The sequence below is a fragment of the Xenopus laevis genome, chromosome 3L, assembly GCF_017654675.1.
Source record: "Xenopus laevis strain J_2021 chromosome 3L, Xenopus_laevis_v10.1, whole genome shotgun sequence".
Classification (NCBI taxonomy): Eukaryota; Metazoa; Chordata; class Amphibia; order Anura; family Pipidae; genus Xenopus; species Xenopus laevis.
In genome coordinates, this window is record NC_054375.1 from 160,248,208 (window position 1) to 160,392,386 (window position 144,179).

The window sequence follows — 144,179 nt, forward strand, 5'->3', positions numbered from 1 at the left end:
GGCTGGATGACACCAACACTATGATGAGAACATTCTCACAAATTATCATAATGTAAATCAGAAGGAACAGAGAGAACAGGGGAATCTTGAAGTTATGGAGATTCTGAAATCCCAAGAGAACAATCTCACTGACCAATGTTTGGTTCTTCATGGACATTTCCTGGACAGAAAAGTGAATCATAAAAAAGTTATTCAGAGCTCAGATGTTGGATTATTAGCTAAACACAATGCCATACTCAACTTAGTTAATAATATAAAAAATCTTTGGGGAACCCAGGGAGCTACATTTTGGTGAGGAGGTAAGAGTAGTTCCATGATTCTTCTGCATCAAAAGGCACAGCCGTGCTTGATTCCCAACAGAAGGCAGGAAAGGCTGAGCAACACCAGGCACAACTATTCAGAAGCACAAGGAGCACATTTTGATTCAAATATGTTTAATGAAAGGGGTTCAACACACAATGCCATACAGTGAGACATGCAGATGTGCAGCAGTGCTTGTGAATGAGCCCTTATGCCTCTGCAAAATTAGACAAACTGAAATATTACTAAAGTATTTTCCACGAAATTTGCAAAAAGGTAAAAAATTCATGAATTTTGACGCTTGCAACAATTCAAATTTGTGCCTGTCGAAGTGGCGCAGAGTGTGGCAAAGTGGTCAGTGGCGAGAAATTTGCCCGTTAGTGAATTTGCTCCAAAGATGGTACCATAAATTGACAACAATTGGCAACACTGATAGTAATTAAAGTGCAGGGAATAATGATGGGGAAATTTATTTGCCAGGTGCAAATTTGCGGTGAATTTCCGCGTTTTGCAGCCGGTGAATAAAAGTTTTTTTGACACACAAATTCGTTACCACTATGCTAATTCACTAAAATGCGAAGGTGCATCTCAACAGCTGAATGCTAGCGTAACATCGGCAGTGAGAGCATTTCATAGAGAATTTTCTCTAGCTTTCATTTATGTCTAGCAAAACATCGCTAACACTCTTACTCTTAGGTTAATTTGAATAGGGCGGTTACCTAAAAGTTGTATGAACGTCTTTAATAGTAATTTTGGTGCAAATGCTTGAATTGGACACTTTTTTAAACAAATGTCCAATGAGCCATAATAAAGACAGAAGAGATCCTCTAATGCCCTAGACATGAGCCCACCCTTATATAAATGTGGCATGTCTCAAAAATTGTTTTAAAAAAATTGTTTACACAAATGTTTAATAGTTTGGACTGTTGAAGACAATCCCACTTTAAGAAAAGAAAAGTCGCCAGCGCTTTTAATAACTTTTATGCATTTCCGGCATACAGGATATGATGTCACTGACATGAGATTGAGGAGGATCAGTTTATCAGTTCACCTGGTCTGAGTTGGTAAAGTAAACTCAGGCGAAACGTAACGTTCAATGAAATTTGTACTTTAGTGAATTTGCGAAGTAACAACCGTTCACCAGAGAGAAAAGTTGCCTGGTGATAGAGTGTAAACGAACGCTTGCAATGGTCTTGTTTGCTAGCGAATTGTCCACTACGCCTGTTAGTGATTTGGCGCTGTCCCTACGGATGTGATTTCTGGTGAATTTTCGCTAGCGACGGCCCCATCACACTTTAGTGAATCTGCCCCTTTGTGTTTTAGTATTGGACAATCAAGATCAGTAAATATTTAACATCACATTGCCCCACTATAACAAGCAATTTTGGTCTTTGTCTCCACTAACAGGACAAGTCTTGGTTTTAAATCTCTGGGAGGTATATTTTCAACATTCAAGCTATTTTACTGTTCAATATTTTGCATTTAAAACTGAATTTGTAAAACTCAAACGGATGTATGTTTTTGCAAATTAATAAAAAAGAGTTCTTTCAGTTTTAAGATTTTTCAAAATCAAGCTTTTTCTTTTTTTACAATCCAGGTTTCAGAACAAACTCAGATAGTAACCCATAACGTTCCATTTTAACGTTATTGCATTTCCTAAATCAGATACGTATACTGTAGTTATTATTTCTTTTATATATTTTCATTTTATTAACTTAAGCCATAAGTCCAGACAGTCAACTGCAATCAAAGCAATCTATATAAAGAAGCAAAGAAAAATATTTCATTATCAAGATTATTATCAAGATACACTTTCTACTGACGTCTATGGCATCTTCACCGTTTTGCACAATCCCAACCATTTCTTTCCAATGAAATCACTTTACAGGAAAGATGTTCTTGGAATATTATACTCACCTGATTTGTACCTACCAGAACCACCCCAGATACTGTGGAACCATAGGAAGATGTCCATGAGTTTCTCCCAATGTGTAACCTGCTCTGCATTTCTCCTGCCATTTTGCTAACACAATCCCAACCATTTCTTTCCAATGAAATCACTTTACAGGAAAGATGTTCTTGGAATATTATACTCACCTGATTTGTACCTACCAGAACCACCCCAGATACTGTGGAACCATAGGAAGATGTCCATGAGCTTCTCCCAATGTGTAACCTGCTCTGCATTTCTCCTGCCATTTTGCTAACACAATCCCAACCATTTCTTTCCAAAGAAATCAGTTCACAGGTGAGATGTTCTTGGAATGTTATACTCATCTGATTTGTACCTACCAGAACCACCCCAGATACTGTGGAACCATAGGAAGATGTCCATGAGCTTCTCCCAATGTGTAACCTGCTCTGCCATTTCTCCTGCCATTTTGCTAACACAATCCCAACCATTTCTTTCCAATAAAATCACTTTACAGGAAAGATGTTCTTGGAATATTATACACACCTGATTTGAACCAGTTTGAATGGCACCAGATACTCACTGGCCTGGGAGGATAACCAACTCCATTTTGTTTAACTGGATTTCTTGTTGTCACTGTCACTATCATAGCAATGAAATGTACAATAGGCAATTCTCTTCAATCACTTTTTATATATATACAGTATCAAGAGAATCTCTGTAGGCAAAAGCCTTAATTGTCTCATGGGAATCAGTATTTAGATCTTTGAACATCAACAAAGAGCCAGGAAAAAAATGAAAAGACCAATTAGTAAATTGTATTACTATATTACAGTATTAGAACCAATGAAAGATTGTGCATTGATGGCTGAACATTTTTAATTTTATTGTTTCCAGCGCCCATGAGTTTCTCCCAATCTTGAATCTGCTCAGTATTTTTTCACCAATTTGCCAACAGATTAGTAACTTAATTAAAGAAGACAGAAGTAAAACAAAGTGTGAGGAAGAAAAGAAATCTTAATGAAATACTATAGGATAAGGAAAGGTGCATTGCTTTGGCTCTACAGCACTTACTGTTCCCCACCAGCTCATCTTCATTTCTTAGAGACTGTGCTGTATTCCAATTGGCTCCTTGGTCCTTATGGTGATTAAACATCCTCCCAGTCTCCCCACACTGGCCCTGGGCAAGGAGCATGTCCAATGGATTGTATGTTGAAGTTGCACATGCTCAGTGATTGTGCCCTTTCACTGCATTTAGTTGGTGTCACACCAACTAAATTTGATTCTCAATCATGATGTAATAATCTTGGGCACAATTTTATATAAAAACTTAATTTCATAGTGTATGCAAATAAGTCTAATTTCATAGTGTATGCAAATAAGTCTAAGCACTTGATAGCAGAAAAGCTTTTGATACACTAAACCGGAAGTACATATTGGCCCTCTTGGAGATAATAGGACTGGGTCCAATTTTATTAAAACATAAAAACATATTATGCTTGCCCCAGAGCCAACTCAAACTGCCCTCCACTAGTCCACTAGTTGACATCTTTATCCAATGTGGTACAAGGCAAAGGTGCCCACTTTCTCCAGCCCTCCTTGCCCTAGCCATGGAGTTGCTAGTGAAGGAAAAGGTAGACATTCAGTGCTTAAGAGTCAAAGATAACAAAAGAAAAACATCAATATTTGCTAATGATTTGATGATAAACCATTCACATCCCTACTGTACCTTAACACTCTTTGATAACATCAACTTAACCATCAACCCAGATACATCTGAAATGCTTCCCTGCAATCTGCCAACGCATACATTGGATTTAACGTGCAGACTGAATACATACATCCCTGGGAGTAAAACTTATACCTCATTTATCTTCAATGTACAAAACCAATTTCCCTCCATTAATCAAATCATTAACTTAGAACTTACTGAATTGGAATAAACACAGTATATGTTGGAATGATAGAATTCATTGTGTTAAAATGGTTCTGTTCTGGTTCTGCCACATATTCTATATCTTTTTAGGATGCCAAGGCAGCAAGGTTAATAATAGCCAGTAACTGGAAAAACCTGGACTCATATTAAGTACTTTGAAATAAATAAAAATTATTGCCACCAAAGTATTGACACATTATGGATGACAATAAAATGTAGAACCCAGATGCTGCATTTATTTTATTTGTTTGTTTTTTCCTTCTCCTTTGCATTACTTTTCATATATCTGCTTTTGAAAATGACTGTGATAATCAGTCCATTTTATATGTATCCACTAAAACAATCCTTAAAATTTTTAAGTTTAAAAAAATAATCATTTAAAGCTGGCACTAGGATTATGTGGGATAGACCTCAGGTGAAATGTGTATTGAGGCTAGTAATAAGATCTGAATACAATTTGATGCAGGCTGCAGGTGAGTCCAACATTTTCTAATGGGAACATAAGTGGTCTATACAACTCATTAGATTAATAAGATGATTTCATTTAGTGTAGTATCACAATCCATTTAAAGTAACTGTCCCCCTGTATATAACTCATCTTTCAGCTTCAGATAAACAATGAGTTATGAACATATATGGGGAGGCACATTTATCAAGGGTTGAATTTCGAATTCATGTGAGTTTTTTTAAACTCCCTTAAATTCAAATGAATTAGAAATTCAACTTGGTGAAATTTATTAATAAAATCTAATTTTCAAAATGAAAATGACCAAAAAATAGAATCAAATTAGATTTAAATTCAAACAGTCAGGAAGGCTGCAAACAAATCCAAATTGATCCCTGGACCTTTCCCATTGACTTAAACAGAAATTCGGCAGGTTTTAGGTGGCAGATAGTCGAATTCGAATTCTTAATGGGTCAGAGTATGCTAAATCTCAAAAATCAAATTTACATTTTTAAAAATCTCAAATCGAGTTTTGACTAATGACTAATTCCACTAATTGACTAATTCCCTAGTCAAATATTGACCAAAAAAAAATTGGAAAATTTAAATTCAAATTTTCAATTTGACCCTTAATAAATCTGCCCTCTAGGTGCTTGATGTAATCTATTTAATATTCTTTGAAGGACATCTCTGATATCTTTACTTCTAAGGCTGTAAATAAGTGGGTTAACCAATGGGGTCACTATTGTGTATAATAGAGACAGAACTTTGCTTATGGTCTGCAATTCTTTTCTGGGGGGGACCACATAAATAGCAGTTAGAGCCCCATAAAATATGGAGACCACAGCCAAGTGGGAGCTGCAGGTGGAGAAGGCTTTTTGTCTCCCGGTATTGGACACTATCTTTAGGATTGCATGGGCAATACAGATATATGATACAGTGATCAGTATAAAGGGGATGAAAATCACAGGGATAGACTGTAACATAATATTTATATGCACCAGGTAAGTGTCTGAGCAAGAAAGCTCTACTATAGGAAATAAATCACAGAAGAAATGGTTAATAGTGTTTTGGTCACAGAACTGTAAGGTAGCCATAATTTTGGCAATAATGAGTACGGCAATGAGACTAAGCAACCATGAAACAAATATTAATGTAACACAAACCCTGTGGGACATTATAGAAGTGTAATGCAGTGGGATACAGATGGCCACATATCTGTCATAGGACATTACTGCTAGAAGGAAACACTCAAAGGCTTCTGTCAGAGAAAAAAAATAAAATTGGACCAGACAGTCAACAAAGTACATTGTGGCTCCTTCATTTATTACAGTTTGGAGCAGGATGGGGACAATAATTGTTGACTCTAGAAAGTCACATGCAGACAGTTGCTGGAGAAAGAAGTACATGGGGGACTGGAGGTTCCGGCTGGAGGACACCAACACTATGATGAGGACGTTCTCCCAAATTATCATAATGTAAATCAGAAGGAACAGAGAGAACAGAGGAATCTTGAAGTTATGGAGATTCTGAAATCCCAAGAGAACAATCTCACTGACCAATGTTTGGTTCTTCATGGACATTTCCTGGAAGGAAAAGTGCATCATAAAAAAGTATTCAGAGCTCAGATGTTGGATTATTAGCTAAACACATTGCCATACTCAACTTAGTTAATATAAAAAATCTTTGGGGAACCCAGGGAGCTACATTTTGGTGAGGAGGTAAGAGTAGTTCCATGATTCTTCTGCATCAAAAGGCACAGCCGTGCTTGATTCCCAACAGAAGGCAGGAAAGACTGAGCAACACCAGGCACAACTATTCAGAAGCACAAGGAGCACATTTTGATTCAAATATGTTTAATGAAAGGGGTTCAACACACAATGCCATACAGTGAGACATGCAGAGTGTGGCAAAGTGGTCACTGGCGAGAAATTTGCCCGTTAGCTAATTTGCTCCAAAGATGGTTCCATAACGTGACAACAATTGGCAACACTAAGGGGCAAATTCACTAAGCGCCGAAGCGCCGAACGCTAGCGTTAATTCGCTAGCGTTTGTCATTTTCGTTACTGCGCAAATTTACTAACGAACGCTGGCGTTGTTTTGCTAGTGTTACTTCGCACCCTTACGCCTGGCGAATTTTCGCTATCGACGTAACTACGCAAATTCACTAACTTGCGCAGTGTACTGAACGCTACCTTTTTACGCTAGACTTCCTTCGCCACCTCAGACCTGGCGAAGCGCAATAGAGTAGATAGGGATTGTTTCAAAAAAAGTCAAAATTTTTTCTAAGTCCCAAAAAACGCTGGCGTGTTTTCTACATTATGGGTGATAGGCTGAAAAAGATCGAAAAAGTTTTTTGGGGCTCCCCTTCTTCCCCCCTACATTTCCTGACTCATGGCAACTTACCTAGACAGTGGGCACATGTGTAGGGCAAAATAAAAATTTTATTTGATGATTTGAAGGTTTTCTAGGCATTTGTAGTGCTGATACGTATTCCTCCATTGAAATTTGAATTTGGCGCCGTATGCAAATTAGCCTTCTCTAGCGTAACTTCGCTTTACATAGTGAATCAACGCTAGCACAACTTCGCAACCTTACGCTACCCCTGAGCGCAACTTCGGATTTTAGTGAATTTGCGAAGCCCTGGCGAAACTACGCCTGGCGAAGTGCGGCGAAGTGCGGCGAATTTGCGCCTGGTGCAACTTCGCATCTTAGTGAATTTGCCCCAAAAAGTGCAGGGAATAGTGATGGGAAAATTTATTCGCCAGGTGCAAATTTTTCTGCAAATTTGCTGCAAATTTCCACGTTTTGCAGCTGGTGAATAAAAATTTTTTTGACACACAAATTCATTACCACTATGCTAATTCACTAAAATGTGAAGGTGCATCTCAACAGCTGAATGCTAGCGTTACATCGGCAGTGAGAGCATTTCATAGAGAATTTTCTCTAGCTTTCATTTATGTCTAGCGAAACATTGCAAGCACTCAATGAACCATAATAAAGTCAGTTGAGATCCTCTAATGTCCTAGACATGAGCCCACCCTTATATAAATGTGGCATGTCTCACAAAAAAAATTGTTTACACAAATGTTTAATAGTTTGGACGGTTGAAGAAAATTCCGCTTTAAGACAGAAAAGTCGCCAGCGCTTTTAATAACTTTAATGCATTTCTGGCATTCAGGATATGATGTCACTGACATGAGATTGAGGAGGATCAGTTTATCAGTTCACCTGGTCTGAGGAGAGAAAAGTTGCCTGGTGATAGAGTGTAAACGAACGCTTGCAATGGTCTTGTTTGCTAGTGAATTGTCCACTACGCCTGTTAGTGATTTGGCGCTGTCCCTGTGATTTCTGGTGAATTTTCGCTAGCGACGGCCCCATCACACTTTAGTGAATCTGCCCCTTTGTGTTTTAGTATTGGACAATCAAGATCAGTAAATATTTAACATCACATTGCCCCACTATAACAAACTATTTTGGTCTTTGTCTCCACTAATAGGACAAGTCTTGATTTTAATCTTTGGGTTCCAACACCCCCCATACCTGTGTTATGACTCTGCTTGAATTTTATTAATCCATGAGTGAAATGTCTGATAGTCAATGTCAATATTAATGAAATTGAAAAAAGTTTATTCTTTCTTTCCTTGGATATTGCAAAATTGCAATATTAAATTTAATATGAGCTTCATCATACTAAGCAAAAAACAAAAATCTAAAAATAATGAATTACAAATTCTGACCCATTTCTAAAATAATCAAGTTAATCTTTGTTTTCCCATTCCTCTCTTCATGCAGAAGTTGGGAGTCTGATTTTAATGACAGTTGGGAGGTCAAATGCAGCCTTTTCGCTGGGCTCCTTTTGTCTAGAAGATGTATAAAACTACAGTCTTTTAAAATCACCAGAAAAACTCCCATTCTACATTGGATTTGTTCCAAAGTCAGTTATATTGTTAGATTTTGCTTGTGTTAAGTCAGCTGTAACATATCTGCTAGAAAATGAATCAAAATCTGGTGCACAATTCCTACAAGAATGAAGAGAAAGACAGAATGAAGAGAAACAGATAACTGGGAGTTAAGATGTTAATATAAACTAGATTATTTCAGAAACAGTACATATTTTAGAAAAAGTTTGTTGTTTCAGTATGATAAAGCTTATATTAAATTTTCATTTTCAGGATAGTTCCCATTTTAAGGATAGACAAAGAAGGGTGTCCTAGAAAAATGTCTCTAAATATATTGAACACTTAGGGGCACATTTACTTAGGGTCGAATATCGAGGGTTAATTAACCCTCGATATTCGACTGTCGAAGTTAAATCCTTCGACTTCGAATATCGAAGTTGAAGGATTTAGCGCTATTTGAACGATCAAATGATTCAAAGGATTTTAATCCATCGTTCGAACGATTTTCTAGCCAAATTGGCTAGAAAGCCTATGGGGACCTTCCCCATAGGCTATAATATTGATGCTCGGTAGGTTTTAGGTGGCGAAATAGGTGGTCGAAATTGTTTTTTAAAGAGACAGTACTTCGGCTATAGAATGGTCGAATAGTCGAAACGATTTTTAGTTGAAACGTTCAATTCGAAGTCGAAGTCCTAGTCGAAGTAGCCAATTCGATGGTTGAAGTAGCCAAAAAAAAAAAACGTTCGAAATTCAAAGTATTTTTTATTCTATTCCTTCATTCGAGCTAAGTAAATGTGCCCCTTAATTCCTTGAAAATTGCAGAGGCTCCATTTAACAGAAAACCATGAAAGGAATATTGTAGCACCATATTGATAACTGCTGGGAAAAATAATTTAGTGATTTAGTGTTCTGTCCATGTATAAATAAATGTAGTTGATTGTTTGTTAATTCCTCTTAATTGTCTTTTATGAATCAGACCTGTAAAACATGATTCCAAATAAGTCAGTTTATGAGCACTGTCATCAAGATCTTATGGTGAGAAGGAAGGAGTTGCATCTACATGGATGATACGACTGACATATTCAGTATCAGTTGGCACCATTAAGATTAATAACTGTAAGGTTGATACTGTGAGCAACTACAATTCTAGGGGCTGCATAGATTTGGCATCTCTTCCTAGCATGGACTCCCATGGACTCAGGAAACTTGACTTTTCTTAGGTTCCCATCTGCCTATTTTAACTGTAGCTTTGGTCTTTGGGGTTATTTACTAATACTCAAATTTATACATCTACCATTGACTTCTACATGACCTCAACAGGTTTATATGGAGTATTTTCAGATTCTTAGCAGCTTTGGGGTATGATAAATCTGTAATAAAGTTTTTTTTCATTAAAAATTTTCCCCTAAAAACTTTTACCAGAAAAAAATCAAATTCTAATAAATGGGCTTCATAATGTCATTAAAATTTACATTAAAAGGAAAAACTAGATTTCAGAAACTGCTGTTTCATAATTCCTAATAAGATATTTAGCAGCAGATGAGAGCACTAATGCTTGGGGACATATTTATTAAAATTCAAACTCAATTCTCAAGTTTGAATATTTTTTAATTCAAATTTTCCAAGCCCAAAAGTTTGTTATTTATCAGTTGGAAATTTGAATGTAAAACTTGAAATCAATGGAAGGAATATTTTCAACATTCAAGCTATTTCATTATTCAATATTTTGCATTAAAAACTGAATTTGTAAAACTCAAAGGGATGTATGTTTTTGCAAATTAATAAAATCAAGTTCTTTCAGTTTTAAGATTTTTACAATCCAGGTTTCAGAACAAACTCAGATAGTAACCCATAACTTTCCATTTTAACGTTATTGCATTTCCTAAATCAGATACGTATAGTTATTATTTCTTTTTATATATTTTCATTTTATTAACTTAAGCCATAAAAGTCCAGACAATGAACTGCAATCAAAGCAATCTATATAAATAAGTAGAGAAAAATATTTAATTATCAAGATTATTATCAAGATACACTTTCAACTGACGTCTATGGCATCTTCGCCGTTTTGCACAATCCCAACCATTTCTTTCCAATGAAATCACTTTACAGGAAAGATGTTCTTGGAATATTATACTCACCTGATTTGTACCTACCAGAACTGCCCCAGATACAGTGGAACCATAGGAAGATGTCCATGAGCTTCTCCCAATGTGTAACCTGCTCTGTATTTCTCCTGCCATTTTGCTAACACAATCCCAACCATTTCTTACCAATGAAATCACTTTACAGGAAAGATGTTCTTGGAATATTATACTCACCTGATTTGAACCAATTTGAATGGCACCAGATACTCACTGGCCTGGGAGGATAACCAACTCCATTTTGTTTTACTGGGTTTCTTGTTGTCACTGTCACTATCATAGCAATGAAATGTACAATAGGCAATTCTCTGCAATCACTTTCTATATATATATATACAGTATCAAGAGAATCTCTGTAGGCACAAGCCTTAACTGTCTCATGGGAATCAGGATTTAGATCTTTGAACATCACAAAAAATGAAAAGACCAATTAGTAAGTTGTATTACTATATTACAGTATTAGAACCAATGAAAGATTGTGCATTGATGGCTGAACATTTTTAATTTTATTGTTTCCAGCGCCCATGAGTTTCTCCCAATCTTGAATCTGCTCAATATTTTTTCACCAATTTGCCAACAGATTAGTAACTTATTTAAAGAAGAAAGAAATAAAACAAAGTGTGAGGAAGAAAATAAATCTTAATGAAATACTATAGGATAAGGAAAGGTGCATTGCTTTGGCTCTACAGCACTTACTGTTCTCCACCAGCTCATCTTCATTTCTTAGAGACTGTGCTGTATTCCAATTGGCTCCTTGGTCGTTATGGTGATTAAACATCCTCCCAGTCTCCCCACACTGGCCCTGGGCAAAGAGCATGTCCAATGGATTGTATGTTGAAGTTGCACATGCTCAGTGATTGTGCCCTTTCACTGCATTTAGTTGGTGTCACACACATGTGAGAAGCAGAAAGTGGCCACAATGCAACTACAACTGTGCGGCTTTGGACACAATTACATTTTATGAATTGCAGTTTGTTGAACAATGAGGTCTCCTAAAGATGTGAGACTTCACTATTATAATTTAATGGATACATAGAGGGATTCTAATGGTAACACATCGACAATAGCTACTCCAGAATTGATTTGGCGGGACAGAGAGAATCTAAAATAAAGCAGTGCGCATGGTCTGACCACAGCCTTGTGATGGTGGTGGTGGAACTGGAAACCCTTCTATTACACACCCTGCCTGGAAATGAATAAGAGTCTGCTGGTTGACCCTGATTAAACAAAGTTTGTCACACATCTGCTATTAAAACTGGTCACTGACCCACCAAAATGAATGATGCATGGATATCAATAATCCGTAAAACCAATATAGACCCATTATTCACCAGAAATTATAGGCCAGTATCAATTCACAATCGTGATGTAAAAATCTTGGGCACGATTGCGCTTTGCCTAGGGCGCAAAGGTGAAGGGGCGCCAGGCACGTACCTCTTCCGATGCCTACCCCTAGTTCCAGAAACTGTGGCAGAAGTTTTTCTCCGCTTGCGAGTGTGCGCGTCATCGGCGCATTCGCATTCGCGCATCGTCGGCGCATGCGCTTTTCAATACAGCAGGGGGGCGACGTAGTCGGCCAGGTTGCCTGGGGCACTTGCCCGACTTGGCCCGGCACTGTTTGAATTGAATTTTAAAAACTTGGATGAATTGAAATGACTGAAAACTCGAATCGAATTTGATTCAAATTCAATCAAACTCGATTCGAGTTTTTTTCTCCAAAAAAAACCTTGAATGTCAGGAAGGCTGCAAACATCTCCAAATTGATCCCTGGACCTTTCCTATTGACATAAACAATAATTCAGCAGGTTTTAGGTGGCAAATAGTCAAATTCTAATTCTTAAATGGCCAGAGTATGATAAATCTCAAAATCAAATTCGAATTTTTAAAAAACTTGAATCGAGTTTGGATAATTCCCTAGTCAAATTTAACAGTTTTGATGATAAAAATGTTTTTCCAATTTGACTCTTAATAAATCTGCCCCCTAGTGTTACATATTAAGTGCCTGATGTAGTCTATTTAATACTCTTTGAAGGACACCTCTGATATCTTTACTTCTAAGGCTGTAAATAAGTGGGTTAACCAATGGGGTCACTACTGTGTATAACAGAGACAGAACTTTGCTTATGGCCTGTGATTCTTTTCTGGGGGGGACCACATAAATAGCAGTTAGAGCCCCATAAAATATGGAGACCACAGCCAAGTGGGAGCTGCAGGTGGAGAAGGTTTTTTGTCTCCCGGTATTGGACTAGGTAAGTGTCTGAGCAAGAAAGCTCTATTATAAGAAAGAAATCACAGAAGAAATGGTTAATGGCATTCTGTTCACAGAAGTCTAGTGTCCATATTATATTGTTATAAATAAGTGTAATACTAAGAGCAAATAGCCAAATGAGGGTTATTAATGTAAAACAAATATGTGGGACATTATAGAAGTGTAACGCAGTGGGATGCAGATGGCCACATATCTGTCATAGGACATTACTGCTAGAAGGAAACACTCAAAGGCTTCTGTCAGAGAAAAAAATCAAATTGGACCAGACAGTCAACAAAGTACATTGTGGCTCCTTCATTTATTACAGTTTGGAGCAGGATGGGGATAATACTTGTTGATTCTAGGAAGTCACATGCAGACAGTTGTTGGAGAAAGAAGTACATGGGGGACTGGAGGTTTTCGGCTGGATGAAACCAACACTATGATGAGGACGTTCTCCCAAACTGTCATAATGTAAATCAGAAGGAACAGAGAGAACAGGGGAATCTTCAAATTATGGAGATTCTGAAATCCCAAGAGAACAATCTCATTGACCAATGTCTGGTTCTTCATGGACATTTTCTGGAAGGAAAAGTGCATCATAAAAAAGTATTCAGAGCTCAGATGTTGGATTATTAACTAAACACATTGCCATCCTCAACTTGGTTAATAATATAAAAAATCTTTGGGGAATATAAAAACTTTTGGGGACTACAGCTTGGTCAGGAGGTAATAGCAGCTCCAGGGTTCTCCTGCATCAAAAGGCACAGCCGTGCTTGATTCCCAACAGAAGGCAGGAAAGGCTGAGCAACACCAGGCACAACTATTCAGAAGCACAAGGAGCACATTTTGATTCAAATATGTTTAATGAAAGGGATTCAACACACAATGCCATACAGTGAGACATGCAGATGTGCAGTTGTGCTTGTGAATGTGAATGAGCCCTTATGCCTCTGCAAAAGTAAACTAAAAAAACAAAACAAAATATATATATATATATATATATATAGTATACTGTATACATTATATAATGGTATATTTTTCAATTGATAGCCTTTTATATAAAGCCTCCCTAATCGAAGATTTCACTTCCTCTGACACAGTGTTGCTTTAGAAAGATACCCAGAGCAGTGCATTTATTTCAGAATTACTCAATGAGACTCAGGAGAAAAAATATTTATTTAATGCACCCAAGGTGCACTAGGGTCGCCCCTAGTGAATTATTGTTTCACTACACTTTAATTATTATCAATTTTGCAAATTGTTGTCAATTTATGGTACCGTTTTTGGAGCAAATTCACTGGCCAAATGTTTGAATCTGTTAAAATTCAAAGTTTTTTTTCATTAAATATTTGAGTTTTCCCAGAAAAGAAATCAAGATTTAATAAATGGGCTTCATAATGTCTAATGGCTAAAATGGAAAAACAGATTTCAGAAACTGTTGTTTCATAATTCCTAATAAAATATTTAGCAGCAGACGAGAGCATTAATACTTGCGGACAGATTTATTAAAGTTAAAATTCAAACTCAATTCTCAAGTTTGAAAATGTTTAATTCAAATTTTCCAAGCCCAAATGTTTGCTATTTATCAGTTGGAAATTTGAATGTAAAACTTGAAATCAAGGGGAGGTGTTTTTCCAACATGCAAGCTATTTTATAATTCAATATTTTGCATTTAACACTGAATTTGTAAAAATGAAAGGAACCATTTTTTTTGCAAATTAATATGATAATTTATAGTTCTTTCAGTTTTAAGATTTTTTTAAAATCAAGCTTTTTTTTTTTTACAATTCAGGTTTCAGAACAAACTCAGATAGTAACCCATAACTTTCCATTTTAACTTTATTGCATTTCCTAAATCAAATAAGTATTATAAGTATTATAAGTTTTAAGTATTATAAGTTATTATTTTTTTTATATATATTTACATTTTATTAACTTAAGCCATAAAAGTCCAGACAGTCAACTGCAATCAAAGCAATCTATATAAAGAAGCAGAGAAAGATATTTCATTATAAAGATTATTATCAACATACTGTGAGAACTCACCCTGGTGGGCCAGTGGGCCGGCGGGGACGCCTGCCGCGTGTTGCTCCCTCTTTGTCTGCCAATAGTCTTTTGCCTTAGGGCGCGTGCGACGCACTGTCCCAGTTGTTATAGGCGCATTGGTGCTGGCGTGATTACGTCAGTGCGCAATGACGCCAGATTCAAACTGAATTTAAAGGGACTCGGGTGCTGTGATAGTTGCCCGTTGTTAGGCTCCATTTATGAATTCCTGGGTGAAATCTGTTTGTATTCTGGTTCCTGTTTTGACCCTGCCTGCCTGACTTCTGTGATCCCGACCTCTGCCTGTTATCTGACTATTCCGAAATCCATAATCCGACCTGTGCCTGGCTTGACTCTTATGATTTGATCTCCTGGTTTTGACCCTTGCCTGTCCGACTTTGTTTGTATTTTGTCTGCACTGACCCGGCCTGTTTTGACTACTCTTTACGTCTGTTCCTTGATCTGTGACCTTCTGCCCAAAAGACTTTGTTAAATGATCGTGCCCCTCTGCTCATCCCAATTCCTTGCTTGGCTCCTCTCTTATTAAGACCTGGTGGGATCCAATTAGCCGAGGGCTTATCCCGAGGTAAAAGGCAGCTGTTAAAGGTGGAAGCAAGAGCTGAGAGCAGGGAGCCTAGCATTGGTTCTGGATTCTGGGTGCTGATCGTTACAGATACACTTCCTACTGACGTCTATGGCATCTTCACCATTTTGCCCAATCACAAGCATTTCTCCTGCCATTTTGCTAACACAATCCTATCAGGCATAAAGCAATTATCAGGGTCAGGCCAAGGTCGTTATCAGGGAATCCACAAAGGTAAGGAGAAAATGGGGAACACAGGAACTTTGAGGTATTCACTCAGGAACAAGGAACAAGGTTTTCAGAAACAAAGTTTTCAGGAATCAAGTCGGCAGGTCATACAGGAACAAACAATCACACTCAATGACTCAGTGCTGAGCAAGGCTCAGGGCTGGGTTTATGAAGGGAAGGTGATGGGGAATAGGAAACACATGAGGGTAATGAGAAGGGAGGAGACCAGGGAGGAGACATACTGGCAACAGGCAGAGTCATGGACATTGATGAAGAGGTCAGGACCAGCCCCAAGAGCCTCCAGTGGCTCACAAGGTAAGTGCAAGTGACAGGGACTGAGAGAAACTAAAATAAAGCAATGCGCATGATCTGACCACAGCCTTGTAATGGTGGTGCTGGAACTGTAAACCCTTCTATTACACACCCTGCCTGAAAATGAATAAAAGTCTGCTGGCTGACCCTGATTGCACAAAGTTTGTCGCACAAGAACTAAAACATTTAAAGGAAATTTCAAAACTGAGACATCACCTGAGCCAGTTCTCATCCAAGAGAAGAAAAGAGAGACTACAAACACATTCACTCCGATAATCTCAACTCTTTACCATGAGCAAACTCATAGATCACATTCCACACCCGCACTAGAAAGCTTATGGAGGAAACAAGGCAGGAATGAAAGGGCTTGTCAAAGGGGAAAGGCCAAAACAAATCATACATTTTTACTTACATGCTAATAAAACCTGATATAATTCTGGCTAGCTTGCTCAAGTCCCACAACATCTGCCACATGACATGTTTCCAATAAACCCCCAAAAAATTGCTATGACATTTAACGCGTACAAGAAACAGTTGTGTAACGGGAAAATCCTGGACTCATGTTAAATTCTTTAAAATAAAAAAAAGTATTGCCACCAAAGTATTGTAACATTATGGATGACAGTATTTGGCTCCCATGGTTGGTCGATGAAAATGACCCAACCTTTTCTCAGCTCTGCATATGTGAAGACTCAATGCCCAAGTTAAGGACTAAAAGTTATGAAATAGATAGTTTATATCCTAATTGGTTTTCAATAAAATGTAGAACCCAGATGCTGCATTTATTTTATTTATGTGTGTTTTTTCTTTCTCCTTTGCATTACTTTTTTATATCTGCTTTTGAAAATGACTGTGATAATCAGTCGATTTTATATGTATCCACTAAAACAATCATTAAAATATTTCAGTTTAAAATATACTTTTTTAAAACTAGAACTAGGATTACGCGGGATAGACCAGAGTGAAATGTGTTTTGAGGCTAATAATAAGATCTGAATACAATTTGATGCAGGCTGCAGGTGAGTCAAACATTTTCTAATGTGAACACAAGTGCTCTATACAACTCATTAGATTCATAAGATGATTTCATTTAGTGTAGTATCACAGTCCATTTAAAGTAGCTACCCCCATGTGTATAACTCATCTTGAAGCTTCAGATAAAAAATAAGTCATAAACATATATCTAGGGGGTTATTAATCAAAGGTCGAAGTTTAGAACTCAAATGAACTCACAACTCAAATGGTTTCTAATTTTATAAAAAAAACTCAAATAGTTCGAATTGATTGAGTTTTCGAGAAGATCCCACCGAAAAAAAACTTGAACATCATGGATGCTATTTAACATATTCAAAATGTTCAAGGGTCCTCTGCCATTGACTCCTACATGACCTTGACAGGTTTGAGATGGTGCATTTTCCAATTTAAGCTATTTCCAGGGTCGGGGTATAATAAATCTCGAAAAATTTTAGCTTTTAAGGAAAAAATCCAAAAATAACTTTGAAAACTTTTTTTGGAAAACACAACTCGATCCTTAATAAATCAGCCCCCTAGTGTTGATGATTAAGAGATTTATGCAATCTATTTAATACTCTTTGAAGGACATCTCTGATATCTTTACTTCTAAGGCTGTAAATAAGTGGGTTAACCAATGGGGTCACTACTGTGTATAACAGAGACAGAACTTTGCCTATGGTCTGTGATTCTTCTCTGGGGGGAACCACATAAACAGCAGTTAGAGCCCCATAAAATATGGAGACCACAGCCAAGTGGGAGCTGCAGGTAGAGAAGGCTTTTTGTCTCCCGGTATTGGACACTATCTTTAGGATTGCATGGGCAATACAGATATAGGATACAATTATCAGTATAAAGGGGATGAAAATCACAGGGATAACCTGTAACATAATATCTATATGCACCAGGTAAGTGTCTGAGCATGAAAGCTCTACTATAGGAAAGAAATCACAGAAAAAATGGTTAATAGTGTTTTTGTCACAGAACTGTAAGGTAGCCATGATATTGGCAATAACGAGGACGGCAATGAGACTAAGCAACAATGAAACAAACATTAGTGTAACACAAACCCTGTGAGACATTATAGAAGTATAACGCAGTGGGATACAGATGGCCACATATCTGTCATAGGACATTACTGCTAGAAGCAAACACTCAAAAACTTCTGTGGCAGAAAAGAAAGAGAATTGGATCATACAGTTGACAATGGACAATACAACTTTATCATAAATTAGAGTTTGGAGCAGGATGGGGACAATAATTGTTGACTCTAGGAAGTCACATGCAGACAATTGCTGGAGAAAGAAGTACATGGGGGACTGGAGGTTCCAGCTGGCTGACATCAATACTATGATAAGAACGTTCTCCCAAACTGTCATAATGTAAATCAGAAGGAACAGAGAGAACAGGGGAATCTTGAAGTTGTGGAGATTCTGAAACCCCAAGAGAACAATCTCACTGACCAACGTCTGGTTCTTCATGGACATTTTCTGGAAAGGAAAAGTGCATCATAAAAAGTATTCAGATGTTGCATTATTAGCTAAACACATTGATTCCCAACAGAAGGCAGGAAAGAATGAGCAACACCAGGCACAACTATTCAGAAGCACAAGGAGCACATTTGGTGCAAATATATTTAAAGAAAGGGATTCAACACACAACTCCCTGAGGAGAAACATGCAGGTGTGCAGCAGTGCTTGTGAATGTGAATGAGACCTTATGCCTCTGCAAAAGTATATACAGTATATATAGAATTATACATTCTCCAATTGATAGGCTTTTATTGAAAGTCTCCCTAAACAAAGATTTTACTTCCTCCTGCTGCTTTTGAAACATACCCAGAACAGTTCATTTATTTTTTTTTTTTACTTGGGGTGCCTAACACCCCTAGTGAATTATTGTTTCCTTGCACTTTAATTACTATTAGTGTTTCAAATTGTTGTCAATTTATGGTCCCATCTTGGTGTTTTATTATTGAACAAGATCAGTAAATATTTAACATCACATTGTCCCACTATTACAAATACTTTTGGTCTTTGTCTCCACCAATATGAAAGGTCTTGGTTTTTAATCTTTGGGTTCCAACACCCCCCATACCTGTGTTATGCCTCTGCTTGAAATGTTATTAATTCATGAGTCAGATGTCTAATGGTCAATGTCAATAATAATGGCAAGAAGATGTTTTTATTCGTTCGTCCCCATGCTGTGATATAATGAAAATTGAAGCTTCATCATACTAAAATGAGAAATTTTCAAAATGTTCTATATGTAATCAATTCTGACTCAAATATAATCACAAATTATGACCCATTTCTGAAATAATCAAGTTAATCTTGGCTTTCCCTTTTCTCTCTTCATGCAAAAGTTGGGCATCTGATTTTGAATGATAGTTGGTCCAATGAAGCCTTTTTGGGGTCTCCTTTTGACTAAAAGATGTATTAAACCTCAGTCTTTTAAAATCACCAGAAAAACATAGAGGAATTGTGCCAGAGTCAGAAATTTTGTTACATTTTGCTGTAAAATATCTGCTAGAAAATGAAAATATTGGATCTAACTGTCAATCAAAATCTCAATGAAGAGAAACAGATAACTGGGAGTTAAGATGTGAATATAAACTTGATTATTTCAGAAACAGTACATATTTTTTAAATGATTATAGTTAGAAAGTTCCTTACATTTTCATTTGGAAATAAGTCAGTTTATGAGCACTGTCATCAAGATCTTATGGTGAGAAGGAAGGAGTTGCATCTACATGGATGATCGACTGACATATTCAGTATCAATTAGCACCATTAAGATTATATATTTATAAACTGCAAGGTTGATACTGTGAGCATCTACAATTCTAGGGGCTGCATAGATTGGGGGTATGACATCTCTTTCTAGCATGGACTCCCACTATAGAAATATATTTATATAGGGTGTTACATAGTTACCGTATATACTCGAGTATAAGCCGACCCGAGTATAAGCCGAGGTACCTAATTTTACCTACGAAAACTGGGAAAACTTATTGACTCTAGTATAAGCCTAGACAGAACTACAGCCCTGTCTCCCAGCAGCGCACATTCTGCCAAAGCGACCCCCCCAGCGATCAACCGGACTTCTGTGTGCATTGTCCCACTGTCCCACTACCATGTGCAGAGGGTGCTGTTTGATATTGCCATCACTGTTAATCTTTCGTATAACCAACAGAGGGCGCTGTGTGATATTGCAGTCACTGTTATTCTTTCATATAACCAACAGAGGGCGCTGTGTGATATTGCAGTCACTGTTAATCTTTCATATAACCAACAGAGGGCACTGTGTGATATTGCAGTCACTGTTATTCTTCCATATAACCAACAGATGGCGCTGTGTGATATTGCAGTCACTGTTATTCTTTCATATAACCAACAGAGGGTGCTGTGTGATATTGCAATCACTGTTATTCTTTCATATAACCAACAGAGGGCGCACTGTTATTCTTTCATATAACCAACAGAGGGTGCTGTGTGATAGTGCAGTCACTGTTATTCTTTAATATAACCAACAGAGGGCGCTGTGTGATATTGCAGTCACTGTTAATCTTTCATATAACCAACAGAGGGCGCACTGTTATTCTTTCATACAACCAACAGATGGCGCTGTGTGATTTTGCAGTCACTGTTATTCTTTCATATAACCAACAGAGGGCGCACTGTTATTCTTTCATATAACCAACAGAGGGCATTGTGGGATATTGCAGTCTCTCCCCAAGTGAACTGTTGGTATAGGAATGATTAAAAGTGACTGCAATCTCAGCTACTGCCCGCTGACCCGAGTATAAGCCGAGGTAGACTTTTTCAGCACATTTTGGATGCTGAAAAACTCGGCTTATACTCGGGTATATACGGTACATAGTTAAATTGGGTTGAAAAAAGACAAAGTCCATCAAGTCCAACCCCTCCAAATGAAATCCCAGCCCCATACACACAGCCCTCCCTACTGTCACATAAATGATATATACCCATATCTATACTAACTATAGAGTTTAGTATCACAATAGCCTTTGTATTATGTCTGTCTAAAAAATCATCCAAGCTGTTCTTAATTCTTATTTAATAAAACTCAATTTATCTCTTAAACAAAGTGACCAAACTTCCTTCCATGAATTAAACTCATTTATCAATAAAAAGAAAAAATCAGAGCAACAAAACATTGTGACAACATAGAGAGTCAATTTGTATTGTACGATTGACACTCCTAAACCTTAATTTTATTGGATTACCGGACTAAACCCAGACTTTATTGGATTATCCAGCTCAAATCACAATGTCAAGAAACAACTTCAGTGATATCTTTCTACAAGATGGTGTATTTCAGGATTCAGATTCTTAACAGCTTTGGGGTATGAAAAATCTATGTTTAAAAATTTAAAATTTCCAAGCCTGAATGTGTGAGATTTATCAATTGGAAAATGTTCATGTATTTTCAACATTTAAGCTATTTAACAAATTAATATTTTGCATTTAAATCTGAATTTGTAAAAATGAGCAAAACTATTTTTATGCAAATTAATGCAATAGAGTTCTTTGAGTTTTAAGATTTTTCTAAATCAAGTTTTTTTTTTACGATCCAGGTTTCAGAAAAAACTCGGAAAGTAACTCATAACTTCCATTTTAATTTCTTTTTATATATTTAGATTTTTTTTTAAAAAAAAGTCCAGACAGTCAGTCAACTACAGAAAGCAATATATATAAAGAAGCTGAGAAAATATTTTATTATCAAGGTTATTATCAAGATAGATATCTTACTGACGTTTATGGCATCTTCTCCTGCATTTCTCCTGCCATTTTGCTAACACAATCCCAACCATTTCTTTCCAATGAAATTACTTTACAGTAAAGATGTTCTTGGAATATTATACTCACCTGATTTGTACCTACCAGAACCACCCCAGATACTGTGGAACCATAGGAAGATGTCCATGAGCTTCTCCCAATGTGTAACCTGCTCTGCATTTCTCCTGCCATTTTGCTAACACAATCCCAACCATTTCTTTCCAATGAAATCACTTTACAGGAAAGATGTTCTTGGAATATTATACTCACCTGATTTGTACCTACCAGAACCACCCCAGATACTGTGGAACCATAGGAAGATGTCCATGAGCTTCTCCCAATGTGTAACCTGCTCTGTATTTCTCCTGCCATTTTGCTAACACAATCCCAACCATTTCTATCCAATGAAATCACTTTACAGGAAAGATGTTCTTGGAATATTATACTCACCTGATTTGTACCTACCAGAACCACCCCAGATACTGTGGAACCATAGGAAGATGTCCATGAGCTTCTCCCAATGTGTAACCTGCTCTGCATTTCTCCTGCCATTTTGCTAACACAATCCCAACCATTTCTTTCCAATGAAATCACTTTACAGAAAAGATGTTATTGGAATATTATATTCACCTGATTTGTACCTACCAGAACCACCCCAGATACTGTGGAACCATAGGAAGATGTCCATGAGCTTCTCCCAATGTGTAACCTGCTCTGCATTTCTCCTGCCATTTTGCTAACACAATCCCAACCATTTCTTTCCAATGAAATTACTTTACAGTAAAGATGTTCTTGGAATATTATACTCACCTGATTTGTACCTACCAGAACCACCCCAGATACTGTGGAACCATAGGAAGATGTCCATGAGCTTCTCCCAATGTGTAACCTGCTCTGCATTTCTCCTGCCATTTTGCTAACACAATCCCAACCATTTCTTTCCAATGAAATCACTTTACAGAAAAGATGTTATTGGAATATTATATTCACCTGATTTGTACCTACCAGAACACCCCCAGATACTGTGGAACCATAGGAAGATGTCCATGAGCTTCTCCCAATGTGTAACCTGCTCTGCATTTCTCCTGCCATTTTGCTAACACAATCCCAACCATTTCTTTCCAATGAAATCACTTTACAGGAAAGATGTTCTTGGAATATTATACTCACCTGATTTGCACCTACCAGAACCACCCCAGATACTGACTGGACAGGGAAGAACAGATCTCCTTTTATTAACCAGTGTCAGTAACATCCACAGAGAAATCTCTTGAGAAATCTCCAGGAGACTCTGGGGTTTCAATGAAATTACCAATCCTCAAGAGAAGGTCACAATTAGTCTTTATAACAACCAATTTATTAAGTCCAATCCATTTGAAATTTTTTTTTATTAAGAAACTGATAAAATCGATCAAAAATAATAATGCTATTTTCTGGTACATCATCTTGTGTTTTAAGGTGATAATCCCTTGGAATTTTGCATATTGTTTTACTGCACAGCATTATGATGTTTTGGTTCTAAACACAATGATATACAATGTTACAAACATTATACATAAAGTATAATCCATACTTTCTCAACTCAATTTTTCAGTTCCAAATTTAAAAGGGAACTCTTGCTTATTTTTCAATTTCAGTCACAGACACACAAACATGTATAGCAATTTATTTTTGAAATCCTTAACACAAATTTTTTTCTATCTAAAAATTGCACTGGTAGCTGGTACTGAATGATTAATTTGAGTCTCTCTTGTTGAGGAAGGGCACTGATAAACCTGTAATTAACATAGCCATTTTAAGTTTTTCCTCCTTTTTCCCCTGTTTTTGTGGTCCCACAATATATAATGGATATCCCTGATTTTACCTTTTCTCAGATTTCATATAATTTAATTTCTGGTCCCCTGAAAAAATGTATAATGGAGGTTCTACTGCATGATAAAACAGTTGCTTTTTAACCTTATGTCGGTGGGATAAAATGTTCACCTCTTGGTTTATAAATGCCATGAGCTATTGAAGGGGTAGTTGACCTTCTTGATAATGACATAGACAGCAGCTCTCTATTCTAGTGCCTATAAAGATTGCTTGTCAGATTCGATATACCCTTAAAATTCAAACACATGGTATACTGTGAGATGTATACTGTGATCAACCTTGTATAATGTTCTGCTTGATTAGAGATTGGTGTTCTGGACATCTATATATTGCATAGACCAAAATACACCTAAAGCCATCACTAAGCTCAAAAACCCCACCAACGCTGGCCCTCATTAACAACCTTTTAGGTCCCAGAGCGCGCATGTGTTAGTTGTTGCACATTCACGATGACACACGCATGTGCGAATTGTCGTGTGCGCATGTGCGAATTGTCGTGTGCGCATGTGCGTCAGTGCAAAAAGACGGGGAAATACCACACACAGTCGGGGAGAGAGGGGACCAGACATGGGGTAGGGTACAGAGAAGGTACAAGTGAAGAGGATTTAGGGATTCTGGGGAGTTTAAGCAGCAGCAAATTAGATCTGATTTAGTCAAAATGAGGGAAATGTTCAGGAGCCGGGTGTAAGGAAAGGTCTAACAGAAGTCATGGAAACAACACCCTTCTCTATTGCATCATCTGTGGCAGGGTTGAAAAGCTATACATTGAGGAGGAGTAATATGGCCGTTAGGAGGAAGTGATGATGGAAAAATGCAAGATGACAAGCAACACATGTGCTCTACAATAGACAGGAGCCCTAAGGACATATAAAGGCTTTCTCATCAGAGACATTATAACTAGCCCATAGTGGATTAGTCAGGGAACCCTTCCAGGAAGGAACTCTCTGTACTAAAGGCCAAATATCTAAGAGGTTACCACAATCTCTGCAGCAGGGCCCAACAGGATCTGACTACAGGAGCTTTACTATAAAGTCTTGTTACATCCTCCCTAACTCACTGAACTGTACCTTCTACAATCTACATTCCTAATGAGCAAGTGGGGTAAGGCCTGGGCCCCCCATACCTCCAATCCTAAACACATTTCTTCAATTAAGCCAATCGAAGAGTACCTACATAGCACAAAAGAGTCCACAGATTCACTACTACATTATTTAGTTACATAGTTACATAGTTAAATTGGGTTGAAAAAAGACAAAGTCCATCAAGTTCAACCGCTCCAAATGAAAACCCCACAAACATACACACACCCCTCCCTACTTTTAATTAAATTCTATATACCCATACCTATACTAACAATAGAGTTTAGTATCACAATAGCCTTTGTATTATGTCTGTCCAAAAAATCATCCAAGCCATTCTTAAAGGCATTAACTGAATCAGCATCACAACATCACCCGGCAGTGCATTCCCCAACCTCACTGTCTTGACTTTGAAGAACCCCCTAAGTTGCTTCAAATGAAAGTTCTTTTCTTCTAGTCTAAAGAGGTGGCCTCTGGTACGGTGATCCACTTTATGGGTAAAAAGGTCCCCTGCTATTTGTCTATAATGTCCTCTAATGTACTTGTAAAGTCTAATCATGTCCCCTCACAAGTGCCTTTTTTCCCCCAGAGAAAACAACCCCAACCTTGTCAGTCTCCCCTCATAATTTAACTCTTCCCTCCCTCTAACCAGTTTAGTTGCACTTAGTCTCTGCACTCTCTCCAGCTCATTTATATCCCTCTTAAGGACTGGAGTCCAAAACTGCCCCCATACTCCAGATGAGGCCTCACCAGGGACCTATAAAGAGACACAATTATGTTTCATCCCTTGAGTTAATGCCCTTTTTTATGCAAGACAGAACTTTATTTGCTTTAGTAGCCACAGAATGACACTGCCCAGAATTAGACAACTTGTTATCTACAAAGACCCCAAGATCCTTCTCATTTCAGGAAACTCCCAACACACTGCCATTTAGTGTATAACTTGCATTTATATTATTTTTGTCAAAGTGCATAACCTGCATTTATCAACATTGAACCTCATTTTCCAGTTTGCTGCCCAGTTTTCCAGTTTAGACAAATCACTGTGCAAAGTGGCAGCATCCTGCATGAAACCTATAGTTCTGCACAATTTAGTCTCATCTGCAAAAATAGAAACAGCACTTTCAATGGCCACCTCCAGGTCATTAATAAACAAGTTGAAAAGCAAGGGACCTAGTACAGAGCCCTGCGGTACTCCACTAACAACACTGGTCCAATTAGAAAATGTTCCATTTACCACCACTCTTTGTAGTCTATCTTTTAGCCAGTTCTCTATCCAGGTACAAATACTATGTTCCAGGCTAACATTCCTTCATTTAACCAGTAACCTTTTGTGTGGCACTGTATCAAATGCTTTAGCAAAGTCTAAGTAAATCACATCCACTGCCATCCCAAAATCAAGGTCTCTACTTACCTTCTCATAAAAAGAAATTAAGTTAGTCTGGCAAGATCTATTACGCATAAAACCATTCTGGCACAAACTCATAGGGGTATATTTATCAAACAGTGAAGTTAATAGTGAAGTTCCGCCACTAGAGTGAAATTCTATAGAAATGAATGGAGAGATGCAGAATTTCACTCTAGTGGCGGAACTTCACTTTTTGATAAATTTACCCCATAGTATTATGATTTGCTATGAAGTCGAGTATCTTATCCTTTATTAACCCTTCGAAAAGCTTTCCTACCACTGACGTCAGACTAACTGGCCTATAGTTTTGAGGCTGAAAATGGGATCCTTTATTGAATAGAGGCACGACATTAGCAATTTGCCAGTCTCTCTGCACTATGCCAGATCTCAATGAATCCTGAAAAATTAAGTAAAGAGGTTTGGCAATCACAGACTTAGATGTGGATAACCCTTCCCCACAAAGGAACCTGAAAATCCACAGCAAGCAGACCTCCAGCACGGATCTATTAATGTGGTTCAAACATATGCTGTGTACTAAACAGGAGGCAACATTGTAAATGTGTGGCTGAGAGATTGGTGTAGGGAGGAGGGTTTTGGGTTTTTGAGAGAACTGGGCTGATTTCTCAGTCAACTACAGGCTTTTTGCTAGGGATGTGCTGCAGCTCAATGATGATGGTGCAGCTGTTTTGGGGAGAAGATGACTAGAGGGTTGGAGGAGATTTTAAACTAGGCATGGGGGGGTGGGTTCAGTAAAGGATTCCATGGAAGACAGGTTAGCTGAGATAGTGGGTAGGGATGGGCAAATTTGACCCGTTTCGTTTTGCCAAAAATTTGCCACTGGCATTAAAGTCTATGGGTGTCAAAAAAGATCTTGTCACACGGCGAAATCTTTGCCGCGCATGTTTTTTTTTTTGCAGCGCGACATCTCACAAGTCTATGGCCGTCATTTTTGCAGCGAAACTTGGTGAAAAAATTCGCCCAACCCTAATAGTGGGCAAAGGAAGGGAAAATGGGGGAGGAGATTTGGCTGGGGATACTGTTAAGGATAGGGAGGAGCACATGTCATATGTTCAATATGGGACCAGTATTAAATGTATGTTTACAAATGCAACGAGACTGACTGGTAAAATGGGAGAGCTGGAGCTGCTGGTGTTGGAGGGAAAATATGATGTGATTGGTGTGGCCGAAACATGGCTGAATGAGTCACATGACTGGGCAGTTAATATCAGTGGCTATACTTTGTTTCGGAGGGACAGAGGCAATAGAAAAGGAGGAGGGGTATGTCTGTTTGTTAGGCAGGATTTAAATCTAATATAAAGGAGGAGGTTATGTTAGAAAATGAGGGGGCAGAAGACTTATGGGTGGAGTTCTTCACCAATTGTAAAGAGTCCAGCAAATTAATTGTAGGAGTCACTATAGACCCCCTAATGTAAGTGACGAGGAGGAGGCGAAACTCCTGATGCAAATAGAAAAGGCTGCTAGTTTGGGTAAATAATGATAATGGGGGATTTTAATTACCCAGATATTGGCTGGAGCAACAGTACTGCTAGATCAGTTGATGGGAACAAGTTTATGACAATTTTATGACCCAAGTTTTTGAGGAGCCAACCATAAAAAATGCTATTCTGGATCTAGTGATCTCAAACGGCTCAGAACATATAGCGAATGTGCAAGTCATTGAACCCCTGGGCAATAATGACCATAATGTTATATCATTTAATGTCTGGTGCAAAAAAACAAATATATACTGAGTCAACAAAAATCATGAATGTCAGAAAAACTAAGTTTAGTGCCTTGACGGCTGCCCTTAAGAGCATTGTTTGGGGTATTATGTTTTCTTCTAAAAACAAAACAGAAATGGTTGCCATTTAAAATGATATTAAATTGTTACTGTCCTCAATTTATTCCATTTGGCTAACTAACTATATTAGAAACTTTTTTTTTTTGCACAAACTATTTGCACAGTTTTTATTTTCACACTGAACTGTTCCTTTAAGGAGTAAATGTTGAAGCTCTAAGAATCACCCTATGTGGCTTAATATAGAAGTAAAGAAGTTAATGGGAAATAAGAGAAAGGCATTTAAAAACTACAAATCTGTTGCAACAGAAGCTGCATTTAATGAATATAAACATTATAATAAATGTTGTAAAACAGTAATCAGGTAGGCAAAGATAGGTAATGAGGAGCACATTGCCGGTGAGGCTAAGACTAACCCTAAAAAGATTTTTAAGTAAATTAATAGTAAAAAGATGCAGGTTGAGAGTGTTGCTCCATTAAATAATGGTACCAGTATGATTGTAACAGATACAGAAAAGGCAAATGTGCTAAATCAGTATAAAGCTTTAATAAAAAATTATTTAAACAAGGCTCCAGGGCCAGATGGCATACACCCCCCGGGTTCTAAGAGAGCTTTGTTCAGTTAGTTAATGGCATTATGAACGGCAATCAGCATGGCTTTATGAAGGATAGGTCATGTCAGACAAATCTGATTGCTTTTGATGATGAGTTAAGTAAGATGCTGGACAGTGGGGGGAGAAGTAGATGTGATCTATTTGGAATTTACCAAATCATTTGATACCACACTGCACAAATGACTGCTTTAAAAAATTAAGGTCTGTTGGGCTTAATAAAGTGGTTTGCTCATGGATAGAAAACTGGCTACAGGATCGGGTACAGAGGGTGGTTGTTAATGGGACATTCTCTACTTGGAGTAAGGTTATTAGTGGGGTCCCTCAAGGCTTGGTATTGGGTCCACTTTTATTTAACTTGTTCATTAATGACTTAGGGGAGGGTATTGTAAGTAATGTATCAGTGTTTGCAGATGAGACAAAACTATCAGCCCAATTAATTCCATCCAGGATGCGGCACTTGCAACAGGATCTTGACTAACTGGCAATCTGGGCAGCTAAGTGGCAAATGAGATTCAATGTTGATAAATGTAAAGTCCTGCACCTGGGATGTAACAATATCCACTTATACCCTTAATGGGACTGCACTAGGCAAATCCATAATGGAGACGGAGCTTGGAGTCCTTGTAGATAATAAACTTGTCTGTAGCAAGCAATGCCAGTCAGCAACATCAAGGGCAAATAAGGTCTTGACTTGTATTAAATGGGGCAGAGAGTCACGGGAGGAGGGGGTCCCACTGTATAGAGCACTGGTAAGGCCCCATCTAGAATATGCCGTACAGTTTTGGTCTCCCATCACTCTCCCATCACTCAAACAAACAAAAAATCTTAGCTATGAGGAAAGACTGGCCAAATTGGGGATGTTCACTCTGGAGAAGAGGCGCTTAAGGGGTGATATGATAACTTTGTATAAATATATAAGGGGATCATATAATAATCTCTCTAATGTTTATTTACCAGTAGCTCCTTCCAGCTGACAAGAGGACTCCCTCTTAATCTATTAATTTATATTTAACTTAATTTCCCATTAGTTGTAATATCAACTTTTTTTTACAATTCATGTCTGTGTATAGTATTTATTTATAACTAAAATCATTTTCTCTGTAAATAAAATCATTTTAAAATGCTTATGTGCTCTGTGCAATTTCATTAATAGTCTGTGTATATTATACATTTAGAAATAAATTAAATATTCAATTTATATTAAATATTAAAATGAATATTAAATTAATATTATATACATATTAAAATGCATATGTGTTCTGTGCAATTATCATAATATCAATTTTGATGCTATTAAGATATTTTAGAATTTTTATTGTTATAAAAATGCTCTAAGATTCATATCCATATTTAATCCCTGTGGGGCCAGGGTTTGCATATTATGGATCCACCTACTCTCCTCCTTTAGGGTTCTTTTAATTCTATCACCTCCTCTCCAATTATTTGCTATTTCAGTAATGCCCCACAATTTTAACCCTGTAGCGCTTTCATTGTGAAATTGTTTAAAATGGTTTGACACATTGTAGTTTTTCACTCCTTTTTTAATTTCTAATTTATTCATTTATTCTTTCCCTCAAACTTCTATTTGTTTTCCCAATAAATTGTAAACCACAGGGGCACTCCAAACAGGACACAACATTTTTGGTGGTACATTTGATACAATTTTCAATCTTATAAGTAACATTGGATTTCAATTTTTTCTTTTTCTCACATACCTGCAGGCTTTGCAAAGGGCACAGGGTTAGAATCATTCCCATTCTTCTTTTTGTTTTTTATTTTGTGTTCTTTCTGTGGGGATATAGTTATGCACTAGCATTTGTCCCGAATTCTTTGATTTTATATATTATAAACATAATGTGGTGATAAACCTACAATTCTCTCCTTTATCTTCAATTTCTTTACCTTCTTTTCCTTTAAGGAGATCCTCTCTGTTTATCATATTTATTTTCTTGATTTCTCAATTAAATCTTTACTATATCCTATTTGATCAAATCTCTCTGATATGAATTCCAATTGTGTTTCTAATTCTACTGGATCAGAACAATATTTCTTCAGTCTATGAAATTGTCCGTATGGAATATTTTTTAACCAAAGTGGATTGTGGTTGCTTGTATTGAGGACATAGTTACACACAGCCACGTTTTTAAAAAAATGTTTTAAATTGCATCTGTTCCTCTTTTATGTATATTTCTAAATCTAAGAAATTCACACTTGGCTGTAAATTCTAAATTTATATAATTCTTATTGAGATCATTAATACAGTCCAGGAGTCCTACTTCACTCCCCTGCATACTAATACAACATCATCTATGAAGAGCCACCATAGGATCAGATTCCCACCGTTATGTCCTGGGTATCTAGGAACTAGCAGTTCTATATTTCTATGACTGATTAAAGAAATTTTATGAAACGCAATGTTAAAAAGTAATAAAAATGGTGATATCTAGGGGACAAATACATTTTTACAAAACTCTAGGAATCTACATCTATTCTTTGGATATTTCATTAAAATAGTGTTTTTAAAGGCTTCTTTTATATCTTTACTTCTCAAGCTGTATATAAGTGGGTTGAGCAAAGGAATTGCCACAATGTACAACAGAGAGACAGCTTTGACACTAGCCAGTAATTGTTTTCTGGGACTAACTAAATAAATAGCAATGAGAGCCCCATAAAATAAGGAGACCACAGCCAAGTGGGAGCTGCAGGTGGAGAAGGCTTTTTGTCTCCCGGTATTGGACACTATCTTTAGGATTGCATGGGCAATACACATATATGATACAATGATCAGTATAAATGGGGAAACAATAATAGGGATAGAGAGTAAAAAAACTTCCACTTGCACAAAGAACGTATCTGAGCAGGAAATTTGCAGAAGAGGATCCAGATCACAGAAAAAATGGTCAATGTTTTTATTTTCACAGAACTCTAGGGTCCCAACCAGATTCACAGTTATCAATGCAGAACTAAGACTGAGGAGCCAACATATGAGTATGACTTTAACACAAACCCTGTGAGACATTATAGAAGTGTAACGCAGAGGGATACAGATGGCCACATATCTGTCATAGGACATTACTGCTAGAAGCAAACACTCAAAAATTTCTAAACTCCCCATAAAATACATTTGTGTCATACAGCCAAATAAGGACATTGTAGCTCCTTCATTTATTATGGTTTGGAGGAGGGTAGGGACAATATCTGTGGACTCCAGTAGATCAGAAAGGGACAACTGTTGGAGAAAGAAGTACATGGGAGACTGGAGGTTCCGGCTGGAGGACACCAACACTATGATGAGGACGTTCTCCCAAACTGTCATAATGTAAATCAGAAGGAACAGAGAGAACAGGGGAATCTTGAAGTTGTGGAGATTCTGAAATCCCAAGAGAACAATCTCACTGACCAGCGTCTCATTCTTCTCAAGCATTGTCTGGAATTGAATAATACATTTTAAAAATGTTATCAATAGAAAAAGCATCCATTGCTTTTCACCATCCCAGTAATATAATGTATGAATTCCTTCTCCAACTACATTTTTGTTCCCCATCATAATTTCCTACAGATGCTGCCAGGCAGGAAGTGAAGGAGTTGGCAGTTAGAAGTAACAGTTGGTCAGTGAAGGAAGGAAGGAAGGTAGTAGATGAAATTTTAGATACAGGAGAGAACCCCTTTCTCAAGCTTGAGAAAGGGGTGTGGCCCCAAAATGTTGCACATTCCACACTTTTTGAATTAAAGCAAGGGTTCACCTGCTGTAAAAGCCTTGTGTGCCAGTATTTACTGTTCCTGGATCTGTTTTGGAGGTTGCCGTGTCCTCTGATACAGAGCACCAAGCTACTAATGTTAAGGGCTGGGTGTGCGATCGCTCTATCTTGTTCCAGATACAGGAGAGAATACATCGGAGGAAGAAATAATAGAAATAAACACTAACACACTTATTAAAGTAGAAGTAAAGCTTAAAAAGATGCTGTCATGGGAAAACATTTTTTTTTCAAAACACATCAGTTAATAGCGCTGCTTCAGAAAACAGGTTCTCCCAGTCATGTGACTTGAAGTGATATCACCCACTTCCTTTCCTCCCCAGCAACCTAAAAGAACAATGGGAAGGTAACCAGATAGCAGCTCCCTAACACAAGATAACAGCTACCTAGTAGATCTAAGATCAGCACTCAATAGTAAAATCCAGGTCCCACTGCAACACATTCAGTTGCATTGAGTAGGAGAAATAACAGTCTGCCAGAAAGCAGTTCCATCCTAAAGTGCTGGCTCTTTCTGAAAGCACATGACCAGGCAAAATAATCTAAGATGGCTGCTTTCACCCCAATATTGCAACTAAAAAAATACACTTGTTGGTTCAGGAATTACATTTTCTGTGGTAGAGTGAAATATTTGCAGTGTAAACAGTGTAATTTAGAAATAAAAACTACACCATAAAATTCATGACAGAATCTCTTTAACTAAAGAAATAGCTAAAAATGTTGTACCTGATGTTTTGTGCTTCTGTACCAGCCCAAGGCAACCACAGCCCTTTAGCAGTAAAGATCTGTGTCTCCAAAGATGCCCCAGTAGCTCCCCATCTTCTTTTCTGCTGATTCACTGATTCACATGCTCTGTGCTGCTGTCACTTACTGAGCTTAGGGAGCCACTCACAATATACAGTACACATAGAATAGAAATGTCACAATATAAGGCTGATTAGTAATTAATACACATAATTACAACATGGCAGCACAGAAACCAGTGCAATTAGCATCAGAATTGAATAATCAGCAAACCTGTAGCATCAGCTTATATTACAGCCAGGGAAGCTCGTTTTCTGCTTTATAATTAGTGACGAGCCCTAAGCTTAGCTTCTCAACAGCCAATCAGAGCCCACTGAGCATGTGAGTGTCACAGACACTTTCCAAGATGGTGACCCTGGATCATTGTTGCTATTGAGAAGCTGAAATTTTAGGCTGGTGCAATGTTTAGTATATAAGATATGGCATTTTGTCCATATCCATTTTTAGGGTTTAGTTCTCCTTTAATGCTGTCTTCCTATTGTTCTGTTACTACTGGTCATATCTACTTACACCTCTTGTAAATGGTTCATTCTCTGGGTTATTACTTATAAGCTAAATTGTATATAGATGATATATAATATTTAATTAGACAGAAATTCTAAAGTGGATATTGAATTAATGGGAATGCACTGGCAGTGAGAAGCAAAGAAAGGGATGTAGGAATTATATATTCAAGCACCCTATAAGTTAAGTAGGCAATGTAGTAAAGCTGTAGGGATAGCAAATCTAATGTTAGCTGAATAAGAAGGGGATGAGTTATATATACTATATTTTACTTGAGAAGGATTTGGGGATTTTTGTGGACAACAGACTTTGCAAGTCTAGACAAAGTCCCTCAGTGGCTACTAAAGCAAATAAGTGCTGTCTTGCATAAAAATGGCTGTTAACTTGAGAACAAAATTAGTTTTCCTCTTATATTGATCCTTGGTGAGCCCTCACCTTGAGTATGTGTTACAATTTTTATCGATTAGGCAAAAAATTGCGCACGCACACCTGGCCTCTCCAAAAAGTTACGTAGGGTGCCTGGGGTATAGGAGGACGGCCCCTCCACAATTAATGAACAAAAAGTAACTCCAGCACACGTAACATGCTCAAGGGATTGCTCCCATGTTTAATGTCAATCCAACGTTTCGGGGGCATACCCCTTCGTCAATTTTTATCCCCAGTCCATATGAAAGGATATAACAAGCAGGACAAAGTACAGAAACTTGCCAACTAGACTAGGAAAGAAATGGAAGACTGCAACTATAAGGAAAGACTGTTAAGACCGGGTTGTTTCTTGTTTGTGAGGGGACATGATTGCTCTTTACAAGTAAAAGTACAATAGAGGACATACAGACATCTTGTATAACATATACAGGAAACAAAAAAATCAGAGGTCCCTATTGAGACTTGAGACATTGAAATCTTTTTCAAAGTGAGGCAAATAATCCTTCATGTGATGGCTGTGAGGTCTTGAAATGGGGGCTTGAATGACTTCTTGGACAAGCTTAATATCTCAATTTAGTTAGTTCCAGTTAGTTTAGTATAGGTAGGTTTGTGTGTATAGATACATCTGTATATGTTACATAGTAACATACTTAAATTGGGTTGAAAAAAGACCAAATTCCATCAAGTTCAATCCCACTATATAAGGGATCTCTCCCTACATCATACATAGGTCCCACTGTTCAGTTGTCTGTTATTAACCAAAACTAGAATGTTTTCTTGTATCTGTGGATAGAACTACCATGATCTTCATGCAAGGCAACCTTTTGTCTGGGATTCCATAGTTATGGTACGGCATCCACACACAAAAAAATCCCCTAATATACTGGTGGTGAAATCTCCTTTCCTTCCCGACCAACAAATCAGTCTGCATGTAATACCATAACCCAACTGTCTTTACAATAAAGAAACCCTTGCTATGATGACATTTATTCATATTTATATATTTATATAATTCTTGCATGTCTTACTAATTAACAAACATGCCTGCCTTCAACTGTAAAAATCTTCAAAGTTTAACAAAAAAGGTTTGGTGGTAGATCATAAGCACTATTATTCAACACAATTTAATATTAGCATAAATAACTTTAGACTGTTTCAATGAACATTCTTCAAATAAAATGTTATTTACATGAAGTAGCCTCTGTAGAGAGGAAATAACCAATAGGCACATAATAAAGAGAGAAGGGAAGAGATGAAGTCCCCCAATCCTGTGGAACCATAGGAAAATGCCCATGAGTTTCTCCCAATGTGTAACCTGCTCTGTATTTCTCCTGCCATTTTGCCAACACAATCCCAACCATTTCTTTCCAATGAAATCACTTTACAGGAAAGATGTTCTTGGAATATTATACTCACCTGATTTGCACCTACCAGAACCACCCCAGATACTGACTGGACAGGGAAGAACAGATCTCCTTTTATTAACCAGTGTCAGTAACAACCACAGCTGAGAAACCTACTGAGAAATCTCTAAGAGACTTTGGGGTTTGGGATAATTACCAGTCCTTAGAGGGATTTCATATTTTGCTTTATAATTGGCAATTTTTTCTATTGGTTTCAGAATTGATCTCAATATTTTAGTGTGTACCTTTGGTAGAGTTTTTTTTTTAAAATTTCTTTGAAGAGAGGTTATACTTAATAATGATTATTGTGTGAGTGCAATGCAGGGTATAAAGGTAAAAATCACAAATAAGTATAAAAAATGAAGAAAGAGTATATAGCTATAAAGAAGTATTGCAAATGAAGGAAGAGGTGTTTACACAAGTTAGGAAGTTGCCACTTACATCCATTTTCTCACACAGTTGCATGAAGGGATGTTACATGTTGAACAAATCTTTATATTATTTTTGCCAAAGTGCATAACCTGCATTTATCAACATTGAACCTCATTTTCCAGTTTGCTGCCCAGTTTTCCAGTTTAGACAAATCACTGTGCAAAGTGTCAGCATCCTGCATGGAACCTATAGTTCTGCACAATTTAGTCTCATCTGCAAAAATAGAAACAGTACTTTCAATGGCCACCTCCAGGTCATTAATAAACAAGTTGAAAAGCAAGGGACCTAGTACAGAGCCCTGCGGTACTCCACTAACAACACTGGTCCAATTAGAAAATGTTCCATTTACCACCACTCTTTGTAGTCTATCTTTTAGCCAGTTCTCTATCCAGGTACAAATACTATGTTCCAGGCCAACATTCCTTCATTTAACCAGTAACCTTCTGTGTGACACTGTATCAAATGCTTTAGCAAAGTCTAGGTAAATCACATCCACTGCCATCCCAGAATCCAGGTCTCTACTTACCTTCTCATAAAAAGAAATTAAGTAAGTTAATTTAAGTAAATCACATCCACTGCCTCCAAAGTCAAGTCTTCTGCTCCCCTCTTCATAAAAAGCAAATACATTTTGCACCCAATAAAAGTCGTAGAATTAGGATGTGGAGTGTATTACATCTATCCCCATCAGGATCAATTTTTGAAAAGTTGTACCACATTAGCATCAAAATAACTTTTATTATTATTATTATTTATTATTTCTTGAGCTAAATAAGGCAGGGAGGTTGAACCTACTCCATGTTTGGTCCTTATGAGATAAATGCAATCTGAGTTTATTTTTCCTTTGTACAAAATACATTGGGGTCAATAGTCATTAGTTGTTGTGTTTTTTCACTGTGAAATTGTACAGTTTCCATAAAATATATGCTCATGGCTAAAAGCAGATGTTCACAATGAGTTCAGGCCTGGTGAAAAACTTCACTCATAGTAGAAGAAAACGACAGGGAATGACAGTAAGAGAAAATCTATATGTGCTAAGATTGTGTGAGAGCTGGAAGCTCTAGAATAGGAAATAAATCACAGAAGAATTGGTTAAGGGTGTTTTGGTCACAGAACTGTGGGAGGTAGCCATGATATTGGGAAGAGCTGAGGTCAAACAGCCAGGACAAGACTAAATCCAACACAAACCCATTAGGACATATAGAAGTGTTTGGTTCTTCATGGACTTTTCCTAGGAGAAATAAAACAATAATTTAGCTTTTATAGCTAAACTCTATGACAACCTCAACCAAATTCATTATAAAAAGGAACCTTTGGTGTCATTGTAACTGGTTGGAATACTGGGCCTATTGGTCATCATCATTCTGTTTTTGTTTTAATTTTTATTTAATGAGAATAATTAAACAGCAAACATTCATAGAAATCCATATCCAGGATAATGTAGATCATTTCTAGGTGAGTCATAATAATACAATAGTCCATTAGTCAAATAAATATGGAAATAAAATTCACTTGCTTCAGGAAGACTTATGGCCATTTTTAGAAGAGTCCTGTGTCACAGTGAAATTTTTAAGAATGGTTTGTACCTTCATCCTTTCAATGTGGTCTGGGGTGTATAGAAATATTTTCCATTCTGAAATTGGATTTTTTTGCCTAATAATTACCAGCAATACTGCCAACTGTCAGTTGTACTAGCTGGGGGGGATATTTTGTAGATGACCGGTATATATCCCCATTCTTTAGGTTTTAAAACGACCTCTTTAAGAGACACCATGGCAGGCCCGGACTGGCAATCTGTGGGTTCTGGCAAATGCCAGAGGGCCTGCTATAAGGTCCCATAGAAAGTCATTATTTAGTGGGCTGGTGGGGGCTGTTTGGGCCTCAGTGTACCTGAAATGCCAGGGCCTATTATAATTCTCAGTCCAGACCTGCACCATGGGGTTAACCAGCCAGAGATGGGCTGGACATCCAAGGGGTGTTTAACGAGCAGCAGCTGAAAGGGGTGGAAGTTTTTCTCAAGTGGTAACTCGCTGCTGAGTTGAACAGAAAATGCTGTCTCTCTAAAGACTGGAGAGTTCATTCCCTAAAGACTGGATGTTATATGTTTGGCAAGTTTTGGACTTTTCTACTGCTGAAGTGATGCTGTTTTGTTTTCTGGACAACTGTTTGCTGCTGAAAGCTTAAAGGGATACTGTCATCAGAAAACATGTTTTTTTCAAAACAGTTAATAGTGCTACTCCAGCAGAATTCTGCACTGAAATCCATTTCTCAAAAGAGCAAACAGATTTTTTTATATTCAATTTTGAAATCTGACATGGGGCTAGACATTTTGTCAATTTCCCAGCTGCCCCCAGTCATGTGACTTGTGCCTGCACTTTAGGAGAGAGAGATGCTTTCTGGCAGGCTGTTGTTTTTCCTTCTCAATGTAACTGAATATGTCTCAGTGGGACCTGGGTTTTTACTATTGAGTTTTGTTCTTAGATCTACCAGGCAGCTGTTATCTTGTGTTAGGGAGCTGCTATCTGATTACCTTCCCATTGTTCTTTTGTTTGGCTGCTGGGGGGGGAAGGGAGGAGGTGATATCAGTCCAACTTGCAGTACAGCAGTAAAGAGTGACTGAAGTTTATCAGAGCACAAGTCACATGACTGGGGGCAGCTGGGAAACTGACAAAATGTCTAGTCCCATGTCAGATTTCAAAATTGAATATAAAAAAATCTGTTTGCTGTTTTGAGAAATGGATTTCAGTGCAGAATTCTGCTGGAGCAGCACTATTAACTGATTCATTTTGGAAATTTTTTTTTTTCCCATGACAGTTTCCCTTTAACCTGAATTGAGAAAAATAAACAGACAGTTTTAACTTCAATCTGGAGTGGCCCACATGTCTGGTGAAAAAACCCCAAACTTCACACAGTAAATATTAATTACTTGATTGCATCACCAGCAAAGACCAATTGTATACAGTATATAGTATATCAATAGTAAAATGATAAACGTAAATATATTTAATATAAGGGCTCTGAAAAGCAAGTGTGATTAGTTTTGTTTCCTCAATATACACAATATAAGGGCCACATGACTTACTGTAGTAGCCCAGTGGGTTTAGCCCAAATCAATTTCAAATATGAAACAGGGTAAATAAGTTAATGCAAACAAAACACAATGGCCAAATATAATTCATCTAACACATAGTGTTAGACTATTATTTAAGTTTTTGACAGTGGTGTGGAACATCTGGTGTGGAACTAATGAATTGATGGAAAGGTTATGTATTTCCAATACTATAAATATTTTACAACCTCCACCTGACAATTACAGGCCTTTTCAAATCTTATATCTGTAGCAGGGAAGTTATGTTGAAGGTTCCGTCTTTTACAACTAGTTAGCATTAGTTAATCATGGGCAAATCAAGCCCATGTACAGTTAAAGTTCAAATCACTGATACGGCGAAATTTGTTAGGCTCAACTAGTGTGAAAAATACTAACCTCCTGCTGAATGTTTCTATATATCTGTAACCTTGTTATGCGCTAAGGGGGCCCAGTCTGAAGGTCAGTTAGGGGGAGATTTGGGGTGAGTGCTTATTTGTACCCTGGGTACCCCTGGAACTATAGCAGGGTGACACCCCAATGTTTCTATATATCTGTAACCTTGTTATGAGCTAAGGGGGCCCAGTCTGAAGGTCAGTTAGGGGGAGATTTGGGGTGAGTGCTTATTTGTACCCTGGGTACCCCTGGAACTATAGCAGAGTGACACCCCAATGTTTCTATATATCTGTAACCTTGTTATGAGCTAAGGGGGCCCAGTCTGAAGGTCAGTTAGGGGGAGATTTGGGGTGAGTGCTTATTTGTACCCTGGGTACCCCTGGAACTATAGCAGGGTGACTGTTACCCCAATGTTTCTATATATCTGTAACCTTGTTATGAGCTAAGGGGGCCCAGTCTGAAGGTCAGTTAGGGGGAGATTTGGGGTGAGTGCTTATTTGTGCCCTGGGTAACCCTGGAACTATAGCAGGGTGACAATTTCCATAATGTTCCTTTATATCTGTAACCTTGATAAAAGTAGGGCCCAAAGGCCAGTTAGAATGAGATTTGGAAATGAGTGGCAGACTTAATAAACGCCCAGTGTTTCTCAGGATATTTATTTAAATTGTCTTTTAAAGGCTTCTTTTATATCTGTGCTTCTTAAGCTGTAAATTAGTGGGTTGAGCAAAGGTATCAATACAGTGTACATTAAAGAGACAACTTTGACAATGGACAGTGATTGTTTACTGGGGCTGTCTAAATAAATAGCAATGAGAGTCCCATAAAACATGGAGACCACAGCCAAGTGGGAGCTGCAGGTGGAGAAGGCTTTTTGTCTCCCAGTATTGGACACTATCTTTAGGATTGTATGGGCAATACACATATATGATACAGTGATGAGTAGAAAGGGGCAAATCATTACTGGGATAGAAAGTAAAATAATGTCTATTTGCACAAAGAAAGTATCTGAGCAGGAAAGTTGTAGAAGAGGATCCACATCACAGAAATAATGGTCAATGTTTTTATTTTCACAGAATTGTAGGTTTCCTATCATATTTACAGTTACCAATGTAGAACAAAGACTTGTTACCCATGACATAAGAACGACTTTTACACAAACCCTGTGGGACATTATAGAAGAGTAACGCAGTGGGATACAGATGGCCACATATCTGTCATAGGACATTACTGCTAGAAGGAATGACTGAAATGTTTCAGAGAAGGCAAAAAAATAAAGTTGAGAGATACAACCAACAAGGGACATTGTGACACCGTCACTAATTACAGTTTGCAGTAGAATGGGTACAACAGTTGCCGTCTGTAGTAGATCAGACATGGACAGATGCTGGAGAAAGAAGTACATGGGGGACTGGAGGTTCTGGCTGGAGGACACCAACACTATGATGAGGACGTTCTCCCAAACTGTCATAATGTAAATCAGAAGGAACAGAGAGAACAGGGGAATCTTGAAGTTGTGGAGATTCTGAAATCCCAAGAGAACAATCTCACTGACCAACGTCTGGTTCTTCTCAAGCATTGTCTGGAGATGGATAATGAATTTCAAAAATGTAATCAACAGAAAAACCATCTGTTGCTTTTTACCATTCCAGTAATATAATGTAGGAATTCCTTTCCAATATAACGTTTACATTTGTAGTTTTGAACGTCTGCATTTGTTTCCCCTATCTTGATATACTACAGATGCTGCCAGGCAAGTGAAGAGTTGGAGGTTAGAAGGGACAATTGGCCAGTGAACTGAAGGTAGAATATTGAAATGTTGATACTTTGTTGAAATTAAGTTGAAATGTTAGATATTTTAAAAAATTTAATCAATAGACAAGTATCCTTTATCATTTTCCTATCAGAGATCTAATGCATCTAGGGGCACAAGTGTAGGTGTTATAAGAGCACACCCCTTAGTGAAAAATCCAGCACTGAAAACGCAACCTGCCATTTTTTTGCAATTTTTTGCACATTGCGTTTCAGTTTACAAATGAGCCCTATAATGTAAACGTTCCCACTCCAAGCTGCCCTGTAAGTAAGTGGTTAGTATTAACTTTGACTAACTTTTGACTTTGAATGTTGAAAAGGAACTCCCATTGAATTGGCATCTTGACAGATTTAGGTGGTGAGGTTTCATTTTTTTTTTCACAAGGAAAATGTTGTCTTGTATTTTTGTAAATCAACCCCTTAGTGTCACTTCTAAATGAATAATGTGAGAGAACAAACATGGCAGGTAGAGGAGATGAAATACTAGGACAGTATATAAGGGTGAAGCTACAGAAATCACCGTTATGTACACAAATACTTCCTATATGAGAAACACTACTGTCTGGTTAACGTATTGTTACTTTATAAAGAATTCTCTGCCCATTATCATTAACCTACTGGTCCTTCTTTTGTCCATTATATTCCTACCAACCTGTTTGATTTAGGTGAACAGCATTACTTCTGTAGGAATGTGAAAATTTAGACACCCTCACATATTATTGGCAAGCACATCTCTTGTAATATGGACTCCTTAATGGGTCCTAATGGGGACCTTGTGCTTATGTAACCCCTGTAGTTCTGACAGTGTACACTAGATGGCACTGTATAAAGGTTAGGGAACCATGCAGTCTGGGTCCATTGCTTTAGCCCTTACCTGAGCAGGCAGGAAGGGAATGTGCACTGGATCCTAGGAGCATTGGCCCTAGTAAATAGCATATAGCATATCCTTTTATAGATCACTCTAGGAGTGATAGAGAGGTTATTTAGTTGAGCAGCTCAAGGCTCCGACGAGGTTATTAGAGGGATTACTGACCCAGGGTAGGGACAAAGTGTTGAGACTAGGGATAATAGGAATTCCCCTAGCTGCCACTTAAAGAGATCCTGAAAACTGGGCAATACCTCCTCTCAAGTTGTGTAACCCTCTGCTGATGTGTCCATGGCCTGTAGGGATCCAACCAATTCTGGTACTGTGAGTATATGCTACCTTTATGCTATCTGTGTTCTAAGCTCCATTGTGTATATGTGCTATGTTAAATAAATACTGTTCTTGGTTAAGCCCAATTCTTGTGCATTGGCACATGGTTACAGTTACACTACACCTTGCTTCCACCCTGCTGCGAGGGCTTACCCCTGTGTAAAGAGAGTCTCATTTGTGGTATAACCCCACACTGAAAGTAGCTAAAACTTCTTTTCGTGTATTACTACCAATAACATAACTGGAATATACAGTAGATGGGGTCTTATATAATGAATATAAGGCACAAGGTTCCTAAAGCTGAATACAGAATGAATAGGCATTTAATGCCAGGAGAGGGATTTAGGAATGATACAACAAGGTGAAACCATACTGTAAGTAGGCAAGGTAGTAAAGCATGAGGAAAACATGCCTCATTTTAACCTGTATCAGAAGAGAGATAAGTACCAAAAAGGGGTGATTATATTTACATGGACACTGGTGAGACCTCACCATTTAAAGTCATTTTTGTAGCTCTAGTCCACAAAAAGACACCAATAAAACAAGAGGCATTTAAAACATACAATTGAGATGACTTGATTTAGAACACTTGTCAATATGTAAATATGCTCAGTAGTGTTCAAGTTTAATTATAATATAATTGCTATTGAAATCAGCATCTGGGAACTCAAACAAAGTCAAATCATTTTTAAAAAGTTGTTGCTGTTTCTGCCCATTTCCATAACTTGTAAAGCATATCTCCCTGTATTACCCAGATGGTCACCAGAAATGGAAAGTTTTTTCTCTCATTTACTGGTACAGGTATGGGACCCCTTACCTTGAAACCCATTATCCAGAAAGCCCTGAATTATGGAAGGGCCATCTCCAATAAACTCCATTTTATCCAAATAATCCAAACTTTAAAAATTATTCCTTTTTCTGTGTAATAATAAAACAGGAGCTTGTACTTGATCCCAACTAAGATATAATTAATCCTTATTGGAGTCTATTGGCTTTATTTAATGTTTACATGATTTTCTAGTAGACTTAAGGGATGAAGATCCAAATTACGAAAACATACATTATCCAGAAAACCTCATGTCCCAAACATTCTGGATAAAAGGCCCCAAACCTGTAGTTCTATCTTCGCCAATGCAGTGCTAGTCTTATTCACAGCCCTGTTTGGTGTGGATACCATAAATATTTGGAGAAACAGGTCTTCCATCAAGATACTCAGCTGTTTCTCTGGTATAATTCTTGTCTCTACATATATCAATGACCCCAAATAAGGACACTTGATCTGGTAAAGCTGATTACCAAATCAAATAACCATGACAAATACCTTCTAAACTACAGTAAGTAAATTGTCAAAATCATTATTTACTGCATGCCACAACCACAAATGTCAATCAATGTTTGTGTGAGAATGAAATAACTAACAGAAACATAAGGGAGAGAGAAGGGAGGAGATTAAGACAAAAAATACAACCCCCCAATCTTGTGGAACCAAAAGAAGATGTCCATGAGCTTCTCCCAATGTGTAACCTGCTCTGCATTTCTCCTGCCATTTTGCTAACACAATCCCAACTATTTCTTTCCAATGAAATTACTTTACAGGAAAGATGTTCTTGGAATATTATACTCACCTGATTTGCACCTACCAGAACCACCCCAGATACTGTGGAACCATAGGAAGATGTCCATGAGCTTCTCCCAATGTGTAACCTGCTCTGTATTTCTCCTGCCATTTTGCTAACACAATCCCAACCATTTCTTTCCAATGAAATCACTTTACAGGAAAGATGTTCTTGGAATATTATACTCACCTGATTTGCACCTACCAGAACTTCCCCAGATACTGTGGAACCATAGGAAGATGTCCATGAGCTTCTTCCAATGCGTAACCTGTTCTGTATTTTTCCTGCCATTTTGCTAACACAATCCCAACCATTTCTTTCCATTGAAATCACTTTATAGGAAAGATGTTCTTGGAATATTATACTCACCTGATTTGTACCTACCAGAACCATCCCAGATACTGTGGAACCATAGGAAGATGTCCATGAGCTTCTCCCAATGTGTAACCTACTCTGCATTTCTCCTGCCATTTTGCTAACACAATCCCAACCATTTCTTTCCAATGAAATCACTTTACAGGAAAGATGTTCTTGGAATATTATACTCACCTGATTTGCACCTACCAGAACCACCCCAGATACTGACTGGAAAGGGAAGAACAGATCTCCTTTTATTAACCAGTGTCAGTAACAAACACAGCTGAGAAACCTACTGAGAAATCTCCAGGAGACTCTGGGGTTTGGGATAATTAACAACCATTTGGGAAAAATAACAATTAGCCTTGCAGAAGTGCAGTGTAATTTTCTATTCAAATCATTATTGGAGGCTTTGTAGGGCAGACATGCAGAAGATGACCTGCAGCTCCATAATAAATGCAAAGATGCAGCAATTGTCTCTGAAATCTCTCTTCCTTGGACAGTATAACATGAATCAGATCAATATGAATTCCCAGTTTGAAATGAAAGAGAGAGCTATAGGTACCAACCAGCTGGTTTTGAGAGCTCCTGATCTCTCCTGATGTCTTTGCTTAAAGGGATACTGTTATGGGAAAATATTTTTTTCAAAACACATCAGTAAATATACATAATTACATAGATAAATTGGGTTGAAAAAAGACAAAGTCCATCAAGTCCAACCCCTCGAAATGAAAACCCAACCCCATACACACACCCCTCCCTACTGTCACATAAATGATATATACCCAAATCTATACTAACTATAGAGTTTAGTATCACAATAGACTTTGTATTATGTCTGTCCAAGAAATCATCCAAGTCCCTCTTATAGTCATTAACTGAATCAGCATCACAACATCACCCGGCAGTGCATTCCCCAACCTCACTGTCCTCACTGTGATGAACCCCCTACTCTGTTCTTTAAATGAAACTTCTTTTCTTCTAGTCTGAAAGGGAGGCCTCTGGTACGTGATTCTCTTTATGGGTAAAAAGGTCCCCTGCTATTTGTCTATAAGGTCCTCTAATGTACTTGTAAAGTCTAATCATGTCCCCTCACAAGCGCCTTTTTTCCAGAGAAAACAACCCCAACCTTGTCAGTCTCCCCTCATAATTTAACTCTTCCCTCCCTCTAACCAGTTTAGTTGCACTTAGTCTCTGCACTCTCTCCAGCTCATTTATATCCCTCTTAAGGACTGGAGTCCAAAACTGCCCCCATACTCCAGATGAGGCCTCACCATGGACCTATAAAGAGACACAATTATGTTTCATCCCTTGAGTTAATGCCCTTTTTTATACTAGAACTTTATTTGCTTTAGTAGCCACAGAATGACACTGCCCAGAATTAGACAATTTGTTATCTACAAAGACCCCAAGATCCTTCTCATTTAAGGAAACTCCCAACACACTGCCATTTAGTGTATAACTTGCATTTATATTATTTTTGTCAAAGTGCATAACCTGCATTTATCAACATTGAACCTCATTTTCCAGTTTGCTGCCCAGTTTCCCAGTTTAGACAAATCACTGTGCAAAGTGTCAGCATCCTGCATGGAACCTATAGTTCTGCACAATTTAGTCTCATCTGCAAAAATAGAAACAGTACTTTCAATGGCCACCTCCAGGTCATTAATAAACAAGTTGAAAAGCAAGGGACCTAGTACAGAGCCCTGCGGTACTCCACTAACAACACTGGTCCAATTAGAAAATGTTCCATTTACCACCACTCTTTGTAGTCTATCTTTTAGCCAGTTCTCTATCCAGGTACAAATACTATGTTCCAGGCCAACATTCCTTCATTTAACCAGTAACCTTCTGTGTGGCACTGTATCAAATGCTTTAGCAAAGTCTAAGTAAATCACATCCACTGCCATCCCAGAGTCAAGGTCTCTACTTACCTTCTCATAAAAAGAAATTAAGTTAGTCTGGCAAGATCTATTACACATAAAACCATGCTGGCACACACTCATAGTATTATGATTTGCTATGATGTCCAGTATCTTATCCTTTATTAACCCTTCAAAAAGCTTTCCTACCATTGACGTCAGACTAACTGGCCTATAGTTTTGAGGCTGAGAACGGGATCCTTTTTTGAAAAAAAGGCACCACATTAGCAATTTGCCAGTCTATTGGCACTATGCCAGACCTCAATGAATCCTGAAATATTAAGTAAAGAGATTAATTTTTTTATATTTAATTTTGAAATCTAACATGGGGCTAAACATATTGTCAGTTTCCCAGGTGCCCTTGGTCATGTGACTTGTGCTCTGATAAACTTCAGTCACTCTTTACTGCTGCATTGCAAGTTGGAGTGATATCACCCCCCTCTCTTCCCTCCAACAGTCCATCATCAGAACAATGGGAGGGTAACCAGATAACAGCTCTCTGGTAGATATAAGAACATCTCTCAATAGTAAAAATCCATGTCCCACTGAGACACCTTCAGTTACATTGAGTAGGAGAAACAACAGCCTGCCAGAAAGTAGTTCCATCCTAAAGTGCTGGCTCTTTCTGAAAGCCAAGACCTTAGATGGTGCCGACACATAAATATTACAACTAAAAAAACATGTATTGGTCCAGGAATAACATTTTATATGGTGGTGTGAATTATTTGCAGTGTAGACAGTGTAATTTAGAAATAAAAACGGCACCATAAACAGATCAGGAGCACCCGAATCCAAAATGGTGATGCACATGACCCATGTGGGTTGACACCGACGCCCTGACGCCGGTGTGATGATGTCATGTGTTTGGTACAAAATTTGAAGATAAAGCTCTTCCAGGTCACAGGTTTAATGCCCGATTATAGGATTTCCTCTGTGCATTCTTAGGCACTTAGGTGCTTTATAATTCGAGTATTATTGATTCCTGGACTTCTGACCCTGCCTGAACCTTGACTTTGCTACTAATCTGCCTGCGTATTGAACTCTTGCCTAGATATCTACAATTATTACTCCTGATCTCTATATATACATTGAATTTGGACTTTGACCCCTGGGCTTCCTCCTTGGTCCAGACTGCTCCTGCTGAGAGCTGATAGGCCCTCTGACCAAACATCATGAAAGAAACCTTTTAAGGCATCTGTAAGTCTGAATTACAAAAGAAATCATTGTCTATAGGGGAGGGATCCCCAACCTTTTGAACCTGTGAGCAACATTCAGAAGTAAATGAGTTGGGGAGCAATAATAGCATGAAAAATGGGGTGCCAAATAAGTGCTGTGATTGGCCATTTGGTAGCCAATATGTGGATTGTCAACCTACATTGAGGCTCTGTTTGGCAGTGCTCCTGTTTTCTATACAACTAAAACTTGCCCCTAGCCTGGAGTCTCATTCCACTCTATATTAGTAGCATATCTCTGAAATCAGAAGCATACTGGGAATCTTTGCTGCAAGAATTGATACATTGGTCTCAGGAACCTACAACTTAGACACGTATCAATCTCAGAGACAGAATCGGAATCCCTTTTAATGAAAAATAAATAGTTATGATCCATTCGAGGTTAGTAGAGGTATAATATCCAACTTAAAGTTGGAAAAGATAAGAGACATAACCTACTTTGAATATTGGTGTGCTCTAGATTTTCCCCTTTGACATTGTCTAGTCAAAATATATAAAATACTTTAAATTGAGTTTTCCCTTCTATACAAGTAAGCTAGAAGCATAACTGCATACCAAACTGTATAAAGGAGAGTGGAATAAAATCTTTGAAACCAATGCAAAATGCTCCAATAGAAATAAATACCAAGAGTTTTTCTATAAACCACTTTCTTGCTGGTGTTGAAGCCCAGTGGTGTTATATAAAATGGCTTTGATGTCAACTGATAGCTGCTGGTGGAGATGTGAAAAGGGGGGACATTGAGAGCATCATTGGTGGCTTTATTGTGTAGACTGGTGCAAAACATATGTGAGACAGTGATAGGATGTCAGGTAGCTATAAATTGTTTTTATCAGTTTGAACCTGAAGATCTCAGCAAAAGAGAAACAGAGCTCCAACTACTAGTAGCTCAAGCAATGATTCCCCTTTACTGGAGAAACAAAAAACCCTATGGTTGAAACATGGTTCCGAGTAATAAGCAAATGATGTCTAATAAAAGAAATGATAAAAAAAAATAGATTTTTAGAGATGCGTCATACCCCAAAGCTGATGAAATCCTGGGAAGCTGTATTAAACATAATCATTTTATTCTCATTTTCTAATGTGAGTAATTACAAAGCAAGAGCATCAGAGCAGAGTATATGTTACTGTATCTACCGACATGTGTGGCCTCCATTACTTTGGCATGGAAATGACACCAGAGGATGAAGATATATTAATTTTGTACAAATTTCTGAAACTTGTTCGCAAAATATAATTTGTGGTTAAACTGGAAAGAGTGTTTTTTTTCTCTATTGCCATCATATTTATGAAGAAACTGAAAGGTTTGATTATGTTAAGTGGTGGGGGAAACGTCATTGCAATGAAAATCACATTGTTTAATTTATTATACATTTAATTGTCTGTAACAGAATCTTAATATAAATATAATAAAAAATAATAATAATAAAAAATTAATTAACTTGAATGTTGTAAATACATATTCCATTGACTTCTACAGAAGGTAATCAGGTTTTAGTGTTTTTTATGAAAAAAAAAATGAATGAATGAATTATAAAATTAATAAATCTGCCTCCCTTTATGTCATTTCCATTCCAAAGTAATGGAGGTCATGTGTCTTTGTACAACAGATTCATAATACTTTTGCATTTAAATACTTTACATTAGAAAATAAAAATAACTTGTTTTTGTTCCACATTTATTCTAATTACCTACAATATAAAATAACCTTGTGTCAAGTGGTGAAAAACAAAAAGACGAGCACATTTAAGAAATATTAATGCGAATTTAGAAAGGCAGATTTTTTTCTTTGAGAGTGGATCAGGAGCTGGTTTTTCAAAGGGTTGAAACTGATGGAAATAGTCATTAGTCATGTTATTTTGTATGTCACTCTGTTTTGTTGCCTTTATTGTTTTCATCAGTATAGTTTACTATTATAATATTTTAAACATTATATTTCTTTATTAACATTTAAATAGTCAAATGTGGTACTTACTAAAACTCAACTTAATCCCAGTTTCTTATTAAAACAAAGTCACCCAAACTCCAAGAACTGAGCTCATTTATTAATAGTTTTTCTCAAAAAAGTCGGAACAAAAAAATAATCATCAATCAATTTATATCAGTAGATTGATGCTTCGAAAACTACATTTATCAGATTATTGGACAAAAACCACAACTTTATCCGATTAACCAGCGCAGATCACAATGTCATAAAACATCTTCATTGACATCTGCCATTGATTTCTACATGACCTTGACAGGGTTGAGATGGAGTATTTTTGCATTTGGGTATGATACATCTCTAAAAATTCAAGATTTTATTTTTCCTCTAATAATTTGGGTTTTCCCCCTAAAAAACTCAACCAGAAAAAAACTATTTTTAATAAATGGGCCCCTAAGAACTTAAATTGGGATTGGGTTCAGCTGACAGTGACAAAAAAGCTCACATTGTTTAATTAATTTTTACAAAAACTTTTTAAAAAATATTTTAATCTTGCCAGGTTTAATGAGCTGAATTCATTAAATTTTTTTGCAGGTTGTTTTTACAATATTTTCATAAATCATGGGAAAAGAATGCAACCTCACTTTTAAAGAAAAGTGATGCTAAGGATGTTTGTGGACTCACATAGTGAATTGTATTAATGGAACAAATACAAACAACAGACATGTATAGTAACATTATCACTTCCATCAAGTAATGTAAAAAGTTAAATGTAAAATTAAAATCATATGCCCCATACGGTATACAGGTGACATTGGGCATTATCACATCCCATATGAATGATCGAAGGGAAGAGTTTTGGTGAGATAACTGCAACATATTCGTCTCTATCCAGAGTTGGACGCCTGCTTGAACTTGAAGTAAAAAGGCAACCATGTCACATCAATATCATCCTTCAGTTTTGAGCATAGTCTTTCAGTGAAGATCATGAGCGGATTCCCTAGAAATACTATTGTAATCCATTCAGCTTTGTCAGACATTTGCAATCAAAATAATTGTATTCACTTTCAGTCTTGGATCCTTTTCCATTTCTAATTAGCTAACAGGAAAACAATTTACCAGAGCGTGTATATTATTAACACTGACCCCATTTCATTGACCAAACCCTCTGTTTATCAGACTAAAAATATTTCCTTTTTTAACCATGAGGCAAATTCAAATGAAGATAGAGTTGGGAGTAACACAAGCATGAAAAAATGTTCCTGGGTGGTGCAAAGTAAGTGCTGAGATTGGCCATTTAGTAGCAGGATGTTCTGTTTGGCAGTACAACTGGTTTTATGCACCAAAACTTGAGTCCAAGCCTGGAATTAAAAAATAACCTCCTGCTTTGAGGCCACTGGGAGAAACATCCAAGGGGTTGGGGAGCCACATGTTCCTCATGAGCCACTGGTTGGGGATCACTGCTCTAGGGTCTTAACCTGTCAGGGCAAAGAGGCAAAGAGAAGGGGGTGTTGGAAAGGGAAGGTTCTCTCCTAGAGTTGATGCTGATGGGTAGAGTCTCCTTCATCTGGAGCTGGATTTAATTGGATTGATTTGCTAAGGGTCTCAATGAGGAATTTGATGTTTCTCGAAATGTTGTCTTTACACACTTACCTGTAAGAAGTGAATGTTTTGATACCAAGTTGGCAAAAGGCAACAATACATTGATATGTACAAGACTGTTCCATGTAACACAGTTACACGGTCTTATAATAGCTCAGGGTTGTGGGATTGACAGAATGTACATTTTTTTCTGAAGAATGCAGGAACATGAATTATAATGCATTTTAATACAGAAGTAGTGATAATATAAAATGTATTGGTAACCTTCCTTCCATCTCTGAATCACTTTTTCTCTAAAGAATTAAGTGCTTAGTTTACAACTGACTAATGTTTTTTAGCTCATAACCTGCTGGGCCCCTACAATCTGATTTTGGGCTAAAATACTCCACAAAAAACTCAAGCATGGCTTAGATATCTCAGCTTACCTCTCAAATCCCTCTTCCACTGTATTCTAAAATGGAGTATTATTTTTTTCCAGTACCTCTCTTTGTTGAGGTTCCTTAATACTCTGTCCCAGGCTACTTAAAATTTTCCATGTATTCTTCCTCCCTTGGCCAACCAATTAATTCAAATGTTTTCCAATATCATCTGTATCTTGATGGCACTTATAAATCTATCTCTCTTCTCCTGAACTCAAACCAGAGCTGTAACGTGTATCTCTTCTTGCTTGTCTTGCTTCTTCTTGCTACCTCTTCAAAGCAGAAATGGTTCTCTTCACCCATCCAACACCTATAACATCCTATAGGAACAACTCCATTATCACCCTATCTCCTGAGGCCCAGTGCATTGGGTTATCCTTGATTCTTCCCCTTCCTTTACTACCCAAATTCACTTGTGTTTCCAATCAAGCCTCTTTCACGTAAGGATTATTTCCAAAATATGATTATTTCTTAGCCAAGATGCCACCAAAATTATGATTTACCCTCTTATCATATTATGCATTGACAACTGTTATTATCTATTAATTGGCCTTTCCCTCTAGAGACTGTTACTCTTAGTCCATAATGAATACTGGCAGTAGGCTTATTCACCTCAGATACTGCTCCTCCTTTGCTATGCCACTCTTACAGTCTCTCCACTGGCATCTGATACAAATATGAATAAATATATGTGTGCACTATATAGTACTAAACACAATGCTCAATATCACATCTCTTACCTTCCCGGCTCCCTACATTTTGGGGCACGTGTATCAAGAGTTGAATTGAAAATTCAAATTTTTTTATGGCCAAGTCAAATTTGACTAGGGAATTGTTCAAATTTGATTTGAGTTTTTTAAAAATTCAAATTCGATTTTTGAGATTTATCATACTCTGGAATTTGACTATTTACCACCAAAAACCTGCCAAATTACTGTTTTAGTCAATGGGAGACATCCTGGGATCAATTTAAAGTTGTTCGCAGCCTTCCTGACATTCAAGTTTTTTTTGAAAACTCAAATCCAATTTGATTTGAATTCGATTCGAGTTTTCAGGTCAATCCTATTCACCCGAGCTTAACAAATTTGATTTTATAAATAATTTTCTATTGGTCGAATTTCGAGTTCATGGGAATTTATGGGAGTTTTTAAAAACTCACATGAATTCGAAATTCGACCTTTGATAAATGTGCCTCCTAATGTCTCATACTCCTTATCCTTTTAGATTTTAAGCTTGTTTGGACAGGGCCCTTTACCTCTTGTATAAGTTATTGGTTGTTTTTGTATGTAAATATGTATGTTCAATGTATACACATTGTACAGCTGATCGAAATATGTAACTGCTTTATAAATACATATAATTAGTATTACTACTACTACTACTACTACTACTACTACTACTACTACTACTACTACTACTACTAAAAATATTTATAAAAACAATAAAATAACACATTATTATTATTATTCTCTACTCTCCTGCTCTAACTACCAGGAAACTTGGATTTAAAGCCTAAAATGCCAAATATCAATAAATTAACTGTGTGGCATCACTGTTAGTAAAACAAGCTCCCACACAAACCATATTTAGAATGGAAAAAGCACCATAAACCCATTTTCTTCACTATTTATACACAGGGAGTACTCTTGAAGCTACCCCTTGTGCTTACCTGCGTGTAGTCAATTGGTAAAGGGATTCTCTGATATCTTTACTTCGCAGACTGTAAATAAGTGGGTTGACCAATGGGGTCACTACTGTGTATAACAGAGACAGAACTTTGCTTATGGTCTGGGATTCTTTTCTGTGGGGAACCACATAAATAGCAATAAGGGTCCCATAAAACATGTAGACCACAGCCAAGTGGGAGCTGCAGGTGGAGAAGGCTTTTTGTCTCCCAGTATTGGACACTATCTTTAGGATTGCATGGGCAATACACATATAGGATGCAATGATCAGTATAATGGGAAGGAAAATCACAGGGATAGACTGTAAGGTAATAGTTATCTGCATTAAAAATGTATCTGAGCAGGAAAGTTCTAGAAGAGGAAAGCAATCACAGAAGAAATGGTTAATCGTGTTTTGGTCACAGAACTGTAAGGTAGCCATAATATTGGCAATAATGAGTACGGAAATGAGGCTAAGCAACCATGAAACAAATATTAATGTAACACAAACCCTGTGGGACATTATAGAAGTGTAACGCAGTGGGATACAGATGGCCACATATCTGTCATAGGACATTACTGCTAGAAGGAAACACTCATAAATTTCTGAAACAGACAAAAAGTGCAATTGGGTTGTACATACAAAGAGGGATATTGTGACTTTATCACTAATTACAGTCTGGAGCAAGATGGGTTCAATAATAGTGGAGTCCAGAAGGTCACACACTGACAGTTGTTGGAGAAAGAAGTACATGGGGGACTGGAGGTTCCGGCTGGAGGACACCAACACTATGATGAGGACGTTCTCCCAAACTGTCATAATGAAAATCAGAAGGAACAGAGAGAACAGTGGAATCTTAAAGTTGGGGAGATTCTGAAATCCCAAGAGAACAATCTCACTGACCAACGTCTGGTTCTTCATGGACATTTTCTAGGAAATAAAAATACATGATAAAGAAGAACTCAAAGGTGAAACTTTAGAATAGCAGCCAAACTCTTGGCCAGTCTCAACTAAGTTGGCCAGTCTCAACTAAGCACCCTCTGTATCCTTAAAAACCATTAGTAAAACTTAATGTATAACAAAGTAGTAGAATTTGTAAAGAGGTAAAAGTCAGTGAAGGACTGGCCAGACCAGGGGTGAGTGAGTGTAGGACTGGCCAGACCAGAAGCAAGTGGATGAAGGACTGGCCAGACCAGAGATGAGGGTAGGGTAGGGTATTTTTAGTATCTAAATGCACAAAATGTCTCAATGTTCTTAATACAGTATATTGCTTATGGGTAAAGGCAGAGAACCTCTTACCTTTGTCTGTATGAATTTTATGATCACAGCCTCATTGCACCCCTGCCAAGATGATTTAAATTTAGTTGTAAGAACAACTTTCTCTTTTTCCAGATAAGGGATCTTAATTAAGATCTATTTTGCCTTCAATAAGGATTAATTATATCTTCGTTGGGATTGAGTGCAAGTTCCTGTTTTATTATTATAGAAAAAAAGTAGATAATGTTAAAACATTTGAATTATTTGATTAAAATTGAGTCTAAGAGAAATGACCATCTCATAATTTTCTGGAGAATGGGTTTCCACAGCATATGACCTGATCTACAATCCCCCTGATAAACCACCTCCTGCCTTTTATAAATTAACACGAGTGTTAGACATTTTTGATGAATTTTTAGTAGCATATAAGAACTCTGGAAACTTAACAAACAGTATCTAGGCTTTATCAGAAGGAATATTCAAGTGGTTATACAAACACAGACAGTGGATGTAAACATAGTAAACTTAAATCAAATATTGTACAAATACTGTATAAAATTGACATATTTCAATATCTTGCATTGGGAACCATTTTGAAAATGTCAATAGACAGTATCTCAAAAAGATACTGTAGAAATTAATAATTGTCATCTTAACATTGCCTTTAATATTGCTTCCATTTTGCTAACACAATCCCAACCATTTCTTTCCAATGAAATCACTTTACAGGAAAGATGTTCTTGGAATATTATACTCACCTGATTTGCACCTACCAGAACCACCCCAGATACTGTGGAACCATAGGAAGATGTCCATGAGCTTCTCCCAATGTGGAACCTGCTCTGCATTTCTCCTGCCATTTTGCTAACACAATCCCAACCATTTCTTTCCAATTATATTAAAGGAAAGATGTTCTTGGAATATTATACTCCTGATTTGGGCCTACCAGAACCACCCCAGATACTGACTGGACAGGGAAGAACAGATCTCCTTTTATTAACCAGTGTCAGTAACATCCACAGCTAAGAAACCTACTGAGAAATCTCCAGGAGACTTGGGGGTGTGAGATAATTACCAATCCTTTGGGTACGTTCATGTTTTGTCTTACTAATAATTTATTAGATTTATTTGACAAATAACTCTCAATATTGCAGTATTTAACCATGCTAAACCTCTCTTTTGAATTGTATAACATTGACAATTGATATTTTAGCGCTATAGTAAACTATCTTTACTGTAGTCAGTTTGGCTACTTTCAGTGTGGGGTAATACCACCCATGAGACTCTTTTTTCACAGGGGTAAGCCCTCACAATGGGGTGGAGGCAGGGTGTAGTGCAACTGTAACCGTGTGCAATGCACAAGAGTTTGGGCATCAGTGGTTTTATTTTGCTTAAACATAAACTGAGTTTATTAACCAAAACCAGAGTTCACAGTGGAGTATGGAACATAGGATAAAACATAGATCGACCAATAGAACAATGTATACTCACAGTACCAACTATAGAATGACTCCCTGCAGAGCAGAGAATACACTGCAGAGAGATATGCAGCTTGTGAGAAGGTATTTCCCCAAACTTCAGGATCACCTTAAGTGGAACTCAGAAGACTACGTACTTCCCTGAGTCTATCACTTCCCTACTATGGGATCAGTAACACCCGGGATCTTAATCTCTCTAATATCCTCGTCGGAGCCTTCAGCTGCTCAACTACATACCCTATCTATCACTCCTAGAGTGATCTATTAAAGGGTATAACTATCACTTTACTAGACTCAAACTGAGTTCCACCACCCTTAACCTCTGCTGCTCAAAAGAGGAAAGGTTCAGCAGCAAGGGCCACTGACCACATGGTCTTAAAGCCTTTTATACTATCCCACAGTGCCATCTAGCATCCACTGTGAGAAGTACAGGGGTTACATAAACACAAGGTCCCCATAAGGACCCACTTAGGGGGCCATATTACTAGGGATGTGCCTGTCAATAGTTTGTAAGGGTGTCTAAATTTTCACATCCCTACACTATTTAAAAGGATCTATTGTGAAAATAAAAATTAAATAAAAGCTTTATCTAATAGATATCAGAGACTTTGTACTGTAAATATAATTAATTGATCTCTCCTAATGCAGGAGTCAGGATCAGACTTTGATTGACTGTTTGATTGAGCTCACTGGGTATGACTCCCTTTCCCTAGAAAAGACCTTAGTCCAGTCTGTAGAAAAATGTAGGACTTTGTAATGTTTGATGGTCATATTGTTTAGTATACCTCTTTTTTGTCATATGTTCATTTATCTCAGCCATTACAAAAGCTATCGGGTATAGAACCGGTTCTGGGGGCTCAACACCAGCTTCTTGGTCTCCACTGGAGAAATGTTTTTGTGCTCATCCATTAGTATTTCTCCATTTAATTCTGCATGGGATCGGTAGGCATGAACACATAAACTTAAAGATCCATTATTAAGAAATAAAAGACTTCAACACATTTTGTTTTGTGTGGAGAGAGACCACAGCTGAAAGTGTATTAGACAGAACGTGCAAATCTGCCATTAACATTCAATTCTTCTAGTCAGAAATTGTACAACTATATTAACTGCAATAAACAAAGCCCAACTCTATATAATTCCTGAGCCTGCCTTTCCTTGTATATAAGTCCCACCATAAACTCTGCCAGGACCAACTTATCTTTTGACATTCACCACAGAAAGACCAGTTAAGTCCTTTACTTGGGCTTAGCTCCCTCCACAAAACAACATTTTTTCAACAGCATTTTACAGATCAATATTGAAAATATCCAATCCAGTTGGTGGACATTTTCTCCTCGAAACAATTCCTACTCACAGTTGTGTAACTCATGGTGTCTGTTCACTATCATTCATTCATTCTTTCATGAAATTTGCTTGCAAATTTGTAAACTGAGTGAATCATTTTACGTCTACACTTCTCAAGTGGTTTTAATTATTCAGATACGCTAGCACAGCCGTGGGATCACTTCAGACTAAATCAAAGAAACATTGGGCATAAATACAAACATTTGACACAAATCTTGTTTTGTAGACTTCATCAACTCAATTTTTAATAAAAGCCTATATAATTTCATTCTAAATGTATCGAAATGACCTTAGGGTATCCCCATTTCTACAACATCAAAGTTAATGTTTGGATAAGTTTTTCCCATCTCATAGTCATGATACCATTCCGTATTACTTTGTATTTCTTATCCGAAAGGTATCAGTTCATTCCACCATTGCAGATTCCTGCTCTCAACATAAGAATACAATACAAAATTGATTGCTGCTACAACACTGTTTGTCATTTTGTCCATCTTTTCTCGTTTTTATGTGTGTTGGATACAATTCTTTTGACCTGTGAAAATTGTGTATATGGAAGGGAACATTTAAGGGGGTGTGATTATGAAGATTTTCATTCATCCAGGTCATGGTATATCTAGTGTAGGTCAATCTAAAAACAACTGGACTTGCTGAGTAATCAATGAAGACATTTCACTACTTATAGGAGCAGCTTCTTCAGTACAACTGACTGGTGTGGGAAGTTCTGGGCATATAAACTCTTCCACTAATCCAATCACAATGGCACATTGTAACTCTTCAGAGAGGTGAGACTCACAGAGGTGTTGATTTTGTGTAGTTACTGCTATAGGATTATCCAATGTGTCATGTGACTCCTAGATACAGGTGTTACTTGTGAGAGTTACATGAATGGATGTGTGACGTGTTCTGAAACCGCTGGGGTATAGCTTTACCTATACTAGATATTTAAGGAGGTGTGGATGGAAACTATCAAAGTGGTGGCCATACACGGGCCAATAAAAGCAGACCGAGAAGGCAGTTTATTGGCCAGTGTATGTGGCCCTCCGACGGGCTTCCCCAATCGATATCTGGCCGATTTATCAATCGGACGGGACTAAAAATCCCGTCAGATTGCAGCCGCATCTGTTCGTTGATGCAGTCCCGCGATCCGACCACCCTTTAGCCATCGTTAAGATCCGATCGTTGGGCCCAGAGTCAGTGCCTGCAACAATTGGACAACCTGGGTTTTTTTCCAAATTCTTATGAATTTTTGGGAGGGTGTAGAAAACTGGGGGAATAGCATTGACTTTGATAAGGACATTTTTCAATTGATCATCAGTGATAGCCATATCTGCTGTCTGGTGGACCCTGTTCATTATAAATAGTTGTATGGAAATCAATGGGTTAACTGGGATTTTTCTAGACACATCATCAATGTGTATAGTGGATCAATAGATTAAATAATTTTTGGCACAAGGTCTATACCCCAGGAATTTGTATTTAACCTCGATTAGGTGTGCAGTCCTGTTTTGATGGTGTACACCAAATAATGTATTATGTTATTAATGTAACATATATGAATTTACTCTTTTTTTAACTCCATTTTCCTATTCTCTTTAAAGGAGTTTTATCTACATTGAACACCCTGAGTATTGTTGCCTATTGGGACATACAATGAAGTGTCTCAGGTAAAGTGCTGAGTGCTGTATGTTACTTTGGTACCAGGGGAGGTCTCAGACTTGATAGATCAATTCTCCCTCTGTTCTAAATAAGTACAGGTATGGGATCCATTATCCAGAAACCCATTATCCAGGATTATGGAAAGGCTGTCTTCTATAGACTTCATTGTATCCAATAATGTTTAAAATAGATTTTCCTTTTTCTGCGTAATAATAAAACAGTCGCTTGTACTTGATCCCAACTAAGATATAATTAATTCTTATTGGAGGCAAAACCAGCCTATTGGCTTTATTTAATGTTTACATGATTTTCTAGTAGACTTAAGGTATGAAGTTCCAAATTAAGGAAAGATCTGTTATCCAGAAAACTCCAAGTCCTGAGCATATTATGTTACAGTTTCAATCTTGAAAATTTAACCACGGATGCTTTGCCACTTGGATGTATCGTTACAAATTTGGACTTATGCCTATGGACTTGTTGGCTATGGACTTTTAAAATGAACACTAGGAGGGAGGGACTAAGCCTCCTTTTCACTTGTATTGTGTGTGGTGCACCATTAGGCTTGACAAAGGATCTTGTATAGGCCCAAAACATTGCCACTTTATGAGCTAATAAACAACCTACACTGGTTCAAAAGCAACAGTAGGGTCATTGGTGTTATGTTTCTCAATGGACATAAGAATGTCCTACAATCCAAATTTCCTTAATGGTATCTGTAAAACAATTGTATACATCGTCAACAAGAGAAAATTAGACCAATGAGGTTCTCACATAGATTTTGTAATGGTTTGAGTTCCATCTTCCTATTTTTGTTAACTGTTTGCTTAAGAAATGTCTAGGTATTTTATTATTCCACAAAAAAGGTATGAGTGCTTGGTTTACTTTCTTAAAGAAGTGTTTTGGGAGCCAGAGCATTATGGAGTAGGTACTAGAATTTGGGTAGATATTTCATCTTAAATAAATTGATCCTGCGCAAGAATGTAAGTGGCAGTTTGGTCCATTGGGCCATGTCTGCCATCATCTCCCGAAGGATGGGGTCTATGTTTAGGGATACCAATTGGTCAAGGCTAGTTTGGATCATTACCTCAAAGTATCAGAAAGAGTCCGCCCATTGTAGGGGCACTTTTGGTGGGAGGTAGTGTAGTAGTAAGGTGTCAATGGGTATTGATTTGGCTTTGTGGCCACAAATCCAGGCCTGGTAGCCAGGCAGATCTTCAGTGGAAAATGTGTTCTTTATTTTTTTAAGCAAATGCAGAAAACAATGCTCAAAGATGCAGTATACACTTACACCAGCAGGGGGTCAGCAGTAACCCTGGAAGCACACACCTGAACCTCAAGAACTACCTCTCACAAAGGCTTAACACAGACTCCCAATGATTTCAGCCTGCAGCCTTTTATAGCTTCCAGACTGCCCTATGCTGACACCATGTGATCAGCATCTACCCTTTAAATAGTCATTAAAGGGGACCCGTCACCGAAGAAAAATATTCAAAATCCTATTTTATCACATTAGTCAAGCAAAATGAACTTTAACTACACTATATAAATTATTTGAATCTTGTTTCCTTCAGTCTGGGATTTCAAAATTAAAGCAAGCAGGCAGGAGCCATTTTGTGGACACTGTTATTAAGACAAGACTTGTATCATCTCAGAATCTTGTTTGTGCACCAGAATGGGGGACCTGATGTCCATCCCCATGTCCTGGTTACACAATTAAATGGTGAAGAGATTGGGGGGAATGTGGGGAGAGCAGTGACATCTAAGAAGTGCTGAATGGAAAGTGAAAGTAATTGCCTAAGGCATAGAGGAGGGGCAGACAATATTTGATTGACAGCTGAGATTTTTATATGAGTTTACAACAGCTATGATATGCTTTAATAAAAAATAGAAATTGGATTTAATGTTTAATTTGAAAAGGACTTTTATTATACAGATTTTTGTGTCTAGGTGACAGGTCCACTTTAAGAGAGGCTGCCCACCCCCTTCTGTGGCTTCTCTGAAAGCTCTAGGTAAGAACTTCATGAACCTTTGTACAAACAGTTGCACTATTGTATATAAAGTAAAGCTTTCCATGCACACTTTTGTGTGTTAACATGTAACAAACATAGCTTTCAATGTACAATTGTTTTAGCACCATTTAAATTTACTCCCAGCACATCCAGAGTCACACGCTTCAAACAAAGTAGGCCTCAGTTTGTCAAACAAAACTAGTTTAAATCTAAACACATTTACATAAATTATACACATAGCTATTTACACAGATTACTGGCCAGCAAAGTTTATTAACATTAACAAAAAAAAACGAAATTCACCCCATCACACTGAGGGAAGGCAATCAAGGCCCCGTGATTTATTGGTTTGAAGTGCTGCTATTGCTTCATGTACCTCCTCCATTGATATTGGGTAGTATAGGAATTCTCTGATACCAGGGAAAGGGTAGGGATGGGGTCTAAGTAATGTGTTAGCTGTTCGGTTGAATAGGTGGTAGTTGCCCCATAGAGCTGTTCATATTATTGGGGAAACAGGCTTGCTATTTGTTGTGGGTCTGTTGGCTCTGTGCATGTTTCAATAAGCAAGCATGGAATTGCTGTGGTAACCAACTAGTTGTTTGCTAGAAAGAATAGGAGCTTTTCATTTTTGTCCCCTGACTCTAAAATTCATTGTGATTGATATAGGAGGGCTTTACATGTTAGGGTTGTTTCCTCTCTCTCTCTAATGAGTTGCTAGCATGAGTCAGCAAGTCATAGGTGTTTGAGTTGGGGGTCAGTGGTGTTGATTTGTTCTGCCCATTGGATTTTTTTTTCCATTAGGGTTACCTTGGCTTTGGTAGCTTTCCTTGCCTTTGTGATGGCCTCTGATAGGGTGCCCCGCATATATGCTTTAGACCAGGGATCCCCAACCTTTTGAAACCCTGAGCAACATTTAGAAGTAAAAGGAGTTGGGGAGCAAAACTAGCATGAAAAATGTTCTTGGGGTTCCAAATAAGTACTGTGATTGGCCATTTGGTGGCCCCTATGTGGATTGTCAACCTACATTGAGACTCTGTTTGGCAGTGCACCTGGTTTTTATACAACCAAAACTTATTCAATAATAATCACCTGCTTTGAGGCCACTGGGAGCAACATCCAAGGGGTTGGAGAGCAACATGTTGCTCACAAACTACTGGTTGGGGATCACTGCTTCCCACACAGTTCCCTGGGGGGCTGAGTCAGTGTTATTACCCCAGTTTTCAGAGTAAACTTTTAGGTTAGCTTCCTTCACCTCCTCGTTGTGGAGCCACATGGTGCTCAACCATCAGAGGGCAGTAGTAGGGTTAAGGAGCAATCTGATTTGGAGGGAGTGTGGTCTGATAGAGCTTGAGGCAGGTAGGTTATCTGGTCAAGCATTGGGAGTGAGGCGGGGTAACTATTGCCAAATCTATTCTAGAAGAGGTCTTGGGGGCAGAGGAGTAATTTGAGAGGGCTTGTTGTGTGGGGGTAATCCACCGCCAAGCGCCAAAGAGTTGGAAAATATCAGCCCATTGTGCAATTTTGGTGTTGCCTTGGGTGGTGGCATTTAACCTATTGAGCATAGGGCACATGGGGGAATTTAAAAAAGAATGAGAGAATGGAAAAAGCATCCTAAATACATTTTTTTGGATTCTTTGGATTTTTCATGGAGTACACTTGAAGCTACCCCTTGTGCTTACCAGCGTGTAGTCAATAGGTAAATGGAATCTCTGATATCTTTACTTCGCAGACTGTAAATAAGTGGGTTAACCAATGGAGTCACTACAGTGTATAGTAGAGACAGAACTTTGCTCATGGTCTGGGATTCTTTACTGGGGGGAAACAAATAAAAAGCAATGAGAGTCCCATAAAATAAGGAGACCACAGCCAAGTGGGAGCTGCAGGTGGAGAAGGCTTTTTGTCTCCCAGTATTGGACACTATCTTTAGGATTGCATGGGCAATACATACATATGATACAGTGATGAGTATAATGGGAAGGAAAACCACAGGGATAGACTGTAAGGTAATAGTTATGTGCATTAAAAATGTATCTGAGCAGGAAAGTTCTAGAAGAGGAAAGAAATCACAGAAGAAATGGTTAATTATATTTTGGTCACAAAACTGTAGTGTGGCCATGATATTGGTGAGAAGCAATGAACAAGTGAGGCCAAGCATCCAAGATATGAGAATTAACATTTCACACACCCTGTGGGACATTATAGAAGAGTAACGCAGTGGGATACAGATGGCCACATATCTGTCATAGGACATTACTGCTAGAAGCAAACACTCAAAAGCTTCAGTTGCAACAAAAAAATCAAATTGTATCATACAGCCAACAAAAGACAACATGACTTTATCATAAATTATAGTTTGGAGCAAGGTGGGTACAATATTTGTGGACTCTAAAAAGTCACATACAGACAACTGCTGGAGAAAGAAGTACATGGGGGACTGGAGGTTCCGGCTGGAGGACACCAACACTATGATGAGGACGTTCTCCCAAACTGTCATAATGTAAATCAGAAGGAACAGAGAGAACAGGGGAATCTTGAAGTTGTGGAGATTCTGAAATCCCAAGAGAACAATCTCACTGACCAACGTCTGGTTCTTCATGGACATTTTCTAGGAGATAAAAAAGCATGATAAAGAATAACTTGGGGTGTAACTCAGAATTGCAGCCAAACTCTTGGCCAGTCTCAACTAACTTAATGATAGAAAGAACCCTCTGTATCATTATAAACTGTAAAACGTACTTTCTGATTAAAATGTATAATAAACTTAGTAGAATTTGTAATGAATGAGGTTAAAATCAGTGTAGGACTGGCCAGACCAGGGGTGAGTGAGTGTAGGACTGGCCAGGCCAGGGGTGAGTGAGTGTAGGACTGGCCAGGCCAGGGGTGAGTGAGTGTAGGACTGGCCAGACTGGGGTGAGTGAGTGTAGGACTGGCCAGACTGGGGTGAGTGAGTGTAGGACTGGCCAGATCAGGAGTGAGGGAAAGACTGGGCAGACCAGGGGTGAGTGTGAGTGTAGGACTGGCCAGATCAGGAGTGAGGGAGAGACTGGGCAGACCAGGGGTGAGTGTGAGTGTAGGACTGGCCAGATCAGGAGTGAGGGAAAGACTGGGCAGACCAGGGGTGAGTGTGAGTGTAGGACTGGCCAGACCAGGGGTGAGTCCTTGTTTTGTTTTAAGGGGGGCATTTTTAGCTGCTTAATGAACAAAATGTCTTTAGGGTAAGTGCAGAGGGCCTCTTACCATTGCCTTTATGAATTTTATGATCACAGCCTCATTGACCGATGATTTCAATTTAGTTGAAAGAACAACTTTCTCTTTTTCTGGATAATGGATCTTAATTAAGATCCATTGATTAAACTCAACAGAATTGTCTTGCTTCAAATAACAATTCATTATATCTTCACAGCAGTTACTGCTTCATTTTTACAGAGAAAAGTAGATAATGATTTAATTAAAATGGAGTCTCGTAATTCAGTTTTCTGTATAATGGGTTTCCAGACAGATACCATACTGGTATAAGATAAGTGATGCTTTCAACAGCATGCGACCTGATATACTGTACAAACCTCCTGATAAACCACCCCTGCCTTTAATACATTAACAAGAGTTTTAATGTAATAATAATTTTGGTGACTTTTTAGAAGAATATAAAAAACTCTGGAAATTTAGCAAACAGTATCTAGGATTTATCAGAAAGAATATTCAAATGGTTATACAAACACAGACAGTGGAAGTAAACATAGTAAACTTAAATCAAATGTTGTACAATTACTGTATAAATGAAACATATTTCAAGATCTTGCATTGGGAACATTTTTGAAAATGTCATTAAAAATAGATAAACTGAACATGCAATAGTGACTAATAGGGGCTTAATGAACCCAAGGGACGAAAACATTATTTTCCCTAAAACTACAAACACTTATTCTCAAAAAAAAAAGATACTGTTGAACTGAATCATTTTCATCTTAACATTGGCTATAATATTGCTACCATTTTGCTAACACAATCCCAACCATTTCTTTCCAATGAAATCACTTTACAGGAAAGATGTTCTTGGAATATTATACTCACTTGATTTGGACCTACCAGAACCACCCCAGATACAGTGGAACCATAGGAAGATGTCCATGAGCTTCTCCCAATGTGTAACCTGCTCTGTATTTCTCCTGCCATTTTGCTAACACAATCCCAACCATTTCTTTCCAATAAAATCACTTTACAGGAAAGATGTTCTTGGAATATTATACTCACCTGATTTGCACCTACCAGAACCACCCCAGATACTGACTGGACAGGGAAGAACAGATCTCCTTTTATTAACCAGTGTCAGTAACATCCACAGCTGAGAAACCTACTGAGATCTCAGGGAGACTTGGGATGTGGGATAATTATCAATCCTTTGGGTACGTTCATGTTTTGTCTTCCAATAATTACTTACATTTAGTTGACAAAAAAAATCTCTTAATATTGCAGTATTTCACCATGCTATAACTTACTTTTATATTGTATACAATTGCCAATTGCTATTTAAAAAATATCTATTGTGAAAATAAAAATTAAATATAAGCTTTTTCTTATGGATATCAGAGACTTTCTACTGTAAATATAGTTAATTAAAAATTATGTTGGGTACTTTAAAATTCTGAAATAATCAAGTTATTGTTCACTATTCCACTCTCACCGATATCTCTCTTTTCATTCTCTATTAATGCAGGAGTCAGGATCAGATTTTGATTGACTGTTTGGTCTAAGAGCTCATTGGATGTGGCTCCCTTTCCATAGAAGAGACCTTAGGTCAGTCACACATAAATTAAAGGAACATATATTCCCCTATAGGTGGGCATATGCCTTTAAGCTGGTGGTTTACTACCAATGCAAAGTGTATATTCTACAACACCACAACAACAGTGATAAAATGCTTACTGCATTTATATAATATGGCCCAACCACATTCAATCACACCAAAAAACCCCAAATAAATCATCCCTCTGCCCTTACAAAGCTTACTATTGGGGCCCAGGCTCACACTAAACCCCTCATTTAAGAGAGAGAGAAAATTCACTTTTCAGATTTCTGCAGGGACCCTCAGATTCCCCCACCCCATTTGATGAACTACAGTATTTACTCCTTCAGGTTCAAATATTACAGTAACTATTGAGCCCTATAATTTGTTTCCCAAACAGTCACTGATACAGTTCAAGCCCACATTGGGCTGTATATCTGGTATAGAACAGGTTCTGGGGGCTCAACACCAGCTTCTTGGTCTCCACTGGAGAAATGTTTTTGTGCTCATCCATTAGTATTTTTCCATTTAATTCTGCATGGGATCGGTAGGCATGAACACATAAACATAAAGATTCATTATTAAGAAATAAAATACTTCAACACATTTTGTTTTGTGTGGGGAGAGACCACAGCTGAAAGTTATTAGGCAGCACATCCAATTAGGCCATTAACATTCAATGCTTCTAATCAGAAACGGTACAACCATATTAACTGCAATAAACAAATCAATTCCTATTCACAGCTCTGTAACTCATGGTGTCTGTACACTATCATTCATTCATTCAATTTGCTTTCAAATTTGGAAACAGAGAGAGAGTCATTTCACGTCTACACTTTTGAAGAAACATTGGGCATAAATAAAAACATTTGACACAAATCTTGTTTTATAGACTTAATCAACTGATTGTTTTCTGAAAGCCTGTATCATTTCCTCCTAAATGTATCAAAATGACCTTAGGGTATCCCCATTTCCTCAACATCAAAGTGTAACAAAGTCTCACCCTGGTGGTCTAGTGGGGGGGACGGTGGGGACGCCCGCCGCGCCGCGCGGATCCTCTTCTTGTGCCGGCTCTCTCCTAGTGCGCGCGCGCATGCGCACTTCCGGATTTAAAGGCGCATGCGCGCTGACGTAATGACGTCAGCGCGCAATGGCGCCAAATTCAAAAGTATTAAAGGGGCATTCCCACAGTTGTCATTGCCCGTGATAGGATTTGTTCCTGGTGCTTCTGAGCTTAAGCTATTTCTGTCTGAACCTGTTTGTGATTCCTGTTGTGACCCTTGCCTGGCTTTGACTATTCTGACTTCTGGATCCTGACCCTTGCCTGATTACCGACTACCTCTCTTGATTAACCCTTTTTGATTGACAACCCAGGTTGACCCTTGCCTGCCTGACGATTCTTGATATCTGCCTGCCTCGACCCAGCCTGTCTGACGATTCTCTTGCCTGCTCCATTTGTACCGTGACCTTCGGCCCAAAAGACTTTCTACCTGCCGTGCCCCTCTGCTAGCCAGAACATCTCGCCTTGCATCCCTCGTTAAGTCCAGGTGGCACCCAAGTAAGCTGAGGGCTCCTCCCGAAGCCCAACGGTGGTCACACTACTGGTGAAGCCGAGCCGAGACCAGGGTACTTGGCACCTGTTCTGGTATTGGGTGCCGGCCGTGACACAAAGTTAAGGTTTGGAAAAGTTTTTCCCATCTCATACCCCAGATACCATTCCGTATTATAGTTAGAAAGAGGGACCATATAGCAGAGCTCACCATACACTCTGGTGTGGTAGCGCAACCCCTTTCTAGCAGCAGAACTCACGAGAGTACAAAGCCCGCAGCTTCAATAATCACATTATACCAACAACACATTTTTTGACACTGTCATTGATTTAAATAGATTTGTCAGGATGCTTAAAAGACTTTTTCATACCAAATGGGATGTCCCGTGTGAGTTTTATAGTGAGCAAGAGGAACATTTTTAGCCACAGGATGTTTTAGAAATGATAGAATTTATTAATGAAGGAACAGGGGGGAGGGATTTAGATTGAACATCCTTACATAATGGTGATGGGAACCCTGGGAAAGTTGTTCACACAGATTTAAGGGCTAAATCCCATTTTAATCATGCGGGACACAGTGGACCACTTGTAGAAAGATTTTATGACTTGGTGATTCAAGATCTCAAGTCACTATCAGATGACAGAATCATTTATCAAGATCTGAATACCAGGCAATAAATTCTTTAGCTACTGATAATGAACTGGTTGTGAGAAGCTCAAACAAGGGACGTTTTATTGTGTTGTTAAATAGGGATTATTGTGAACAAGACATATTGGAACAATTACAAAACCAAGATAATTATATTCGACCAGATGGTGACCCTACAGTGTGTTTCTAGAATAAAATAGATTATTAGAATTTGGCAAAAGTATGGGGATTTTGAATGATAATGAGATGGAATATATATGGCGATGGCGAGAACGTCTTTCACACTTCTCCTAAAGTACACAAGGATACAGTTTAGCCGAAAGGGAAACCCATAGGGTCTATGTGAATATGTGGATAGATTTATACAATCCATATACTGTAGTCGTGATTTGAAGGTGGATGATGGTCTCTGGAAATCTTCTCTGGTAAGTGCAACTTTGGAGAGCGTGTTGGTATGAATTGACCATTCTGTATTACTTTATATTTCTTATTCGAAAGGTATCAGTTCAATCCACAATTGCGGATTCATGCTCTCAGTTCTGCCCAATGTACAGAAGAATGTCCTATAATTCAAATTTTCTGAATAGGATTTGTAAAACAATTGTATAAATCATTAAGAAGAGAAAATTAGACCATTGAGGGTCTCGCATAAATATTGTAATGGTTCCACCTTCCTATTTTCTTAATCGTTTGCTCACTAAGGCCCTGAAGGGCAGCTTGTGTTGTTGCTTCAATCCTAAAGGAATGTGACCAATATTTCTTATTTGCTAACCCAAGGTTTTCAAATCAAAAACCAATACAGATATAAAAGAGGCCCTTAATACCCAGTGGGCACTACACTTCCAGGTAATGTCCTTTCCGCACCTGCCAGGCCCAGAATGGCCCATGTTTAATTGTAAATGCTCATGTATGATATTGGTCAAACTAGGCTTTTGTGTGGTTGCTTGCCCATTCCTAATAGTTCAAAACTCAACAATTCATTTTGTAATTAGGGACATATACTGTATCTTTGGGGGCATTGTTAGACAAGTAAGATTTTTCTCAAATGATCTGTTGCAGCTAAAACATGTACTCATGACATGGATGCAACTTAATTAAAGCTGCCATGAGATCTGTAAAATGTTATACATTGTCATATTGTATTTGCTTGAACTTTATTATGCACATGACTCTCACTACTGATCTGCGCTGGAAGAAACTAGTTCTTTTCATTTCCCACTATGTAAACAAAAAGAACCAAAAATGAGATTATACTTATACAATTCCATCAACATTCCTCCAAATTATTGTAGAAATAAACATCAACTCATCTGGGCAGAAACATTTCAGAGCATTTAAATAACTTGGCATGACACTACTAACCATGACTTCACAACATGAAAACTCCAATACAGGGGTCTATAATTATTTCTTATATATTCCCAATACTTATATAAAACCCTTTACATATAATTATATTATGTATAACTACAGTTTCACTTAACATCTCAAATCCTTAATAGATTTGAAACGACCCATTCAAGACTATATAAATATATATAAATACCATTAAGACCATCACTAACATAGTTCATCTATCGTCTAAGTGTTTCTTTATAAATGATCTTTATTTTGTACTGCTGATGGCAAAACAGGTTGACACTATTTGTAACTTTTTAGGGGTTTTCGAAGTGTGTTCATTGTGTATGAGGTAAATGTGATGATATTTAAATGGTCCTTCCTCACCTTGTCTCATGTTGATGATGCAATATGATGTCACAACTAGCAACTTTATGGCTAAGTTGTTTGGTCACTTTGAGAAAGGTTACTGTTGTAGCCGAAATGCGAGTCTCCTCTAATAAAATTACCTAATTGTTTCAATGTTAGACCTGCGAGTATGTTACTATCATATGGGTCTGCTCCCAGGCATCCTACACTTTCTTATATGTGACTGCCAACTGTCACAGTTCGCCAAAAAGTTTGTTTTTGACGCCGGCATCCGTTTTTGACGCCGGCATCCGTTTTTGATGCCGGCGTCCATTTTTTTTTTACGCCGGTGAATTTATTCACCAGCGCGAATTGCGGGAATTTGCTGCGCATCCCCCCCTTGGTGAATAAATTTGGAAAAAGGTGAAGTTATGTCTAGACAAACTAATGCATAAAAATCTGCTTCATAACAAATGATTCTTGAATTATAAAATCCAATGACATAAAATTAAAATTAAGTTGACCAATAAGATTGATTCAAGTAAAATACTTAATCTAAAATGCTGATACTGTTTTGATCTGGGTATAAAATTGTATAACAAAGTGTGAAGGGAAGACTTCTCTGTCTGGACCTGTTACTATATGGCTAAATCTACTGTTTGGTGCACCTTCAAATACTGTAAATCTATCTTCTGAGTTTGAGCAGTATCCGTGTGTCCAGATGTGGTGATTGCCAGAGAGATAAACTACCGAACTTTTCTATATACCTATAGAAATATGGCAAGCAGTTAATATAATAAATATTTGGGATTGGCTGATACCAAGATCAGGAGAGCAAATGGAGCAATGAAAAGGGCAGACAATCAGTATTATAAACTATATCACCAAAACATCTCACCCTACCTCGCCAAACTGTATAATGGCTGTTTTCAAGGAGCCCAGATTTCTTGGGTCTTACATCCTTTCTCACTTTGATCCCTAGGATCTTAACTACCCACTCAAATTTAATAGTGAAGAGAAGGGGCCTGTTTGTCATGTAAAAAACAATTGAAGATGTTTAAAAATTTTAACTGTGGGTTCGTTTCAGCCATTGAAAGGGACATCAATTTTAATGATTTCTAATACCAGTTGTTAAAAGGCCTATTTGGGATTTCACTGAAAATATTGTTTTTTTTGCTTTTTCACAAGCTTACAATGAATACCATGAAATTTATTCAAAGATCACATTGTAAAAAGTATGAATGAAAAAAGCACTGGGCAATTAATAGTGAAAAAATCTCAAAACCTCAAAAAGTTACAATGGTTTAAAAAAAAAGGTTCCATAGGATAAGGGCATCTCTTATTGACTTCTATTGGACCTCGACTACTTTTACTTGGTGCCTTTTTTTGTCAGAGTTTTCTTTGGTTAGCGTCTTTCCTGGCTTTTACATTGAGGGGTCCATTTATTAAACCTCAATTTTTTTTCTACTTGAGTTTTTTTTTATGGGAAACCCTACATTTTTCACGGAAAAATAAAAACGTACATTTTTAGAGATTTATTATGCTACAAAGCTGCTAAAAATCCAAATCCAAAAACACGCCACCTCAAACCTGTCGATGTCAAGTAGAGTCAATGACAGATGTCCCTGAAGTTGTTTTCTAGATAATAGTTTTCATACAAAAATCCAAAATTCGTGTTTTCACAGAGAAAACTTGATAAAATAAGTCAGTCCTATGAAGCAAATTGACGCTCAATTTTTTTGTAGAGTTTTTTCACTCCTGATTTTTTTAAAACTTATTGGTAATTGAGTTCAATTCAAGGAAGGGAGTTAGGCTGACTTTGTTTTAAGAACTAGTTTTAGTAACTAGTAACCCTAAAAAAAAAAAAAAAAATTTGTGAAAAAAAGGAAATTTGAATTTTACTAATTTGGCCCCATAATGTCACCTTTTAGCTGGAGTCTGTTGATCTCCCACATGATCCACAATAACAACCTTAAAAAATCTTTCTTATTCCAGCACTGTAGCTGGGGGTGGTTACACAAACAAAGGAAGCAATATAGTGTAGTAAGGAAAATGATCAGAAAATCTTTTGTTTTTCACTGCAATAACAGCTTAATAAGGTTCTAATTCATTAATGTATGCTTTTAATAATCCATAAACTTTATTGGTGCACTTTTTTAGGCATATGATCTCAATCATCAATAACTGTAATTATAGGATCAGTAGTTAGAAACCTATTTTGGGTTGTACTTTTTAATGGTTTTAGAGGTTTTTAAAACAAGAATAAACTCATTTCTCTAAAACCACAAATGCCATGTAATTTACTAAAATATCCAAACATTAACTGTGCTATTTACTTAACTTTAATTCTTCTGAATGGGCTTTTAAAGAGGAAAAATCAAATTTTTAGAGGAAACAAAAATTATTATACCCTGAAGCTGCAAAAAGTCAGAATCCGAAAATACTGCATCTCAAATCTGTTGAGGTCCTTTATAAGTCAATGGCAGATGCCCCATTTCCAATTTGAAGATATCATTGTCTGTGTTGGGTTTTCTACATTAATCTGAAGAGTTTGTACTTTTTGGCCAACACCATGAAAAATTTGAGTTTCAGGAGTCAAACTCGATAAATTTAGGTTTGTCTCGCAAAAATCCAAAAAAGCTGCACAATTCTAATATTTTCTCAAATTTTTCAAATTGTTTTAATGATAAATAAGGTCAAATCATGGGTAGGAGTTTGAACAAGTTTTTTTTATTAAAATAATGAGGTAATTTAAAATTTTACTAAATAACCCCCAAAAACATATGAACAGGAAAAACACTGAACTATCCGTGAAAAAATACAAATACCTCTAATACCTTTAAAAATTGGACAATTACTGGCGAAAAAATCCAAAAACCTGAGAAAAAGACAGAATGACTTAAAATGGTCCAATCAGATTAGTGCAGCTCCCATTAACTTCTATAGGACCTCAGCTGCTTTTACTTGATGAAGTTTTGTGTTAGTTTTTCAGTGTTTCATATTTAATAAATCTTGAATTTTTAGAGTTTTACAGAAATAAGAAAACCAAAAATGTGATTAGAGGCCCATATATTAAAGGTCGAATTGTAGTGGTATTAGAGCTTTTGCCATGAAAGTTATGAAAGAATCAGAATTTAAAAAGTATGAACAGAAAAACACATTAAATACAAATACCTCTAAAACCTCCACATTTTTTAGTTTTTTGGACAATTACTAGTGAAAAAATGGTACAATGGGATCAGTGCAGCTCCCATTAACATCTATAGGGCCTCAACTGCTTTTACTTGGTGAAGTTTTATGTAAGAGTTTTACAGAAGTAAAAACATTTTTAGAAAAGATACAAATTGCGGAAAAAAATAGAAATCCGAACATTAAAGGCCTATTTATTGAAGGTTGCATTTTAGTGGTATTTGATCTTTTTCAAACCATGATTTAACTCATTTTCTGTAAAACCACTCATAACATGGAAGTACTGAAAAGATCAGAAAAATGCTGAATGATGCGCTAAAAGATTTATTAAAAGATCAAAGAAAAGAAATCTGGGCTCCTTGAAGACAGCCATTATACAGTTTGGCAAGGTAGGATGAAAGGTTTTGGTGATATAGTTTGTAATACTGATTGTCTGCCCTTTCCATTGCCTCCTTTACTCTCCTGGTCTTGGTATCAGCCAATCCCACCAAGGAGCTTGGAAGTCCAAAGCCGGACAGCCCAACCATCTAGTATATTTACTGCTTGACACCACTATTGGCACAACAAATGACAAATACCTGCCAATTTTCTACAGGTATATATATATTTATATATATAAACCACAGCCACAACAGCCGGATGTCACATATAAGAGAATGTAGGGTGCCTGGGAGCAGACCCATATGATAGTAACAGATACAACAACCCATAAAAAGCTCCACACTCGCAGGTCTAACATTGAAACAATTAGGTCATTTTATTAGTGTTTTGGCTACAACAGTGACCTTTCTCAAAGTGACCAAACAACTTGTGTCTAATTAATATGTGAAGGCATGAAAGGTTCTAGTTGTGACATCATATTACATCATTAACATGAGACAAGGTGAGCAAAAACCATTTAAATATCATCACATTTACCTCATACACACTGAACACACTTCAAAAACCCTTTTTAAAAGTTACTAATAGTGTCAACCTGTTTTGCCATCAGCAGCACAAAATAAAGATCATTTATGAGAAACACTTAGAAGGTCGATGAACTGTAAGGGGGTTATTTATCAAGGTCCGAATTTATCTCAATATCGGCTGCTACAAACTCCGATCTAACCTGCTCGGGTTTTTAACGCTTATTTATTATTACATTTTCCCAAAAATTTGCTTTGCGGGAAAAACTCAGATTTTCACGTTTTTTTCATGAATTTTCCCTGAAATCTCTGAATTTTTCGGAGCTTTTGACTGAAAGCTCCGAAAACATAGTGAAATTGCCCTAAACCCCCGACACAACCAAAAATCAATGGGACTGTTCCCATTGACTTTTGTGCAACCTCGACAGGTTTGAGATGCCGTGTTTTTATACTCAGGCTTTTTAGCCCTCGGCATTTAATACATTCTGAAAAATTTGTGATTTTTTTGAAAGTCCGATTTTATTTTTCGGATTTCGGGGAATTTCGGGTATTCAGAGCTAAGTAAATAACCCCCTTAGTGGTGGTCTTAATGGTATTTATACATGTATTTATATACTCTTGAAAGGGTAGTTTCAAATCTATTAAGGATTTGAGATGCTTAGTGAAACTGTAGTTATACATAATATAATTATATGTAAAGGGTTTTATATAAGTATTGGGGATATATTAGAAATAATTATAGACCCTTCTATTGGAGGACACAGAGTTTCCTTGTTGTGAATTCACGGACCTGGTAGTGTCAAGTTATTTAAAGGTGATGTAAAGGCAAAATATAAGACATCTTTATACTATTCCCTAGTTGCAAAGAAAGATATCTCTAATATATATAAAAAGCTGAATGGATCCAGTCCTATTCTCCTTCACTTTACTCCTAGTGATGGGCGAATTTATTCGCCAGGCGCGAATTCGCAGCGAATTTGCGCGATTCGCCGCCAGCGAATAAATTTGCGAAACTCCAGTGAAAATTCGCAAAAAAAATTCGCCGACGCCAGCGCCGTTTCGCTAATTTTTCGCCGTTTCGCGAATTTCGCGTGAAAATCGCAAATTTTTCGGCGAAGCGAAACGGCGCAAATTCGCCCATCACTATTTACTCCCTCTGATTTCTGCAGACACAGGTCACTAGATGGTTGCCGGCTGCTGAGCAGGGAAACTATTGCACTTTCAAATGGTAGGGAAGCATTTTTCAGGGTTATCTAAATTTTTATCTGTCTAACCTTTGCCATTCTCTGCTAACCTCCGTGCAGAACCCCCCCCCCCTCACCTTCCTTCCCAGCCGTGTAGAACTCGCGCAGCTCCTTTTCCTACTCCGCAGCCGTGACCTGTGTTTGCAGAAATCAGAGGGAGTAAAGTGAAGGGGAATAGGACTGGATACATTCAGCTTTTTAATTAAAAAGTACACATTGTTTAATGACAGTATATTAGAGATAACTTTCTTTGCAACTAGGGAACAGTATAATGAGGTTTAATTTTTTGCCTTTACATCCCAAGCCTTTAAATGCTCTAAAAATGTTTCTGTCCAGATAGGCTGGAGTTTAATTCTACAACTGACAATATTTTGGAAGAGAATTGATGGAATAACCCTAACCACTGTTGATCTGCTACATAAGAGACTTATTCCTGCATCAAATGAAGGTCCTTCAGCCTTGGCTAAGATGGACCCTAAGAAGGACTGATGTTAAAGTCCAAGGGAAGCCTGACCAGATTCATGTATCCCATTGTAAGTATATAACTCCCTCCCTGCTCTGTAAGTGTAGGGTAAGTGTGGACATAATTATCCTTTCCTTGCACCACCTAAGTCCCAGGGACCTCATGATGGTGGTAGGCCCCAATTGGGTGAAGACTACCACGATTATAATGATATCATTGCCGTGAATCAATGCCCCTTTTAATACAGCTCAATATCTTATTTGCCCTTGATGCTGCTGACTGGCATTACTTGCTACAGACAAGTTTATTATCTACAAGGACTCCAAGCTCCGTCTCCATTATGGATTTGCCTAGTGCAGTCCCATTAAGGGGATAAGTGGATATTGTTACATCCCAGGTGCAGGACTTTACATTTATCAACATTGAATCTCATTTGCCACTTAGCTGCCCAGATTGCCAGTTAGTCAAGATCCTGTTGCAAGTGCCACATCCTGGATGGAATTAATTGGGCTGATAGTTTTGTCTCATCTGCAAACACTGATACATTACTTACAATCCCCTCCCCCAAGTCATTAATGAACAAGTTAAATAAAAGTGGACCCAATACTGAGCCCTGAGGGACCCCACTAAGAACCTTACTCCAAGTAGAGAATGTCCCATGAACAACCACCCTCAGTACCCGATCCTGTAGCCAGTTTCCTATACATTTGCAAACGACTTCATTAAGCCCAACAGACCTTAGTTTAGAAAGCAGTTGTATGTGGGGCACGGTATCAAGCACTTGTTAGCAGTATCCAAATAGATCACATCTACTGCCCCCCCACTGTCCAGCATCTTACTTACCTCATCATAAAATGCAATCAAATTAGTCTGACATGACCTATCCTTCATAAAGCCATGCTGATTGTTGCTCATAATGACATTCACTAGGACAACATTTTGAATGTGATTCCTTAACAAGCCTTCAAATATTTTGCCCACCAAAATAACATCAGCTTTTCTCCAATCCGTAGGTACCATACCAGATGAAAGGGAATCTGGGAAAATCAGAAATAGTGGCTGGTCTAAAACTGAACTAAGCTCTCTTAGAACCCAGGGGTGTATGTCATCAGGCTCTGGAGCCTTGTTTACATTAATTTCTATTAAAGCTTCATGGATCATACATTTACAACATTTATTATAGTATTTATTTTCATTAAATAACATCTTACAAATCTCATGGCAGCTTTAAAAAACTTGCATCCATGTCTTAAGTACCATATTTTAGCAGCAACAGCTACACTGAGCATCTAACCATGCCCCCATAGATGTGTCCCCAATTAGAACATGAATTGTTGAGTTTCAAATTATTAGCCATGGGCAAGCATCCACACAGAAGCCTAGTTTCACTGTGCCCAATATCATACATTAGCATTTACAATTGAACAGTCTCATGGGTCATTCTGGGTCTGGCAGGTGCCAAAAGGACATTACCTGTCTGGAAGTGTAGTGCCCACTGGGTATAAAGGGCCTCTTTTATATCTGTACTTCTCAAGCTGTAAATGAGTGGGTTAATCAATGGAGTCACTACTGTGTATAGAAGAGAGAGAACTTTGCTTATGTTCTGTGATTCTTTTCTGGGGGGAATCATGTAAAGAGAAACAAGGGTCCCATAAAATATGGAGACCACAGCCAAGTGGGAGCTGCAGGTGGAGAAGGCTTTTTGTCTCCCGGTATTGGACACTATCTTTAGGATTGCATGGGCAATACATATATATGATACAATGATGAGTATAAAGGGAGAGATAATCACAAGAACAGACATTAGGGTTGCCACCATTTGTGCTCGAAAAGTACTTGAGCAGGAAAGCTCTACCACAGGGAAGAAATCACAAAAGAAATGGTTAATGATATTTTGGTTACAGAACTGTAGCGCAGCTATGTTAAATGAAAGAAGAAGTACACAGCTCAATCCAATGGTCCATGCCATAAGAATGAATGTAACACAAACCCTGTGGGACATTATAGAAGAGTAACGCAGTGGGATACAGATGGCCACATATCTGTCATAGGACATTACTGCTAGAAGCAAACACTCAAAAGATTCTGGGACTGAGAAAAAAGAAAATTGAGTAATACAGCCAATAAATGGTACAGTGACTCCTCCATTAATTACAGTTTGGAGCAGAGTTGGTACAATAACGGTGGAGTTTAGGAGATCACATAGGGACAACTGTTGGAGAAAGAAGTACATGGGGGACTGGAGGTTCCGGCTGGTTGACACCAACACTATGATGAGGACGTTCTCCCAAACTGTTATAATGTAAATCAGAAGGAACAGAGAGAACAGGGGAATCTTGAAGTTGTGGAGATTCTGAAATCCCAAGAGAACAATCTCACTGACCAACGTCTGGTTCTTCATGGACATTTCCTGAAGGAAAATACATTGTGAATAAATACTGAAAGGAGAAAAAGCTTTTCAACTAAACTCAGTTGTGAAGATTTTGAAATCCCCCCCCCAAAAAAATTCATTGGTCAAGGTCTGATTCCTCTCATGTATGGCCTTGCGGAGGGCTGGTTACAATGATTGAAGAAAAGTAAGATAAACATAATCAATATAAAATATAATAACAATGATAAATATTTAGGGGCCGATTCACTAAGCTCGAGTGAAGGATTCGAATGAAAAATACTTCGAATTTCGAAGTATTTTTTGGGTACTTCGACCATCGAATGGGCTACTTCGACCTTCGACTACGACCTTCGACTTCGATTCGAACGATTCGAACGAAAAATCGTTCAACTATTCGACCATTCGATAGTCGAAGTACTTTCCCTTTAAAAAAAACTTCGACCCCCTACTTCGGCAGATAAAACCTACCGAAGTCAATGTTAGCCTATGGGGAAGGTTACCATAGGCTTGCTAAACTTTTTTTGATCGAAGGATTTTCCTTCGATCGTTGGATTAAAATCCTTCGAATCGTTCGATTCGAAGGATTTAATCGTTCGATCGAACGAAAAATCCTTCGATCGATCGAACGAACGTTTAGCGCTAAATCCTTCGACTTCGATATTCGAAGTCGAAGGATTTCAATTCGAGGGTCGAATTTCGAAGTATTTTTTACTTCGAAATTCGACCCTTAGTGAATCTGCCCCATAGTGTAAGAAAGCACATTCCCAAATATGGGTATGGGAAGGGTTGAGAAGTCCCATAGCAAACCCCCAATCCTGTGGATCTATAGAAAGATGAATATCAACATTATGCATCAATGGGTGAACAAAGAAATGACCTCATATAGATTTTTATATTTTCCATGTATTCATAATTAACAAATATTTGTAAAAAATTTAACTTTACATTGTTAGATTGAAGGTTCAAACCTAGAAACAAAGGGTTGAATTGATAGTAAAAAATAAAGATAAATTCTAATATAAATATTTTAAAGGATACTCTGTTCTTCAAATAAAGTTGAATAATATGCTCTATGTGCCTTTCCAACATGTATAAGACAATATTGTGCAGGTAAGCAATAGTATGTTATATGCAGTGATATTAGAACATTTTCAAATATCTTCATATAGAATGTAATTAACATTTACCAGGACTGAAGGTGCACATTTTACATTAAAACTGTAATAATCTTCATCTCCTCTGTAACTTTGCCATCACAATCCTGATTGTGTGACATTCATTATGAATCAACATAAAAAATAGCACTATCTCAGATTTAAAATTGTAGCTTAGATTTCATGCCATCATTAATCTGTCCACTAGGAAAAATATAATATTTAACAAAAAATTAATTCTGACCCTAATCCCATTGTAAAACTTCCAATCCTCTGGAACCACGGGAAGATGTCCATGAGCTTCTCCCAATGTGTAACCTGCTCTGTATTTCTCCTGCCATTTTGCTAACACAATCCCAACCATTTCTTTCCAATGAAATCACTTTACAGGAAAGATGTTCTTGGAATATTATACTCACCTGATTTGTACCTACCAGAACCACCCCAGATACTGTGGAACCATAGGAAGATGTCCATGAGCTTCTCCCAATGTGTAACCTGCTCTGTATTTCTCCTGCCATTTTGCTAACACAATCCCAACCATTTCTTTCCAATGAAATCACTTTACAGGAAAGATGTTCTTGGAATATTATACTCACCTGATTTGTACCTACCAGAACCACCCCAGATACTGTGGAACCATAGGAAGATGTCCATGAGCTTCTCCCAATGTGTAACCTGCTCTGTATTTCTCCTGCCATTTTGCTAACACAATCCCAACCATTTCTTTCCAATGAAATCACTTTACAGGAAAGATGTTCTTGGAATATTATACTCACCTAATTTGTACCTACCAGAACCACCCCAGATACTGTGGAACCATAGGAAGATGTCCATGAGCTTCTCCCAATGTGTAACCTGCTCTGCATTTCTCCTGCCATTTTGCTAACACAATCCCAACCATTTCTTTCCAATGAAATCACTTTACAGGAAAGATGTTCTTGGAATATTATACTCACCTAATTTGTACCTACCAGAACCACCCCAGATACTGTGGAACCATAGGAAGATGTCCATGAGCTTCTCCCAATGTGTAACCTGCTCTGCATTTCTCCTGCCATTTTGCTAACACAATCCCAACCATTTCTTTCCAATGAAATCACTTTACAGGAAAGATGTTCTTGGAATATTATACTCACCTGATTTGCACCAGAGTTGCTCCAACTTCTGATGGGCAAAGGAAGGATCAAGCAGATCCTTCCTCCATTTACACTGGATGTTCTCTTACCATCTGCATCATCCTAGCAATGCAAGTTCATCAGACAAAGGTTTGTATTGATGTTAAATATATTTGTTATTAACACACATTTCTCTGTTCAATATCTGTACACAATAACACTTTTGTCAACTAAAATACATTTTTAGATTTTGAAACATCTTGAAAGAATGGAAAAAGAGGTAAAAAGCGTAAAACACAACAAACAAAAAGAACAATTCACAAAATTAAATGTTAGAAGAAGATGCTTTTATAATTGAACATTTTTCTCCCAATGTGTAAATTGCTCTGCATTTCTCCTGCCATTTTGCTAACACAATCCCAACCATTTCTTTCCAATGAAATCACTTTACAGGAAAGATGTTCTTGGAATATTATACTCACCTGATTTGCACCTACCAGAACCACCCCAGATACTGTGGAACCATAGGAAGATGACCATGAGCTGCTCCCAATGTGTAACCTGCTCTGCATTTCTCCTGCCATTTTGCTAACACAATCCCAACCATTTCTATCCAATGAAATCACTTTACAGGAAAGATGTTCTTGGAATATTATACTCACTTGATTTGCACCTACCAGAACCACCCCAGATACTGTGGAACCATAGGAAGATGTCCATGAGCTTCTCCCAATGTGTAACCTGCTCTGCATTTCTCCAGCGATTTTGCTAACACAATCCCAACTATTTCTTTCCAATGAAATCACTTTACAGGAAAGATGTTCTTGGAATATTATACTCACCTGATTTGTACCTACCAGAACCACCCCAGATACTGACTGGACAGGGAAGAACAGATCTCCTTTTATTAACCAGTGTCAGTAACAACCACAGCCTACAAACCTCCTGAGAAAGCTACAGAAGACTCTGGGATTTGGAATAATTACCAGTCCTTTGGGAACTCCATTAGTTCATCTTTTTTGCACAATATTTGCATACTCAAATATTTTTAGAATAACAAAAAAATTTTTTTCTATCTTCTAAAAGCTTCCCAAATCTAGGTTTGTCTTGTTACTAGTACTTCTATAATTTATCTTTATGTTCAGCCCCCTTTCTATTCATCTCTCAGTTGGTCATTAAAACCACTGCCTAATTTCTTTAGAAAGTAGTACCAGATAACTTTTTAAATAATACTGTATCTCTAATTGTGTATATGGACCCTGTATCTCATATTTATTAATTGTTCCTTCTCTCCCATTCTTGATAGTTTATACTGTAACTGAACTAAATATTATGCAACATCTCTTCTGGAATGAATATCTTGTTCATATATATATATATATATATATATATATATATATATATATATATATATATATATATATATATATATATATATATATATATATATATATATATATATATATATATATATATATATATATATATATTTATATTTATATATACTGTGTTTATTTTTTATTTCTTCCAAAAAAAATTTTAAACTGAAAGTAAAGTCACATTCTATCTCTTAATCAAGTTCAAATCAGCAATTCATTGAGAAACCTTTGTAAAATGAGCTGCTTTTTATCTCATAGTCGAACTCGCTGCAACTAGCGCAATAGGCAAAAAGTATGTTCAAAATAAGTCCTATTCATTAACAATAGAAATGCAACATACTGTAGCAGGTTAAAGATTGTAAGATAGGAGAATGTCCTATTTTTCCCATAGACTTCAATAGACTTTTCACATGATACACATGTGATATGTTTTCTGAATTGAATTGCATCTCAAATTAAGAAAAAGAGTTTTCGCATGATAAGCCATTTTTCTCACTGAATTGAATCTGGCCACAAATTTTAGTATTACATCTGAAATAACAGATTAAGGGGCTTTTGGTTCTCATTATGCCCAAGATTTAGGTGGGAAAGGGAGGCCATATGTTCAAGCCCTAACTAAACATCTAGAGATGTCTGCTAACCCCACACCACCAGGGCCAACCTGGGACTCCAAAAACCAGGAGGGAATCCTCATCACCCCCAATGGACTTGGCCAGTGGAAACTGCTGAAAGTAATAGTTTTACCTTAGCTTGCTGTCACCTCCTTCTCTGATCAATCAAAATCATGAGAAGTGTAAGGGCCACATGCACCACTGCCTCTAGATGCTTTGCAGACAGGCAAGTTAGGCACACAGATGGGGTAACCGACATTTGCCACTGGATATGCTGTAAGCAGGCTGGGAATGTATATGAATCAAGGATAAACAATTTATTTCAGCACCTCAGTGCCCTACATGATCCAGAAGATAAAACACTGAAGAAGTAATGTGCCTTGGGGGATAGAAGGTCTCAAATACTAAAATTCCAGGCCCTAGACTACCTTGTTCATGGTCCTAAACTTGCTTCTAATGGGAGCAAAAATTGAAGAAGGACAAAAAGATGCCAGATTTCGGGTCGGGTGGGGGCATTTGAAGCTTTGGAAAGGAAAGCAGTGGTGTGGGGCTATAACCAGTAAGTATGACATGGAGATTAACAAAGAAAGACATTTCTGGCTAGCAACACACCAAGATGGACGCATAATTCTGAGCCTCCAAAAAGTGGAGAATAATCAATTTAAAATGGAAAAACACATCGAAACAAAAAAAAAGGATGGTTCAAGAGAGTTCAAGAGAAGATCCATAACTGCACAAATGTACTGAATCTCAAAAGTTTTTGAAGAAGTTTTTGACTCCGGCGGAGCAAGAAGGCAAGCAACATGAGCCTGGGCCCACAGCAGAGTGGTCTGATGGAGATTATCCAGTCTCTGATGATGACTCCATAACTTCAGAACATAAAATGATCGCTTATTTAAAAACTCTTCCTACGAAACATGACCTGAAGAAGCTAGCAACACAGATAAAAACCGTGTTAATAGAAGAGGTCGCTGATCTAAAATCAGAAATTGTGGCACTGCATGCTAGAGACATGGACATTGAAAATAGAGCTGGAGGAGTAGAGCTGAAAGTATACTCCCTCCTTCACGTGTCACAACTACATGGTAAAGCCATTGAATCTTTAACACGCAGGGTTGAAGACCTTGATAATATGTATATGGGGCCTACCTGAAACAGTAGAAGCAAGCGCACTTAAACAGACAGTTATGTCATTATTTAATACAGTACCAAAATCACCCCAAACCAATGAAATACATATAGAATGGGTACATAGAGCATTGAGGCCAAAGGGACCGCTGAGAGATGACATATGTTGCTTACTACATTTTACTATTAAAGAGGACATAGTTACATAGTTACATAGTTACATAGTTATATAGTTAAATCGGGTTGAAAAAAAACACAGTCCATCAAGTCCAACCCCTCCAAATGAAAACCCAGCCCCATACACACACCCCTCCCTACTGTCACATAAATGATATATACCCATATCTATACTAACTATAGAGTTTAGTATCACAATAGCCTTTGTATTATGTCTGTCCAAGAAATCCTCCAAGTCCCTCTTATAGTCATTAACTGAATCATCACCCGGCAGTGCATTCCCCAACCTCACTGTCCTCACTGTGATGAACCCCCTACTCTGTTCCTTTAAATGAAACTTCTTTTCCTCTAGTCTGAAGGGGGGGCCTCTGGTGATTCTCTTTATGGGTAAAAAGGTCCCCTGCTATTTGCTTTAGTAGCCACAGAATGATACTGCCCAGAATTAGACAACTTGTTATCTACAAAAACCCCAAGATTCTTCTCATTTCAGGAAACTCCCAACACACTGCCATTTAGTGTATAACTTGCATTTATATTATTTTTGCCAAAGTGCATAACCTGCATTTATCAACATTGAACCTCATTTTCCAGTTTGCTGCCCAGTTTTCCAGTTTAGACAAATCACTGTGCAAAGTGGCAGCATCCTGCATGGAACCTATAGTTCTGCACAATTTAGTATCATCTGCAAAAATAGAAACAGTACTTTCATTGGCCACCTCCAGGTCATTAATAAACAAGTTGAAAAGCAAGGGACCTAGTACAGAGCCCTGCGGTACTCCACTAACAACACTGGTCCAATTAGAAAATGTTCCATTTACCACCACTCTTTGTAGTCTATCTTTTAGCCAGTTCTCTATCCAGGTACAAATACTATGTTCCAGGCCAACATTCCTTCATTTAACCAGTAACCTTTTGTGTGACACTGTATCAAATGCTTTAGCAAAGTCTAAGTAAATCACATCCACTGCCATCCCAGAATCAAGGTCTCTGCTTAACTTCTCATAAAAAGAAATTAAGTTAGTCAGGCAAGATCTATTACACATAAAACCATGCTGGCACAAACTCATAGTATTATGATTTGCTATGAAGTCCAGTATCTTATCCTTTATTAACCCTTCAAAAAGCTTTCCTACCACTGATGTCAGACTAACTGGCTGGGAGGCTGAGAACAGGATCCCTTTTTGAATGGCAGCACCACATTCACAATCACACACAATTCACCAGTCTCTCTGCACTATGCCAGACTTCAATGAATCCTGAAAAATTAAGTAAAGAGGTTTGGCAATCACAGAGCTAAGCTGGCTAAGTAACCTGGAATGAATACCATCTGGCCCTGGACCTTTGTTTATCGTAACATGTTCTAGTCTCTTTTGAATTGCTTCATGTGTGAACCATGTATCATTAGTTGTATTACTAGAATTGGGACTATTAGTAAGGAAACCTTCTTTAGCTGGTTCCTCAGTTGTGTAGACAGACATTTGTGTAGACAAAATATGAGTTCAGAATCTGAGCCTTTTTCTTGTTCTCATCAACCAGCTGACTCCCCTCTGATATTAAAGGTCCCACCCCTTCCTGCTTCATTTTTTTACTATTAACATATTTAAAAAAACAATTTTGGATTCTTAAACTGCTTGCTGCAATATCATTTTCCATGTTGATTTTAGCTTGCCTTATAGCTTTTTTGTATGATTTATTGGCCTCCTTGTACCTTAGAAATGATTCGGCTGTACCAGCTAACCTGAGAGCCTTAAAAGCAGGTCTTTTCTTACCCACCTCAACACCAACGCTTCTATTGAACCAAAAAGGTTTTGCTTTGCAACGGCGTTCCTTGCTTACAAGTGGAATATACTGACAAGTAGATTTATTATAAAGACTTCCCATTTTTGTTCTGTGTTTAACCCTGTGAAAAGCATTTCCCACTTAATATGTCACAGAGATGCCCTTATACTGTCACAGTTTGCACGTCTGAAATTTAGTGTTTTAGTTTCTCCCTTATAGAATTCTCGCAACTGAAACAAGTTAAGTATGAGAATGCAGACATATCCATAATGCAAAACCTCTCCTGGTATACCCTGCATCAAAGTCATCTACTCAAACCCCTGACAAACTTTCTGAAAGAACAGAAAATTCTGTTTAGATGGGGATACCCATTCAACATACAGGCTAACAATCGCAGGTAAAATGCACACACTTTCCAGCATGGAAGATATCTGGCAAGTCCTGCAGTCCTGCAATGCACCAGACCTCGACCTATTCAAATGGATTCAATTTGTACATCTACCGGCACCTACACCATTGCCGCTACAGGAAGTGTGGACAGAGGCCTCACCTCCAAAGGCCAAGCAAAGTAGACAAACACCTGGAAAAGCACCACAAGCCCAGTAACAACCAATGAAGCCTGAATTACTGTAACTAACAAGATACAATTTGCGCGAATTGCCGCGAATTTGCGCAAATCGCCGCGAATTTGCTCGATTCGCCGCCAACTAATAAATTCGTGAAATGCCCGCGAAAATTCTCCCGAAAAAATTCGCTGGTGTCAAAAAAATTTAAAAATAAACCCGACGCCGGCGTAAAAAATGAGACGCCGGTGCAGTTTCGCACATTTTTCGGCGTTTCGCAAATTTTGCTCGAAATTTGCTAATTTTTCGGCAAAGCCCATCACTAGTGAAAAGCCCATTTATTTTCTCTAAGTTTTTTTCAAGTGCAGAGACTTAATGGCTGCCTGGCAAAACTTCTGGCAGTGCAGCTGCTGACCTATTAGCTAGTCGAAGCAGCCCCCTTCTGATAGCTGATGGCTTGCGCTGCCCCTAACTGGCGGATCCCCAGCCGCCGTTATTTTGCCAGGAAGGCCGTCCCTGCCCTCCACCAGCAGGTGGTGGAGAATGTGTCCCTGTCGCTGGATCATGCTGTTGGCGGCAGGGTGCACTGCACCACTGACACATGGATCAGCAGGCACAGGCAGGGGAGGTACATAACTTACACTGCACACTGGGTCACCCTGATGAGTGCTGGGGAGGGTGCAAGCAGGGGCGCTCCCCTCGTGCTACAGGTGCCTCCCCGTGGGGTACAGGGCAAACCCCACATGCCCACTTCCTCCTCCACTATGGATGAGCCACCCCTGAGGTGTCCCCGCAGTTACACTTCAGTGCAGCACAAGCAATGTCAGGCTGTGCTTCAACTCCTCTCCCTGGGCAAGAGGAGTCATAATGCAGCTGAGCTCATGGCTGCCTTACAGAATCAGGTGCAGCGGTGGTTCACTCCCCGCCAGCTCCAAGCAGGTAACGTTGTTTTCGACAATGGTCGCAACCTGCTGGCCGCCATCCACCAAGGCCACCTGACCCACGTGCGTTGCTTTGCACATGTCCTCAACCTTGATGTGCAGCACTTCCTCAAAAGCCACCAAGGGTTGGGTGACATGCTGGAGAAGATACGTAGGGTATGCGCCCATTTTTGCAGGTCCCCCACCGCCAGCTCTGCCAAGTACTTGCCCCCAGGCCACACACTTTGTTAGCAGGGACAATGCGTGTGTTAGCTATGTGATACCCCTGGTGTTCCTCCTCAAGCGCATGTTGGATGGCCTGCTAGAGGAGACTGACGTGCCTGAGGAGGAGGAGGATAATAGGCCCTGTAGGGTTCATTCACATAAACATATGGTTTATTTATTTTTATCTGAGATACAAAGCATCCAGATACTATCTGTTCAAATGTATTAGTTGTACTTGTGTTAGCAATCTACTAGTAGATATATAAAGTGCAGATGGTACTTTTTGGTTAGTAGTAGATACCATTATCAGTTGACCAGAGGTAATGTAAAAAAATCAAAAACGTTAAAAGTTTAAGAAACTGGCAAAATGGGAGCCATTCTTTTCTTTTGAAAAGATCGGAGTCCTCTAACAATGCAGGGCATGTGTGTAGCAGTATACTAAGTGAAACACGCGTGTGTATTGGTCTTCCCATTGAGTCCAATCCAATTCAGCACATTCAGACACAAAGCAAAAGATACCATATTCATTTATCATCACAGACTACAAAGCTTGAAACTAAGGGAAAATGTTTTATTTGTAGCCCCAAAGGTGAAAAAAGCTAACACAAACAAAACACCCATAAAAGATGGGTTTCATCAAATAGCACTCGTTTCGCAATTTTTTTGTCATTTTGCGGGAAATTCGCAAATTATTCAGCAAAGCGAAATGCCACAGATTCGCCCATCACTAATGAATATAAGTACAGATTGGCAAAAGAACCTACCTCCCACCAAACAAAATGGCAAGCACCAAAGTGTGTGATTAGGGGATTACTGATCAAGCATGACACTGGCTTTAAAAAACAAAGACAAGGCACAATTGAGAACCTTCTTGGAGAAATCCAACAGTTTGAGCTCCAACATACTAGAAATTAATGCTAGATACCTTAAAAGCCTTAATGGAGAAATGGGCAGAACTTATACAGATACTAAATGCTCAAAGTAAATACTCAATGATTAAGCTTAAACAAAAATATTATGAATTTGGGAATCAATCAGGGAGAATGCTAGCCAATGCACTAAAAGTCAGACAAAATCTCTCATATATCCATAAAATCAAAAAGGAAACTACAGATCTTACCCATGGAAATTGCAGAAACATTCAAACAATATTATCAAGATCTGTATAATATCCCTTAAACTATTCTGAACCAAGATACCCTGGAAACTAAAATCAGAGCTTACTGTACATATCTAAATACCTTCCCCCAGGTATAGATGAGAGATATATCAAAGAACTAAGCTCACCCTTTCAAGATCAGGAGGTCTTCTATGCTATTAAAAATTTGAAAATACACAAAACCCCTGGCCTAGATGGTTATATGGGAAAGTTCTATAAGACCTTCTCCACCCAACCTCTTTCTTTCTTAACTTCATAAATGAAGTAGATGCAGCCCATCCCTAAACAAAGAAGTTCGAATGGCTTATATCACTGTCATACCAAAACCAGGTAAAGATGCCACTCTGTATGGAAACTATAGACCAGTGATCCCCAACCAGTAGCTCATGAGTAACATGTTGCTCTCCAACCCCTTGGATGTTGCTCTCAGTGACCTTAAAGCAGGTGCTTGTTTTTGAATTCCAGACTTGGAGGCAAATTTTTGTTGTATAAAAACCAGATGTACTGCCAAACAGACCCTCCTGTAGGCTGTCAGTCCACATAGAGGCTACCAATAGCCAATCACAGCCCTTATTTGGCACCACCCAGGAACATTTTTGAACAAACAGTTTGATATGCGCTTCCGTTTAAGAAATAAAAATAAAAATAAAAATAAATACACCAACTTTCAGTATCCCCCAATTGTCCCAAAGTTTCCCTATAGTCCACCAAGGTCCGGAGCCGAAGATGGTAACCCAGAAACCGCTTCCACAACTGGCGATCGCTTCTAAACCTTAAAACACAGAGGAAACAAAAACCGCACCAATGTGAAAAACTTCCAAAGCCGGTATCAAGGCCCTGCTCTGGTTACTACTCACAGGATTTCCCGGACACGGCTTGCACACAAGAACAGATCTGCGGTGAGGTAAGTCTCAGCTTGTCCTCCTATGCGATGCCGCTAGTATACTTCACAATTTCACGGTCCTGTGCGCTCGCTATCTCTGCGATTCTGTTCCTGAGCGTTCAAGTTAATTTGTATCCCACAGTCTTGGCGTCCTCTCATACACTTCCCAGGTCAGTCAGGGTCAGGCACTCACGGATTGATCAAAGGATTGGGAATGCCTTGTGCTGGGAGATTATGTAAGCAACGAAGGGATACTCAAATAGTTGAAGGTAATTTATTTAGAAACATTTTTGTGCTTGTGTTGCTCCCCAACTCTTTTTAAATCTGAATGTTGCTCACGGGTGAAAAAGGTTGGGGACCCCTGCTATAGACCTATCTCCCTACTAAACATCAAACTAAAACTATATACAAAAATAATAGAATAATCCACTTCTGGATACATGGGCCAGTCAATTGGGCCAGACATAATCAAGTGCCTTCCCTCCTTCTATCAACGGATGTGGAGAAGGCATTTGACAGAGTTAACTGGACATTCCTCAAACTGGTATTAGAAGGAAGACAAAAAGGAACACCAAGAGCCCCAATAGTGTAACATGTTTTTACAAGGAGTAATGGTAGAGTAAACAAATTAATACTCACAAACCAGGGTTACCACTGTATAGGCAGGTGGGGAGATTATCCTGACCCCACTCAGGAATAAGACGTCGCTCTCTGTAGAAGACGAAAATGGGGATGATACCCCTCCACTCGAGGTGGACTCGATATAGTAGTAAGACAAAACAGAGGCGCCAAAAGGATAAAATTAGCTAAAAGCACTTAAAAACCCAATGGGTAATTCAGAGGAGGTAGTAGTGGACTTACCTCCTCCAAGCAGACACCAACGAAAGTGGTAATTTTCAATAATAGTTTATTCACAAAACAGTATTGCAACGCGTTTCGCAGGCATTTCCTGCTTCATCAGGCAATATGGAGCGGGAGCAAAAACAACTAAAAACACAGAGACAGGCAAATTTGTAAAACATTATTGTATACGGCTGTTCGAATTATGGGGAAGTGTGGATACTGAGTGATGCCCTTGGGCCAAGTATATGGGGGGGAGGGGAAACAAGGGGAGGAGAAATAGTTCACAACATGGGGAAGCAAGTGCTGATGGACATGGGGGATAGGCTACTAGTATATATTATTTAAATTGGAAACCAAGTATCTTGGTGGGAGACATAATAGGAAACATAAAGTAGTAACATAATAAAGAACGTGAACTAAGGTATATTTAAAACCAGGGGATGTAGCACAGATGACTAAACCAACAAAAGAAATCAATAAAATTCAGATGAAGTGGATAAAACTTACCAGTGTCTTTATATAAACACGCCAGGCGCCTCTGTGCTGCTTGAGGATGCCTGAGCGTGTTATATAGTGTGACTAATTAATGGGAAGTATGTGGGGGGAGGGGGAAACAAGGGAAAGAGGAATAGTTCACAGCATGGGGAAGCAAATGCTGATGGACATGGGGAATAGGCTGCTGGTATATTTTAGTCTAAATGAGAAACATAAATATCTGGGTGGGAAACCTAAAAATTAAACTATGTGGGAGACATAAATTAGTGAACTCAGGTATATTTAAAACAAGGGGATGTAGCACAGATGACTAAAATCAACAAAAAAAGAAAATCAATAACCTTTAAGAAGGAATAAATATAACTTACCAGTGTCTTTGTATAATCACGCCAGGCGCCTCTGTGCTGCTTGAGGATACCTGAGTGTTATATAGTGTGACTAATTAGAGGAAAGACAAACAGGATATGGTGTAGCCATATTGGTGGTGGAAAATAGATAGTGGTATGAACGGCCATTTAGGTTGGGGCAAATAAAGTGTCATAACCAATGAAGATTCAAAGGAATGCATAGAAATATATAAATATATACATACACAATATAAAAAATACAACCTGATATAAGAACCCTAAACAGCGTTGAATAAAATCAGTGGTACTAGCAGCAGATGATAATAATCGTGATGATAATAATAACAATAGTAATAATCCGTAAACGCAATGTACATGATGAATACAAATTTTGGTATAGCATGCAAAACTATGCAGGCAATCATGCAAAGGTATACAACCAGATATGCACATCACCTTTTCCGAAATATTGCGAAGTGATATAATAATCGGTCATAAAAGTGTCAAATATATATGAATAAGTACAATAAAACTAAATAAAAAGGCTACTAAAAGAGAGGACTAATAAAACATAAAACGGAACAATATGGCATAAGGAATGATACAAGATGAATTAATAGAGTTTTTCTAAAACTTCATTAAGACCCTCAGGTACCAGGGTCCTGAGGGTCTGGATCCAGTACATTTCTCGTTTTTTTAAAATGTCAAAGGCTGCAAAATCTGAGGAACTGATGGAGTCGATAAGTGTGATAGAAAAGGTGTCGGGGCTGCTGTTATGTGCTCTGTGATAGTGACGTGACACACTGTGCATAGGAAATTTATTAATGATGTTCCTTTTATGTTGGCCTATACGGCTCCCGGCAACTTGTGTTGTCCTGCCAACATATTGGAGACGGCATGGACATGTTATGAGGTAAATGATATATTTGGATTGGCAGGAGATGTGACTCTTGATGGTATATTGGATCTTGGTGGTGAGGGATGAGAAAGTAGATGTATTGGTAACAAAAGGGCAAGCTAAACAACGGGAATGGTTACAGGAATATGATCCAGGTGTAAGGGGAATAGGGCCTACTGGATTGTTATAATTCCTGTCACGTAATTTGCTAGGGGCTAAGATGTTGCGCAAACTGGGTGCTCATCTGTATGTAATTAGAGGTTTTGTAGTGAACAAGGGTTTAAGGAAAGGGTCCTGGAGTAGGATCTCCCAGTGGTTGTTCAGAATAGTCCTAATGTTCTGATGTTCCTTGGTGAATTGTGTGATGAACCGGATAGGTGGGTTGTCACTAGGTGGGGGTGTGGGTTTTTTTTGAATAGTGGATTTAGCCTTCATGAACGCATCATTAACCAGTTTCTTTGGATATTTTCGTGCTGTAAATTTCCTTTTAAGTATTTTGGATTGTCTGGAATATTCGTGGCTGTCTGTACAATTTCTATGGATTCGTCTAAATTGGCTATATGGTGTGTTATGGATCCAGGGCTGATGATGGAAACTGTTATAATGAATGTAATTGTTTGAATCAACTGATTTAAAAAAGGTTTTAGTTTTGATAGAGTTGTTTTCAATTAAGATGGTAAGATCAAGGAAATCTATGAAGTTGGAGTGATGTTGTGATGTAAACTGTAAACCTGCTTTATTATTATTGAGGTATTGAATGAATTCAGGGATTAAGGATGTGTCACCCTTCCAAATAAAAAACAGATCGTCTATGTAGCGTTTATAAAGGATAATATTGTCTGAAAATGGATGATTAGGAAAAAGAAGTTGTGATTCTATAAGGCCCATGGTGAGATTGGCATATGAAGGTGCAAAAGAACTTCCCATTGCAGTGCCATTGATTTGGTGATAGAATTTATTGTTAAATGAGAAAATGTTATTATGGAGGATGAATTCTATGCACTGTAATAAGAGTCATTGTTGTATGGGCGGCATCATAGGGATAGTGGTCAGGAAGAATTGAATAGCAGATAAACCAAATTGATGAGGAATATTTGTGTGGATGTGATGTCACAAGTGAGCCAATGGTAATCTGTGGACCAGGATATGGAGGATAATATTTGTATGAGATGGTGAGAATCTTTGAGGAAGGATGATAGGTTATGGACTAGTGGCTGAAGATGTTGGTCTATGAATTTAGACAGGTTACTTGTCATAGAATCCATTCCAGAAATAATAGGTCTACCAGGAGGCTTGTGAAGGTTTTTATGTATTTTTGGCAGGTAATAAAAAAAGGGGGTGTTTGGGTGGTGATTAATAATGAAATTACGTTCATGTTTGGTTATGATATTCTGGAAAAAGGCCTGGTTAATAAAGTCTTTGAGGATCTTGTTAAGGGGAGGTGTGGGATCTGAAGACAGTGTGTTGTAATGTTTAGGGTCCTGTAAAAGGGTCTATGTAATCTGATCTGTTTAATACTACGATTCCACCACCTTTGTCGGCCGGCTTTATGACAAGTGCAGTGTTGTTGAGGAGGGATTTGAGGGCGGATGATTCTTGTGGAGTGAGGTTAGGTTTAACGGTAGATACGTGGGACTGTAGGGTTTGTAGGTCATCCAGAACCATAGAATAGAATGTCTCAATGAAGTTACCTTTTGAAGCTGTGGGGTAAAAACGGGATTTACCTTTTAGTTGTGTTATAATACATTTCTCTAGATTAATCTCATTGGGGTTGATGGATACTATAGGTAAGGAATCATTATTGGTAAGGATAATGGATGTGGGGGGGAGTGTCTGGTTCTTTTTAATTGCAAAATGACGTTTGAGTGTAAGCTTCCTGATGTATGAATTAAGATCTGTGAACAGATTGAACATGTTGGTGGAGTATGTGGGGCAAAAAGACAGGCCTTTTTCTAAGAGGGAGGTTTCATGTAATGTAAGTATGTGTTTGGACAGGTTAAAGATGCATCTGGTAGAGTTATCGGTATTCGCATTTGATGTAGTGACAGTGTTTTTCTTGCTTTTAGCTTTCCCTTTGCCCCTAGAGACTTTTTTCCTTGTTTTTGCTAGAGGGGTAGCAGGTCGGGTAGATACAGATTGTATATCATGTGAAGAACTGGGAACATTAATCCTGTTGCCGTCCCTTTCTAGGAGAGGGACGTGGGCAGTTCTAAAAAAGATTCCGATAGATTTTGTTTGTTCTGTAGGGAAGGGGCTGGGTGATTTTGAATTTTAAGTGGTTGAAAGAAGGACCTCATCGAGGTCTGTATTATTTTGGGTGCTATGGGCGAGGGTATTAGAAGGAGCGGGCTTGGAAAACACATTTGAAGATAAGATTATGGCAGTATACACTACCCCTCAGATAAAATAAGGCTAAATGGTATCCTCTCAGATATGTTTTACATAAGAAATGGGACATTTGTTATGTCCTTTGTATTGAACATCTACTCATAGCACTCACATATAATCAAGATGTTTCAGAAATGTCTATGAATTCACAGGATTGCAAAGTTGTTGCCTTTGCAGATAATCTTATGTTATTCATAAGCAACCCATATATTTTTAATGCCCAATGCTATAAAAGAATAAAGGACTTATGGAGAACTCAGTCTCAAACTATAAAATTACAATGACCAAATCTGAAGCCCTCCCTAAATACATGTGCAACAATCCATGACAACTGAAATATTCCAATGGCAAATGGAAAAAAGAAAATCCCTGGGAGAGTACATACCCAAAGGTTAATACAATGTGTATTTGTATAACTATCAACTGATGTTAACTACAACAACTAACCTACTCAAGGACTCAATAACACACACTTTACATAGACTGGGAGGATTTCTATAATAAAAATGTCAATCTTACCCAAAATCCTCTACTTTTTCCAAACTCTACCAGTCCCAATACTTAAGGGGTTCTTCCAGACCCTGAATACTATAATAAGTAAATCTGTATGGTTAAACAAAGAACCCAGAATATGCAGAACTATATTTTGACAACTCAAAGCTAAAGGAGGATTGAGCCTACCAGATTGTTGCTCTTACTATCAAGCATGCCTGCTAGCTAAATTAATTCGCCATTTTAACGTAAACGTAACAAAGCAATGGAAACATTTAGAAGAACAATGGGTAAAATACCCTATAAGAATTTTTTTATGAAATAAATTGCGACATATAGACCTTACCTTGAAAGACAACCCCAGACTCTTGCGCTGGAAAGATTCTGGTTCTCATCTAACCAAAAATACCTACTTATACCATACTTCTCACCCATAAGGACTTTGGTTCAACATTTAGACTTTATTCCTGGAATACTGGATAACGGGATTCCATAGCCTTTGGGATACAAAACCTACACTTGAAATATATACTTGCCACAGAAACCACACCAGCCATAATTGAGGGAACAAGACCCACCTGGGATGAAAGGGATCATTGGAGATACTACCAAATACTGCATTATTTACAGCTGAACCCAATGCTACAACAGGCAAAACAATCACTGACAGAATGTGAACATTTGTGCGACTTGAAAATCGTACCAAACCATTTAATATCAATACTATACAAATGAAAAATACAAACGAAATACCCAAACTTACCCTGTTTCACTCAATCCTGGGAAGAAGAACTTCATGTGAACCTGCGCAAGAGCAGGGAGCACTCACTGACCCTTGAAGGAGACGCAATGTGCCGATATGTTTATAGCGTGTTTATGAAGCCTGTACATTGCAGCAAGAAAATCCTCAATCATGAAGCACCAGCGGTGTTAAACCCATTGCTTTATTTAGAAAATCTTAAAAAGCATGAATGGAGCGCACAACAAACTAACGCTTGACGCGTTTCGTGGACAGAAGCCACTTCCTCAAAAGCAATTTTCCCTTAGTCCATTTGAGCATTTAAAAAGACAAAAACACGCCCACTAAAAACAGTAACCCTTGCAGTTAATATATTAATATATTATGCTAAACACATACATGTAGAGATTCAATAAGGTACCACTCAAAATCTCATACAATTGATAGTTAATGTACTATAGATAATTTACATAAGTATATAAGTTTGTAATTCATTCATTATTACATTAGAAGACATGGACTAAAACATGGAAAAGTTTAAAACCAGATAAGAATTAATTGGAAACAAATAATTAATTGATAAGTTATTTCATTATTTAATTAGAAAAAATACGTTATTTCCCATTCTCGATTTAATCCGAAAGGGTCTTATCCTTATCACCCGTCGCACATTGTATCTTGGGCAGCGCCGGATTCACTGGGCGGGCGCCCCTAGGCTGTGCGCGCGCCCCTAGGCTGTGCGCTCCGCGTGGTCCTAGCGCCCGCCCGCACTAACACACACTGGCGCAAAAACGAGCGCCGAAGCACTGGGGAGCACAGGCGGCTGGGCGGCATGCCGCCCCCAAAAATGTGCCGCCCTAGGCCCGGGCCTGATATGTGGCCTCACCACATATCCGGGCCTGATCTTGGGCTGTCAAATACTTGAAAAGTCACCCTAGATACTTAACGTGTTATTCTATTATATCTTAAGCAATGGCTGATTTAGTTTCACCCCTTTCAACAGCCGACAAATGTTCCAAAAATCTGACCCCCCCCACACTGTGTGGTTTTGCCCACACACTGGGCTCGGCATGCGCAGGTAGCCAGGTAATCAACCCACCTTAGCAATTAACCCTTTAAGTGGCCAGCAGAATTTGACATTTTGGTTACGCGAAATGCCAGCCGTTTTTGAAACATTTTGGGCTCTCTCACTTTAGGGGCAACCTATTTTTTATGGAAACCTAGGAAAACTATACATTGTTTTTTTTTGAGAGAACCTGAGCTTTCTAAATCTGCCTGAATTTTCATTTATTTTCATCTCTGCAAAAAGATTTATAGCGCTAAATACCAAAAAAATATGAAAAATCCCTTTTTTTTACATATACCAGAGAAATATTTCATTTTACGCATGAAAATCCAACTGGTTTGGAAAGCCTCATGTCTCTCTAATGTGCGAGTACCAGATATGTATAGTTTTAGAAAAACTTAGGAGTTCTGTACAGCAAAAACTCCCGGCAGTATATTACCGAATTTTGAAAGCACGAAGGCAGAAAACGGCATACTTTAGATTCCAAGGCCAAAAAATCCTGAAACAGTAGGTTTAACCCATAAAAACTATGTATCTTTGAAAATAACACATTCTGCTAATTCCAAAATGGGTAACTATGTCTCTCTACTCCTAACTACCAAACATCAAAGCTTGTCTGAAAGTAGCAAAATTCAAAAAAATCACTTCAAAGGTTTTATTTTGCTGCTCCGCATATCCCACACTGTATTAGGTACCAAGAAAAAGCACCTGAATATGATTGCCAGGGGTCCACTGAACAGTTTGATGCCCATTGTGCACAGGTTTACCAATGTATCTGGCATTTAGAGACACCAATATGAAGTTAGCGCATCCAAATTGTCCAGGACTTTACTTCAGATACTGAACAATCATCACTTCTCACTCCACCCTTGTCCGCATTTTTAATCACAGTAATATTACTTTTTCATACGGAAATCTCAGAATATGTATTTAAACATAGTCTCTTATTACAATTGCTGCTAGTGGCAAACATTCTGATTCCAAGACATTGGAGAGACACTAATCCTCCTACCTTGGAAGAATGGATTACCAATGTAAATGAAATATATCTTATGGAGGAAATAACATCCTCTCTATCAAAAAAACAAGACAAATTTATAAAAATGTGGCAGCCCTAGGTCTCCTACCTACACGTCCATTAGAAATTGTAAATGCAGGGCAACATCGATATCCAAACTCAGCCTCTACAATATACCCCCCAGCACCCCCTCTTTCTATACTTATCCCCCCCTTATCCACTGTTAATCTATGATGTCAAACGATGATAAGTTGATGAATAAGAAACAATGTATAAATGAATATTAGTAATGCCCATATTTCATTAATAAAAACAACCTTGGACAAAAAATAGAAGAAAGACATTTAATCCATCTCCGAAAATATATGGTTTTTTCTTTTAATTTTTAACATTATTTTTGGGGTATCTAGGGCTGGATTTTACGGGCAAGCTCTCCTAGGCCGTATAGTCTTAACCCCGGCTGTGTGATCATAGTGCCCCCACACTATTTCGCCCCACTAGAGCTGAGCATTTCCAGTGCTCCCCAGAAAACATTCCACCCCTAATACATTGCCGGCCTAGGCCCAGGTCTTTAGGATATTGTAAGCTTTCAGGATCCACAACAGACACTTACTTCTCTTTAACACAGTTTATTGACACACAGGAGTGACAATTTGAGGATACAAAACACAAACCATAAAAATAAATCTTGCCCACTGGGTGCAACTGTCACACATTTGATGAGTTCCCTCACTAAACTGGGCCCCTTGCAGACTACCAGCAAAAACACATAAGTTGGGGGTCACCCTTGTACTCACTTTACTTCCTTTTGGGAAATTGCTCCGCCTCCTGCCTTTCCTCAATCTCTCAGACTTTTGGTCACAGGGTCACAGGTTCCCTCTGCTCCTTGCAGTTGCAGGCAGCACCCCAGGCCCTCTGGGAGTTCCTCACACAGGCAGGTATCCATCCTGCTAATAAGACTCTCTAGAATTAAATATTTTTCCATGGGACAGCCTTCCTGTGGAAAGTGAGCTCCAACATGCCAACTGGACTTACAGAATGGAGTAAATGGCCTGCTTGTTCCTTCTAGAATACTCCAGCTTCTAGAACCTGACAGGTAAAGACTTTGAACAGAAACCATTCTCTGTTTAGCAACCCCTTTACTGTAGCTTACATATCCCTCTATGGAGAACTTATATGGAAAAATCAACGTTTTTACCGATCTCGTTGGTCACTCTACCAGAGCATTTTATATTGGTACCTAATGAAATATGATTCTGGGGTCAATGTACATGATATATAGCTTTATCTCACATAACATGTAGTAAATGTGTTGATTCTGTAGTAGATAAAATGATAGAAATGCTATATTATATTGGATACTTTCATTTTGGGGCTCATACGTGCACCATACTTTGGTAAATATAGACACATTCTGCTGTACAGTGTTGTGTACATAAGTTGCGCTATATAAATTAATCATTCATTGGGCATCAACTGTTCAGTAGACCCCATTAATATTTAGGATTTTACAACTTGGTACGTAATGATATGTGCGAGATAAGAAATAGATATGAAATCAATTTAAAAAAATGCACAACTAGGTAGTTTCGAATAGAAAGTTATCCATTTTGGATTTTTTTCCAAAAATGTATGGTTTCCTAAGGGACACATGTTGTTTTCTGGAGAGGTGATTTGGCAAATTGCCAATGTATTGGTGAGAGTTTCTGATCTATACAAGTCAGAACTCTCCATAAAACCACACATATTTGCTATTGGCATGTTCAGAAACCATAAACCATTTAATCTACTTGTATTTTTATAGTAGTAAATTATTTTATTCAAGTAGTGATGGGTGAAAAATTCGCAAAACACATTGTAGTCGTAATTTTTTAAGTGTGTCAATTTTTTACGCAAGGCAATTTAAAGTCATTAAAGTCAATAAGTGTTTTTTCTTGTGGCAACTTTTTTGTCCAAATATATTAAGGTTAATTGCATTGCTTCAAATAAGTCAACTTTTTTGTCACAGCAAATTTTCCTGCAGCAATTTTTTTCACAAAAAAAAATTGCAGATGCTGAAATTCTGAATTTCAATGCAAATGCATGGCCGGTGAACAAAAAATCACTTATCACCACCACAAAGTGGAAATTAGTGCGGAACATTCACTCGCAGACGAGGGAAGTCAATAATTATAATAACTTCAGACTATGGGGCAAATTCACTAAGATTCGAAGTTGCGCCAGGCGCAACTTCGCCGCACTTTGCCAGGCGCATTTTCACCAGCGCTCCGCAAATTCACTAAAATCCGAAGTTGCGCACAGGGGTAGCGTAAGTTTGCGAAGTTGCACTAGCGTTAATTCGCCAAGCAAAGCGAAGTTACGCTAGCGATGGTTCATTTGCATACGGCGCCAAATTCAAATTTCAATGGAGGAATACGTATCAGCACTACAAATGCCTAGAAAACCTTCAAAACATCAAATTGTCTAGGTAAGTTGCCATGAGTCAGGAAATGTAGGGGGGAAGGAGGGGAGCCCCAAAATTTTTTTCGATCTTTTTCAGCCTATCACCCATAATGTAGAAAACACGCCAGCGTTTTTTGGGACTTAGAAAAATTTTTGACTTTTTTTGAAGCAATCCCTATCTACTCTATTGCGTTCGCCTGGTCTGAGGTGGCGAAGGAAGTCTAGTGTAAAAGGTGGCGTAAAGAACAATGCGCATGTTAGTGAATTTGCGTAGTTTCGTTCGTTGCGCAAATTCGCCAGGCGTAAGGGTGCGAAGTTACACTAGCGAAATTACGCCAACGTTCGTTAGTGAATTTGCGAAGTACCGAAAATACCAAACGCTAGCGAATTAACGCTAGCGAATTAACGCTAGCGTTCGGCGCTTCGGCGCTTAGTGAATTTGCCCCTATGAGTCTTATTTATCAACCAGCAACAGTTTCTGCTCATCCAAACAAAGAGGGGTTAATATTTACACACATTATTATTTTGAAATGTAGAAATGCAAAAATGTATTTTACAGATTAAATTTCCAAGGTCAGATTCATAACTCGCCCCTTACAATCTATAAACTTTGTTTTAGTTTATTCACTCAATGAGGGTCTATAAGCACAAAGCTGAAATCTCTTCGCAAGCCCGTCAGCAACTCCCTGTTATCTATTGTAGTGAGAAACAAGATTATTTCATGTGATTTGTCTGAATATGGAATCATTTGGGAAAAAACTGCCCCATGTTGTAGTCCTTGACTTAAAGGCTAATGATTGGTGCATCTGGATAGAATAATGAGTATAGCAATTACATTATATTAGGGTTATTGTATTTCTGTGAGTACAAACAATTAGTGATGGGCGAATTTGCGCCGTTTCGCTTCGCCGAAAAATTCGCGAATTTCGGGCGAAATTCGCAAAACGGCGAAAAATTTGCGAAACGGCTGTAGCCCGTTTTTGACGCCGGCGCCCGTTTTTCCGACGCCAGCGCCCGTTTTTGACGCCGGCGTCCGATTTTCGATTTTTTTTGGCGAATTTTCGCGAGCGTTTCGCGAATTTATTCGCTGGCGGCGAATCGCGCAAATTCGCCGCGAATTCGCGCCTGCCGAATAAATTCGCCCATCACTACAAACAATATTTATAGTATTGTGATACATGTAGAATATAATTAAAATGACTAATAAATAGGAAATGGAGATATGGTGCAAAGACCATAGGAGTTTGGTTTATTTCACACATACAGGTAGTTGTTTTTAAAAAAAAAAAAAAAAAAAGAGCAGAAGGAGGATGACATGTAGGGTTTAGTATTAAATGTCTGCCAAACTGGCCCTAATATCTTTCTATTCTTTGCTCATGTTTTCAGTTGCCATTGATCAGATTTTGGGGAAGGTAACGGACAGACAGATGTCAGGTTTATCCAGTCTATATAATGATTTCATTCACTCATTTCCTACAAATCTAATGTTCACTTTGGTTTTGCTCTCTGTGATTTCCCCTTTTCAGCTAAATTTTCATTTCTTTCTTGTTTTAAATTCGTATGAATGAATGGGCGATGCATGGACTAAACCATCGTACCTTTTTACTTTATATTAATTTCATTGAATGAGCCAGCTGCTTGATTTTCACAGCTCAGTACAACATATTTAAATATTGATTCCAGTTCTTACAATATTGTGTTTATGAGATAAATGTTGAATAATTGTTTAAAATAATTGTATTTAATATTTAATAAACATCATCTCAGTGTCCGTAATGCAATGGAGGTGAATAGTTGCAATGAAATCTGAGTAGTTATGATGATCATTGAGCATAAAACATCTGATGAGTTTCCTAAGTTAATTAAATCCTTAACTAATCACTTGTTTACAATTTTTTTAAATTTCCACAAACCCCAGAGTCTCCTAGAGATTTCTCAGTAGGTTTCTCAGCAGTGGATGTTACTGACACTGGTTAATAAAAGGAGATCTGTTCTTCCCTGTCCAGTCAGTATCTGGGGTGGTTCTGGTAGGTGCAAATCAGGTGAGTATAATATTCCAAGAACATCTTTCCTGTAAAGTGATTTCATTGGAAAGAAATGGTTGTGATTGTGTTAGCAAAATGGCAGGAGAAATACAGAGCAGGTTACACATTGGGAGAAGCTCATGGACATCTTCCTATGGTTCCACAGTATCTGAGGTGGTTCTGGTAGGTGCAAATCAGGTGAGTATAATATTCCAAGAACATCTTTCCTGTAAAGTGATTTCATTGGAAAGAAATGGTTGGGATTGTGTTAGCAAAATGGCAGGAGAAATACAGAGCAGGTTACACATTGGGAGAAGCTCATGGACATCTTCCTATGGTTCCACAGTATCTGAGGTGGTTCTGGTAGGTGCAAATCAGGTGAGTATAATATTCCAAGAACATCTTTCCTGTAAAGTGATTTCATTGGAAAGAAATGGTTGGGATTGTGTTAGCAAAATGGCAGGAGAAATACAGAGCAGGTTACACATTGGGAGAAGCTCATGGACATCTTCCTATGGTTCCACAGTATCTGAGGTGGTTCTGGTAGGTGCAAATCAGGTGAGTATAATATTCCAAGAAAATCTTTCCTGTAAAGTGATTTCATTGGAAAGAAATAGTTGGATTGTGTTAGCAAAATGGCAGGAGAAATGCAGAGCAGGTTACACATTGGGAGAAGCTCATGCACATCTTCCTATGGTTCCACAGTATCTTGGGTGGTTCAGGTAGGTACAAATCAGGTGAGTATAATATTCCAAGAACATCTTTCCTGTAAAGTGATTTCATTGGAAAGAAATGGTTGGGATTGTGTTAGCAAAATGGCAGGAGAAATACAGAGCAGGTTATATACATTGGGAGAAGCTCATGGACATCTTCCTATGGTTCCACTGTATCTTGGGTGGTTCAGGTAGGTACAAATCAGGTGAGTATAATATTCCAAGAACATCTTTCCTGTAAATCGATTTCATTGGAAAGAAATGGTTGGGATTGTGTTAGCAAAATGGCAGGAGAAATACAGAGCAGGTTACACATTGGGAGAAGCTCATGGACATCTTCTTATGGTTCCACCGTATCTGGGGTTTTACTGTGGGACTTTATTTCTTCCCTTCTATTTTCATAATGGGCCTGCTGGTTATTTACTGCCCTTATTGTGTCAATATTATATTTGAAAATGGACAAATGACAAAAGTAAAATATTGTATTATTTTTCTACTATATTGAAAAACAAATCACCACCTTATATACTTTTTTCAGTCATATTCTTTCTGTATTAAAGGATCTGAATATCAGTTCATTTAACAATTATACAGTTACAGTAGGTGTGAAGAATTTTGTTCAATAAAGTGTGTATTAGAAACTATATTCAATGAAATTGTAATTACCAGAATAATAAACCGATAGGGATGCAGCCCAGTCCTCTAATGATCTGCTCAGCTCTGCTTATAATTTGGATGGAAACATGATGTTTATGTATTAATATATTTGTAAATAATTTCCTCTCCAGACAATGAATGAGAAGAACCAGACGTTGGTCAGTGAGTTTGTTCTCTTGGGATTTCAGAATCTCCACAACTTCAAGATTCCCCTGTTCTCTCTGTTCCTTCTGATTTACATTATTACAGTTTGGGAGAATGTCCTCATCATAGTGTTGGTGTCCTCCAGCCTGAACCTCCAGTCCCCCATGTACTTCTTTCTCCAACAGTTGTCCCTGTCTGATCTACTGGAATCCACAAATATTGTCCCCCTCCTGCTCCAAATTGTAATTTATGACAGAGCCACATTGTCCCTTGTTGGCTGTATCACTCAATTATATTTGTTTGGGTCTTTGGAAATGTCTGACCTTCTTCTTCTAGCAGTAATGTCCTATGACCGATATGTGGCCATCTGTATCCCACTGCGTTACTCTTCTATAATGTCCCACAGGGTCTGTGTTATATTAACTCTAATTTCATGGATTCTTGGCTTTGGTGTGACAATGATTACAATGTATCTAGTAGGGACACTACAGTTTTGTGACCAAAATACCATTAACCATTTCTTTTGTGATTTATCTCCTCTACTAGACCTTTCCTGCTCAGATACTTTCTCACTGCAAATTGAAGTATTTTTTCTATCAGTTCCTTTGTTATTTATACCATTTATACTCATCACTGTATCATATATGTGTATTGCTCATGCAATCCTAAAGATAGTGTCCAATACCGGGAGACAAAAAGCCTTCTCCACCTGCAGCTCCCACTTGGCTGTGGTCTCCATATTTTATGGGTCTATACTTGCTATTTACTTGTTTCCATCTAGAAAACATTCTCCAGCCATGAGCAAAGTTCTCTCTCTGTTGTATACAATAGTAATTCCTATGGTTAATCCCCTTATTTATAGCTTAAGAAATAAAGATATCAAACCCTTAATATTAAACTATGCAAATATACTAAAATATAAAAATTGACATTTAGAGATGAATGATTCAATTGTGTTTTTCATTAGACTTTGGATTATTAAATAATACTTTTTAAAAATATTAAGATTATTTAACAAAAAACAACTTCATATGAATCGGGAGCATTGGGTTATCACAGCTTTTGTATTAAAATTGTGTGAGTGGGTGTGGCCAAGCTATGGTTGAAGACGCACGTAATATCTGGGAGCTCCATGCTGTAGATTCCCTGCACCCCGGATTTAAGTTATCATGTCACTTTAATATTATAGCCGGGTGACTCAACTTGACACTGAAGCTATGGGGAAGAAGAAATTACGAGATCAGCGAGTCATTCTGTCTCTGTACCTGCACAAAACTTCAAGCCGGGACAAGCGTGCCTATTCCCAAGACAGCTCCAGTGGTTTCCCCCCTCCTCCTCCTACTGACCCCCCTCCTGCTCGCTCAGTGAGAAGTGTGAACTCCCCTGCACCCTCTCCATTGTCTCCTGCACCACAGCTACATAGCCCAGACGTTATGCCTGAGGACACGCCAGTAACTGCCCAAATTTTAAGTGAGCAACTAACTGAGCTGCAGGCAGCCCTGGTTACAACTATCACTGTCAGTGTCTGATGCAGTAGCAACAGCTATAAAGGAATTGCAGAGAGATATAACAGATTTAGGAGAGCACACAAATAAGTTGGAGAAGTTTACAGATGACATTGTTTCAAAGCTAACAAATATGGAGGAGGACAACGCCTATCTTAAGGAAGAAGTAGCGCATCTGAGAGATATGTGCGAAGACCTGGAAAATTTTTCCTGTGGGCAAAATCTCAGGATACGAGGAATCTCTGAAGAGGTAACTATGGCTGAATTTCTTCAATATTTAAAGGAACTGTTTACAACTTTATGCTCGGAAACAACAAAGGAGCCTGGATTTTATATAGGGCACATCGTTCGCTAGACCCAAAACAACCTGATACCAAGCCACCACGGGATATCATTATTTGCTTCCATTATTATCAGAGCAAGGAAACCCTGCTAACCATGACACGAGCGATTAAGATGTTAGAATATCGCAACCATAAGATCCAAATATTTGCAAATCTTTTTCCGATTACACTTGCAAAATGAACTTTTGACCTATTACACAGAAGCTGTAAGAGCACGATATTCCATACAGAAGGGGCTATCCATTTAAATTGTTGGTAAATAAGCTTGGACATACATATATTTTACAGCTTTAACATTTTTGCAGGCTTTGGGCATCCATATTAGAAATCATGCATCACCTCAACACTCCACCCAATCTGAGAAACCTGCTCCATCACTGCATCAACAATGGAGCCTAGTGTAATCAACAGTTAGAATCAAAGTTTGAATATTTTTTCGCATTGCCAAATAGGTTTTATGGACAGAAATAAGTGAACAACACCAAAGCTGAAAATGCACCAAAATCTGCGAAATTGCAATATAATCACTTTAATAACATATAAAAGGTATTGCGCAGTGCAATTAGCAAAAACACTATTCGCACTGGCAATAAAACATATTTTATTAGGCAAAACAACACATGATGCAGTAAGTAAAATAAAAAAAGCTATACAATTGTGTAAGTGTGTATATGTGTGTGTACACTAGAGAAATTGTGTGTTGTGTTCCTGTGTGTTGTGTTGTGTATGTGTTAAACCTCCCTGATTCCCCAAAAATGTATATGATTGTGTGTAAGTATAACTGTAAGTGTGTAATAGTGTAAAATGTGTGTGTTTGTGTATTTGTGTGTGTATGTGTTACATTGCTAGGGGAGATTGTGGATGCACACCTAAGGCCAATTTCAAAAAGTTTAAAGCCCTGTCTAAATGATTCAAGTCAATATACAAGTGCATGTAATTTTGAAACAGGGTTTTTTTTGTTACAAAGTTATGATCATAATATTGATAAGCCACCATACCACGTCAAGGTTTCAAAATTACATGCACTTGCATATTTACTTGAATCATTTAGACAGGGCTTTAAACTTTTTGAAATTGGCCTTAGGTGTGCATCCACAATCTCCCCTAGTCTTGTATTTGCCAGGAGCTTTGGCTAAGCTCATGTGGTTATTGCACCCTCATACCCGCCCCTTTTTACTTTTGGTGGTCCCCCTCACTTGTTGTGCCTTGGTTTGTGCAATCGCTCTCTCTTAAAAGCCATAAGTGCTGGCGGCATGGGAGGATCTAGCCGTGAAAAAACCAACGTCCCATTAGACACTTCTCTATGTACACACACACTTATTGTGTCTTTCATTTATTTCTTTTCTACACCCTTTCATTCTATGCTTACTTTCATACATACTCCCAAATACACATACACTTTCCCTTATCACTACCATACACACCTTCACATTTCACTTACACATGTATACACACTATTGTGCAACTGCACATATCACTCTACTTCATTTTTAATTACAACACCTGACTTCTACTTTTCTAAAATGGGCGTTGGTTAAGGCAGTCTCTCCCTCTTAAAAGCCGCTTAGCAGTTGGCGGGGGAGGATTTAGCACAGACTTTGAAACCAAAGCACTGGAGATGTTTACATAAAGAATTGTTACTACAGAGAGGTAATGTTCCTTTTTTACTATGACTAAAGATAAATAAGTTAGGGACCACCATGTGGGGTTTTACCTTGACGTGGTATGGTGGCTTATCAATATTATGATCATAACTTTGTAACAAAAAAAACCCTGTTTCAAAATTACATGCACTTGCATATTTACTTGAATCATTTAGACAGGGCTTTATACTTTTTGAAATTGGCCTTAGGTGTGCATCCACAATCTCTCCTAGTTATGTGTTACATTGACCTGGGTGAAGGATGGCTGAACACACAGAAGAGGCAGGAGGGTCCACGATGATGAAGGCATCCATCCCCCACGCTGATCCGGTAAGTAATGGTGGTGGGGGGTGCCGGAAGTAGAGGCAGCAGCAGTCACATACTTCTTGTGCTCCTGCTGGTGCCTATGGGGCTCCTGGGCGATCGTGCCCAAGGGCCCATTCATTTCCCCCTCCTGCTCATTGTCTAGGGGCAGAGGAATGAGCAGGGAGGGAAAGTGTGGCTTTACAAGCAGCTCCTTCTATTCCAGGGAGAGAAATGCTGCAGAACAAAGAATCCACGTTCTGTGGCATTTCAAGTACCTTTGCCACAGAACGTAGATTTTGTGTGGCATTTAAAAGGTTAAAATAAAGTTTGATAATGAAATACTTGCCCGTGTATGTACTGTTAATCTAAAAGAGACTTTGAGTACAGTCCATTCTTTGCATCTGTTACAACCACATTTGTAGGTGCCTTTGTACTGTATCCAGGTTGAATCCGAATAACATTCCTTGGATTGATAAAACTAGGAGAGAGCCAAGATGCTAGAGATTTCCCATTCTGAAAAACAAGTAGGGAAATTGGTCTAAGCTCTCTTTTAAAACCGGATCTTGTGACAATATGCTCCAATGTCTATTGATACTGCATCGTATATAAAAGGCATCTCACGTATACACTGTACTAAACTGCAATTTGAACCCTTGATCAGATGCCCTGGATCTTGTGGCCACTTTCCTACAGTCCAAGACACTGGAAGTCCACTTGTGGTGTGTAGTAAAGTGTTCCATGTGTGATGGGTTTACTGTACAGAGTAGTTTCAATCCTATTATGGTTTACTGATGTGATATCTAGAATGGGTAGAGATTTTTCATGTGTTTGAAAAGTAAACTGTATTCCTTCCATTACTACATTGCAGTACCCAATAAATCATTTTACCGTCTTTTCATCTCCATACCATATTCCGATACAATCATCGATATATCTATAGAATGAAATAATATTACTGTGGTAAAGAGGTTGGTATAGATAGGAGCAAAATGGGCCCCCATGGCGGCACTACATCTCTGGAGATAGAAAACACCATCAAATTAAAAGCAAAAATGTAACAAAATGTAGCAAAAATTCAATTCAATTTTAATATAAAATTATTTTGGATATCTGGGAAACATTTCTTATTACTAAGCCAACAGTCATTTGCTTGTAAGCCTAGTCAATGTTGGATAGAAGAATATAGGGTGGTGACATCCATGGAAAACCATCTGTACATGGATTTCCTGGACACACCCTCCATCTTATTAATGCACATTGTTGTAACCCTCAAGAAGGAAGGTAGTTTGTCGACCAAGGGGGTCAACAATGTTTCTATGGTCCTAGGAAGGACCTTGTTCAGGGCATCAATGCTGGCTACAATTGTTAGACCCTTCACATCGACCATCGATTTGTGTACTTTGGGGAGGACATGAAAGACGGGGATTACGGGATTGGCACAATTCAAAAATTCATACTCAGATATACTTTCATAACCAACATCCACTAAATACTTTAATTGTTTGCTAAACCCATCTGTAGAATCTGACTGCAGTTTAGCGTATGTATTTAGCGCTGAAGAATCCATGAGAACCACAGCTCCCCCCTTATCCGCATTTCTAATCACAATTTCTTTATTATGGTAGATAGATTCTCCATGAGTAAGATTTCTTGTCCCGCTCTGTTGTTTATGTGTTGCAGGTAATAGCTCCAAATCTTTCTGTACCTACCTATAAAAAAGTTCACTTAAACCTGCAAGAAGACAATTTTTTAGACTCACAGCAAAATGCTTGATTAGCAATAAGTTCCAGGAGAACTCTTACACAACAATCTCATATTGGTATAGGACACCAACCAAATTGTTCCAAAAACACTTGATTCTTGATAATAGATGCTGGAGATGCCTACAAGACCCAGGAAATATTTCTCATATCTGGTATTTTTGTGCAAAATTACAGGATTTTTGGAGTGATGTACAACATGCGTGTTGGCAGATCCTGGGATGCCAGATCACTCACACCCCAATTAATACTACTTTTTATATGGAAATCTCAGAATATGCATTTAAACATAGTCTTTTATTACAATTGCTGCTAGTGGCAACAATTCTGATTCCAAGACATTGGACACTAATCCTCCTACCTTGGAAGAATGGATTAGCAATGTAAATGATATATAATAACATCCTCTCTATCAGAAAAACAAGCCAAATTTATAAAAATCTTGCAACCCTAGGTCTCCTACCTACACTCCCATTAGAAATAGTAAATGCAGGGCAACATCGAGATTCAAACTCAGCCTCTACATTATACCCCCCACCACACCCTCTTTCTATACTTATCCCCCCCTTATCCACTGTTAATCTATGATGTCAAATGGTTATTGTCTAAGTAATACTGCTGAGATAATGAAATGGATGATAAGTTGATGAATAAGAAACAATGGATAAATGAATATTAGTAATGCCCATATTTCATTAATAAAAGCAATCTTGGACAAAAAAAGACATTTTATCCTCTACAAAAATATATGGTTTGCTTTTCTACATTTTTTTAACATTATTTTTGGGATATCCAGGGCTGGATTTCACAGACAAGTGCCCCTAGGCCATACAGTCTTAGCCCCAGCCGTGTGGTCCTAGTGCCCACCCGCACTACCTCCCACCCTTGCACAAGCACACTAGAGCTGAGCATTTCCAGTGCTCCCCTGAAAACATTCCACCCCAAATACTTTGCCGCCCTAGGCCCAGGCCTTTAGGATATTGTAAGCTTTCAGGATCCACAACAGACACTTACTTCTCTTTAACACAGTTTATTGACACACAGGAGTGACAATTTGAGGATACAAAACACAAATCATAAAAATAAATCTTGCCCACTGGGCGCTACCTTCACACATTTGATGAGTTCCCTCACTAAACTGGGCCCCTTGCGGACTACCAGCAAAAACACATAAGTTGGGGGTCACCATTGTACTCACTATACTTCCTTTTGGGAAATTGCTCCGCGTCCTGGATTTCCTCAATCTCTCAGACTTTTGGTCACAGGGTCACAGGTTCCCTCTGATCTTTGCAGTTGCAGGCAGCACCCCAGGCCCTCTGGGAGTTCCTCACACAGGCAGGTATCCATCCTGCTCTGAGAGACTTTCCTAATAGTCTCTCTAGAAAATACTAAACACTTTTCCATGGGACAGCCTTCCTGTGGAAAGTGAGCTCCAACATGCCAACTGGACTTACAGAATGGAGTAAATGGCCTGCTTGTTCCTTCTAGAACTTGACAGGTAAAGACTTTGAACAGACTTTGAAACCATTCTCTGTTTAGCAACCCCTTTCCTGTAGCTTACATATCCCTCTATGGAGAACTTATATGGAAAAATCAACGTTTTTACCGATCTCATTGGTCACTCTACCAGAGCATTTTATATTGGTACCTAATGGAATGTGATTCTGGGGTGAATGTACATGATACAGTATATAGCTTTATCTCACATAACATGTAGTAAATGTGTTGATTCAGTAGTAGCTACAATTATATAAATGCTATATTATATTGGATATTTTATATTGGACTCATATGTACACCATATTTTGATAAATCTAGACACATTCTGCTGTATAGTGTTGCGTACATAAGTTGCACTTTATAAATGAAAATACACATACATACATTGGGCATCAACCCATCAATATTTAGGATGTTGGAACTTGGTACATAATGATATGTGTGAGAAAATAAATAGAAATAAATAAAATAAATTAAAAAAACGGTTTCACCAAAAAGTAGTGATGGGTGTAAAATTCGCAGCAAATTTTTTTCTCCAAATATATTAAAGTCAATGGATATTTTTTTAAATAAGGCAACTTTTTTGTATTGATGACTTTTTTGTTGCAGCGGCAAATTGTAGAAAATTTTCAAGGTCAGATTCAAAACTCGTCCCTTAAAATCAATAAACCTTTTTTTAGTTTATTCACTCAATGAGGATTTATAAGCACAAAGCTGAAATCTCTTCGCAAGCCCATCAGCAACTCCCTGTTATCTATTGTAGTGAGAAACAAGATATTTCACGTGATTTGTCTGAATATGGAATCATTTGGGAAAAAACTGCCCCATGTTGTAGTCCTTGACTTAAAGGCTAATGATTGGTGCATCTGGATAGAATAATGAGTATAGCAATTACATTATATTAGGGTTATTGTACAAACAATATTTCTAGTATTGTGATACATAAAGAATATAATTAGAATGACTAATAAATAGGAAATAGAGATATGGTGCAAATGTTCTGAACTAATGTATTATCGGAGGCTCTCTGGTTATACAAACGGCTATTCAAGTTCTTCATGGCTCTTTCAATGAGTTTGGTTTATTTCACACAAAACAGAGTTTTTTTTAATAAAAAAAGAGCAGAAGGAGGATGACATGTAGGGTGGGGATTTACAGTTGTTATGTTTAATTGAATGTTATGGTTTAGTATTAAATTTCTGCCAAACTGGCCGTAATATCTTTCTATTCTTTATGTTTTTAATTGCCATTGTTCAGATTTAGGAGAAGGAAAGGACAGGTGTCAGGTTTATCCAGTCAATTTAATGCTTTTATTCACTAATCCCCTACAAATCTAATGTTCACTTTGGTTTTGCTCCCTGTGATTTCCCCTTTTCAGCTAAAAGCTTTTCCCACCTGAATAGGACCTATCACATTTTCATTTCTTCCTTGTTTTAAATTCCTATGAATGAATGGGCGATGCATGGACTAAACCATTATACCTCTTAATTGACATTAATTTCATTCAATGAACCAGCTGCTTGATTTTCTCAGCTCAGTACAACATATTTAAATATTGATTCCATTTCTCACAATATTGCGTTTTTAAGATATATGTTGAACAATGTATAAAATAATTTTATTCCATATTTAATAATAAGATATGATGATCATAATAGTGTCTGTAATACAATGGAGGAGAATAGTTGCAATGCAATCTGAGTGGTTATGATGATCATTGAGCATAAAATATCTCATGAGTTTCCACAGTTAATTAAATCCTTAACTAATCACTTGTGTCACGTTCGGCACCCTATATCCAGAACCAATGCTGGGCTCCCTGGTTTCGGCTCTCACTTCTGCCTTTAACTGCCACCTTTCACCTCGGGAGGAGCCCTCGGCTAATTGGATGCCGCCAGGTCTTATTTGAGAGAGGAGCAAAGCTAACGGTTCTGGACAAGCAAAGGGGCACGATCGTCTCACCAGGATACTGGAAGGAAGAAAACCACCAGGAACAGGCAGGCCGGGCAGCACAAGCAGATAGAATGGTCAGACAGGCCGGAATCTGGATTGGAGAGCGTAGAATAGTCGGACAGGCAAAGGTCGGATTGGAGAGGTCAGAGTAGTCACAAGAAGGCAGGATCAGAATAGGAGAGGTCAGAGTAATCAGGCAGGCAAAGGATTGTAGAGGACCAGAAAAGTCACAGGCAAAGCACGGGTCAAAGCCAGTAATAACAGATAGGATTAAACAAAGCAAGGCACCTAGGAACTTTCTAAATAGAACCTAACAACGGGCAGTTTTTTACAACAAGGTCCCTTTAAATACTTTGAATCTCGTGCCCATGTGGGATAACGTCATCACGCCGACGTATAAAACCCAGAAGTGCGTGTGGCGTGCTCCATAGGGAAGCCGGCCCAGCAAGGAAAAGGATATGGCAGGGAACCCCACCGTCCACTAGACCACCAGGGTGAGTCCTTACAACCCCCCAGAGTTCTTACAAAATTGCATTTTTAAGATATATGTTGAACAATGTATAACATAATTGTATTCCATATTGAATAAACCATTAATAATAAGATATGATAATCATCTCAGTGTTTGTAATACAATGGAGGAGAATCGTTGCAATGCAATCTGAGTGGTTATGATGATCATTGAGCATAAAATATTTCATGAGTTTCCACAGTTAATTAAATCCTTAACTAATCACTTATTTTTTAAATTTCCACAAACCCCAGAGTCTCCTGGAGATTTCTCAGTAGGTTTCTCAACAGTGGATGTTACTGATACTGGTTAATAAAAGGAGATCTGTTCTTCCCTGTCCAGTCAGTATCTGGTGCCGTTGAGGTAGGTGCAATTGGGATTGTGTTAGAAAAAATGGCAGGAGAAATACAGAGCAGGTTACACATTGGGAGAAGCTCATGGGCATCTTGCTATGGTTCCACTGTATCTGAGGTGGTTCAGGTAGGTGCAAATCATGTGAGTATAATATTCCAAGAACATCTTTCCTGTAAAGTGATTTTATTGGAAAGAAATGGTTGGGATTGTGTCAGCAAAATGGCAGGAGAAATGCAGAGCAGGTTACACATTGGGAGAAACTCATGGACATCTTCCTATGGTTCCACAGTATTTGGGGTGGTTCTGGTAGGTGCAAATCAGCTGAGTATAATATTCCAAGAACATCTTTCCTGTAAAGTGATTTCATTGGAAAGAAATGGTTGGGATTGTGTTAGCAAAATGGCAGGAGAAATGCAGAGCAGGTTACACATTGGGAGAAGCTCATGGACATCTTCCTATGGTTCCACAGTATCTGGAGTGGTTTTGGTAGGTACAAATCAGGTGAGTATAATATTCCAAGAACATCTTTCCTGTAAAGTGATTTCATTGGAAAGAAATGGTTGGGATTGTGTTAGCAAAATGGCAGGAGAAATACAGAGCAGGTTACACATTGGGAGAAGCTCATGGACATCTTACTATGGTTCCACAGTATCTGGGGTGGTTCTGGTAGGTACAAATCAGGTGAGTATAATATTCCAAGAACATCTTTCCTGTAAAGTGATTTCATTGGAAAGAAATGGTTGGGATTGTGTTAGCAAAATGGCAGGAGAAATGCAGAGCAGGTTACACATTGGGAGAAGCTCATGGACATCTTCCTATGGTTCCACAGTATCTGGGGTTTTACTGTGGGACTTTATTTCTTCCCTTCTATCTTCATTATGGGCCTGCTGGTTATTTACTGCCCTTATTGTGTCAATATTATATTTGAAAATGTAGAAATGACAAAAGTAAAATATTGTATTATTCTTCTACTATATTGAAAAACAAAACGTCATCATCTACCACCTTATATACTTATCTCAGTCATATTATTTTCTATATTAAAGGATCTGAATATCAGTTAATTTAACAATTATACAGTTACTGTGGGTGTGAAGAATTTTGTTAAATAAAGTGTGTATTAGAAACTATATACAATGACATTGTAATAACCAGAATAAGTAACAGATAGGGATGCAGCTACCTATAAACTTTCCCAGTCCCCTAATGATCTGCTCATCTCTGCTTATCATTTGAATGGAAACATGATGTTTATGTATTAATCTATTTGTACATAATTTCCTGCCAGGCAATGCATGAGAAGAACCAGACGTTGGTCAGTGAGATTGTTCTCTTGGGATTTCAGAACCTCCACAACTTGAAGATTCCCCTGTTCTCTCTGTTCCTTTTGATTTACATTATTACAGTTTGGGAGAATGTCCTCATCATAGTGTTGGTGTCCTCCAGCCGGAACCTCCAGTCCCCCATGTACTTCTTTCTCCAGCAGTTGTCCCTTACTGATCTACTGGAATCCACAAATATTGTCCCAATCCTGCTACAAACTGTAATTTATGACAGAGCCACATTGTCCCTTGTTGGATGTATCACTCAATTATATTTGTTTGGGTCTTTGGAAATTTCTGACCTTCTTCTTCTAGGAGTAATGTCCTATGACAGATATGTGGCCATCTGCATCCCATTGCGTTACACTTCTATAATGTCCCACAGGGTCTGTGTTTCATTAATTCTAATTTCATTGCTTCTCGGCTTTGGCGTAACAGTGATTACAATGTATCAAGTAGGGACACTACAATTTTGTGACCAAGATACCATTAATCATTTCTTTTGTGATTTATCTCCTCTACTAGACCTTTCCTGCTCAGATACTTTCTCACTGCAAATTGAAGTATTTTTTCTATCAGTTCCTTTGGTATTTTTACCATTTATACTCATCATTGTATCATATATTTATATTGCCCATGCAATCCTAAAGATAGTGTCCAATACCGGGAGACAAAAAGCCTTCTCCACCTGCAGCTCCCACTTGGCTGTGGTCTCCTTATTTTATGGGTCTATACTTGCTATTTACATGTTTCCATCTAGAAAACATTCTTCAGCCATGAGCAAAGTTCTCTCTCTGTTGTACACAATAGTAATTCCTATGGTTAACCCCCTTATTTATAGCTTAAGAAATAAAGATATCAAAGAAACCCTTAAAATTAAACTATTCAAATATACTAAAATATAAAAATGGACATTTAGAAATGAATGATTCAACTTTGTTTTTTATTAGACTTTGGATTAATAAATAATACTTTTTAAAAATATTAAGATTATTTAACAAAAAACAACTTCATATGAATGGGGAGCATTGGGTTATCACAGCTTTTGTATTAAAATTGTGTGCTATCAGGCATAGACAAACTATGGTTGAAGACACACGTAATATCTGGGAGCTCCATGCTGTAGATTCCCTGCAACCTGGACTTAAGTTATCATATCACTTTAATATTATAGCCGGGTGACTCAACTTGACACTGAAGCTATGGGGAAGAAGAAATTACGAGATCAGTGAGTCATTCTGACTCTGTACCTGCACAAAACCTCAAGCCGGGACAAGCGTGCCTATTCCCAAGACTGCTCCAGTGGTTTCCCCCCTCCTCCTCCTACTGACACCTCTCCTGCTCTCTCGGTGAGTAGTGTGAACTCCCCTGCACCCTCTCCATTGTCTCCTGCACCACAGCTACATAGCCCAGACATTATGCCTGAGGACACACCAGTAACTGCCCAAATTTTAAGTGAGCAACTAACTGAGCTGCAGGCAGCCCTGGTTACAACTATCACTGTCAGTCTCAAATGCGGTATTAACAGCTATAAAGGAATTGCAGAGAGATATAACAGATTTAGGAGAGCACACAAATAAGTTGGAGAAGTTTACAGATGACATTGTTTCAAAGCTAACAAATATGGAGGAGGACAATGCCTATCTTAAGGAAGAAGTAGCGCATCTGAGAGATATGTGCGAAGACCTGGAAAATGTTTCCCGTAGGCAAAATCTCACAATATTTATGGGAACTGTTTACAACTTTATACCCGGAAACAACAAAGGAGCCTGGATTCTAGATAGGGCACATTGCTCGCTAGACCCAAAACCACCTGCTACCAATTCACCACGTAATATCATTATTTGCTTCCATTATTATCAGAGCAAGGAAATCCTGCTATCCAAGACATGAGCGATTGAGATGTTAGAATATCGCGACCATAAGATCCAAATATTTGCAAGTCTTTCTCCAATTACACTTGCAAAAAGAAGAGAACTTTGACCTATTACACAGAAGCTGCGGGAGCACAATATTCCATACAGAAGGGGCTATCCATTTAAATTGGTGGTAAATCAGCTTGACCATACATATATTTTGCAGAATCCATCCAACAGCTCTAAATTTTTGCAGGATTTGGGCATCCATATTAAAAAACAATCATCACTTCAACATTCCACCCAATGTGAGAAACCTGCTCCACCGCTGCATCAACAATGGAGCATTGTGAAGGCCTCAAGACAGTCAATTTTGTCTTAAAACCCTGCTTATCATGGGAATCCATGAAATGTAGTTTCGACTTACTTTGTTATTATATAGATAACAACACCAGAACTATAATTTATGTAATATATTTACATTATTTGAAGGGATAAATTGGAGGCCTGATCGAAACAAATTACTTCCAACACATTTAACAAAAGAGACCAATCATTTTTTCTATTTGCAAACTATGGCTAATGTGACAGGTCTTAACAGTTTAACTAAATGATATCTGGCCTTGAAAGAGATTAAGACATTGAAAGCTGATATATCTTTCTTGCAAGAGACACACGTTGTAAATAATGGCTCATGCAAGCTTTATTCAAAAAATTATCCAACAGCTTTTTATGCCTCGTGTGTTACTAAGAAAGTGGGAGTGGCCATACTTGTCCATAAAGATTGCCAGCTAACAGTTGATCAGACCTTCAGCGACCCTATGGATCACTATTTGATGTTAATGGGTAAATATGCAAACACTCCAGTAGTTTTACTTAACATTTACTCACCTAATAGATAGGGATGTAGCGAACTTGCGTCAAAAATGCGAACGGTTCGCGAACGTCGCGAACCCCATAGACTTCAATGGGAAGGCGAATTTTAAAAGCTAGAAAAGACATTTCTGGCCAGAAAAATGATTTTAAAGTTGTTTAAAGGGTGCAACGACCTGGACAGTGCCATGCCAGAGGGGGATCAAGGGCAAAAATGTTTCTAAAAAATCCATTGTTGTCACAGCGCTGCGTTTTGTGCTGTAAAGGGCAGAAATCACACTACATTTCTAAACCTGTGTAATAAAATGCTTTAAAACGTCCGGCGTCTACATGCCAATCAAGTCGTGTAAAGGTTACAGCCTGTTCACACGCAAAGACGAAACGCGGCGCTTACTGCAACGCAAAAAAACGCAAAGAGCTTTAATGAATGATACCGTCAAGTGAGCAAATAATAGTTGTTAATTACTAGTTGCTTGTCACCTCCAGGATGTTCGTCCTGTTGGTGGCAATATTTCTGTAGTGGTGTGTTTAGCAGTCACCGTGCTTGTGCGCACGTGCACGGTCAGGCAGAGGTAATTCAATGTACAGTGAAGTGAACCAAAAAACACCGATTCTGCAGTGTGGGCCCAGTTTTGGTCTACTTTATTGATCACCTGCGGTGACCATAAAAGATGCGATTTTGCCACTGTTGCAGAACCCTGAAAAATTAGGCATGTGTACTTTCCTGAAAAATTATGTTTTTTTTGTCGCAGCCACTGAACCAGAAGTCCAGAAACAATATGCCATATAAATGCTGAAAATATTAATTTTTTTTTGTGGCAGCCACTGCAGCACAGAGGCCAGAAAAAATATGCCATATAAATGCAAACAATATTAATTTTTTTTTGTCGCAGCCACTGCAGCACAGAGGCCAGAAAAAATATGCCATATAAATGCTGAAAATATTCTGTTTTTTTGGCCGCAGCCACTGAAGCACAGAGGCCAGAAAAAATATGCCATATAAATGCTGAAAATATTCATTTATTTTTGTCGCAGCCACTGAAGCACAGAGGCCGAAACAATATGCCATATAAATGCTGAAAATATTCATTTTTTTGTCACAGCCACTGAAGCACAGAGGCCAGAAAAAATATGCCATATAAATGCTGAAAATATTCTGTTTTTTTTGGTCGCAGCCACTGCAGCACAGAGGCCATAAAAAATATGCCATATAAATGCAAACAATATTAATTTTTTTTTGTCGCAGCCACTGCAGCACAGAGGCCAGAAAAAATATGCCATATAAATGCTGAAAATATTAATTTTTTTTGTCACAGCCACTGAAGCACAGAGGCCAGAAAAAATATGCCATATAAATGCTGAAAATATTCTGTTTTTTTTGGTCGCAGCCACTGAAGCACAGAGGCCAGAAAAACTCAGGATTTACCTGGATTCAAATTAAACCAGTAGGGTTTGCACCCTAGTTTGTAACGGTGGTGGAGGGAGGAGGACGCTAAAGGACAGCTGTATGTGGAGTCATGAGGCGTGCAGAGAAGGACAGCTGCATGGGGAGTCAGAATCAGAAACTCAGAACAAGTCTTCCGGCGTGCAGTAACCCTCCGAGATCCACCCCTCATTCATTTTAATAAAGGTCAGGTAATCCACACTTTGTGACCTAGGCGAGTTCTCTTCTCAGTTACAATCCCTCCTGCTGCACTGAAGGTCCTTTCTGAGAGGACACTTGAGGCGGGGCAAGACAAGAGGTTCATGGCAAATTGTGACAGCTCTGGCCACAGATCAAGCCTGCGCACCCAGTAGTCCAGGGGTTCATCGCTCCTCAGAGTGTCGATATCTGCAGTTAATGCCAGGTAGTCCGCTACCTGCCGGTCGAGGCGTTCTTTGAGGGTGGATCCAGAAGGGTTGTGGCGCTGCCTTGGACAGAAAAACATTTGCATGTCTGACGTTACAGACTGGCCAAAGGGCTTTGTCCTTGCAGGTGCGCTCGTGGCAGGATTACTGGCACCTCTGCCCCTGGAATGTTGATGAGTTCCTGAAGTGACATCACCCTTAAAAGCATTGTACAACATGTTTTGCAGGCTGGTTTGTAAATGCAGCATCCTTTCAGACTTGTGGTACGTTGGTAACATTTCTGCCACTTTATGCTTGTACCGAGGGTCTAGTAGAGTCGCGACCCAGTACAGGTCCTTCTCCTTAAGCCTCTTGATACGGGGGTCCTTCAACAGGCATGACAGCATGAAAGACCCCATTCTCACAAGGTTGGATGCAGAGCTATCCATCTCCGCTTCCTCGTTATCAAGGACTGCATCATCCACGGTCTCCTCCCCCCAGCCACGTACAAGACCAGGGGTCCCCAAAAGGTCACCACTAGCCCCCTGGGAAGCCTGCTCCTGTTGGTCCTCCTCCTCCACAAAGCCACCTTCCTCCTCTGACTCCACTTCTGACACCTCTCCCTGCGTTGCAGCCGGTGCCTGGGCTCGTTCTGGTGATTCCGACCAGAAATCGTGCGCTTCCTGCTCCTCGTCACGCTGGTCTACAGCCTCATCTGTCACTCGTCGCACAGCACGCTCCAGGAAGAAAGCAAAGGGTATTAGGTCGCTGATGGTGCCTTCGGTGCGACTGACCATATTTGTAACCTCTTCAAAAGGGCGCATGAGCCTGCAGGCATCGCGCATAAGCACCCAGTAACGGGGGAAAAAATCCCCAGCTCTGCAGATCCAGTCCTACCACCCAGTTCAAACAGGTATTCGTTGACGGCTCTTTGTTGTTGCAGCAGACGTTCCAACATGAGGAGCGTTGAATTCCAGCGAGTCTGGCTGTCGCAAATCAAACGCCTGACTGGCATGTTGTACCGCTGCTGAATGTCAGCAAGGCGTGCCATGGCTGTATAGGAACGTCTGAAATGGGCCGACACCTTCCTGGACTGCCTGCGAACGTCCTGGAATCCTGGGTACTTTGAGACAAAACGTTGGACTATTAAATTCAGAACATGTGCCATGCAGGGCACATGTGTTAAATTGCCCAGTCTCAGTGCTGCCAACAGATTGCTTCCATTGTCACACACCACTTTTCCGATCTTCAGTTGGTGTGGGGTCAGCCACCGATCGGCCTGTGACTGCAGAGATGACAGGAGTACAGATCCGGTATGGTTTTTGCTTTCCAGGCACGTCATCCCCAAGACAGCGTGACAACGGCGTACCTGGCACGTCGAATAGCCTAGGGGGAGCTGGGGGTGCACAGGTGTGGAGGAGGAGGAGGACCCAGCAGCAGAGGACGAAGAAGAGGAAGAAGACGAGGTAGAGAGCGAAGGAGGAGTAGAGGTGGTGGCAGAACCGCGTGCAATCCGTGGCGGTGACACCAACTCCACTGTCGTTGTTGAGCCACACATTTCCTGCTTCCCAGCCATGACCAAGTTCACCCAGTGGGCAGTGTAGGTGACATACCTGCCCTGACCATGCTTGGAGGACCATGCGTCAGTAGTCATATGGACCTTTGGCCCAACACTAAGTGACAGAGATGCGGTGACTTGGCTCTGCACATGGTGGTACAGGTGTGGTATTCCCTTTTTTGAAAAAAAATTGCGGCTGGGTACCTTCCACTGCGGTGTCCCAATTGCTACAAATTTGCGGAAGGCCTCAGAGTCCACCAGCTGGTATGGTAAAAGCTGGCGGGCTAAGAGTGCGGACAAGCCAGCTGTCAGACGCCGGGCAAAGGGGTGACTCGCAGACATTGGCTTCTTACGCTCAAACATGGCCCTCACAGAAACTTGGCTGGGGGCAGATGACTGGGAATGGGAACTGGTGGTCAAGGTGGAAGGCGGAGTGGAGGGTGGTTCAGACGGGTCAAGGACAGCAGAGGTAGAGCAGTAAGATGCTGGACCAGAAGGAGGGTGGCTTTTAGTTTGCCTGTTGCCTTTGAGGTGTTGCTCCCAAAGTGCTTTGTGCTTGCCGTTCATGTGCCTTCGCATAGAAGTTGTACCTATGTGGCTGTTGGGCTTCCCAAGACTCAGTTTCTGACTGCACTCATTGCAAATTACAACGCTTTTGTCAGAGGCACACACATTAAAAAAATCCCACACTGCTGACCTTTTTGAGGCTGGCAATCTGGGGGTAAAAGTAGAAGTCGGCGGCGTTGGCGGCAATGGCGGGTGCGTTGGCCGGCTGAACACAGGTGCCGATACATGTTGTTGCCCTACTGATCCCTGCGGGCTGTCCTCCCTGCTTCTTCTAAGTCTTATTCTCCTCCTGCCTCTCTGACTCTCCGTCTCTCCATCTGAACTATCCTCCTCTTGCTCTCTTCTACTGGGCACCCACAAAACATCAATCTCCTCATCATCATTCTCCTCAGATGCATCAATTTCTTCTAACAGCTCACAGAAGGAAGCAGCAGCGGGGACCTCCTCCTCATCACTCATTATGTCCATCTCTGTTGTGTTCTCTGCCAGAATTAAATCTGGTGTAACGTCCTCATCTCCTTCATCTTCTTCTGCCAATAATGGTTGCGCATCACTCAGTTCAAGAAACTCATGTGAAAATAACTCCTCTGACTCCAGTGAAGAAGGGGCACCGGTGGTGGAGGAAGTGTTACGTGGGGTGCCCATAGCAGTGGAGGATGAGGAGGATGTTGTGGTAAAGTTAGAAACGGTAGAGGATGGGGTGTGCTGTGTAAGCCAGTCAACTACCTCTTCAGCATTTTGGGAGTTCAGGGTCATTGCCTTTTTAAAACTGGGCAATTTCCTAGGGCCACAGGATAGCATAGCAGCACGGCCCCTAGTGCCTCTGCGTGGCGGCCTGCCTTTGCCTGGCATTATTTTTAAAACAAAAACAACAACAACTCAGGTGGTGTTTCTGGAGACGGTATTATTATTGATATTTAGACAGAATGTGAACAAGCTCACAGAGCTAGATGGGAGTGGTTTGAAAATGAAGAACACACTGGGCAAATAATGCCTACAAGGTCAACGTATACACTACAGCAGTGGATACGGAATATATTATTGCTGCTTGAAAAACGTCACTCAGGTGGTGTTTCTGGAGACGGTATTATTATTGATATTTAGACAGAATGTGAACAAGCTCACACAGCTAGATGGCCACTGGGCAAATAATGCCTGCAAGTGCACTACTATTGGTGCACTACTATGAAGAACAGCAAACAGCACTGGACACCTTAAAGAACAGTAAGATAAGTAAAATAAAAAAAAAAATTATATGTATATTAAAAAAAAAAAATATTCTCGGGTTGGTGCTGCTGAACTACTAGGAGCAGCACAGTAGCACACCAGTCCCACTCCCCAACACAGCTAGACTAATAGCACTTGGCTGTTAAAGTAGCAAAGTAAAACAACAAAAAAGAAAATAAAAGCAGTCCTTACAAGGACTATTGGGTTATTACAGCAGTCAGCAGATGAGATCAGAAGCAGTGCCCACAGCAGCTACATACAGAGCACTGCAGTAGAAGGTAGATTACTAGCCAGCAAAGCTACCTAACCTACAATGTCCCTCAAATCCCTGCAGAGTTCTGTCCCTCCAATACAGAGCAGTATCAAGTAGATTACTAGCCAGCAAAGTTACTATCAACTGTCCCTCAAATCACTAACAGCTCTCTCCCTACACTAGCTCTTCCAAGCACACACAGGCAGAATGAAAAAACGCTGCAGGGCTTCAGTTTATATATGGAAGGGGAGTGGTCCAGGGGGTGTGGGGGTGGTCCAGGAGGGAGAGCTTCCTGATTGGCTGCCATGTATCTGCTGGTCTGGGGTGAGAGGTCAAAAAAAAGCGCCAGCTAAGGCGAACCCAAAATGGCGAACGTCGCGCGACGTTCGCCAACTTGCGGCGGACGCGAACAGCCGATGTTCGCGCGAACAAGTTCGCCGGCGAACAGTCCGCGACATCCCTACTAATAGACGCCAGATACGATTTCTATGAAAAATGGTGACTAAAATTGTTCAGTCCACAACTTCCTATGGTATCATAGGTGGGGATTTTAATATAGTTTATTCTGAAACAGCAGATCGAACTCACCCATCCCCAGATAACCAGGACCAGTTAATTTCTTGAAAATACATCTGTGATATTGGGGTCTCCAAACAGTATAATGATTACTCAGCACACAGGGGAAGTGGCCCAGGTGCACCACCCTGAGCCCTCAGCATTGGGAGCGAACAAACCGAAAAAAACAATAAGAACAGGCCCGGATTTGCGGCAAGGCCGCATAGGCCCGGGCCTAGAGCGGCAAAAAAAATAGGGGCGGCGTGCCGCCCAGCAGCATTATGGTGACGTGTGCGTCCCCATTCAATCACAGCAGCTGCGCCGGCGTTTTTCCGCCGGCGCGCTGGGAAAGGGAGGTGAGGTGGGCGCTAGGACCGTGCGGCCGCCTGGTCGGACCGCGCGGCCTAGGGGCGCCCGTCATTGAAATCCGGCGCTGAATAAGAAGCAGGTACTTCATTGAGTACCTACTCCTTACTGGTTTTCCAGTTAATTTCTCGTAACTTCCAAATACTACTATGCCAGACATACATGTTTGATGCTTATTAACCACTCTAATGAATAAACGTTTTATTCCCCAGTCCATAAGCTCCATTCATGCATTGATTATTTCCTTATTTTGCACCCAGTCTTGTATTTGCATTATTCCACGGAAGTTTACCCAATCACTAGGTCAGACCATGCACCAATATCCCTTACTCTAGATCTTCTTAAGCTCCCCCTAAGAGAGACACATTGCTGCCCCAATGAGACTATTTTGCACTACCCAGAAGCCTACAAACAAATTGAGGCTTATCTGAAAGAATATTTTCATTAACAAAGGTTCAGTCCAGTCTTTAGATATGTTATGGGAAGGCTAAAAGGCTACAATTAGAGGCCATTTTATAGCATCACCAAATAGTAGGAGCAAACTTCGGCCCTTTCATAAATTTAATTAAAAAGATGCTTAAGAATGGTCAAAAACCTTTAACTATCGGTGCAGGACAACATTTTTATTTGAACAAATAGAGTGCTATGCTTCAATGTGAATTATCTCCCACTGACTGGTCTGATACTGTATATGGAGAAATGCCAGGCAAATGGTTACTTGTATTAGGCAGAAAGAACATATTTACAAGATATTAATGTTTTGGTATTATACCCCTGATAGACATACATTTTTCCCAGAACCTCAACTCTTTGATGGAGGAACTGTGGAGAACAAGGTACTCTTCTACATATTGTTTGAGAATGCCCAATCATCCAGCCATTATGGCAAGAGGTTAATGAGGTACTAAATCAGGTACTGATAACACATGTTCCTAGGACTATTCTCACCTTTTTAATGGGAAAGCCATCTACTGCAGTTTAAAAATCCAGTCAAAAATGAGCTAATCAGATCTTATCAGCAGCGCGAATAGCAATACCGGCCAAGTCCTTACATTGCCCAACAATTCAAGAAATAATTAAAAGGGTAACTGTTTTTTTAAGAATTTTCAAAGCAAACATAGCCTTTATACAGAATTAAGCCCCCCAACATTTAGATCTCTGGTCTATTTGGGAATTAAAGGATTTTGCTGCAACTAAAACTGCAATCTCTGTCTAGATACCCCTCCTACTACCTTTGTCTTCCACCTGGATCAGATCAGTGTCCTTAACTATTCTACCCATATTTGCGGTGCCCTTACTATGCTTAGATGGACATACTGTATTTACAAGCTAGCTTGAGCATTTTCTTTAGATGAAGAACACAAGGCAATTATTGTCTATATTATTTTTATTAAGGAAAGACCATGAGATAGAATGTATGCATACATATGGCTAATATTACGCAATAGGAGTGTCTTTTGATATTGGACTATAAACATGAAGAAGCTTTGTACAATATACAATATAACTGATTGAACTTTGTTGAGAATGTTTAACTTCAACTACTGCTTATGTTTTTTGTTTTTCTTTCTTTTCCTTCTTCATTTCATACTGTATTGTATGATTATATATCTGAAAAATTACTCAATAAAAAATATGTTACAAAAATAACATTGTGTGCTATCTTCTTAAAAACTGTAATTATAGCAAGAAATGCTAATGCTCCAAAATCAGGTAGAAACTTGTGATTTTTGGGTCAGTCTTTTGCCTCCCCTGTTCACATGTCATCTCCTGTGTTACCCAGAACTTGTCAACAATTAGCAAATGCAAAAGTGTACAGGGAAGATGGGGAAGATTATTCTTATCACTGTACTAATTCTCATCACAGAGATAATGTAATCAGCCTGCTTTTTAACAGAAATTCACCTCTTCATCAGCATTGAAATCAATATGGCACTGAATAAACTTGTTGGTGCACATCCACGTGGGCCTCCCACCCAATCTCCTTTACCATATATACCCACACAAGCGGTTACGGTGAGGTTATGGTGAGGTTATGGAGGTTCTGAGAAGTGGGTCTACCGGGCAAATTCCTCCAGCAGCAGCAGGTGTAAGGGGCCCGAAGGCTCAGCCAGGGGTAGCGGACCTAGGAGGAAGCACCAGTCCAATAGTTTGAAGCACAGGCAAGGGTTTAGAATAAGAATGGTCAAAGTCCAGGCAATATGGTCAGTTCAGGCAGCAAAGGTTCAGAATACGAAGTCAGACAAGGGTCAATACACAGGATCAAGAATGATAAACACAGGAAGCGCACCCAGGAACTCACGAGGAAGAACCTGTAGTAGGGCACAGTCTGCAGTGCTTCAGCCTCTTTTATAGGCCTCCTTTGGCACCAAAAAGGACGCAGTGGCGTCATGACGCTGTCGTACATTCTGACGCTGCCGCTTCAGCGCCGGCGACCAATCCGACGCCGGCGAATCTTCTGATGCTGGAGTGATGTCACAGAACTGCGACCAGAAGGAAGCACATGGGGAACGCCGCCATCTTGGACTTCCCCATCTTGGGACGCCAGGTAAGAACTCCTTACAGCAGGGTGCAATTAGTCATATCCATATCTGGACATTACGCTTCTGTCATTGTTGAGGCTACACTCAAGGGTATTAAATGGTTCGCTATACTTGTGTTTTGAAGTTGACCATTAGTATAGTGGACTGAAGATCATCAATACTTTGGTCATGGCTACAAAAGTGCTGCTACTGGGTGATTTGTTTTTCCATAACTGATATTGGATCTGTAGGAGGACATTCACTATTGTAGTGTTAGTCCAGTTTCTCTCACGTGTAACCCTGTAGTTGAGCATTATACACACAGGATAAGGTGGAGCACACTGGATGACTTGCAGGAGAATGATCCCTTTGTTATGTGTTCCTGCTGGCAATGTGGTATAGGTACCTAGTCTGGAGTATAAATGTGAGTGCAGCTGTCAAGTACTTACCGAGGGGACGACAGGGACGCCTGTCGCCCCCTCGACGGGGACGCCCGTCTCTCTCCTCCGCCGCCGCCGATGCGGCTAGGCCTCAGGCGCCGGCTCCTATGGAGCGCGCCGCGCGCATGCGCAGCAATTAAAGGGCCAGTCACGCTGGCGCGATTGCGCAGGCGCTGGCGCTGATTCGCCAGCGTCCAATGGCGCCAAATTCAAATCTTTAAATGGCCAGCAGTCCTTTTGTGCCTTGCCCAAGGTAGGTTCTGTTTATTGTTCCTGGGTGTGATTATTTCTAAGATTCTTGTTGTGACCTTTGGCTATTCCTGATTACTGTTTGACTTCCGCCTGCCCTGATCCTTTGGCTTGTTCCTGACTACTCTTTGGATTCCGTTTTTGTACTTCGACCCTGTTAGTTGCTGACCCGGCCTGTGACCTCGACCACTCTGCTGTTTACCGATTTTGTACCACATTTCCGATTGGTTTCGACTCGGCCCGTTACTGGACTTTGTTAAACTTTACGTTTAGTTCCCTTGCTCGCCCAGAGTTCTTCCCTCAGTCTCCTCACTATTAAGTCCTGGCAGCATCCGAGTAGCGGAGGGCTCCACCCGACGTGAAAGGCGGCGGTTATAGGCCGAAGCGTGAGCCGAGCCCGGGACATTGGGGTTTACTCTGGGTTGTGAGATACCGAACGTTACAGCAGCTTTTACACCTTGCTTGCTTGTAGGTACATGTGTCACTTACTGCTGGGCCCCTGGAGACACACAATGAGTTTTTTAAGGTATAGTGAGTGTCTGTTTGCCAGCAGGGGTCTGAATATATTTCACAGTCTGTCATCCGCCTGTATCAGGAGCTTGAGTTCCTTTAAGACGTACAGGTTTCCATTCATAATGGAAGAACGATAGTTCGGCGCCATCTCCCGACCTGCCACTAGTTTAAACAAAGTAGTAAAAGAACAGATCAGATGATGTTCTGCCCTGACAGCAATTCCACTGATATCATCAGATCGGCAATACATGCAGAGGTATTATCAGCAGAGTTATTTTCTAAATTTTCTAACCTGTCGGATCAACTGAGCGACCGATCGCCATCTCACAAAAAATGTTGCGACACTCCACACACGGCCTGAAAATCGTAGAAATGGAGATTCTTACGATCAAATTTTTGTGTCTATGGCCAGCTTAATGATTTTGTCCAAGGTCTCTAGGTGTGGATTATACATGGCAGGAAGGGAGACCCGGTTATTTTTTTGTATATTACTTCTAATAGGGGATTAATATCTCACACGTGGTCTGGATCTCACCCAGTGGAGGGGTCAGGGAGGAGAAGCTAAAGCCTCACACTCTATCCACTGTGTCCCTTCACTGTAGGCAAATCTTACAGCCTGGGGAGCTACTCCCTTCTACACCACCTTGATGGAGCACAAAGCTGCTCTTTCTCTCTTCCCTCACTGTCTTAATCTCCTAGAGAGTTTATAAAATTATATTCCTGACACTCACTAGCCTCATTCATGGGGTCCCTGCTCCCTGACTTAAACACTAGAGGTTCAAGTTCCTCCAGAGCAACTTAGCTGAACTATGCCTTGTTGTACCCAGGTTCAATGGAAACATCCGGATGGGCCAGACACCAGAAGCCAAAGAGGAAGCTCCACCCCTTCTCACTCACTATACCAAAGTATAACAGGAAGTGTTCAAAACAAATCTTTGCCAATAGCTGTGATATGTAAATTACAACTAGATACATGGGCATCTGCCCAGTAACTAGGGAGACCAGGAAGTGTAGGATTTAATGCCAAAGGGGCACATTTACCCTATGGGTTCCTACATTTGTTTGTATACATATGGGATGTTAAAGCGGAACACAATTTTGTGACATTTTTTATTCATTTCAAAATGTTTGTGTTTGTGGGGGTCTTGCAGAAAGATTGAGTGGGGGACAATAAGGGAGAAGGTGGGACCTCCTGTGCCAGGTTGATTAGGTATAATCTGTGTTTGCTTATCCCTACAGTTTGCTAATCAGTCCCTACTGCCTGTTCCCAGTCTACTCTTCCTTCCCTTCATAATTCCTAATCTACTGATTGGAAATTTGGCAACCATGCAACTGGAATACATCTGACAAAGTGCTCTTCTTCTGTCCCTCTTCTACTCCCTTCATTGATACATTCATATAATCTGTGTATATGAACAAACAGTGACTTTCTCTATCACTTTACTTGGATTGGGAGCAGGAGAGGGTGGTTTAAATAACAAAAAGCCAATCATAAAGCTTTTTAATGGAAGGGGAAACAATATCAATGATTTAGTTTCTTATTTAAGATGATCAGTTTCCCACACAAAATCATTCCTCTTAAGCTATTTGACCAGAACACTATAATTACAAATCTTTATCTTTGCCAACCAATCCATTAGGTGATGTTTCTAACATTAACCCTTCATCTTCTACATATAAACCTAAAGGCTGGTGCCCCTCACACCTTCATCCATTTGTGAAACTGATCTCAGCTGCTGCTCGTAGAACTATTTTTAAAAATTGGATAGAGACTTCCCTTCCTTCTCTGAATGAGGCTCTTGTACAATTGAAAGTTCTATGTACTAACAAAACACTCAACTGTAGATTTGAAAACATAAAATAATCTAAAATTCACCTCAAAATGTAAAATGTATTACAGTCCCTGAATACTGGTTAAAGAGACAGGATTCATTCACTCATTTACAGCTCCATGGACACAACAATTCCTTACTTTATATGAATTCATTGCACATTCTTATATTTCATATATTGTATTTACAACCATATTTTATGGTATCCATATTATTATATTATTTTCTACCCCATTCCCCCCTTGTTTTCACACTGGAAAAATATTGGTGCACACATAAACATTACTGAAAAATCGTTGGCCTACGCAAAAATGTGAAATGGCTTTGCATTTTGTTAGTGAAATATTGGTGATTTCTAAAGAATAATCAGGAATATACAATAACCATGAACCCCCCATCTTATTTACCCCTGTTTCCAAACATTTATGTTGGAGGGCATGAGTTTTTTTTTTGTGCAGTACACACAGCACTAGAACAGCCTTCCCCCTGAGGGAAACGTCTACAGCCCATCAATAAACCAGTTAAACCAGTAACATAGACGTGACTTCACTTCCCTACACCAAAGACCAATGTTCTCAGTCAGGTTTTGAGCAACAGACCAAATTCATTAATATTTCAGTTCAAGGTTTTCCATGTCATCTGAAAAAAATGGTCACAAAAGTCCGATTTGTGAAATGTTGGCAACGTAAAGCTGATTAGTTACTTAAAGTCAATGGGGAAGTGTATCTGAAAACCTGACCTGTTTTAAAATTTGTGAATCCATTAAAGTTATTGTTATGATTGATATCCCAAACTGCCAGGTCAAATACCAAAAGGGAGCAGGCAGTACAGATTCAGGAGGCGTTAGTGTAGTTGAGGTCCCAGGCCCAGTCAAACACACTGAATACAAAGTACAGAACAGGATCCAAGAGAGAAATCAATATACAGGCTAGGGTCAGGACAGGCAGCAAACTTGGCAATGTCAGAAACAGGCAGGGTCAATAACAGAATCAGAATACATGAACAATAACACCCAGGAACTAATAAAATACCTTTGCGTTGGGCAATGAGCAGTTGGACTTGATCCCTTTAAATGTGTGAATTTTACGGTAATGAGCGATGATGTCACTTGCATTGGCACATAAAACCCAGAAGCGGCTCCCACACACCGGATTTGGAATTGCTACAAGAATCATTAGAGTTGGCACACCCACTGCACCTCCACTGAACCACCAGGTATGTTTCTCACATTACACCCCCTCCAGAGGGGACCACTGGACCCCTAGGCCTGTCAGGAAACCTGACATAAAACTGTCACTTGAGGTGATTAGCATGGACATTTGAGACTGGAACCCAAGGCCTCTCCTTTCAAGTGTACAAGATACTGTACCTTGCCTCTGGAAAGGCGAGAGTTAACCAGCCTCTGAACCTCATACTCAGGCTGACCTCCCCTCACTCTGCTTAACTACCAAACACAACACCACATACTGTACCACATCTCTCACCCACTTCATTTTGATCTTGCCCACTCCCACACCTTGTGTCTTACTCCCTTCCCTTTAGATTGTAAGCTCTTTTTGCACAGGACCGTCTGAACCTTTTGTACCTGTATTGATTGTGATGTATGTAACTCCATATGTTCTATGTATGTAATTCATGTGATTTAGTTGTAAAACACATTTACTTTACAGCGCTGCAAAATATGTTGGCGCTATATAAATACATGTTAATAATAATAATAATAATAACAATAAAATATATTATTTCTGGTGCTCCTGTCTCCACTACAAACACATAGAAGAAGGATAATTGGGTATTGAAACAATTGGCTCTACTGTGTGTAAATCTGACATTAGATTGTCAGCTTACTGGGGCAGGAACTGAAGGGATGTGATTGGGACCTTAGAGTGGGATAGGGGCTGATGGGAATGGGATAGGGACCTTAGAGTGTAAGCTCAGTGGGACAGGGGTTGATGGGAATGGGATAGGAACCTTAGAGTGTAAGCTCAGTGGGACAGGAACTAATTGTAATGTGACAGGGACCTTAGATTGTAATCTCCCTGTGGCAGTGGCAGGGACTGATGGGAATGTGATAGGGACATTTGATTGTAAGCTCAATGGAGCAGGGACTGATGGGAATGTGATAGGGACCTTAGATTGTAAACTCACTGGGGCAGGGACTGATGGGAATGTGATAGGGACCTTCAGTGTCGGGCCAGACCACCTCTAATATTATAAAAACTTTGAAAAAGTTTCCGGCGATGCGCATCGCGTCGCCGTTTGCGCATGCGCATTGCCGCTTGCTCAACGAGAAGCGCTGCTCGCGCATGCGCATGGCGGCGGTCGAGCGGCGCAGTAGGGGGGCGGGGGGCCCTGGACCAGCAGTCCCGGTGGGCCCTGGGCCCCCCAGTCCGACCCTGGGGACCTTAGATTGTAAACTCACTGGGGGTCATTTATAAACTTCGCGCAGGGCAGATTGGTTCGCAAAGTGAATATATTTGCCCTGCGCATGGTTATATTTATAAAGCTGAATAAGAGGGTGCATACAGAATTGCGAATTTTTTATTCACAATGCGAATATCTAAAGGGGCTTTATAAATATGTCACAATTTGCAAATTGCGAATCTTTATGCGCACACTCTGCGACTCAATTACGCCACAACTTTGGTGGCGGATAAAATATTCGCAAAACAGTTTTGCAAACTGCGAATTTAACGCAATTTTCGCACACAACAACCTCGCACATTGGGTGCGCTCGCGCAAACTCCTGTCTAATTTGCGCGCCATTTGCGAAAATTTATTCACACTGCGAATTCGCAAAAACCGGAAAGACGGGCAGAGCAGTGCAATATATTAGCGCTCAGCAAAAAACATGCGCAATACAACCATTTGCGAAAAATATGCGCTGCGCAAACTTTATAAATGACCCCCACTGGGGCAGGGACTGATGGGAATGTGATAGGGACATTTGATTGTAAGCTCAATGGAGCAGGAACTGATGAGAATGTGGATCTTAGATTTTCAGCTCACTGGGAGAGGGACTGATGGGAATGTGACTGGGACCTTAGATTGTAAGCTCATTGATGCAGGGAAAGATAGAAATGTGACTGGGACCTTAGATTGTAAGCTCATTGATGCAGGGAAAGATAGAAATGTGACTGGGACCTTAGATTGTAAGCTCATTGATGCAGGGAAAGATAGAAATGTGACAGGGACTTTAGATTGTGAGCTTATTGGGTCAAAGGCAGATGGGAATGTGATAGATGCCTTATATTGTAAGCTTATTAGGGCAGATGCAGATGGGAATGTGGTAGATAAAGAAGGGGTTGGATGGTGTTTAGCAAGTGAGGGAATACAGGGACAGTTAATTTAGGGACTAGTCTAATTGTATCCTGGAGTCAGGAACTATTTTTTCCCCCTGAGGCAAATTGGAGAGGCTTCAGATGGTTGTTTTTTGCCTTCCTCTGGATCAACTGGCAGTTAGGCAGGTTCTATATAGACTTGAGGTTGGACTTGATGGACTTTTGTCTTTATTCAACCTCACTTACTGTGTGACTATGAGAAAAATCACCCATTGACTCTAAACCATTTGAAATAAGAAAACACATAACAATATTTATTTATATATATATATATAGGTAAGTTGTACATCTAATGCATAAGTAAGTTTCTTTTTTTAATTTTTTTTATTTTTAAAGGAAGTTCTTTTCCCCAAATCATATTTCAGAATGTCCCTTAGGGGAAGTTCCTCAGATTTGTAGAAGTGACTTGTAGTTGGGACAAATCTGTTACAGAGCTCATGAATTACAATGATGTACTCACTGTTGGTGGTTCATAGTGAGGATCACATTTTTCACCTCTTATGAATTTCCAGCAAAATATGCGTTCCCCCCCCACAGTCAAATTTATTTTCGAGTTTCCCACCACATTTTAATTCACATTATCCTGGCAATTGACACGTTTCTATGCTAACCATTGAAATTTAATCATCATTGAATGCGCCCATGAGATCTCACACACAGTTTCCACTTTCAGGCTGACTAGTGTTTCTTTATTTTTGTTGAGAAAAGTAGAAGTTAGAACTTGATTTATTGCCTTCATTGGACCTCTTCCTTTAGTGAAGCTCATTTAAAAAGGAACACCACCCAAACACAACATAAACATTTTGAAAAGTAAACACAATGTTATGCAATTTTGCATTATCCATCAATTAAAAAATATTCAGTCTTTTCATGATTTTTAATGTAATAATAAGGTTTGGAACAGTTACCTAAGCCTGGCCCCCCTATTCTCCTACTGAACTGACTGACTACTTTGAGACTCATATTATTTATACTTTGAAAGAACAAATTACAGTGATAGGTGTAGTGGTTTCTGTGTTGTGTTGGGCCAGAGTTCCCCTTTAATGGGTAATGGGAATTCTGGAGAGAAGTTGGAGGAGCATATAACTATAATTTAGGGTTTGTGAGGTCCCTGCTAAATAATATAAAACCTGTTATATATACATATAAAATATATTCTTTTTTTGTTTCATTATGATATATAACTAAAACATTGAAAACTACATGAACACATTATTTTAATACCCTCAAGGATTGATAATTATATCAGAGTCTTCAGGAGATTTCTCAGTAGGTTTCTCATCTGTAAATGTTACTGGCACTGGTTAATAAAAGGAGATCAGTTCTATCTTGTCAGTACTTGGGGCAGTTCTGGTAGGTGCAAATCAGGTGAGTATAACATTCCAAGAACATCTTGTAAATCCTGTAAAGTGATTTCATTGGAAAGAAATGGTTGGGATTGTGTTAGCAAAATGGCAGGAGAAATACAGAGCAGGTTACACATTGGGAGAAGCTCATGGACATCTTCCTATGGTTCCACAGTAACTGGGGTGGTTCTGGTAGGTGCAAATCAGGTGAATATAATATTCCAAGAACATCTTTCCTGTAAAGTGATTTCATTGGAAAGAAATGGTTGGGATTGTGTTAGCAAAATGGCAGGAGAAATACAGAGCAGGTTACACATTGGGAGAAGCTCATGGACATCTTCCTATGGTTCCACAGTATCTGGGGTGGTTCAGGTAGGTACAAATCAGGTGAGTATAATATTCCAAGAACATCTTTCCTGTAAAGTGATTTCATTGGAAAGAAATGGTTGGGATTGTGTTAGCAAAATGGCAGGAGAAATACAGAGCAGGTTACACATTGGGAGAAGCTCATAGCCATCTTCCTATGGTTCCACAGTATCTGGATCTTTTACTTTATTCCTTCCCTTCTCTTTTGTTTATGTGCGTATTGGTTATTTTACAGTATACACACATTCTACTTAATTGGAATTCTATTTCAAAAATATGTTCTCTAAAACCGTTACTTTATGTTGTACTGTAATATTTCATGAATGCAGTTCATCCGATCTTTGACTTTATTTAAGTGTTCTATATTTGTCCTTGTGGTTCCTGATATAAAATAAGATCCAAAAGGGAATCAAAATCTGTTTCTAAAATAATTTTTTTTATAAATTGCAGATATAAACATATAATCGAGTAAATATTTTTTCCAAAGAACTTTGTTGTTATAAAAGTGGCAAAAAGACATCTGTTGGGAGAAAGAATGAATCCAAAGTATTTCTGAATCAGGTGAGTAAAATATTTCAAGAATCTCTTTCCTGTAAAGTTTCATTGGAAAGAAATGGTTGGGATTGTGTTAGCAAAATGGCAGGAGAAATGCAGAGCAGGTTACACATTGGGAGAAGCTCATGGACATCTTCCTATGGTTCCACAGTATCTGGGGTGGTTCTGGTAGGTACAAATCAGGTGAGTATAATATTCCAAGAACATCTTTCCATTAAAGTGATTTCATGTTAAAGAAATGGTTGGGATTGTGTTAGCAAAATGGCAGGAGAAATACAGAGCAGGTTACACATTGGGAGAAGCTCATGGACATCTTCCTATGGTTCCACAGTATCTGGGGTAGTTCTGGTAGGTGCAAATCAGGTGAGTATAATATTCCAAGAACATCTTTCCTGTAAAGTGATTTTATTGGAAAGAAATGGTTGGGATTGTGTTAGCAACATGTCAGGAGAAATGCAGAGCAGGTTACACATTGGGAGAAGCTCATGGACATCTTCCTATGGTTCCACAGTATCTGGGGTGGTTCTGGTAGGTGCAAATCAGTTGAGTATAATATTCCAAGAACATCTTTCCTGTAAAGTGATTTCATTGGAAAGAAATGGTTGGGATTGTGTTAGCAAAATGGCAGGAGAAATACAGAGCAGGTTACACATTGGGAGAAGCTCATGGACATCTTCCTATGGTTCCACAGTATCTGGGGTGGTTCTGGTAGGTACAAATCAGGTGAGTATAATATTCCAAGAACATCTTTCCATTAAAGTGATTTCATGTTAAAGAAATGGTTGGGATTGTGTTAGCAAAATGGCAGGAGAAATACAGAGCAGGTTACACATTGGGAGAAGCTCATGGACATCTTCCTATGGTTCCACAGTATCTGGGGTAGTTCTGGTAGGTGCAAATCAGGTGAGTATAATATTCCAAGAACATCTTTCCTGTAAAGTGATTTTATTGGAAAGAAATGGTTGGGATTGTGTTAGCAACATGTCAGGAGAAATGCAGAGCAGGTTACACATTGGGAGAAGCTCATGGACATCTTCCTATGGTTCCACAGTATCTGCGGTGGTTCTGGTAGGTGCAAATCAGGTGAGTATAATATTCCAAGAACATCTTTCCTGTAAAGTGATTTCATTGGAAAGAAATGGTTGGGATTGTGTTAGCAAAATGGCAGGAGAAATGCAGAGCAGGTTACACATTGGGAGAAGCTCATGGACATCTTCCTATGGTTCCACAGTATCTGGGGCAGCTCTGCTATTTGATATTAGGACACATTTGTATTGATCTCCAACTCTCCAACTGACCAATGAACTGTCCTTCCATGGGATGCAGTGCAGTAAATATGTCACTAAATTATGGAATATATATTTTATCCATTATCTTGGAAAACATCAAACATCGGGTTATGGGATTCCCTACCAAGAGAGGGGAATGAATGATTCATTGGTGGGGAGGATAGGAGATTTCACCATAGCATTTGAAAGGGTTCTTTAATATAAGGGCAGTTACGTTATGGGATTCCCTACCAAGAGAGGGAGAATGAGTGATTTATTATTGAGGAAGAATGGAGATTTCATCATCAATATAGAAGAAAAGAAAGAAAGGTACTTTACTGTAAGGGAAATCAGGTTATAGAATTCCCTAGCAAGAGAGGTAGAATGGGTGATTTATTGGTGGGGAAAGAGACAAAGGAGAGATCACCACTGTGAGGTCAGTAATTATATAGGAACAAACATAGGAAGGGATTTTTGTACCATAAAGAGTTAACCATGTAACGGGGATAAGGGGGGGGGATAAGTCATTCATTGTTAAAAGGAGAAAGGAGATATCATCATCAGCATGATAACAGGGTTGCTAAGCTGAGTAGTATGATCAAGGGCCCATCTAGCTTTTTATCAATTGTTATTTTGATTTTTTTGTAACATTTATTTTAATTTGCACTGCTGGGTCCAGTCATGCACAACTGCTGGGAGAAGAAGACCCAGTCAGGTGTAGAAGGCTTAGGTGCACATGTACCTGGATCTGTGTGCATCCGAACCCAGCAGTAGCCTCCAAAGGAGGCCTGAGTGGAAAAGATTGTAAAGAGTTGCTGGAGGTAGAATATTTTGGGGAAACTGGCTTCCATTGCCAGTCCTACTCTTTCCATAATTGTGGCACATTTAGCAGCAAATTGTGGGACTCAAAAGAAACTGCAGACCCCCTACTGAGCTAGTCCACATATCAGCAATAGTGCTCTCAGAAGTCACTGCAACCACTTTAGATGTTCTATCTTATGGTCCATCTTAGGACTGGTGGTGACATCTATTATACACGTGAGGTCATTCTACCTCCAGAGATTCTTATATGTAGGTTGGGGAACTTTGCTTACTGCTACTGAACCCCCTAAATAAATGTTGACTGTAGTGGAAGAGTCTATAAACACTATACAATATGAGTGGGACAGCAATGACAGCAGCCATTACAGCAGATCTTTCTCTCAATTCTATGGGAAAAGGAGTATGACATTTGTATAACAGAAATCCCCAGTGAGTTAAATGAAAAATAAAGATGATGGAAAATGAAACAGTTGCTGGTAAACGTAAGTAAATGTGAATATAGATGAAACTTTCAATTATGTTTATGTTCCCAACAGACAATGCATGAGAAGAACCAGACGTTGGTCACTGAGATTGTTCTCTTGGGATTTCAGAATCTCCACAACTTCAAGATTCCCCTGTTCTCTCTGTTCCTTCTGATTTACCTTCTGATAATCTGGGAGAACGTCCTCATCATAGTGTTGGTGTTATGCAATCGGAACCTCCATTCCCCCATGTACTTCTTTCTACAACAGTTGTCCCTATGTGATCTAATGGAATCCACAAATATTGTGCCCATTCTGCTCCAAACTGTAATAAATGATGGAGCTGTATTGTCCATTGTTGGTTGTATAACACAGTTGTATTTTTGGGGTGTCTCAGAAATTTCTGAGTGTTTCCTTCTAGCAGTAATGTCCTATGACAGATATGTGGCCATCTGTATCCCACTGCGTTACACTTCTATAATGTCCCACAGGGTTTGTGTTACATTCATTCTCATATCATGGGCTACAGGTTTTGGCATTGCAGTCCTTTCAGTAAATCTAATAACAATGTTACAGTTTTGTGATCGAAACACCATTAATCATTTCTTTTGTGATTTCTTTCCCCTTCTTGGGCTTGTTTGCTCAGACACTTCTTTTGTTGAAATAGAAGTAATCATACAGTCATTCCCTGTGGTTATTTGTCCCTTTATACTCATCATTGTATCATATATGTGTATTGCCCATGCAATCCTAAAGATAGTGTCCAATACCGGGAGACAAAAAGCCTTCTCCACCTGCAGCTCCCACTTGGCTGTGGTCTCCTTATTTTATGGGAATTTCATTGCTATTTATGTGGTTCCTCCCAGAAACCAATCACAGACCATAAACAAAGTTCTCTCTCTGATGTTTACTTTGGTGATCCCTATTACTAACCCCATTATTTACAGCCTGAAAAGTACAGACATCAAAGAAACCCTTAAAAAAATCAAGGAAAAGGTAAGTGGAATCTATTAGTACAAGTAAATGAAATGTGATTCATGAGATATGTTCCATTGTTTATTGTTTAGTGGTTATTTACTAAACTCAGGCTTTTTGGGGTAAACCTCAAATTTTTGGGGGTTTATTAAAAACACATTTTTTTGAGATGTCAAAAAGCCTGAATGTCACGGTTGGCACCCTAAATTCAGAACCGTTGCTAAGCACCCTGTTCTCGGCCTTTAACAGCCGCCTTTCACCTCAAGAGGAGCCCTTGGCTAATTGGATGCCGCCAGGTCTTATAAAGAGAGGTGCTAAGCGAGGCGTTCTGAACAAGCTAAGGGGCACATCTGTAAAGCAGAGTCTTTTGGGCAGAGGGTCACGGTACAAGGCTTAGGCAGAATTATAGTCAGATCAGGCTGGGTCGGGCAGGCAGAATACAAAACGGAGTCAGACAGGCAAGGGTCAAACCAGGAGATCAACCAGTAGGGATATACAGTAAGCGAAGTTGGATATCAAGGGGGGGTCAGGATACAGATGTCAAAATGGTCAAAAGCCAGGCAGGGGTCACAACAGTTGAAGTGATATCTCCCCTGTCCCTTCAGCACATCAACAGAACAGTGGGGGTGCAATGTAACAGGTTAACAGCTCCCTGACACATGCATTGCTAGAATGCTCCCATGCACCACCTAGTGGTGGATATTAGAACAGCATCTCCATTGCATCCCCCAATGACTGAGAATATTGGTTCCACACTTTTTTCTATTAGCAGCTGACTCTGTCCATCACTCCATGTACTACTTCCATCCACCCATCATACAACACCCCTCATTAACATAAATCTTATGGATAGTTTTCTGGCTCTTTTAGACCTTCACTTACATCCCCTGATATAATTGACCCTAAGCCTAACCCCCTGAAAAAGTTCAGAAATGGCCTTCTCACAAATTTAAAATCACAATGTAGTTAAACTTTGCTTCTTTTTTTCATATTCTAGATGAGCATGTCTTCCTTAGAGATGGGAACAATGATTGCCCCTACAGGAATGATATTGTGAAGAATTATCACTTTATAGATGACCTTATACTTATATGGAATGGTGGAGAAGAAGATTATGCTTTTGGGGCATATTGTAATGAGAATCCATCTTTGTCTATAGAGGTGAGAAGGAGAAAATGGACTTCCTTGATGTTTCCTTCTCTCAACTTGATGAAAATGTTAATACATATGTATGTAGGATAGAGATTAGCCACATATTGTGTTGTGATGATCTAATAGTCATCCACAGACACTCCTAGAAAAGTATCTCTGAATATGTTCAACTTGAGATGCCTTCCAGGACAAAGCTATGGCCGTATAGTACAGATTGATTAATTGTGAATATAGTAAAGATATTATGAAAAGAGAATAAGATAGGGCAGTAATAAGTGATAGGGTTAAACTATTGGTATGTGAGAAACAGAAGAGAAAGAAATCAAGAGGTGAGGACTAGTCTAAACAAGGAAGAACATGACATATTAGTCTGAAAACATTGAAAGATTCCAAAAGCAGATCCTATTCTGTCTAAAATAACAATAGAAAAACTACAATTCCAATTTAGGAGGAGAGTTACTATAAGTAATATTCTATCACAGAGTTTATTGCCAGATAAAAGAAATGAAAATAAGTGGTTGGAACATGTAGGCACATATATGGGTTGGGCATGCGATTGTTTTGAAGAAATCTAATGAGTTTATAGGTAGTTGTGATTTGTCTGGCAAAATGCTCATGTGGACAACAATATGTTGGGAAGGCAGTTCGAAAAATAAAGGAATATAAGAGCATCAAGAATGTTTTTGGACAAACAATAAGGCAACTGCTATAGCTGAACATATTATTAATGATCATGGTGGATAGGAGACATGGATTACGTTTCAAGGTATAGAGCAGGTAAGTTTAGGTAAGAGAAAAGGAGAATTTGAGAAACTTTCATCAAAAGGGAAATTTTGGTGGTTGTTTACCTTAGAAACTAGAGCTCAAGGCAGAATTAATAAATATTGGGATAATTAGAGTTTTTTGGAGTTTTAATTTGAGTAGTGTTTTTTTTAAAAAAAAATCAAAAATGGAAAATGATATTGATTTAAAAGGTTTAATAAGGCTGTGAAATATTACAGAACTGTATTTATGCACTACTTGCTTACATATACTGTATGTTTAATGTTTTTTTATTTGTGTTTATATGTATGGGTATATTAAGCTTTGTTTCATCCTGTGGTATTCACGTGTATGTCCCTTTAACCTTCATGGAGGTAATGATCCCTTTAAGAAAAGGATCTGATGTAAAGGGCTATATAAGGGGTTAAACATAATGAAAATTCACTGTTCAGAGGAAGTGCTGCTGGAAGTCTGAATAGAGATTAAAAGTATATGCAAAAATCCTAGTCAAGACACTATTGCCTATACTGCCCCAAGTTATCCATCTCAATTGTATTACTTGTCTCCTGGTAACACTCAAGCTTCAAGCCAAACAGTCTAGACATGGGTCAAATGGTAGATTGAAACCCTTCCCACAATCTGTGTGTCTTCTGCAAAGGACACAAGTGGATCTACCATCATCATCATCATCATTTATCTACCATACAAGTAAGGTCTTTGGGTTGGTCCCAGTTGGAGCAAAGGTAAATGTGGCCCAAGGGGGAGTGAATTTTAGACATACAGGTAGACCTTGAACAACTTGAGTTCATTTGAGTTCATTCAAGGTGAAAAATCTCAATAAAATTCAACCTTTAATAAATAACCCCCTTAATATATGACCTTTTGTGATATCTTTATGTTTATATTCACTGTTATACTATTTTAATATAAATTGAATATCTTTTGCCCGTGTTGTACTAAAAGAACCCACAGCCTAAAAGTGTATAACTATGTGCCCATCTGACTGTTGGTAGGAAATGTGAGTTTTAATTACATTAATCCTATTATCATTGGAGGGCTTGGTATGAATCTGACGCTTCTCCTATCAACTACTTTTGAGTGGCTGCAAGTTGTGTGGGTATTGTGGGTGTTGGTTGGTCTTTGGGGTGATGTTACTCTAGTCTAACCTGTGTGTAAGGTGGGTGAGAAGCTGAACATGTGACCCCTTAGGGCCACATCTAAAGTTACATGTTTCTGAGGAGGCCTTTTTGTGGCACATAGTACCTCCATGTTTGAGAAGTTTATTAGAGGTGATTAATAGAGCCAAGAAGGCACTGCTTTTGCCACTAGATGCCGTTTCATTAAAATCTATAGGAAACATAGAAATTTCCTCTGTTGCAAAGTGAACCAAGAGAAGTCTTGTAGCACAATAATATCTACATATTCAGACTTCATTGTTTTCATGTGGTGGGTTTTTTCAAGAATATTTTCCTTTACTATAATGATGTCCCTATACTTTTCTGATGGTAAGCCTTTAAGCCTCAGTGTCCTGTTCAGAATCTACAGTTTCTGCTAGGCCCCAAATTCTAAGGTTGCATGACTGTCCTATTATGTCTAAATTGTCAATTCTGCATTTAAGCAATTGCACAGTTTTACCTTGAGATATGACTGTGACGTCCATTGTCTCATTTCTGCTTTAAACAGCTGGGTTTTCTGTTTTATAGTTTAATTACAGTTTTTTGGGGGGGATACAACCTATTTTTCTCATGGAAGTATTTAAGATAACCCAGTGTCCACATGTGAGTTTTTATTCTAATTATCTTTATATTTCTATAAATATGAATCAGAAATAGGAATGGGCGGAAAAATTTGCCATAGTCGATTTTTTTTTGCTAAACTGTGTCATTCACCACGCGGCTCGTTTTGCCAGATTTTGACGTTGAAGGTGCGCGCAGCAAAAAAAGGACACGTGACAAACAGTAATTTTTGACTTTCCTTCCACAGCAGCCAATTAGATCTGAGCCCTCCCACTGTCTATATAAGGAGGTGCAGAGGCGCCATTACTAATGGTAATGGTTAGAGTAGGGGAGTTTTGTGTACTATTTAGAGGAGTTTGTGGCGTCAGTGCAAGTGGAAGTTGTGGATTTCAATTTACTGTTTTCCCTCTTCTGCTTCCCTGCTAACCTCCCTAGAGCCCTTGTTAGGGCTACATTTTTTGTAGGTTTGTTTTGGTGTATATCCCTTGTAGGTGCACGCTTTTGCTGAGGGGTTTTAGTTTAGGGTTCTATTTTTTTCTCCTTTCCTTCCCCCAAATATCCAAACAGACCCTTATTTATATTTTTTAGTTTAGGTGCTGTCAGTATGATGGGCCATGGGAGAGGGAGGAGGGGTAGGATGGGAGGTCTGGGTAGTGGTGGGAGGAAGGGTGGGATAGGGAGGGGTGGAAGTGGAAGAAGCCATAGTGCTGGCGATGGACATGCCACCCCACAAGAGTCCAGCCCAAGTGTCATGCTCAGTCTGGGCATTGTAGTGCAGTAGCAGCACCCGTAGCAGCAGGTGGCATTGGGTCGAAGTGGGGCAACTGGCACATGTAGGACTATGCCAAATATTTTTGCCATTTCTTTGCAACTGATACAATAGCAGCAGTCAGAGGCAGTGGTAGACTCGCTGACCCAGGTTACCTCATCTGCATCAGGCACCAGTGAGGTGGTGTCACCTGCCGGCTCAGTGCTGGGGGACACCATATCCCCCCTTAATGTTTGATCCTGAGGTGGACTTTGGCCCAGACACCCAGGATCTTTTTTATAAGCAGACAGGAATGGGGGGTACATTCATGTCTGATGAGGAGGAGAAGATCATGGCACAGCCCACATCAGTAGGGGATATTAGGCAGGGTCCCTAATGGCAGGGCAGCAGGCTGCTGGTGTGGGGTCAGACCCTAACATGTTGGATGTGGGTGTGGATGACAAATATGATGACAGGGACAGACCCTGGGAACCGTCTCAGGAGCAAAACAGCAGCAGTTCAGTGGGGGAATTGTGTGTTGTTGATGAGGATGAGGCAGAAAACCCCACCAACTAACAGGGCAGCAGTGCACCAGGGTCCAGAGCCTCTGAGCATATGGATGAGGACCATCTCCAGGCCTCCACAGCAGGCAAGTTAGAAGGTGGCAGACAGGGTCACATCCATGGGAACATCGGCTTTAAGTTCCCATATAAAACATCATCACAGGATGACTTCTGGGCAGCACCAAACTTCCAGGCCCCCAGGGGTCAGTGGTGCTTCCCCAGTTCCTCGGCCACAAGGCACCTTTCTCCCCCAGCCACCCCCAAGTGCAGAGGTTCAATGCCTGCCTTATTTATCTACTTTTCCTGTATGTAATCACATGTACAGTATATATATGTATTTATATTAATATCTACATTTATAATTGTTATAATTAGGTTAAATTAATTGAATACACAATGAATTTATTAACTTATCAGTGTATAATTAGGCTTCTATACCTAGCAATTGGTGGTTTACACATCTGTACACCTATATATATTATTATAGTTATGAACATTGGAGACTATATAAGGCTACTATCTAATGAATCATTTCATTCTGCTGTTTAATATGTAGATTGCACCATAATAATTATGAATATTGCTTACGCTTGAATTGTGACTTAATAACATTACATTAATTGCGTGCTTTTTATTGATGTGGTTATATAAGGTGTTCACCCACAGGGGGCACTTCATGCTTCTGATGAAATGCGTTAAGCTAAATTCCCCTGCCTGCTCCTACTGTTGTATTTTAACATGGATTAATAAAGATTCAACTGCTTTTACTCAAGCTTGGTTTCCTTGCAAATTGTTGGTCAGGTGATGTAACTCTCACCATCAAGGTTGGTGGCAGAGTGCACTACACCACAGACACGTGGACCAGCAGGCATGGGCAGGGGAGGTATATAGCATATACAGGGTCGGACTGGGGAGCCCGGGGCCCACCGGGACCTACTGTCCAGGGCCCCCCTCTGACCAACCGTGATGCGCCCCCCCAACAGTAAGGCAGAGGGCGCATGCATAAAGGCACACCGCTCTCATGACGCTCCCATTAAGGGTCGGGGCTCACCGGGTTTTTTCCCGTTGTCCCGCCGGGCCAGTCCGACACTGATC

The 144,179-nt window shown here is 38.9% G+C and overlaps 11 protein-coding genes and 1 pseudogene across 11 annotated transcripts in view; 3 read left to right on the top strand and 9 right to left on the bottom strand.

The window, feature by feature from the left end:
• Nucleotides 1–157, bottom strand: part of LOC108710677 (olfactory receptor 11L1) — a 954-nt gene extending 797 nt beyond the window's left edge. Inside the window, exon 1 of the mRNA XM_018251791.1 lies at nucleotides 1–157. This exon is cut by the window's left edge and continues 797 nt beyond it. Coding sequence (XP_018107280.1) covers nucleotides 1–157 — 157 coding nt within the window.
• A 5,065-nt stretch (nucleotides 158–5,222) lies between these two features.
• LOC108710678 (olfactory receptor 11L1) lies at nucleotides 5,223–6,176 on the bottom strand. Its single transcript, XM_018251793.1, has one exon. The coding sequence runs from the start codon at nucleotides 6,174–6,176 to the stop codon at nucleotides 5,223–5,225; it is 954 nt and encodes a 317-aa protein (XP_018107282.1).
• A 6,450-nt stretch (nucleotides 6,177–12,626) lies between these two features.
• On the bottom strand, nucleotides 12,627–13,460 carry LOC108710679 (annotated as a pseudogene).
• Nucleotides 13,461–17,603: 4,143 nt separating this feature from the next.
• LOC108710523 (olfactory receptor 5G3) lies at nucleotides 17,604–18,554 on the bottom strand. Its single transcript, XM_018251656.1, has one exon. It carries the CDS (start codon nucleotides 18,552–18,554, stop codon nucleotides 17,604–17,606), a length of 951 nt encoding a protein of 316 aa, XP_018107145.1.
• A 12,325-nt stretch (nucleotides 18,555–30,879) lies between these two features.
• On the bottom strand, nucleotides 30,880–32,296 carry LOC108711838 (olfactory receptor 1468). The gene has a single exon (XM_018253919.2). The coding sequence runs from the start codon at nucleotides 32,185–32,187 to the stop codon at nucleotides 31,084–31,086; it is 1,104 nt and encodes a 367-aa protein (XP_018109408.1). The 5' UTR covers nucleotides 32,188–32,296; the 3' UTR covers nucleotides 30,880–31,083.
• Nucleotides 32,297–40,094: 7,798 nt separating this feature from the next.
• Nucleotides 40,095–41,031, bottom strand: LOC121401334 (olfactory receptor 11L1-like). Its single transcript, XM_041585723.1, has one exon. It carries the CDS (start codon nucleotides 41,013–41,015, stop codon nucleotides 40,095–40,097), a length of 921 nt encoding a protein of 306 aa, XP_041441657.1. The 5' UTR covers nucleotides 41,016–41,031.
• A 12,147-nt stretch (nucleotides 41,032–53,178) lies between these two features.
• Nucleotides 53,179–54,105, bottom strand: LOC108710524 (olfactory receptor 11L1). Its single transcript, XM_018251657.1, has one exon. It carries the CDS (start codon nucleotides 54,103–54,105, stop codon nucleotides 53,179–53,181), a length of 927 nt encoding a protein of 308 aa, XP_018107146.1.
• An 8,498-nt stretch (nucleotides 54,106–62,603) lies between these two features.
• or11l1.18.L (olfactory receptor class II (xb178 gene) L homeolog) lies at nucleotides 62,604–63,530 on the bottom strand. The gene is given in 1 exon segment (NM_001085846.1): nucleotides 62,604–63,530. A coding segment is annotated over 1 exon segment (927 nt).
• Nucleotides 63,531–76,810: 13,280 nt separating this feature from the next.
• On the bottom strand, nucleotides 76,811–77,884 carry LOC108710525 (olfactory receptor 1468). Its single transcript, XM_018251659.2, has one exon. The coding sequence runs from the start codon at nucleotides 77,801–77,803 to the stop codon at nucleotides 76,811–76,813; it is 993 nt and encodes a 330-aa protein (XP_018107148.1). The 5' UTR covers nucleotides 77,804–77,884.
• Nucleotides 77,885–103,070: 25,186 nt separating this feature from the next.
• LOC108710526 (olfactory receptor 11L1) lies at nucleotides 103,071–104,079 on the top strand. Its single transcript, XM_018251660.2, has one exon. It carries the CDS (start codon nucleotides 103,141–103,143, stop codon nucleotides 104,077–104,079), a length of 939 nt encoding a protein of 312 aa, XP_018107149.1. The 5' UTR covers nucleotides 103,071–103,140.
• Nucleotides 104,080–114,258: 10,179 nt separating this feature from the next.
• LOC108710527 (olfactory receptor 5A2) lies at nucleotides 114,259–115,253 on the top strand. Its single transcript, XM_018251661.2, has one exon. The coding sequence runs from the start codon at nucleotides 114,318–114,320 to the stop codon at nucleotides 115,251–115,253; it is 936 nt and encodes a 311-aa protein (XP_018107150.1). The 5' UTR covers nucleotides 114,259–114,317.
• Nucleotides 115,254–137,223: 21,970 nt separating this feature from the next.
• On the top strand, nucleotides 137,224–139,180 carry LOC108711839 (olfactory receptor 11L1). Its single transcript, XM_018253920.2, has 2 exons — nucleotides 137,224–138,144; nucleotides 139,121–139,180. Exons 1-2 carry the CDS (start codon nucleotides 137,224–137,226, stop codon nucleotides 139,178–139,180), a joined length of 981 nt encoding a protein of 326 aa, XP_018109409.2.
• Nucleotides 139,181–144,179: the final 4,999 nt, after the last annotated feature.

Bases quoted from the DNA above. Each gene is read 5' to 3' on its own strand.
- LOC108710527 (XM_018251661.2), top strand. From the start codon at position 114,318: ATGCATGAGAAGAACCAGACGTTGGTCAGTGAGATTGTTCTCTTGGGA.
- LOC108710524 (XM_018251657.1), bottom strand. From the start codon at position 54,105: ATGTCCATGAAGAACCAGACGTTGGTCAGTGAGATTGTTCTCTTGGGA.
- LOC108710526 (XM_018251660.2), top strand. From the start codon at position 103,141: ATGAATGAGAAGAACCAGACGTTGGTCAGTGAGTTTGTTCTCTTGGGA.
- LOC108710678 (XM_018251793.1), bottom strand. From the start codon at position 6,176: ATGTCCATGAAGAACCAAACATTGGTCAGTGAGATTGTTCTCTTGGGA.
- LOC108710525 (XM_018251659.2), bottom strand. From the start codon at position 77,803: ATGTCCATGAAGAACCAGACGTTGGTCAGTGAGATTGTTCTCTTGGGA.
- LOC108711838 (XM_018253919.2), bottom strand. From the start codon at position 32,187: ATGATGGGGAACAAAAATGTAGTTGGAGAAGGAATTCATACATTATAT.
- LOC108711839 (XM_018253920.2), top strand. From the start codon at position 137,224: ATGCATGAGAAGAACCAGACGTTGGTCACTGAGATTGTTCTCTTGGGA. The intron at 138,145-139,120 runs GTAAGTGGAATC...TTCATATTCTAG, and splicing joins TTAAAAAAATCAAGGAAAAG to ATGAGCATGTCTTCCTTAGA.
- LOC121401334 (XM_041585723.1), bottom strand. From the start codon at position 41,015: ATGCTTGAGAAGAACCAGACGTTGGTCAGTGAGATTGTTCTCTTGGGA.
- LOC108710523 (XM_018251656.1), bottom strand. From the start codon at position 18,554: ATGTCCATGAAGAACCAGACGTTGGTCAGTGAGATTGTTCTCTTGGGG.